Source organism: Hyla sarda, chromosome 2 (genome assembly GCF_029499605.1).
Source record: "Hyla sarda isolate aHylSar1 chromosome 2, aHylSar1.hap1, whole genome shotgun sequence".
NCBI classification, from domain to species: domain Eukaryota; kingdom Metazoa; phylum Chordata; class Amphibia; order Anura; family Hylidae; genus Hyla; species Hyla sarda.
In genome coordinates, this window is record NC_079190.1 from 121,565,697 (window position 1) to 121,709,362 (window position 143,666).

Sequence of the window (143,666 nt, forward strand, 5' to 3'; positions counted from 1 at the left end):
TGTGACTCCTCCTCTTCTGAGCATTGTAGTGCGCCAGCAGAGCACTTGACATCCACACATGGGGTATTTCCATACTCAGAAGAGATGGGGTTACATCTTTCTGGGGCATTTTGTCCTATTATCCCTTGTAAAAATTTTAAATTTGAGGGAAAACCAGCATTTTAGTGGGGAAAAAATCATTTACACATCCAAATTTAACGAAAAGTCGTCAAACACCTGTGGGGTGTTAAGGCTCACTGGACCCCTTGTTACATGCCTTGAGGGGTGTAGTTTTCAAAATAGTATGCCATGTGTTTTTTTTTTTTTTTTTTTTTTTTTTTGCTGTTCTGGCACCATAGGGGCTTCCTAAATGTGACATGCCCCCAAAAAACCATTTCAGAAAAACTCACTCTCCAAAATCCCACTGTTGCTCCTTCCCTTCTGAGCCCTCTACTGCGCCTGCCGAACACTTGACATACACATATGAGGTATTTCCTTACTCGAGAGAAATTGGGTTACACATTTTAGGAAGATTTCTCTCCTTTTACCCCTTGTAAAAATTCAATAACTGGGTCTACAAGAAGATGCCAGTGTAAAAAATGAGGATTTAAAATTTTCTCCTTCAATTTGCTGCTATTCCTGTGAAACACCTAAAGGGTTAACAAACCTTTTGAATGTAATTTTGAATGTGGGTGCAGTTTTTATAATGGGGTCATTTATGGGGTATTTCTAATATGAAGGCCCTTCAAATACACATCAAAACTGAACTGGTCCCTGAAAAATTTCCATTTTGAAAATTTTGTGATGTCTGATGTCTACCAAAAGTAAAAACATGTCAACTTTATGATGGAAACATAAAGTAGACATATTGTATATGTGAATCAATATATAATTTATTTGGAATATTCATTTTCCTTATTAGCAGAGAGCTTCAAAGTTAAAAAAAAAATGCAAAATTTTCAATTTTTTCATCAAATTTTGGAAATTTTCACCAAGAAATGATGCAAGTATCAACAAAATTTTACTACTAACATAAAGTAGAATATGTCACAAAAAAACTATCTTGAAATCAGAATGAAAGGTAAAAGCATCCCAGAGTTATTAATGCTTAAATTGACAGTGGTCAGATGTGCAAAAAATGTCTGGGTCCTACAGTGAAAATTGGATGGGTCCTTAAAGGGGTACTCCGCCCCTAGACATCTTATCTCCTATCCAAAGGATAGGGGATAAGATGTCCGATTGCCAGGGTCCCGCTGCTAGGGATCCCGGGGATCGCCGCTGCAGCACCCCACTATCATTAGCGAGCGAGATCGCAATACAGGAGCCGGAGCATCGTTATGTAACGGCTCCGCCCCTCGTAAGGTCACGGCCCGCCCCCGTCAATACAAGTCTATGGGAGGGGGCGTGGCGGTCGTCACGTGTCCTGCCATAGACTTACATTAAGGGGACGGGCCGTTATGTCATGAGGGGCGGAGCCATGATGTCACGCTGCTCCGGCCCCTGTATCGCCCGTCATTACGCACAGAGCGAACTTGCTCTGTGCAGTAATGATGGCGGGGTGCCGCAGCGGCGATCCCCGGGGTCCCCAGCAGCGGGACCGCAGCGATCTGACATCTTATCCCCTATCCTTTGGATAGGGGATAAGATGCCAGGGGCGGAGTACCCCTTTAAGGGGTTAAGCATACTTATTAAAAAAAATAATTTTAAGTAGTACAATAATACAAAAACTATGTAATCGTTGTAATTGTATTGACCCACAGAGTAACATGTCAGTTTTACTGTGAATTGCTACATTGCATTGCGTAAAAACGAAAAACAGAAACACAAAAAGAAGTTGCATAATTGTGTTTTTTTCAAAATTTTTCCCCAAAATAATATTTTTTTTATTTTAATATATCTTATGGTAAAATAATAGGATTCATTTCAAAGTACAATAAAAAAAAAAATGGGTCTGTGGTTGGAAAATAAGAGTTAAGAAAGTTAAACAGATTTGTAAATTACTTCTATTTAAAAATCTTAATCCTTCTAGTACTTAGCTGCTGTATACTTCATAGGAATACTTTTCTTTCTGAATTTCTTTTCTGTCTGACCACAGTGCTCTCTGCTGACACCTCTGTCCATGTCACAAACTGTCCAGAGCAGGAGGAAATCACCATAGCAAACCTATCCTGCTCTGGACAGTTCCTGATATGGACAGAGGTGTCAGCAGAGAGCCCTGTGTTCAGACAGAAAAGGAAATTCAAAAAGGAAAAAACTTCCTCTGTAGTATACAGCAGCTGATAAGTACTGGAAGGATTAAGATTTTAAATAGAAGTAATTTACACCTTTATTTATTTTTTTATTACACTTTTAATTTAGCTCATTAGTCTGAATTCCTCTCATAGGGAGGGGGCGTGGCCTCACTGTGCAGGTCTCTGCCCCCTCCCTCAGTATACTGTCTGCTCACATCTCCCCTAGCATTAGCAAAACTACAACTCCCAGCTTGTCCTCGCTGACAGTGGGAGGATTTTTCCTCCAGCTGTGAGCCCTGCGCTCACAGCTGTCAATCAAGGAAGTGTGTCCATGACATAGGTGATGACGTATGGACACAACAGGACTAGTATGTGTCCAAGCAGACAGGAGGGCAGTTGTTTGACTGGCTTTTTCAGTATGAAATACAGAAAATGTTCAAATGAAAGCAATTGCAAAACCTATTGACTGTGCCCATTTAACTTTCTGGCACCAGTTGATTTTAGAAAAGAAAATGTTTTACACTGGAGTATCCCTTTAAGGGGTTACAGGTCTCTGGGCATTCTTAAGCTACATTCACACGGTTCAATGTCTGCACAGAGTTCTGCAGGAATATTCCGCACAGAAATTACGCTACAGCAGAGTCCCATTGCTTTCAATAGGATTTTGCTGCACTGTGCTTAATCTCTGTGTCAGATGTTTCTGCCACAGAAATCTCGATTCCGGCATCCACAGAAAGAATAGACTAGTCCATTCTTTTTGCAGATTCCGCTCAAAAGCGCATTGCCATCTATGAGATGGCTCATTCCTGAGTGGTCCTAGTGCCCGCTGGATTATTCAAACATGCGTAATGTCCGCCAGTGTTTTCCAGGTGGACATTCCGCACATCTTCAGCTTTGTGAACCCGGCCTTAAACTTGATCCATAACAAGGTCTAAGGCTAAATGTGATGTTTGGTTGTTCAGGTGTTTAACTTCTTAGTTACTATTTCATGGGTAACATTATGTTTTGTGGTTGCCGCCACATTTTTACTCTTTGATGAAAAGGACATCTAGTAGCCAGAATATCTCTGTTAGCTTAGAACCGTGTTTCCCAACTAGTGGACCACCCGCTTTTGCCTTTGGCTGTCCTGGCATGCTGGAAGTTGGAGGCACACTGGTTGGGGAACACTGCCTTAGAAACTCAGATTGTGATACCTTTTAACCATACTGATCTATTAATTTGATTTAAATGTATGTTTATAACTGCTGTCAATAATGACATCTATAAAAAAAATCGAAATTCTAACGCTTCTATTTCTAAGGAAAAAACACACGTTCTAAAGCACAACATCATGTCGTAGATTGAAGCTTTGTAATAAGTCTTTATTACCTGTAATTATTTCTGTATTGTAATCCATACAGCGTATTCTTACCTGCAGGCTGTCCTTTGTATTATTTTAATTCTAATTGAGGCTTTAACAAAAATAAAGAGGCGGATGTCATAATAGATGAATAACTGATTTATTAGCAGATTAATATCCAAATGATCCAACTTAAACATGAATAACTAATACTTGTAGTACCACAGTTTTGAACTGAGCTAGACAGGATAATTAAAGGAGTTATACAGTATCAATAAACTTATTCCCTATGCGCAGGAGTCCAAGTCCCCGCAGTCAAACCCCCCCACGATCAGACACCGATATCCTCATAAATGGAGGCGTGTCAACCAACGTGCAAAGCAGTGGTCGGCACGTCCCCTCCATGCATCTCTATGAGCACACTGGAGATACAGTGTTCGGGTATCTTCGGAATGCACAAAGCGGTGGCCGACACACTCCCTTCATGCATCACTATGGGCGAGCTAGCGAGACAGCATTCAGGTATCTCCGGCTCTCCCTTAGAGATGTACATTACAAGGATGAAATAGCTTAACGTGAATAAATATTAAAAAAGGATAAATTAAACAGTAAAAGTTCAGAATACTTAAAATGTCACGGGATCATCCCAAGACTCTGCCGTAGACTGTGCGCTGTCTTTTTCAGCTCCTCGATCTTCCACTGATATTGCCTTTTGTTTTGCTGCGCCTTGTTTAACTGAGAATGGAGACGTTTTAATATAGCATTGTATCTTTTCTTCTGCACCTGTTATGCCATTGAAAGGACATAAAACATTAATTATTTTGCAGTCTTGTCTTATTAAACTCTGTAAGGCTGTGTTTACACACTATAAAATCAAAACAACAAAATATGTTAGACTGGATTCACATCACGGTTTCAGCCTACGGCTGCCAGATCCGGCTGGTGGTGGGGAAGACCAGGCGCTCCCGTACCCCAGCCAGACAGGCGCCGAAATCCATTCCCTTTAAAGAGCTGACCGGAGTAAAACAGTGTTTCCGGTCGGCTAATTTCTGCTCCGTATCCAATTTTGTGACCGGACCTAAAACCGTAGTATACTACTGTTAGAGGTCCGGTCACAAAACCGGATACAGGGCAAAAATGAGCCAACCGAAGTTACTGTTTGACTCCGGTTGGCTCATTAAAGTGAATGGGTTTTGGCACCGGTCCGGCTGGGGTACTGGAGCGCCTGGTTTTCCCCTCCCCCAGCAAGATCCGGCAGCCGTAGGCTGCAACCATGAAGTGAATGCAGCCTTAAATATGTACAGTATAAAAAGTAGCTTTGTTTTAAATCTAATAATGTGTTAGAGGTGTCAGCAGAGGGCACCATAGCGAGACAGAAAGGAAATTCAAAAATAAAATATCTTCCTGTGGATCATACAGAAGCTGATGAGTACTGGAAGGAATACCATTTTTTTTTTTTAATAGAAGTAATTTACAAATCTGTTTAACTTTCTGGAACCAGTTGATTTAAAAAAAAAAAAATAGTGGAGAACCCCTTTAACTATGGTAGTGCAGTGGTGCAGACTGTCACACAGACACATACAGTGTAACATGCTCAAAGTCTTTGTAAGAATCAGGCACACTCTTAGACTGCATAGTCTAAGTAAAGCTTTTTTGGAATATGTTTCCTACTGTTAAAGGAGAAGTATCTTGCACAAAAACGTATCCCCTATCCAAAGGATAGGCAATAAGTTTTAGATCACAGGAGAAAGATCACTGGGACCCCACATGATCTCCTGCACAGGATCGGGTCCCGGCTCTCCCCAGGGACGGAGCATGTGGACCCTGCACAAAGCAGCAGCCGACACAACCCCTTCATGTATCTCTATGGGAGAGCCAGAGATAGCTGAATGCTGTATCCCTGGCTCCCCCATAGAGATACATGGAGGGGGAGTGTCGGCCACCGCTTCATGCGGGGGTCCATACACCTCTTTCCCAGGGAGGTCCCATGCAGCAGCCATTTCCAACCTCAAAGTGCAGCAGCTATCCTCAACCTCACACTGCAGCAGCCAGCCATCATTACACTATGCAGAAACCATTCTCACTGTGCAGCAATGCTGACTGATTTAGGACTATACATTGTCATACTCATAAAAAACAATGTATTTTGGGATAATTATGCTGAGAGAATGAGCAAGAACCCTCGGCAGTGAAACACCCACAGCTGAAATTCCATAGTGTGCACTGTGCCGCAGAATTTCCAAGTGTAATTTCTAAGCAGAATTAAACTTGGAAATTCCATAGTGTGTACCTATAGTGTGCACTGATACTGCACAACTTCTCACTTTCATTCAAGGTGTTGATAACAACTTTGAAGAACTAGCTGGTTTTTACTTTATGTGAGGTCAAACTACATGCATGTCAACTGAACAAGTGCATAACGGAAAAGTGTTAGGCATGATGATTGAAAACTTAGAGGGCATTTACACTGATAGTGCTCCATTTATGTTTGGGAAAACCCCACACATGCAAAAAATAACTCTCTGTGATGCAGTATATGTTTATCATGCATTATACAATCATTTGAAATTCAACCATGAAATGTTAGTGGCAGTTTTTACTGTAAACCATATTTGTTCAAGGGGACTAAAACATAGGACATTTGGAGCAGTTCTTGAAGAGGTTGGTGCCATTAGCAACAATGTACTTCATTACACAGAAGTTTGTTGGTTGAGCCGTAGAAAAGTATTACAGCGCTTTGTTGCGCTTAAGGAAGAAATTGTTCAGTTCATGGAGAATGAAGCAAAAAAGTTCCCAGACCTGCACAATGAAGCTTGGAATTATGACCTGTATGTTTATGCGACTTGCCCATCTAAGTGATTTAAATTTACAGCTTCAAGGGAAAAGTCAACTAATTTTTTGAATTATTGCAGCAGTCTTTCAAAATGGAACTAAGGCTATTCAAAAGCCAACCATCAAAAGGAAAAATGTGTAAGAATTGTTGTGTAAAAATTCAGAGTTAAAGGAAGAATATTCAAACGATATTGAACTTTTGATCCAGGAGTCTGACAGAAGACTAACACTATCCGAAGAAGACAACATTAAATTAACCTTAAGTAAAGATCCTTTCTCTGTGGATCCACAAGAACTCCCCACGCATTTATGGTTAGAGGTTATTGAACTTTGGTTTCGACAGTTTATAAAAATAAACACTGAGAAAAAGCATTCTACAAGAATTTGGACAAGAGAAATTTGAAAAATCTCAGAGATGGTGCTTTACTGGTTTTCAGCATTTGGGGGAGTACCTATATATGTAAGCAAACCTTCCCCTTCTACATTAATGAACATAAACAAGAAAAGATCAACTAGAACACTCATGAACATGTAGAAGATATTTTGAAAACATCGTTTTCAAACATGATTCCGGAGTAAGACAAACTGATTGCTGACAAGCAATGTAACATACGAAGAAGTAAACAAATACAAACAAATTGATTGACAATCAATTTCACATGCTGTTGTGCAAATGGAACAGACAACAGGTGGAAATTATAGGCAATAATCAAGACACCCATAATAAAAGAGTGGTTTTGCAGGTAGTGATCACTTCTCAGTTTCCATGCTTCCTGGCTGATGTTTTGGTCACTTTTGAATGATGGTGATGCTTTCACTCTAGTGGTAGCATGAGACGGAGTTTACAACCCACACAAGTGTCTCAGGTAGTGCAGCTCATCCAGGATGGCGCATCAATGCAAGCTGTGGCAAGAAGGTTTGCTGTGTCTGTCAGCGTAGTGTCCAGAGCATGGAGGCGCTACCAGGAGACAGGCCAGTACATCAAGAGACGTGGAGGAGGGCAACAACCCAGCAGCAGGACCGCTACCTCTGCCTTTGTGCAAGGAGGAGTAGGAGGAGCACTGCCAGAGCCCTGCAAAATGACCTCCAGCAGGCCACAAATGTGCATGTGTCCACTCAAACGGTCAGAAACAGACTCCATGACGGTGGTATGAGGGCCCAACGTCCAAAGGTGGGGGTTGTGCTTACAGCCCAACACCGTGCAGGACGTTTGGCATTTGCCAGAGAACACCAAGATTGGCAAATTCGCCACTGGTGCCCTGTGCTCTTCACAGATGAAAACAGGTTCACACTGAGCACATGTGACAGATGTGACAGAGTCTGGAGATGCCATGGAGAACGTTCTGCTGCCTGCAACATCCACCAGCATGACTGGTTTGGCGGTGGGTCAGTAATGGTGTGGGGTGGCCTGGTGTGGGGTGGGGTGACCTGACCTTGTTCCTTTTCCGCCTGCCTACTAACCATTTGCTTAGTTCTTGACTACGCTACTGTGCCGCCTGCCCTGACCTCCTGCTATCCAGCCCACAAGTTGCCTTATCCCACCTGTGCCTCGAATCTCCTTAGCCGCCTGTGTGGTCGAGCCGTGCCAGGGGTAGTGACCTGGGTGCTGTCTTCCGCAGCAAGTATATCCTGCTTTGTGGCGGGCTCTGGTGAAAACCAGTGGCACCTTAGACTCCACCCCTGGTACGGTCCGAGTCATCTACCACACAGGTCCAGCAGATTTGCAGTCTACTGAAACTTGAGTGTTACAATTAGTTCATTCATTCAGATCTAGGATGTGTTATCTTAGTGTTCCATTTATTTGTTTGAGCAGTGTAGAACAAAATATGGTTAGCTGCAAAGTAAGGATCTTACAAGCTCCCTAAACCAGTCTGAATAGTCCAGGAAGCTTTAACTTATGCTGCAATGCAAAGAAGGTTATGTACCCTATGTTAAAATCTGACCAAATAAAAGGAAAAACATAGTAAAAAATGTTTTTATTATGTGTTTTTCCTTTGATATGGTCATAATTCCAAGCTTCATTGTGCAGCTCTGGGAACTTTTTTTGTGGCGGAGTTGCCCATAGCAACCAATCAGATTGCTTCTTTAATTTTTTAGAGACCTTGTTAAGAATGTAAGAAGCAAGCTTTGCCTCTTCACAGGTTTTGATAAATCTCCCCCAATGTGTATATCTATAGAGAAAATGGCAGAATAAAGATTATCCAATTCACTTTATCATATGCACAAAGGATAGGGGATAGATGTCTGATCACGGGGAGTCTGATCGATGAGACCCCCGCAATCTCTGGTTCGCTATCCAAGTAATCTGCCGGATAATGGGTGACCACAGCTGTCAAGCCCCCTCCTATAGACATTAAAGAAGGGGTACGTGAGGACCATGGCCAACCAAAGTATTGCAGCGCCGGCATTCTGAACATAAATGCCAAGGTGAAGACCACATGGACTCCCTGTGATCAGAGATTTCTAGGGGCAAAGTACCCCTTTAAAGTCTCTAAGAAATCCAAATGTTTCAGAAAGTTCTTAGACTGAACATCCCATATTTGTAAACTGAGGATTGGCAATAAATACTACTTCTGATGTAGATCTAAACTGGTAATGCTGATAGTAGAATACCTAGTTCTACTGTACTCCTGTAGCCATCTGTGATATGGTCAGATTCTGGACAGACAGAGTTTTGTGGGTTCCTCAGATGTTAATTTGGTTCTCTGTTAGAGTCACAGTCTGATGATACTGGTGATATAGAAAAAGGGGGTCTGGCTGACTAGAAAAGACTGGCTCCAAAAATGCAGAAACATTAAAGGGGTACTCCAGTGAAAACCTTTTTTCTTTTAAATCAACTGGTGGCAGAAAGTTAAACATATTTGTAAATTACTTTAAAAAAATCTTAATCCTTCCAGTACTTATTAGCTGCTGAATGCTACAGAGGAAATTCCTTTCTTTTTGGAACACTGATGACATAATGAGCACAGTGCTCTCTGCTGACATCTCTGTCCATTTTAGCAACCATGCATAGCAGATGTATGCTAAGGGCAGCATGGTGGCTCAGTGGTTAGCACTGCTGCCTTGCAGTGCTGGGGACTTGGGTTCAAATCCCACTAAGGACAACAATAAATAAAGCGTTATTATAATAACGTCTGCAGAGAGAACTGTGCTCGTGATGTCATCAGAGAGCATTCCAAAAAGAAAAGAATTTCCTCTGTAGTATTCAGCAGCTAATAAGAACAGGATGGATTAAGATTTTTTAATAGAAGTAATTTACAAATATGTTTAACTTTCTGCCACCAGTTGATTTAAAAGAAAAAAGGTTTTCACCGGAGTACCCCTTTAAAAAAAATTATATAAAATAAAAAAGGCTCAGAAGAAAATGCTGGTGGCACTACTGCATATGACTTTCTGGAGATAAAACCATCAAAATTGCTATCAAGTATATGCAGCTCAACGGAAAAACACATATGGTGGCGCTCACATGTGAATACAGTCTGTCAGCCACTGGAGTAGAGCGAGCTTGCCAGGGTCATTTTCTGTTTCCCTGTCCATGAGTGATTTTTGACACAGAAGAAGAAAGGCTACGTTTTAATGCTGAGAGCCCATGTTTTTACTTTACTGTTTTCGCATGTTTAAACAAAGTTACAAAACAGTTCAGAGAGTGACCTGCTGCACGTGTCTGAGGCCCCTTTCACATTATAAAAATTCATCCGTAATGAACATCCGTCATAAAAATCTTGAAAATCGGCCGTTAAGCGGCCGTTAGAAAATTCCTAACGGCCGTTAGAAAATCCCATTATAGTCTATGGGATTTTTCTAATAGCCATTCTAACCCGTTATTGCCCCTTATTAATAGCGGTCGTTATTTTGTGATGGGCGAATGAACAGAAGAAATAGTGCATGGACTATTTCTCCCGTTACTATCGCCCATCGCAAAATAACGGCCGTTATTAATAACGGGCAATAACGGGTTAAAACGGCTATTAGAAAAATCTCATAGACTATAATGCGATTTTCTAACGGCCGTTTAACGGCCGATTTTCAAGATTTTTATGACGGACGTTCATTACGGATGAAGTTTTATAGTGTGAAAGGGGCCTTAGTTATGTAAACTAAAATGTTTATCACACAAATAGTTCTAGGCATAGGTGCCATTACTTACCTGTATGTCTTTTTTTAGCACAACATGTCTTTCTAGCTCCTCCTCATATATCTTCTTTTTCACACTGATACACTCTGTTATTGCTTTGATTTGCTCACTTACATGTACTATTTCCTCCTGTAGATAGAGATTGTTATAATTTCATTGTAAGAATTACTTACAGATTTCAGCCAAAAGTAATAACTACCCAGGCCTTTCAATAAAGGGCTTCCATAACTCCTATTTAGTCATTTAAGTGACAAGAAGTCCTTAGCTGTCAGAATGTCACTGAGATTTATGCATTATTATCCGATTCTTATTTAAATCTTAATGTTTACCTCCTTCACAAACTTTTGTAAGTATTATGTGCCGGTAACTTATTATTATGACTTTGACCTTTGTATAACTGAGTCTATCCTGAGAATTGCCTGCATGTTTCATATTGTACCATATTCACTTATAAAAAAAAATGTCCAAGGCTCATTCCTCTGAAATACAAAGATCACAAAATATACGGTTTATTGATACTGAATGTGTCTCAAACTGAAAACATGATAAACCACATTATTGCTGTTATTTCTATAATCCTCATTGGATGGAAAGGTCAAATGCATCTTTTCCTTTTGCGCTAGTTATATAAATCTTCCCAGGATATTTTACTGTACACCGGATTGTGTGATGATTTAGAAAAACATATACAAGAAGAGCTAGCATAAAAGAGTTTTCAAAAAGTTGCTAATGGAAACTTGTTGTTTTCTAAATTTTTTTTACTACCTTACAGCTGTTATGGGACATGGTTCCATATGGTTTTACTTGTATTAACCCGTCTAGGACACAGGGCGTACAGTGCGGAAGAACCAGAGAGGCCTCCCTCAAAATTTTCTACAGACACCTATGCCCAAGGGTGAGTCCCGTGCCCTTATCCATGAAAACCTGTTGCTGGTCAGGTATAAGAGAGATGTCCTTACACTGACCACAATTCATGGCAACGGCAGCTCACCCATCCCTGTGCGAGGTACCACAACAACGGTCCTCAAGCCCTATTGAATTCTGGACTACAATCGGTATATGGGGGGGGAGTTGATATTTCTGATCAAGCCATACATGGCCATGCGCAAAACACGGGTATGGTACAAAAAAGTTGCGGTCTACTTGGTAGAGGTTGCCGTGTAAAACTCTTTTGTACTGTCCCAATACTGATCTTTGGCAACCGGGAAAGAGCAGGCCTGAGTTCCCAAGGAACTGGAGTTATAGGTGCCAGGATCGTCCCAGGCCAACACTTTCCAGGTGAGGTTCCCCACACTGGATAGAAGGGACGATCCCAGAAAAAATGCAGAGTGTGTCACAAGAGGTGTCTCAATGCATTAAGGATTGCTTCAGGGAGTATTACACTTCCATGGAGTACAACATTTTCCCTATTTATTTTAATTTCCCATAATTTGGCCCCAAAGTACCAAGTCCAGAGTACATTCCAAATTTAACCCCATAAACCACTAAATTGCCCAAAAAACCTTAAAAAAAAAAAAACTGATAAGGCCACTAGGGGGTATTTTTCAAAAAATGGGTCACTGAGTCACTATCATCTGCGGGTAATATGTTGCCTCAAATGCGCAGTGCTCTCTTTCCACCTGAGCGGTGTGCACATTTGAGGCTTTTAGCTATTATATTGCTTTTGGCTAAGCTCTGGGTCATCAGTCTGGGAACATAATTGGCATATCAGTGGTAAAATTGTAATTTTCATTTTCCCCATAGTACACTTCATCCATTCCTGGAAAATAAATGTCGGGAACACTCGTCCATTCCAAATGTCAAGTCCCCCTTCCGGGGGGAGGGGGGGGGGGCTACTGACTGTAATGGTGTCACATGTGGGTGTTTCTTTTTGTTATTTTCCACTGAATATATGCCATATGCCATAGGCTTAAAATGCATACAGCTCTATGACTCTTGAGCCCTGTAGTGCGCCCGCACATAATTTTATCTCCACATATGGGGCATTTGCATACTCAAAAGAATGGGGTTACAAAGCTGGGGGGGAGGGGCATTTTCTCCTATTTCCCTTTGTGCAAATGAAAAATTTGGGGTAACACCAGCGTTTTTGTGAAAAAAAAACAACAACTATTTTGTCATTTTATGGCCCACTGTTCAAAACGCCTGTAAATACACACTGTACCCCTTGTTACGTTCCTTGAGGTTTGTAGTTTCCAAAATGATGGCACTTGAGGAGGGTTCCCGTGGTAGCTCTGTAAACGCTCAGGTCCCCTGACCGATTCCAGCTAAATTCTCCAAAAGCTGAATGGCGGTCCTGCTCTTCTGAGACCTGGTGTGCACCCCCAGATTATTTTACATCCAAGTATGAGGTATGTCCTTACTCCAAAGAAATGTATTTACAAATTGTGGGGGGACATTTTCTCCTGTTACGATTTGTGAAAATGAAAAATTTGGTGTAACCCCAGCATTTTAGTGTAAAAAATCTGATTTTTCCTTTTCACATCCCACTTTAACCCCTTAACGACGCAGGACGTATATTTACGTCCTGCGCCGGCTCCCGCGATATGAAGCGGGATCGTGCCGCGATCCCGCATCATATCGCGTCGGTCCTGGCGCTAATCAACGGCCGGGACCCGCGGCTAATACCACACATCGCCGATCGCGGCGATGTGCGGTATTAACCCTTTAGAAGCGGCGGTCAAAGCTGACCGACGCTTCTAAAGTGAAAGTGAAAGTGACCCAGCTGCTCAGTCGGGCTGTTCGGGACCGCCGCGGTGAAATCGCGGCGTCCCGAACAGCTGATCGGACACCGGGAGGGCTCTTACCTGCCTCCCCGGTGTCCGATCGACGAATGACTGCTCCGTGCCTGAGATCCAGGCAGGAGCAGTCAAGCGCCGATAATGCTGATCACAGGCGTGTTAATGCACGCCAGTGATCAGCATAGGAGATCAGTGTGTGCAGTGTTATAGGTCCCTATGGGACCTATAACACTGCAAATAAAATGTAAAAAAAAAGTGTTAATAAAGGTCATTTAACCCCTTCCCTAAGAAAAGTTTGAATCACCCCCCTTTTCCCATAAAAAAAATAAAACAGTGTAAAAAAAATAAAAAATAAACATATGTGGTATCGCCGCGTGCGTAAATGTCCGAACTATAAAAATATATCATTAATTAAGCCGTACGGTCAATGGCGTACGCGCAAAAAAATTCCAAAGTCCAAAAAAGCGTATTTTGGTCACTTTTTATACCATTAAAAAATGAATAAAAAGTGATCAAAAAGTCCGATCAAAACAAAAATCATACGGATAAAAACTTCAGATCACGGCGCAAAAAATGAGTCCTCATACCACCCCATACGTGGAAAAATAAAAAAGTTATAGGGGTCAGAAGATGACATTTTTAAACGTATAAATTTTCCTGCATGTAGTTATGATTTTTTCCAGAAGTGCGACAAAATCAAACCTATATAAGTAGGGTATCATTTTAACCGTATGGACCTACAGAATAATGATAAGGTGTAATTTTTACCGAAATATGCCCTGCGTAGAAACGAAAGCCCCCAAAAGTTACAAAATGGCGTTTTTTTTTTCGATTTTGTCGCACAATGATTTTTTTTCCTGTTTCGCCGTGCATTTTTGGGTAAAATGACTAATGTCACTGCAAAGTAGAATTGGCGACGCAAAAAATAAGCCATAATATGGATTTTTAGGTGGAAAATTGAAAGGGTTATGATTTTTAAAAGGTAAGGAGGAAAAAATGAAAGTGCAAAAACAGAAAAACCCTGAGTCCTTAAGGGGTTAAGGAACATTTATCAAACATCTGTGGGGTGTTAGGGCTCACTGTACTGCTTGTTACGTTCCTTGAGGGGTGTAGTTTCCAAAATAATGTGCCATGTGTTTTTTTTTTACTGTTATGGCACCATAAGGGCTTCCTAAATGCGACATGCCCCCCAAAAACATTTCAGCAAAATTCTCTCTCCGTAAGCCCAATGGCGCTCCTTCTCTATTGAGCATTGTAGTGTGCCAGCAGAGCACATGACATCTACATATGGGGTATTTCCATATTACCTCTTGTAAAAATGGTAAATTTGATGAAAAAAACGGCAGTTTGGTGGAAAAAAAAATACATTTACACATTCGACTTTACCGAAAAGTCGTCAAACACCAGTGGGGTATTGGACCCCTTGTTACATGCCTTGAATGGTGTAGTTTCCAAAATAGTATGCCCTGTTGTTTTTCTTTTGCTTTTATGGCACCATAGGGGCTTCGTAAATGTGACATGCCCTCCAAAAACCATTTCAGCAAAATTCACTCTCCAAAATCCCATTGTTGCTCCTTCCTTCCTGTCCTCTAGCGCACCCACAGAGCACTTTACATTCATATATGAGGCCGAAAGAAGTGCTCATTAGCACAAAACCACAGGTCGTTGCCTCTAAGCCCCCGTCAATTGTCTTACCCCTCCATGAAGCCTCCTTTCCTGCAGCGGTGGACGCGGTGAGTGCAGGATTCATTTCTTCATTTACTGCTCTATATATATTTTTTTTGCCGAAGATTTTGTTATTAAATGATCGATGTCATTCCAAAGTAAAATTGGTGGCACAAAAAACAGCCCTTATATGGGTCTGTAGGTGCAAAATTGAAAGCGTTATGATTTTTAGAAGGGGAGGAGGGAAAAGCGAAAATTGGCGTGGTCCTTAAGGTCAAAATGGGCTTGGTCCTTAAAGGGGTACTCCCGTGGAAAACATTTTTACACTTGAATAACATTTCTTATTGTAGAATCATGCACCTTACATTGTTTAACCCCTTAAAGGGCTACACCAGTGGAAAACATTTATTTTTTAATCAACTGGTGCCAGAAAGTAAGGCTGGGTTCACACTACGTTTTTCAAGTACGTTTTCCGTATACATTTTCATTATTGAAAACGTATGGAACCGTATTGAAAATCACATACATAGACAAATAATTGAAAACCGTATGCCCCCGGATGCATCCGGTTGCTTATGGTTTGCTTGCAATACGGTATTCTCCCGTACTCAAAACCGTAGTTGACCACTGTTTTGTCTCCGGTTTAAAAACCGTACTGCAACCGCATACGTTTTTTTTTTAACATGGACGTCAATGGGAATCACACATTTATACGGTTCCATACGGGAAACCGTATACGGTTTTTACTTTGCACATGCGCATTTGCATCCTAAAGTCTCCACCCCAGACCCCTCCCATTAAAAATGGACAACATTTTCAAAAACATATGTTTAAAAAAATAAATAAAAACGGTCGGAACTGTATGCACTTTTAAAAACAGTATACGGTTTAAAAACGCATACGGCTTACTTTTTCCCATACTGTTCCATCTGTTTTTTTGCCATACGGTTTTCTTTACAAAAACTGATTGCAAACAGTATGGCAAAAACGTGATGTGAACCCAGCCTTAAACAGATTAGTAAATTACTTCTATTGAATGATCTTTATCCTTCCAGTACTTATTATGGGCTGTATATTACAGAGAAAGTTCTTTTGTTTTTGGATTTCTTTTTTTTTCTGTCCACAGTGCTCTCTTCTGACACCTCTGTCTGTATCAGGAACTGTCCAGAGCAGGATAGGTTTGCTATGGGGATTTGCTCCTGTTCTGAACAGTTCCTGATACGGACAGAGGTGTCAGAAGAGAGCACTGTGGACAGAAAAAAAAAGAAATCCAAAAACAAAACTTTCTCTGTATTATAAAGCTGCTAATAAGTACTGGAAGGATAAAGATTTTTTTAATAGAAGTAATTTAGAAATCTATTTAACTTTCTGGCACCAGTTGATAAAAAAAATGTTTTCCACTGGTGTAGCCCTTTAAGGGGTTAAACAATGTAAGGTGCATGATTTTACAATAAGAAATGTTATTCAAGTGTATACCATTCAAGACAGTGGACAATCTTCCAAGGAGTGGATATCTCACCGAAACATGGGGCTATGCAATGCTCAAAGAAATTGGAAAAGCCCAAAGACTATTAGGCTAAGTTTCCACTTGTTTTTTTCTGGCAGTTTTTGGAACACTGCCACTGCAGTTTTTGAGCCAAAATCAGAAGTGGAACCATAAGGGAGGAGTGTAAGTCCTTACTTTATATGTTAGCATGTTAACTAAGTTCATGACAGTACAATTACTGTATAAAAGACTGAACAATGACTTGCTTTGAGGGTTTGGGAAACAAGACCAAATGGAGATCTTTGGCCATAATGCAATGCGCCACATTTGGTGAAAACCTAACACTGCATATCAGCACAGACAACTCATACCAGCTTTAGAGCAGGTTAAAGGGGTCGTGTGCTGCCCTGCCTTTCGGAGCTCCGCTCGCAGCGTCCGGAAGTTCATTACTCCGAACGCTGTGTGCGGGCTTCCGTGTTCGCAGCCGCCCCCTCGTGACGTCACACCCGGCCCCTCGTGACGTCACGCTGCCCCCTCAACCAAAGTCTATGGGAAGGGGGCGTGGCAGCGGTCGTGCCCCCTTCCCATAGACTTTCGTTGAGGGGTCGGGCGTGACGTCACGAGGGGCCGGGCGTGACGTCACGAGGGGGCGGCTGCGAACACGGAAGCCCGCACACAGCGTTCGGAGTAATGAACTTCCGGACGCTGCGAACGGAGCTCAGAAAGGCAGGGCAGCGCACAACCCCTTTAATGATTTGGGCTTGTTGTGCAAGCACAGGACATGGGTGCCTTGCAGTCCCTGAATCAACCATGAATTCCTCTGTATATCAAAGTATTCTAGAATCAAATATGAAGCTACCTATCCAACAGCTAGAGCTTGGCCAAAACCAGGTCCTGCAACAGGACATTGATCCTAAGAAAACCAGTGAATCTACAACAACATGGCTGCAAAATAAAAATAAAGGTGTTACATTGGCACAGCCAATAACATACAATATGACAATACCCATTATGTTCTATTCTCTTATTTTTATCATAATTTTATTACCAACCTGCACTTGTTTTACAGCAGCGCTCTCAGGATTATGCAGGTCAAGGACCATTTCCTCCTTCTGCTTTTTTAATAGTTGAACCATCGAACATTTCTTATTAAGCTCAATCATGAACGGCAATTTATTTTCTGCCACAGTAAACATATTAATACTATCTGAAATTCTTTTACGGTAGCCATTATTTCTGGACACAGTAGATTCCAAATCTTCTCTCTGAATTTCCATATCTAGTTTAATCTTGATGGTCTCAGCATAAATTGAGTAGTGTTGGGTCTCCAGGATTTCACACTGATGCATCATATTTTCTATTGAGTCTTCTGTTTGGATAATCTTCCTTTCAGCGTATTTTGTTTCTATTAGAACAGACTTCAGCTCAGTTTCAAGTTGATAAAGTTCTGCCTAAAATGAGAACAGTGCCATTTAAGAGCCTATTTTGACCATGGGTAATATCACTCATAACAGCATGGGTGTATGTATAATAGAGGCCGCCTATGCTAGTGCTATGGGCCCCTGGAGAGTAGGGACTCACAACAGGGGCTGGGTGGGATTGACTCTTCATAGGTCCTACAATGTTATAAATCAAGGGTGTGCCTCCAGCTGTTGCAAAACTACATCTTCCAGCATGTCCAGATGGGGAACAAACAAGCACCAAGACCTGTTGTTCTAGGTGGTTACTGGTTAGGGGGTTGGATGTGTTAACCTGCAACTAGAAGGGGAACTATTTTATTTGTGTAACCCTTTGGGATTATTGGTGTGTATTACCCTGCAATACATGAAGTGTCCAGCACATGGCAGACTGCAACAAGCAAATTAACTGATCTGTGACTAAAGCTGGGAAAGGAGGAGTCTGGACTTGTGCTTGTCACCATCTTGGATCAGAATGAGCAAGGGAGGGAGAACAGAAAAGGGTCACAGAGGAATAACCTGTTAAGATCATGGTTCAAAGAGTGCTGCAACAGAGAAGAGGAGTCTGCTAGCAAGTTGAGCAGGATCCAGCTGTAGCAAAAAAAAGCGTAGAGAAACTGAAATCTGGACTGACTTGATTTACAGCCTGTGGAAGGGTAAGCCGCAAAGGTGCATCCTGAACTCAAATATAGATAAAAGAACTTGATTTCTGTTTTGCTGACATTTTGAGATTTTAAGCCTACTCCAAGTGACACTGTGGAGTAGGACTGTGTATGAGCCCCATCTATTCAATATTCTGCCCCAACTAAAACACCCAATGGCCTCTAGGGAAAAGATTTGGGTGGGCCACAAGTGTTATTTTGGGTGCATGAGACCTACATATACATTACATTGTCTGATTTTGTGCTATACTGTACCTGACTGTTTTGCTATGGTTCTTTACCTTAGTTTTAAGTTAACTTTGTGTCAGTTTTATTTAGCATGGGACCCCACATCTATACCCTGGATGCTCTATTAGCTGGAGTCACTGCCACAGATATGTACCCCAGTTCCAAGATAGCAGAGGATCAGGATCGGCTTGCCAAGCACAAAGAGTTAACAAGCGTAATGGACCACAGGGATATAGGTGGACACCACCAAAACCCTGTTACATTAGTATCATTGTTTTTGCCATGGTTTTCAGATGTAGAAGTGGTACTTAAGTACTAAACCACTAAACCTAAACTATGGCACTGTCCAGACAAGTAAGCTAATGTATAACAATGTCTGTTCTTGCAGAGTGACACAGGGGAATTGCTAGATTTTCAGAAATAACAATTTTGCCTATAATTTTCTATCAATCTATGAAACATGTATAGGTCATGTCATATGTATTGGTCAGCAAATTACATGGAAGGGTTTAACATAAGTGTCTTAAAGGGTATGCACCTTAATTATGAATTATGGTGTACCATGTGGATATTCCACACATTTGTAAGATAGGAATAGCCCTTATTCATAATTTGTTTTCTGGGCTATGGTTGTGGTTAGGGATGTCCGGATACCGATACTGGTATTGGTATCGGGGCCGATACCCGGCATTTGCATGGTATCGGGGACTCGTTTAATGTCCCCGATATGAAGACCGATACCTGCTGCAGTGCGGGCGTCAAATGTCCCGTTCCGTTGCCCCGTTCTGCTGTCCGCATTCCCGTTCTGTTGTCCGCATCATGGCGCCCTATAGAGGAGCATGTGACACACACACGTCACTCCACCTCCTCCACTGCGCCCAGCGTAATGCTACGGAGGAAGCAGAGTGACTGACGTGTATGTCACATGATCCTCCATAGGACGCCATGATGCGGATGGGAGAACGGGGCAGCGGAGCGGCAACCACAGGTGAGCAACTATTGTGGGGGCGCTGTCTAGAAGGGATGCACTGTCTACAGGGCCACCTGCTGTTTACAAGGGTGCACTGTCTACAAGGGGGGTCTGCTGTTTACAAGGGGGAACTGTTTACAAGGGGGCACTGTCTACAAGGGGGGGCTGCTGTTTACAAGGGGGCACTGTTTACAAGGGGGGCTGCTGTTTACAAGGTGGCACTGTCTACAAGGGGGGCTGCTGTTTACAAGGGGGAACTGTTTACAAGGGGGCACTGTCTACAAGGGGGGGCTGCTGTTTACAAGGGGGCACTGTCTACAAGGGGGGCTGCTGTTTACAATGGGGCACTGTTTACAAGGGGGCACTGTCTACAAGGGGGCCTGCTGTTTACAAGGGGGCACTGTCTACAAGGGGGGGCTGCTGTTTACAAGGGGGCACTGTCTACAAGGGGGGCTGCTGTTTACAAGGGGGCACTGTCTACAAGGGGGGCTGCTGTTTACAAGGGGGAACTGTTTACAAGGGGGCACTGTCTACAAGGGGGGCCTGCTGTTTACAAGGGGGCACTGTCTACAAGGGGGGGCCAGCTGTTTACAGGGGTGCTGCTGCTAATGTCTGCAACTATCTATACTACCTACAAGGGGATACTACCTACTATTAAAGGCAATCTTACAGCAGAGTCACCTGCACTAACTTCAATTTATATGTAGATAGTGCAGGTGACCCGGTTTCTACTGCTGCTCACCATGTGAACATCAACACAATCGCTCTGGAGTCATCGGTCTCGACGCCAATGCAAATTCCCTGTTCTGTCCAATGGAGAAGAGAGAAATCTTGGCTCATACTACAGCAGCCGCCTCCATTGTACACAACAAGGAACCCACACATCAGCACGGTAAGCAGCGCCAGAAACCGCATCACCTTGGTGTCAGATTCCCTTTAAAATAAAAGTACTCGCAATTGGTATCGGCGAGTACTAGAATTAAAGTATCGGTACTCGTACTCGGTCTTAAAGGGGTACTCCGCCCCTAGACATCTTATCCCCTATCCAAAGGACAGGGGATAAGATGTCAGATCGCCGGGGTCCCGCTGCTGGGGACCCCGGGGATCGCTGCTGCAGCACCCCGCTATCATTACTGCGCAGAGCGAGTTCGCTCTGCACGTAATGATGGGCAATACAGGGGCCGGAGCATCGTTACATCACGGCTCCGCCCCTCTTGACGTCACAGCCCGCCCCCGTCAATACAAGTCTATGGGAGGGGGCGTGGCGGTCATCACGCCCCCTGCCATATACTTGCATTAAGGGGACGGGCCGTGATGTCATGAGGGGAGGAGCCATGACATCACGCTGCTCCGGCCCCTGTATCGCCCGTCATTACGCACAGAGTGAACTCGCTCTGTGCAGTAATGATGGCTGGGTGCCGCAGCGGCGATCCCCGGGGTGCCCAGCAACGGGACCGCGGCAATCTAACATCTTATCCCCTATCCTTTGGATAGGGGATAAGATGCCAGGGGCGGAGTATCCCTTTAAAAAATGGCATGGGGACATCCCTAGTTGTGGTATAATATGATAAATGGCCAAGTTAAAACATTTTGAAGTTTACTTATCAATATATACTTTAGGGTTTAAAGTTGAGATTTAGCAGTGGTAAAACAAACTAAATTAGGACACGTAAATTGAGATATCACAGATCTTTTTCCAGGTACTCTCTGGTGAGGCATGAATAGCAATAATTAAGAAGCAGGCGGCACAGACTGCTTCTCTAACTCATCCATCTGGGTTTTTTCTTCGTCAATGGACAGCTTAATCTTCATGCAGGAAAAGATTTTTACCATATGCTTTATGGCATTAGTTCTTCAACCATGCTTCTTTTATTGTAGCGTGATTTTACTTAAAAGTGTTCAGGTTGTATAACTTCAGACCAGCACACACTTAAAGGCACATGTTCACATAGTTTACAGTATACATCTAATTAATGCAGATACAAAAGTTGAATAACTTTTCTTGTGGTTATGTTGCACTTGTAAAAGAACGGTAGATGGCACAATACGGGACAGGGTTCTTTTAGTGTTATAATGCCTACTCTTCTACGGGTATATGTGTTCAATGCACATAATTATTTCATATGTTTTATTTGTGCTGTATCTTTAAAATGAATTGGAGTGCCTAGAGACTTCTAGAAGCCAAGGGGCTTCTATATTCAGCAATGTACTGTATACTATTTACTGTTCTCCAATCTCCCCCATCCTCAGGTGCTAGCCATGACACAGTAAGTAAGATTTATGGCAGGTGATCGCCTGACTGGGAGGGCTCTGGGTTTGTGCACTTTCCCAGTAGGCAAAAGTTTTGGGAGAAGTGGTTGCATTATTTGCAGACGTTGCAAGTGTACCGAGACGGCTGGCAGAGAGGCATCAAAGACACTCTGCAAATAGGTTTAAGAGCTAGTGACTCCTAGGAGGACCTACCTTCGACCCAACCGGGAGTCACATTCCGCAGATCCATGAATCTGCAAAATCGAATTGCTCCAAGCAGGCTAAAAAATAATAATAACAGTAATACATCTAATGCTAAAGATAATATTGAGAAGGGTACGTACCCATGTAACAAAATGAGATGTAAATGTTGTTCCCCAATTGGACATACAAAATATTCTTTCATCTCCTCCTCTTCGAAAAAAGGGTTTTATATTAGGTTAAGTTGCCACTTGTTTTTTTTTTCTGGCAGTTTTTGAAAAACTTTCACTGCAGTTTTTGAGCCAAAGCCAGAAGTGTATTCAAAAAGAATAGGACATATAAATCAAGAACTTAACACTTCTCCTCCCTTATGGATACTCTTCTGACTTTGGCTCAATAACTGCAGTGGCAGTATTCCAAAAACTGCCAGAAAAAAAAAAAACAAGTGGAAACTTAGGCTTAATGTGTCTAGTAATTGTGACAGTATGTATGCAGTTTCCTTACTCTCATGTCCTTGTGGTCTTCAATATGTGGTCCGCACTGTTCAGACAGTGCGGTCCCGCATGAACAAGCATAGATCCAACTCCAAGAACCACTATATGCTCCATAGCGTGTTTTGTCATTTAACATTAAAACATGACAGTGACTTTGATGTCTTGGATTCATTCATCATTGAAATTATACCACCACATGTTCACAATAGATTTCAGAAACTGATCAATAGAGAATCCTTTTGGATATTTACACTTGATACACTTTTCCAGAGAGGTTTGAATGAAGTTATTAAAAATGCTCGCTAGCATATGGTGGTTCTTATTTATATAATTTCTTTTATCCTTCTCTTTCATATATATATATATATATATATATATATATATATATATATATATATATATATATAATTTTTTTATATGTTTTTTTCATGTATATTTTTGTGTGGATTTACATTTTGTACTTGTTTTTATATATGTCTAACTAAGGGTTAATGGTGTGATATAAATACCACAGAACAGCCCGCAGTTACTGGATTTTCAGACTATCACAAAGAGAGAGATGAAGAGGACATGCCCTTCTGGCCTGCTGCATATGAATGACTACATGCTACAGGTTGCACAGATTCAGCGCAAGCCTGGGTGAGAGCCCTGAGTGACAGGTACAACTATCCTCTTCTGCATTATCACTGGTTTACAACTGTGCCTACTGAGAAGATAAGAGACTGCCTATGTTTTGTTCTCATGTTACATGTATGGGTAGTGTTGAGCAGCATAGGCCATATTCGAATTCACGATATTTCGTTAATATATGGACGAATATTCGTCATATATTCGCTAAATTTGTATATTCGTAATATTCGCGTTTTATTTTCGCATATGCGAACATTCGCATATGCGAAAATTTGCATATGCGAAAATTAGCATATACAAAAATCTGCATATGCGAAAATTCACACGCCAGTCTCACACAGTACTATTATAGTCTTCTATACACCACACAAGCTGGAAGCAGAGAGGGATGATCACTGTGATGTGTACTGTGAAAAAATAAATAAATAAATGAATGAATATTCGTAATTGCGAATATATAGTGCTATTCGCATTGCGAATATTCGCGAGCAACACTATGTATGGGTCATATTACACAGGATTTTTAGTTACACAGGCCAATATTGCCCTGTGCAACGTAACAGGGTCAGTGATCAGCCAATAAATGAGCAAATGCTTGTTCCTCTTCTTTTGACAGGTTAAAAAAACATTGTTCTTCGGCCATATATCTCCCAGTGTGATAGGTGATAGGTCTATGAATGATGAAAGCAAAGGGCCACATGAAGGATCCAGCAGCTGATTGTACAGCCCTGCCCGCAGGAAAATAGAGCCTAGTAATAGGCTCTTTAAATGAGTGCCGGTCTACAAGATCCGTACTTGTCTACAGCACACTTTGGCCCATGTAAGATGGGGCCAGGGACTATTTATAGGATTCAGATTATTTGGCAGATTAGATGGGCCAAATGGTTCTTATTTGCCAACACATTCTATGTTTCTATAACTACTGTATATTTCCAGTAAATCTTGTTTTTTGGGGTGCCTACCTACAGTGGCACTGCTTTCCAGGAGTACACTCCTCCCTGTGCCAATGTAAGGTCATCACTCCATGATTCTAAGTTTAGGCATGTGTTATGGCCTAGTGCTGCATTTTAAATTCTCGTGATTTTAGAACTGAAATCTTCCAGCATTCTTTGCTTGCTAAATGACTGCACAGAGTTTACTCTAGTGATTTGCATTCTGAGAAGTGCAGTCTTTACAGGCACTATGGAGTCATTTCATTTGGGAAGAACACTGCTTTATGGGAGCTCAAGTAAGCTGTTGGAAATGTATCAGACAGCATGCCATTGAGGAAGAAAGTTAACAGAGGACCAGCAGGGGAGGTTTAGAGTTGCATTATGTGAACACAGTACATGCATGAAAATGGGCACAGTAAGTACATCAGTATATTAGTTTGCTATTTTATGGCATCATAAAGCTTTTTGAAGAACCCTGTAAACCTCTTTACATCTAAATAAACTGATAAGGAAAAAGGGCACCCCTATCTAAATGTATTATTTGCATTGCATTAAATTTATTGTTTCAGTTAAAGTTATGTTGATCTCTAGTCACAAGACCCCAAACAGCTGACGATACTGCTTTTAAGACATCACTTCAAGAAATATATAATCTCCTTATCACTCCCTAAAAGGATTTTCCAGGATGACAGAAGCATCAGTGCTGGAGCAAGACATGTAACAGAGAAGAATAGTGTTTTTTTTTTAATTATTATTATTATTATTTTATCACCACCTGAGATTTTTTTTTCACTGAGCAGCCCCTTTGACCCCTTCACAGCCGCCATACATATATACACACCAGCAGTCATGAAGGGTTGTACCGAGTGGGAGCCATACTGGCGGGTGCCAGCTGTTATCTGCAGCCGACACCTGCCTCTAATGACCAACAATGGCGAATACGCTAGTGATGGTCCTTTAATTCCCTAAAGGCCATGATCAATAACGATAGGGACATTTAGTCTGACACATGCCTATCCTGTCAGACCCCTGATCGGCACCATTGCAATGCAATCGTGGGGTGCCGGTGGAAACTGGAGGCCTTTTAAAGTCCACCATGACCTGCCATGTTAACTAAGTAAAAAAAATTAAAGAAGTAAAATAAAATACTTTGTATTGGGCAGCGTTATAATCGTATTGACACACATCATTTAGATACCATGTCATAATATAGATATCATGTCAGTAGTTGTACTGTATAAAAACTACACCCCCCCCCCTCCCCCACGAATAAAAAAGACAACAACTTTTTTTATTTTTATTTTACCCCACACATATATATATTTTTTTATTTGCCGTAGATGAAAAAATAAAAGCTAGGGTATTATGAAACATTAAGAGGAAAAAACAAAAACGAAAAATGTTTACATATTCTGGTCATGAAGGGATTAAAGGGGTTTTCCAGGCATTTAATGCGTACCTATCATAAAGTTATCTGTCCCTAAATCCCTCCAATTTCTGTCCCTGACTCATCTAGACCCTAACGCTGCCTTATCTTTTTTATTAAAACATACCCTATTTATCTGAATTCACGCCTGTCAGCATGTTCAGTCTCTAGGGCTTGTTTGAGAGAGGAAGGGGGTGTGGCCTGGCAGGCGCAACGTCATCTGAAACCTGCTAGGGCTCACTTCTGCCCTTCTTTACCTCTGCTGCGCTCCCTTTCTAGTCAGCCCAAAGCACGGCAGGCTGCTATAGAGTCTCTTCCTTTCTGTTTAGCTCTACATGCTATACAGAGAGGAGGAAGATCACAGACCTGCCGTTCTGCTGCTGCTGCATCCCGGGCACTGGAATAATGGTGGGTGCAGATATATTATTATGCACTGAGGGTCAGAGGAAGATTGTAAATGCACCCTGTATGTTTCATATACAGGCAGAGAGTGAGCTATGGGGATTGGTCCAGACTGCATTACCTGAGTTTGGACTTCTGCCCGGCCGACGTGCGAGGGGGAGAAAATGCAGTCTGGACCAGTAGGGAGACTCCTTGTGGCCAAATTTTCAAAGAAAAAAAAACAGATATAAAACAACATATTTTTAAAAACAAATACATTAGTAAAAAATTTTTTCCACACAAGGAGTTTCATATTGCTTTAGTGAGAGTACCCATTTAATAGTGATGGCCTACCATCAGGATAGGCCATCAACATTGGATCAGTAGGGCCAAAAGCTTCCATTAACTGTTTTGCAGTAACCTAGCACTACCACTACACAATGAATGCCCTGAGGCTTCCGGCTGTTCTTTGAGTATATGCCAGAGCCTCGGTGCTGCCGAGCAACTGATCGACGTTTGGAGTCGGCACCCTGCTTATCAGACATTGATGACCTATCATGTGTATAGGATATCAATGCTATAAGCCTGGAAAACCTCTTTAAATAATCTAATAAAAATGATTTACTGGACCTGAATCTGGGTGAGTGCTTGTCTGCTTCTCTGTATTTCAGAAGCTTGTCCTTGATGCTGCTGAGTCACTTGCTTTACTACTTCCGTTAGGGAAGGCTCTGCGTCAGCCATTTCTTGAAATGAAAAGAATTTTAAAACATTATGATTCATCTAGCACCATAATAAAAATGTCTAGTTGTCATACATATCAAATTGAAGTTGGCCAAATCTGACAATTTCAGTGGGATTAACCAATCATGTAATGCGTACTGGGGCCTCCTGACCCTCCCCCAATGACAGAGGAAGAGAAAAGTCTGGCATGTTGGATTTCAACTTACCCCATCCCTCTGTTCTCAAAGAGATACACTGCCAGCAGAGGTTTCTGGCAGTGTCACCCCCCCCCCCCCACTCCATTCAGAATACATGTGTTACGCCGAGCGCTCCGGGTCCCCGCTCCTCCCCGGAGCGCTCGCTTCACTCTCCCCGCGGCAGCGCTCCGGTCACGTCCTCTGACCCGGGGCGCTGCGATTCCGCTGCCAGCCGGGATGCGATTCGCGATGCGGGTAGCGCCCGCTCGCGATGCGCACCCCGGCTCCCCTACCTGACTCGCTCTCCGTCTGTTCTGTCCCGGCGCGCGCGGCCCCGCTCCCTAGGGCGCGCGCGCGCCGGGTCTCTGCGATTTAAAGGGCCACTGCGCCGCTGATTGGCGCAGTGGTCCCAATTAGTGTGTTCACCTGTGCACTTCCCTATATCACCTCACTTCCCCTGCACTCCCTTGCCGGATCTTGTTGCCTTAGTGCCAGTGAAAGCGTTCCTTGTGTGTTCCTTGCCTGTGTTTCCAGACCTTCTGCCGTTGCCCCTGACTACGATCCTTGCTGCCTGCCCCGACCTTCTGCTACGTCCGACCTTGCTTTTGCCTACTCCCTTGTACCGCGCCTATCTTCAGCAGCCAGAGAGGTGAGCCGTTGCTAGTGGATACGACCTGGTCACTACCGCCGCAGCAAGACCATCCCGCTTTGCGGCGGGCTCTGGTGAAAACCAGTAGTGGCTTAGAACCGGTCCACTAGCACGGTCCACGCCAATCCCTCTCTGGCACAGAGGATCCACTACCTGCCAGCCGGCATCGTGACAGTAGATCCGGCCATGGATCCCACTGAAGTTCCTCTGCCAGTTGTCGCTGACCTCACCACGGTGGTCGCCCAGCAGTCACAACAGATAGCGCAACAAGGCCAACAGCTGTCTCAACTGACCGTTATGCTACAACAGTTACTACCACAGCTTCAGCAGTCATCTCCTCCGCCAGCTCCTGCACCTCCTCCGCAGCGAGTGGCCGCTCCTGGGATACGCTTATCCTTGCCGGATAAATTTGATGGGGACTCTAAGTTTTGCCGTGGCTTTCTTTCCCAATGTTCCCTGCATCTGGAGATGATGTCGGACCTGTTTCCCACTGAAAGGTCTAAGGTGGCTTTCGTAGTCAGCCTTCTGTCCGGAAAAGCCCTGTCATGGGCCACACCGCTCTGGGACCGCAATGACCCCGTCACTGCCTCTGTACACTCCTTCTTCTCGGAAATCCGAAGTGTCTTTGAGGAACCTGCCCGAGCCTCTTCTGCTGAGACTGCCCTGTTGAACCTGGTCCAGGGTAATTCTTCCGTTGGCGAGTATGCCGTACAATTCCGTACTCTTGCTTCAGAATTGTCCTGGAATAATGAGGCCCTCTGCGCGACCTTCAAAAAAGGCCTATCCAGCAACATTAAAGATGTTCTGGCCGCACGAGAAATTCCTGCTAATCTACATGAACTTATTCACCTAGCCACTCGCATTGACATGCGTTTTTCCGAAAGGCGTCAGGAACTCCGCCAAGATATGGACTCTGTTCGCACGAGGCGTTTCTTCTCCTCGGCTCCTCTCTCCTCTGGTCCCCTGCAATCTGTTCCTGTGCCTCCCGCCGTGGAGGCTATGCAGGTCGACCGGTCTCGCCTGACACCTCAAGAGAGGACACGACGCCGTATGGAGAACCTCTGCCTGTACTGTGCTAGTACCGAACACTTCCTAAGAGATTGTCCTATCCGTCCTCCCCGCCTGGAAAGACGTACGCTGACTCCGCACAAAGGTGAGACAGTCCTTGATGTCTACTCTGCTTCTCCACGTCTTACTGTGCCTGTGCGGATGTCTGCCTCTGCCTTCTCCTTCTCTACAGTGGCCTTCTTGGACTCAGGATCTGCAGGAAATTTTATTTTGGCCTCCCTCGTCAACAGGTTCAACATCCCGGTGACCAGTCTCGCCAGACCCCTCTACATCAATTGTGTAAATAATGAAAGATTGGACTGTACCATACGTTTCCGCACGGAGCCCCTTCTTATGAGCATCGGATCTCATCATGAGAGGATTGAACTTTTGGTCCTCCCCAATTGCACCTCGGAAATTCTCCTTGGACTTCCCTGGCTTCAACTTCATTCCCCTACCCTGGATTGGTCCACTGGGGAGATCAAGAGTTGGGGGTCCTCTTGTTCCAAGAACTGTCTAAAACCGGTTCCCAGTAACCCTTGCCGTAACTCTGTGGTTCCTCCAGTAACCGGTCTCCCTAAGGCCTATATGGACTTCGCGGATGTTTTCTGCAAAAAACAAGCTGAGACTCTACCTCCTCACAGGTCTTATGATTGCCCTATCGACCTCCTCCCGGGCACTACTCCACCCCGGGGCAGAATTTATCCTCTCTCTGCCCCAGAGACTCTTGCCATGTCCGAATACGTCCAGGAGAATCTAAAAAAGGGCTTTATCCGTAAATCCTCCTCTCCTGCCGGAGCCGGATTTTTCTTTGTGTCCAAAAAAGATGGCTCCCTACGTCCTTGCATTGACTACCGCGGTCTTAATAAAATCACGGTTAAGAACCGCTACCCCTTACCCCTCATCTCTGAACTCTTTGATCGCCTCCAAGGTGCCCACATCTTCACTAAATTGGACTTAAGAGGCGCCTATAACCTCATCCGCATCAGAGAGGGGGACGAGTGGAAAACGGCATTTAACACCAGAGATGGACACTTTGAGTATCTGGTCATGCCCTTTGGACTGTGCAACGCCCCTGCCGTCTTCCAAGACTTTGTCAATGAAATTTTTCGTGATCTGTTATACTCCTGTGTTGTTGTATATCTGGACGATATCCTAATTTTTTCTGCCAATCTAGAAGAACACCGCCAGCATGTCCGTATGGTTCTTCAGAGACTTCGTGACAACCAACTCTATGCCAAAATTGAGAAATGTCTGTTTGAATGCCAATCTCTTCCTTTTCTAGGATATTTGGTCTCTGGCCAGGGACTACAGATGGATCCAGACAAACTCTCTGCCGTCTTAGATTGGCCACGCCCCTCCGGACTCCGTGCTATCCAACGCTTTTTGGGGTTCGCCAATTATTACAGGCAATTTATTCCACATTTTTCTACCATTGTGGCTCCTATCGTGGCTTTAACCAAAAAAAATGCTGATCCCAAGTCCTGGCCTCCTCAAGCAGAAGACGCCTTTAAACGACTCAAGTCTGCCTTTTCTTCGGCTCCCGTCCTCTCCAGACCTGACCCTTCCAAACCCTTCCTATTGGAGGTTGATGCCTCCTCAGTGGGAGCTGGAGCTGTTCTTCTACAAAAAAATTCTTCCGGGCATGCTGTCACTTGTGGTTTTTTCTCTAGGACCTTCTCTCCAGCGGAGAGGAACTACTCCATCGGGGATCGAGAGCTTCTAGCCATTAAATTAGCACTTGAGGAATGGAGGCATCTGCTGGAGGGATCAAGTTCTCCTGTTATTATCTACACCGACCACAAGAACCTCTCCTACCTCCAGTCTGCCCAACGGCTGAATCCTCGCCAGGCCCGGTGGTCTCTGTTCTTTGCCCGATTTAATTTTGAGATTCACTTTCGTCCTGCCGATAAGAACATTAGGGCCGATGCTCTCTCTCGTTCCTCGGATGCCTCAGAAGTTGAACTCTCTCCGCAACACATCATTCCACCTGACTGCCTGATCTCCACTTCTCCTGCCTCCATCAGGCAGACTCCTCCAGGAAAGACCTTTGTTTCTCCTCGCCAACGCCTCGGAATCCTCAAATGGGGTCACTCCTCCCATCTCGCAGGTCATGCGGGTATCAAGAAATCTGTGCAACTCATCTCCCGCTTCTATTGGTGGCCGACTCTGGAGACGGATGTTGTGGACTTTGTGCGAGCCTGCACTATCTGTGCCCGGGATAAGACTCCTCGCCAGAAGCCCGCTGGTTTTCTTCATCCTCTGCCTGTCCCCGAACAGCCTTGGTCTCTGATTGGTATGGATTTTATTACTGATTTACCCCCTTCCCGTGGCAACACTGTTATTTGGGTGGTCGTTGATCGATTCTCCAAAATGGCACATTTCATCCCTCTTCCTGGTCTTCCTTCTGCGCCTCAGTTGGCTAAACAATTTTTTGTACACATTTTTCGTCTTCACGGGTTGCCTACGCAGATTGTCTCGGATAGAGGCGTCCAATTCGTGTCTAAATTCTGGAGGGCTCTCTGTAAACAACTCAAGATTAAATTAAATTTTTCTTCTGCATATCATCCCCAGTCCAATGGACAAGTAGAAAGGATTAACCAGATCTTGGGTGATTATTTGCGACATTTTGTTTCCTCCCGCCAGGATGACTGGGCAGATCTCCTCCCATGGGCCGAATTCTCGTATAACTTCAGGGTCTCTGAGTCTTCCTCCAAATCCCCATTTTTCGTGGTGTACGGCCGTCACCCTCTTCCCCCCCTCCCTACTCCCTTGCCCTCTGGTCTGCCCGCTGTGGATGAAATTTCTCGTGACCTTTCCATCATATGGAGAGAGACCCAAAATTCTCTCTTACAGGCTTCATCACGCATGAAGAAGTTCGCGGATAAGAAAAGAAGAGCTCCCCCCGTTTTTTCCCCTAGAGACAAGGTATGGCTCTCCGCTAAATATGTCCGCTTCCGTGTCCCTAGCTACAAGTTGGGACCACGCTATCTTGGTCCTTTCAAAATTTTGTGTCAAATTAATCCTGTCTCTTATAAACTTCTTCTTCCTCCCTCTCTTCGTATCCCTAATGCCTTTCACGTCTCTCTTCTCAAACCACTCATCCTCAACCGTTTTTCTCCCAAATCTGTTCCTCCCACTCCTGTTTCTGGCTCCTCGGACATCTTCTCGGTCAAAGAAATTTTAGCTGCCAAAAAGGTCAGAGGGAAAAATTTTTTTTTAGTGGACTGGGAGGGTTGTGGTCCTGAAGAGAGATCCTGGGAACCTGAGGACAACATCCTAGACAAAAGTCTGCTCCTCAGGTTCTCAGGCTCTAAGAAGAGGGGGAGACCCAAGGGGGGGGTACTGTTACGCCGCTCCTCCCCGGAGCGCTCGCTTCACTCTCCCCGCGGCAGCGCTCCGGTCACGTCCTCTGACCCGGGGCGCTGCGATTCCGCTGCCAGCCGGGATGCGATTCGCGATGCGGGTAGCGCCCGCTCGCGATGCGCACCCCGGCTCCCCTACCTGACTCGCTCTCCGTCTGTTCTGTCCCGGCGCGCGCGGCCCCGCTCCCTAGGGCGCGCGCGCGCCGGGTCTCTGCGATTTAAAGGGCCACTGCGCCGCTGATTGGCGCAGTGGTCCCAATTAGTGTGTTCACCTGTGCACTTCCCTATATCACCTCACTTCCCCTGCACTCCCTTGCCGGATCTTGTTGCCTTAGTGCCAGTGAAAGCGTTCCTTGTGTGTTCCTTGCCTGTGTTTCCAGACCTTCTGCCGTTGCCCCTGACTACGATCCTTGCTGCCTGCCCCGACCTTCTGCTACGTCCGACCTTGCTTTTGCCTACTCCCTTGTACCGCGCCTATCTTCAGCAGCCAGAGAGGTGAGCCGTTGCTAGTGGATACGACCTGGTCACTACCGCCGCAGCAAGACCATCCCGCTTTGCGGCGGGCTCTGGTGAAAACCAGTAGTGGCTTAGAACCGGTCCACTAGCACGGTCCACGCCAATCCCTCTCTGGCACAGAGGATCCACTACCTGCCAGCCGGCATCGTGACAACATGCAGGGGATGTCAAGATATATTTTAGATAGCTGACAGCTATATAAAATATATGTCCCAAATGTTGCTCCATAACAGGATCTGAAGATACTACAGGACTTCTGTCAGGGGGTCTTGCTCTTCACAAACCAATGACTACACATGCACCAGTGTCTGCCGCCTAATCTCTACCTTCTTCTTCAAGTCCAAGTACTAATGCTAGCTGAGATACTAATATGAGCGCCTTAGTAGAATCATTTATTTATATATTCTAACGTGCTGCGCTCCAGCCGCAAGCTCCGGCCATGAGCGCGAATCCCAGCCTGTCACTTACCCTGCTCTGCTGCTACTGTTACTCAGCTCCGCCGCGCTCGTCCCCATCTCCTAGGGTGCGCGCGCGGCGGAGCTCTATGATTTAAAGGGCCAGTACCCCTATAATTAGTCTTTGCACCTGATACCACATGATAAGTTCCTGCAACTCCCACACCCCCCTGACAGATCTTCAGTGCCATTTGCCTGTGAGAAAGCGTTCCCTATAGCCTGTTTGCCATATCCGTGTACCCAGACCTTCCAGCTACGTTATTTGACTACGAACCTTTGCCGCCTGCCTTGACCTTCTGCTACGTTGACTACGCCTCTGTCTCATCCTCCTGTACTGCGCCTTGCCCAGTTACCTGTGTGGTCAAGCCGTATTGGGGGTAGCGACCTGGGTGTCGTCTGCCGCAGCAAATCCATCCTGCTTTGCGGCGGGCTCTGGTGAAGACCAGCGGCACCTTAGACTCCGCTCCCCGATACGGTTCGAGTCATCAGCCACACAGGAAGAGGATCCACTACCTGCTCCGAGACATCAGCATCCTGGTGCATGACAGCAAGATCCGGCCATGGATCCAACTGGGGTTCCTCTGCCTGCTTCGGATCTTGCATCTGTCGTGGCGCTCCAGTCCCAGCAGTTGGCACAGCAGCTTATCCAGTTATCCGCCATGATGCAGCAGTTGCTATCTGCCCAGCAAAACCCGCCACAGCCTCAGCCTCCTCCTGCTCCAGTACAGCCTCCCGCTGCTGCAGTTTCCTCTAGATTGAAACTCCGTTTGTCACCTCCTGAGAAGTTTGAGGGGGATCCCAATTCCTGCTGGGGATTTGTGACGCAGTGCTCCATGCACATAGAACTCATGGCGGACCAGTTCTCCTCTGAACAAGCAAAGGTGGCCTTCGTCATCAGTCTCCTGTCTGCTAGGGCCTTGGCCTGGACCACTCCGCTATGGGATCGCAGTGATGCCATCACTACTAACCTCCAGGCGTTCCTGATGGAATTTTGCACAGTTTTTGAAGAACCTGCCCGAGCTTCCTCCGCTGAGATGGCTTTACTGAATCTTTCCCAGGGCAACTCCACTGTGGGCGAGTACGCCATCCGGTTCCGGACCCTGGTGTAGGAGTTCTCTTGGAATAACGAAGCTCTCTGCGCTACTTTCAAGAGAGGATTATCTAGTCAAATAAAGGATGTCCTCGCTGCCTGGGACTTGACATCTAATCTAAATGAACTGATACAATTGGCATCCCGGATTGATATCTGTTTCTCTGAGAGACGTGAGGAACAACGTCAAGAAAGAGAATTTGCACGACCTCTGCGCTTCCCATGCTTGGCACCAGTCTTCCAGCAACCACTGCAACCTTCTACTTTGCCTCCCGCCATGGAGGCTATGCAGGTGGATCGGACTCGCCTGACTCCGCAAGAAAGAACTTGCCGACGAGTTGAGAATCTGTGTCTCTACTGCGCCAGTGCCGATCATTTCCTCAAAGATTGTCCTGCACGCCTTCCGTTCCTGGGGTATATTGTTACCAATCAAGGTCTGCAAATGGATCCTAACAAGTTATCCACAGTACTGGATTGGCCTCAACCATCTGGCTTGAAAGCGATTCGGCTCTAAATCGGCTTTGCCAACTACTATTGGCAATTTATTCTGCATTATTCCACCTTGGTTGCCCCCATCGTCTCTCTCACCAAAAAAACTGCTAATCCGAAGGTCTGGACTCCAGAGGCCGAAGAGGCCTTTAAACAGTTAAAATCTGCCTTTGCTTCTGCCCCTGTGTTGTCTAGACCAGATCCAGTCAAACTATTCATTTTGGAAGTGGACGCTTCTTCTGTCGGTGCAGGACGCTTCTTCTGTCAAAAATCATCCCAAGGAAAAACTGTACCCTGCGACTTCTTTTTTAAAACTCCCCTGTGGAGAGAAACTATACAATAGGAGATCGTGAGCTCTTGGCTATTAAGTTGGCCTTGGAAGAATGGCGCCATCGCTTGGAGGGCTCTGTACATCCACTTACCATTTATACTGACCACAAGAACTTGCTACATCTACAGACTGCTCATCAACCCTCGACAGGCCCGTTGGTCGTTGTTTTTCTCCAGATTCGACTTTTTTATTCATTTTTGGCCAGATGAGAAGAATCGTTGTGCTGATGCCCTATCTAGATCCTCTGATTGATCTAGTACTTGATCTAGAGTCACATCCTCAGCATATTATACCTCCCGATCGTCTCATTTCTGCAGCTCCAACAACTCTTCAGCACCTGCCTCCAGGGAAGACCTACGTTACTCCCCGACTAAGGCTTCGAATCCTGAAATGGGGTCATTCCTCTCTATTGGCCGGCCATTGCCGGTATACCCAAGTCCTTGCAACTTCGAGAATAGATGTTGTGGACTTTGTCCGCTCTTGTTCGATCTGTGCCCGGGACAAGACCCCTTGTGCCAAGCCTACTGGTTTTCTACAACCTTTGCGAGTTCCTGAGTTGCCCTGGACCAACATAGCAATGGACCTCATCACCGACCTTCCATCTTCCAGTGGTAACACGGTCATCTGGGTTGTGGTTGACCGGTTTTCTAAAATGGCTCATTTCATACCCTTGCCAGGTTTGCCATCTGCACCGCAGCTTGCCAAGTTATTCTTCGCCCACATCTTCAGTCTCCATGGATTGCCTACCCATATTGTCTCCGATCAGGGGATCCAATTCATTTCCAAGTTCAGGAGGGCCCTCTGTTCCCGTCTCCAGTTAAAATTGGACTTCTCGGCTTACCACCCTCAATCCAATGGTCAAGTCGAAAGGGGGAATCAGGTCCTGGGGACTATCTTTGCCATTTTGTATCCGCCCATCAAGACGACTGGACCGATTTATTATCCTGGCCCGAATTTTCCTATAATCATAGGAACTCTGAATCCACTGGAACTTCCCCCTTCTTTGTGGTCTTCGGCCTTCATCCTCGTCCACCTCTTCCTTTGTCTTCCTCTTCCTCCGGAGAACCTATGGCTGACGAACTGGTTCGGAATTTCGCCTCTATCTGGCAGAAGACTCGTCACTCGCTTCTTCTTGCTATGAATCGTATGAAGTCTCAAGCAGACAGGAAAAGACGTCCCCCCCTCCCGAATTCTCTCCTCGGGACAAGGTGTGGTTGTCCTCCAAGTACATCCGCTTTAAGGTACCCTCCTACAAACTTGGTCCACGTTTTCTGGGTCCCTATAAAGTAAAAAAATGACTTAATACTGTGGCTTATTCCCTCCATCTGCCCGCCTCTCTCCGGATCCCAAATTCCTTCCATGTCTCCCTCTTGAGACCTGTCATCTACAACGGTTTTTCTCAAAAAGACATCACACCTTCCTCCATCTCTGGTACCTCTGATGTTTTTGCTGTAAAGGAAATTCTTGGATCAAAGCTGGTCAGAGGGAAACGCTACTTCCTTGTGGATTGGGAAGAATTCGGTCCTGAGTCCTGAGGAGAGGCCCTGGGAGCCTCAGGACAATATTCTGGACCAAGATCTTCTTAACCTGTTAAGGACCCATGACGTACGCGTACGTCATTGATCGCAGTGCCGCGCGCTATTAACCCTCAAAGTTAAACGCCACGTCAAAAGTGAAAGTGAAAGCATGCCGGTTAGCTCAGGGAGCTGTTTGGGATAGCCGTGGCATCCCGAACAGCTTACAAGACAAACAGAGGATCCCTACCTGCCTCCTCGCAGTCCAATCGCCGAATGACTGCTCAGTGCCTGAGATCCAGGCAGAATCATCGATCAGTTGTTTCTTATGAGAAACCACTGATCAATGTAAAAGATCAGTGTGTGCAGTGTTATAGGTCCCTATGGGAGCTATAACACTGCAAAAAAAAGTGAATAAAGATAAGTGAATAAAGTTAATTTCACACCTCCCCTATTAAAAGTTGGAATCACCCCCCTTTTCCCATAAAAAAAAACTGTGTAATAAAAATAAACATATATGGTATACGCATGGTCAATGGCGTATGCGCAAAAAAATTCAAAAGTCCAAAATAGTGCATTTTTGGTGACTTTTTATATCAATAAATCCTTTCAATGCAGAAATGGTACCGCTAAAAACTTCAGATCATGGCGCATAAAATGAGCCCTCATACCACCCCATACGTGGAAAAATAAAAAAGTTATAGGGGTCAGAAGACGACAATTTTAAACGTATTCATTTTCCTGCATGTAGTTATGATTTTTTTACAGAAGTACGACAAAATCAAACCTATATAAGTAGGGTATCATTTTAATCGTATGGACCTACAGAATAAAGAGAAGGTGTCATTTTTACCGAAAAATTTACTACGTAGAAACGGAAGGCCCCAAAAGTTACAATACTGCATTTTTTTTTTCAATTTTGTCTCACAATGATTTTTTTTTCGTTTTGCTGTAGATTTTTGGGTAAAATGACTGATGTCATTACAAAGGAGAATTGGTGGCGCAAAAAATAAGCCATCATATGGATTTTTAGGTGCAAAGTTATGATTTTTTAAAGGCAAGGAGGGAAAAATGAAAATGCAAAAACGCAAAAACCCCGGGTCCTTAAGGGGTTAAAAGATTTCTGAGCCGTAAGAAGAGAGGGAGACCTAAGGGGGGGGGTACTGTAACGGGGGGTCCCCGTCTGTCGGCGGGGCTGGGATTCGCATCGCGGGACGTGCCCGCATGCGAATCCCAGCCTGTCACTTACCCCGCTCTGCTGCTACTCTTACTCAGCTCCGCCGCGTTCGTCCCCGTCTCCTAAGGCGCGCGCGCGCGGCGGAGCTCTGTGATTTAAAGGGCCAGTACGTCCATAATTAGTCTTTGCACCTGATACCACATGATAAGTTCCTGCAACTCCCACACACCCCTGCCGGATCTTCAGTGCCATTTGCCTGAAAGAAAGCATTCCCTATAGCCTGTTTGCCATACCCGTGTACCCAGACCTTCCCGCTACGTTATTTGACTACGAACCTTTGCCGCCTGCCTTGACCTTCTACTACGTTGACTACTCCTCTGTCTCATCCTCCTGTACCGTGCCTTGCCCAGTTACCTGTGTGGTCGAGCCGTATTGGGGGTAGTGACCTGGGTGTCATCTGCCGCAGCAAATCCATCCTGCTTTGCGGCGGGCTCTGGTGAAGACCAGCGGCACCTTAGACTCTGCTCCCCGATACGGTCCGAGTCATCAGCCACACAGGAAGAGCATCCGCTACCTGCGAACGGGCTAGTGCCGTAGGGGGGGGGAAACGGGCTAGAAAAAAAAAAAAGTAGGATGGTGGGAGCTACCCTTTAAAGTCTCATGCACGTACGAGAAATGTATGTTCTGGCATAACTTTTTTACGGCTGGAGATATTTCGATACCTTGTACACATATTATTTATATGTCAAATAAAAACTATATAATAGTTAAATTAACCCTTACCTACACCCTTATATAAAAGATGGGTTTTTGTTTCAAGTCCCATGCAAGTATATGGGACTTCCGTATCTTACTCCACAAGCTCCATTCTGCTTATCCTGGTGAATATGTAAGTCCGGCTTGCAAGCCACACCCGCCACGCATACCACGCCCCATCTCACAAAGACACGCCCACATATTAAGCCCCACCCCCTTTGTGCATTGGTCTGGCTTGCAAATCGCGCCCTTTTCCACAAAGCCACGATCCCTTCTATTTTCGGCTTACAATATCTTCATTAGTGTTGGGCATGAATATTCGCATTTTGAATTTTTATTGCGAGTATCGCAAATTCACGAATTTGTGAATATTGCGAATGTATTTGCTCTATATTCAAAATTACGAACATTTAGTATTTTTTTTTGGGGGGGGGGGGGTTCACAGAACACATCACAGTGATCAGCATCTCTCCCTGTTTCCAGCTTGTGGTCTAAAGAATGCTCCAATACTAGTTACTGTGTGAGACTATGGAGCGCAAATATTTTGCACATGCGCATATTTTCATATTCCTTCTTTTAGCTTGTGGGCCAATGAGAGTGATGCAAATATACTTTTCAGAGGTTATCAACATCCCTAGCAACCAATAGTAAAGTTTCCCACCTCTTCACTATATGGGATTCCTCCCAGAAGCATTTTTTTTTTGTAGTTTCATATGCGATTACATGAAAATGCAACGAATACGTGCATTCGCGATTACGGGAATATGAAATGAATATGCAATTACACAACAAATATAACGAATATACAAATATTGGTCCATATATTCACGAAATATCACAAATTCGTATATGGCCAATGCTGCTCATCACTAATCTTCATCACAACTCAGTACCACTTGAGGACGGGATATGAGGACGGGATATGGGGACGGGATATGAGGACGGGGTATGGGGACGGGATATGAAGTCAAAAGCTTCCTCCTTTGTTTATTTTCCTCCCCAACAAGGATTAGGAAGGAAAAACCGGGCAACACTGGGCATTCAGCTAGTTATTTATAAAGAATTACAAGTTGTAATAGATTTCTGTGCTTGGGGATAACTCGGTCCACTGGGATTTTTGTAGCTCCTGTAGTTTACAGTTTGCTTTTATTCACGGAGCCGAAGATATCATGCAGGTTTATTTGATCTCCAGTAGTTGCCTTTAATAGGGAACCCATATGTGTCAAAATTACTTGTATTCAACACGTGATACAAACCTCAAATGATAATGAAAATCTCTGTTGCAAAATATGAGAAAAATAACTCCCACAATTTATGGAACATTTTCCAAAAACTGCAAACAACAAAACTATAACATACTGTTTGCTACCGGGGGCAGTAAAGGTAAAGGTCAATGTGCAGCTGCTGGTAAGGCTTTGCTTATTATTGTAGGTCACATCACATTGTTATTTACCACTTTGGGAGTCATTATTTTACCTATTGCATTTTTTTAATCAATACTTAAATCAAATGCAAATGTTTCACATTAAAACCATTGATATAAAATGCTTGCAAAAACATATGAAATATTTGTTAGTACAAGTATATTCATATTTAAAATGGGGGAAACTACAAATTTCATTCAGTTTAATAGTTAAAAAAAATAACAACAAAACATCAGTAATACCTTGGAGTAAGAATTTTAGTGCTGTAAGGGTATTGTCTCATGGTAATGAAACCCCATCTGCATCCGATGGATAATGGATGCAGGGTTTGCACAATTTTGCCAGCAAGATCATGCTGTCTTTGGTTGTGCTTATACAATACCTGTACCGTGAGGTTGTACACTCATACCTGGAAAATTCACATTTTTATAAAAAGATTACCGTATTTTTCGCCCTATAGGACGCACCGGCGTATAAGACGCACCCAATTTATAGGTGCAAAATCTAAAAAAATAAAGATTTTGAACCCAATAGTGGTCTTCAACCTGTGGACCTCCAGATGTTGCAAAACTACAACTCCCAGCATGCCCGGACAGCCAACGGCTGTCCGAGCATGCTGGGAGTTGTAGTTTTGCAACACCTGGAGGTCCGCAGATTGAAGACCACTGCATAGGAGGTAATACTCACGTGTCCCCGCCGCTCCGGACCCGTCCCCGCTGCCCTGGATGTCGCTTCATCGCTGTCGCCGTGTCCCCGTCGCTCCGGAACGTCTCTGCTGCCGGCCGGGTATCCTCGCTCTCCGTCGCCGCCATCACGTCGTTAGGCACGCCGACGCACGTACGCGACGACGTGATGACGAGGAAGGAGAGCGCCGGCCATACAGGGGATCCCTGAACGGAGAAGACACCGAGAAGGCAGGTAAGGTCCCTCCCGGTGTCCTGTAAGCACTAACCCGGCTATTCTGTCGCAGTGAAATCGCGGCGGTCCCGAGCAGCCCGACTGAACAGCCGGGTTAGTGTCACTTTCCCTTCAGACGCAGTGGTCAGCTTTGATCGCCGCGTCTGAAGGGTTAATACAGGCCATCACCGCGATCGGTGATGTCCTGTATTAGCCGCGGGTCCCGGCTGTTTATGGCCGCAGGCACCGCCGCGATAGGGGTGTATTCGCCGTATAAGACGCACCAACTTTTTCCCCCCAGTTTTGGGGAAGAAAAAGTGCGTCTTATACGGCGAAAAATACGAGATGTTGGTTATGGCAACATAGTATCCTGGCTAATAGGCATAACCCCGTAAGGATATGATCATGTTCACACTGGCATCACAGCTCTTGTTTATAGTGGAAGCCATGATGCTAGGCTAGCGGACCCTATTGGATTATTATAGGGTCTGTTGGGGTTTGATCACTGTTTTAGTTGTAATACAACCCATGACAGAATTTCTGTGTTCTCAGAACACAAAATTCCAACGAAATGTAAGCCCCATTAATGTCAATGGGAATCTGAGCACGGAATTCCGCAAAATATAAGACTGGTATTATAGAAATGCTCAGCCCTATATTGCACATAATGCTTAGCATAAACGTCAAAGCAGAAAAGTAAGGGGTAGCACTCAACGGGTCATCTTGTGCCTAAGGCTATGTTCACACGATGAACTTACGTATGGAATTCCGCATTAAAAGTCTGCACGGAAATGCATTGCCATCTATGAGACGGCGCATTTCTGAGCGGTCCTAGCGCCGGCATGTTCTGCCCGCTGTCGGGGCAATGTCCACAAGGAAATTTTTGGTGCGGACATTGCCCATCTGAACATAGCCTAAGCCATCTTTATTCAGAACAACATGATAAGACAAATGTGGTATTGCGACATACAGGAGGCAAGGACACCAGTCACAAGTATAGGTGAGACAGCTGTTTCGTATGCATGCGCCTACATTGTCAGACCACAAAGTACGTGCGTGCGTACGTAATAGCTGTTGCACCTATACTTGTGGGCGTTACAAGCGTCTTCGCCTTTTGCCCCTATATGCCACACACCCCATCTTGTCTAATGAAGTCTAAAGATGGCTTATGTATAATTTATTATATATATATATATATATATATATATATATATAGATATAGATATATAGATATATATACATACTTATGTATTATGCATATCTATCTATATATATATATATATATATATATATATATATATATATACACACAGTGTCCATTTTAGGACATCCTCAGTCGTCAGCTGTACCTCCCTCCTCTTTCAGCCAAAACGGCGTCCTGACTCATCCCCCCTCCTTCAGGCGTCAGCCAAAACCTTTGTCATCCTAAACTCTGTCATGCCTTAGATGAAAATGAAAGTGCTGAGTCAGCCAAGCTTCGGCAGCTCCACAGACACTGTGTGATTGGCTGCCAGCACAGACACTGTGATTGGTTGATGGGAGGGTGTGTGTAGTCCCGTGCAGTCCCGCTCCACTGTTTCGACACACTTCTTTACAAACCCTAATCTCTCATGTACCCAGCTTTTCCCGATTCCTGCAAAACAAACCTACGCTCTCAGCTTTTCCAGATTCCTGCAAAACTTACAGTTATGTACTCAGCTTTTCCCAATTCCTGCAAAACCTACAGTTATGTACTCAGCTTTTCCCGATCCCTGCAAAACCTACAGTTATGTACTCAGCTTTTCCCGATTCCTGCAAAACCTATGGTTATGTACCCAGCTTTTCCAGATTCCTGCAAATCTTACACTCATGTACCCAGCTTTTCCAGATTCGTGCAAATCTTACACTCATGTACCCAGCTTTTCCAGATTCCTGCAAATCTTACACTCATGTACCCAGCTTTTCCAGATTCCTGCAAATCGGGAAAGCTGAGTACATGAGAGTGTAGGATTTGCAGGGATCTGGAAAAGCTGGGTTCATGAGTGTAATTTGCAGGAATCTGGAAAAGCTGGGTACATGAGTGTAAGATTTGCAGGAATCTGGAAAAGCTGGGTACATAACCATAGGTTTTGCAGGAATCGGGAAAAGCTGAGTACATAACTATAGGTTTTGCAGGAATCGGGAAAAGCTGAGTACATAACTGTAGGTTTTGCAGGAATCGGGAAAAGCTGAGTACATAACTGTAGGTTTTGCAGGAATCGGGAAAAGCTGAGTACATAACTGTAGGTTTTGCAGGAATCGGGAAAAGCTGAGAACGTACGTTTGTTTTGCAGGAATCAGGGAAAGCTGGGTACATGAGAGATTAACCCCTTAAGGACGCAGGACGTAAATGTACGTCCTGGTGAGGTGGTACTTAACGCACCAGGACGTACATTTACGTCCTAAGCATAACCGCGGGCATCGGAGCGATGCCCGTGTCATGCGCGGCTGATCCCGGCTGCTGATCGCAGCCAGGGACCCGCCGGCAATGGCCGACGCCCGCGATCTCGCGGGCGTCCGCCATTAACCCCTCAGGTGCCGGGATCAATACAGATCCCGGCATCTGCGGCAGTTCGCGATTAAAATGAACGATCGGATCGCCCGCAGCGCTGCTGCGGGGATCCGATCATTCATAACGCCGCACGGAGGTCCCCTCTCCTTCCTCCGTGCGGCTCCCGGCGTCTCCTGCTCTGGTCTGTGATCGAGCAGACCAGAGCAGAAGATGACCGATAATACTGATCTGTTCTATGTCCTATACATAGAACAGATCAGTATTAGCAATCATGGTATTGCTATGAATAGTCCCCTATGGGGACTATTCAAGTGTTAAAAAAAATGTAAAAAAATGTAAAAGTAAAAGTAAAAAAAAAGTGAAAAATCCCCTCCCCCAATAAAAAAGTAAAACGTCCGTTTTTTCCTATTTTACCCCCAAAAAGCGTAAAAAACATTTTTTTTTGACATATTTGGTATCGCCGCGTGCGTAAATGTCCGAACTATTAAAATAAAATGTTAATGATCCCGTACGGTGAACGGCGTGAACGAAAAAAAATTTTAAAAGTCCAAAATTCCTACTTTTTTAATACATTTTATTAAAAAAAAAATTATAAAAAATGTATTAAAAGTTTTTTATATACAAATGTGGTATCAAAAAAAAGTACAGATCATGGCGCAAAAAATGAGCCCCCATACCGCCGCTTATACGAAAAAATAAAAAAGTTATAGGTCATCAAAATAAAGGGATTATAAACGTACTAATTTGGTTAAAAAGTTTGTGATTTTTTTTAAGCGCAACAATAATATAAAAGTATATAATAATGGGTATCATTTTAATCGTATTGACCCTCAGAATAAAGAACACATGTAATTTTTACCAGAAATTGTACGGCGTGAAAACAAAACCTTCCAAAATTAGCAAAATTGCGTTTTTCGTTTTAATTTCCCCACAAAAATAGTGTTTTTTGGTTGCGACATACATTTTATGATATAATGAGTGATGTCATTACAAAGGACAACTGGTCGCGCAAAAAACAAGCCCTCATACTAGTCTGTGGATGAAAATATAAAAGAGTTATGATTTTTAGAAGGCGAGGAGGAAAAAATGAAAACGTAAAAATTAAATTGTCTGAGTCCTTAAGGCCAAAATGGGCTGAGTCCTTAAGGGGTTAAGGTTTGTAAAGAAGTGTGTTGGAACAGTGGAGCGAGACTGCACACACCCTCCCATCAACCAATCACAGTGTCTGTGCTGGCAGCCAATCACACAGTGTCTGTGGAGCTGCCGAAGCTCTGCTGACTCAGCATTTTCATTTTCGTCTGAGGCATGACAGAGTTTAGGATGACAAAGGTTTTGGCTGACGCCTGACGGAGGAGGGATGAGGCGGGACCCTGTTTTCGCTGAAGCCTGACGGAGATTGGTCCGAGGGATGAGGCGGGATGCTGTTTTAGGTGAAGGATGAGGGAGGTACGGGCTGAAAACTGACGGCAATTTGTCTGAGGGAGGAGGCGGGACGCTGTTTTTCCTGACAACTGTGGTGTCCCGGTACCGGATTGCATCCGTTACCTTGTGGGGAGGTCCCCAAAGTCAGAGTCCCTAGCTACCGGTGGGGTCCTCATCAATAGTTAGCCCCTTGTCACCCCTGTAATAGGTAAAGCTATTCAAATTCAATGTGTAAATATGTAGCTAAAGTGTACTTACCTTGTTGTAGTGTCGCAGGACCTGCGGGTCACGTGATGCGTTCCAAAACTCTATGGTTTATGGTTTAAGGACCTTTGGAGGAAGTCAGGTGATCGCCCACCATGCATTGTAACAGTGAGTGACAGCTGACATGGACCAATCCAAAACGGCCCTGCCCATGCCCATATAAGGGAGCGGCGGCCATTAATCTCTCTCTTTCCTCGTGGGCTGCTGATGGAGGAGAATCTGCGCAGCTGTCGTCAGCAGTGACTAGGCCCAAGCCTTGCGGCAACGGCCATCTTACAAAACTGTGAGTTATCTCAATCCCTGTTAAGTCTGCAGGATCACCGGACCTAAACAGACCCCTAAATCCGGACGGATCTCTGCATCAATCCTAATTCTATTAGTCCTTTGGATAAGCTAATGGTCCTCAGCATCTGTCAATCACTGCCGTACTACATAGAGACTGTATTGCTAAGACTGTTGCTGTTAATTGGATGTAAAGTTTATACAAGTTCAAGTTCATCTCTATTGTGGACCTTCATTCATTTAAGCACGCACCTATCGTGTCTGGGAAGGGTGGCGATAGGCTGAAGATTTACCTCAGCGTATTAACCCTCACCCTGGCGTCACGAGTGACAAGGGTTAAATTAACCCCTCATATACAGAAGCAACACCCCAGCTATACTACACACCAACGCAGTTACTATATATATATATATATATATATATATATATATATATATACTTCTCTGCTTTTATGGTTAGAACCTAACTCTTCGTTTAACCCAGTGGTCTCCAAACTGTGGACCTTCAGCTGTTGCAAAACTACAATTTCCAGCATGCCTGGGCAGCCGTTGACTGCGAGTTGTAGTTTTGCAACAGCTGAAGGTCTACAGTTTGGAGACAACTGGTTCAGCAAATTACACCAGACCACTGACCATATATTATTATACATGGCTAAAATGAAGTTCAGAATTCAGTTTCATGTTACCAGAGAGCAATGCATTGTGGGACCTGAAATGCAGGTTATACAGAAATAGGAGGAGGCAGTCAGCATGATAAATTATTATTCTTATGATTATTATACAAGTGGGTACAACTACACCCACAAAACAAACCTCAACGTTGTAAGTGTGCTGAACAGAAAGCACTTCCTGGTTCTCTGAAGTCACATGACACATCACATGATCCCTATGAGCTACTCAGCAGGGATCATAAAATGCTATGGTGTCTAAGGAATCATTGAAAGTCACATGACTCTTTACTGCTAACTGCAGAGATCATGTGATATACCATGTGATTTAGTACCCCTACTGGGCCCTTTGGAGTTTGCCTGCCTGGAGCAATTATACTCAATGGGAGAGATTTATAAAAATCTGTGTAGAGGAAGAGTGAAGCAGTTGCCCATAGCAACCCATCCGCTTGCTTCTTTCATTTTTCAGAGGCCTTTTTAAAAATGAAAGAAGCAATCTGATTGGTTGCAACCTTAGGGTAGGGTCACACGCAACAAAATTGCAGCATATTTTACGCTGCAGATCCGCTAGTGACCCATCCCCATAGTGTGCCTCCAGCTGTTGCCCCGCCCCTTGGCCTGCTCGCAGTGGCAATTCGCCACTCCGAGCAGGCACACAGGGGCCTGCAAGTCGCGGCACGCGTGCGCAGTGTACGCAAACATCATGGCTGCTCCGTGATGTCTGAGTACACTGCAGTGCATCCAGCATTTCACAGGCCCCTGTGTAGCTACTCGGAGCGGCGGAATGCCCCTGCGGGCGGGGCGGGGGTGTTAACAGCTGGAGGCATGCTATGGGTGGGGTCACCGGTGGGTCCGCAGCATAAAATACCAGTGTGACCCTACCCTTATTCTGCACAGGCTTTGATACATCTCCCCCAATAACTATAGAATTGTCACACTGGTTTTTCACATGATGGGTTCTCTTCGAGACATGTCTGTGTTAGTAAATACTTGAATTCTACCTCTGGATGCAATTTTGACATTTTACCAACATATCTGGTCACAAATGTGATGTGGACCCTATCTTTGCGTAAGTAGGGATACACTTTATGTAATAATCCAGATTCTAGAAAAGACTTGGCAGCCATTGCCACAATATTTTGATCACTTTATTGATAAAGAATATACAGGCCCAATATTTACCAGAGAAGTGCTCTCCAAACTTGTGCCTCCCCAGTTGTGGCAAAACTACAACATCCAGCATGCCCAGACAGGCAACCACTGTCTGGTCATGCAGGGAGTTGTAGTTTTTCAACTCCCAGAAAAAAAAGAAATTTTGTATATATATATATATATATATATATATACATATATATATATATATATATATAAAACTCAACGTGTGTGTGTATGTGTGTATGTTCCACATAAACTCCCAAACGGCTAAAGATATTAAGATGAAACTTGGCACACATGTTACTTATATGTCAACAACAAACATAGGATATGTGATTTAACCCTTACTCACCCCCATTTGCCAGGGTTGGGGTTTATGTTTAAAGTCCTATACAAGTCTATGAGAAATACATGTTACTGCATAACTTCCAAACGGCTGGAGATATTTCGATAATACTTGGTCACATGTTACTTATATGTCCACTTAAAATATAGGATAGTTAATTTAACCCTTAACTACCCCCATTTGTGAGGGTCGGGGGTTTTGTTTAACCCCTTAAGGACTCAGGGTTTTTCAGTTTTTGCACTTTTGTTTTTTCCTCCTTACCTTTTAAAAATCATAACCCTTTCAATTTTCCACTTAAAAATCCATATTATGGCTTATTTTTTGCGTCACCAATTCTACTTTGCAGTGACATTAATCATTTTACCCAAACATTCACGGCAAAACGGAAAAAAAATAATTGTGCGACAAAATCTAAGAAAAAACGCCATTTTGTAACTTTTGGGGGCTTCCGTTTCTACGCAGTGCATATTTCGGTAAAAATTACACCTTATCATTATTCTGTAGGTCCATACGGTTAAAATGATACCCTACTTATATAGGTTTGATTTTGTCGCACTTCTGGAAAAAATCATAACTACATGCAGGAAAATGTATACGTTTAAAAATTTCATCTTCTGACCCCTATAACTTTTTTTATTTTTCCACATACAGGGCGGTATGAGGACTCATTTTTTGCACCGTGATCTGAAGTTTTTATCGTACAATTTTTGTTTTGACTTTTTGATCACTTTTTATTCATTTTTTTATGGTATAAAAAGTGACCAAAAATACGCTTTTTTGGACTTTGGAATTTTTTTGCGCGTACGCCATTGACCGTGCTGTTTAATTAATGATATATTTTTTTATAGTTCGTACATTTCCGCACACGGCGATACCACATATGTTTATTTATTTTTTTATTTACACTGTTTTATTTTTTTTATGGGAAAAGGGGGGTGATTCAAACTTTTATTAGGGAAGGGGTTAAATGACCTGCACATACTGATATCTCATGCTGTTCACTGGTGTGTATTAACACGCCTGTGATCAGTGTTATCGGCGCTTGACTGCTCCTGCCTGGATCTCAGGCACGGAGCAGTCATTCATCGATCGGACACCGAGGAGGCAGGTTCGGTCTCGAACAGCCCGACTGAGCAGCCGGGATACTTTCACTTTCACTTCAGACACGGCGGTCAGCTTTGATCGCCGCGTCTGAAGGGTTAATACAGGGCATCACCGCGATCGGTGATGTCCTGTATTAGCCGCGGGTCCCGGCCATTGATAGTCTCCAGGACCGACCCAATATGACGCGGGGACACCGCGTGACCCCGCGGCGTATCGCGGGAGCCGGAGGAGGACGTAAATATATGTCCTGCGTCGTTAAGGAGTTAAAGTCCCATGCAAATCAATGGGAAATGTATGTTCCCACATAACTTCCGTACGGCTGGAGATATTTCAATACCTGGTACACATATTACAGGTCGGGATATGAGGACGGGATGGAAGGTCGAGATAGGAGGTCAAGAAAGGAGGACAAGATGGTCGGGATAGAAGGTCGAGTGAGGAGGTCGGGACATGAGGACGGGATATGAGGTGGAGATAGGAGATCGGGATAGGAGGTCGGGATAGGAGGTCGAGATAGGAGGACGGGATAGGAGGTTGAGATAGGAGGTCAGGATAGGAGGTCGGGATAAGAGGTGCAGATAGGACGACGGGATAGGAGGTCGGGATAGGAGGTCGGGATAGGAGGACGGGATAGGAGGTCGAGATAGGAGGTCGAGATAGGAGGTCGGGATAGGAGGTCGGGATAGGAGGTCAACATAGGAGGTCGGGATAGGAGGACGGGATAGGAGGTTGAGATAGGAGGTCGGGATAGGAGGTCAGGATAGGAGGTGGAGATAGGAGGACGGGATAGGGGGTTGAGATAGGAGGTCGGGATAGGAGGTCGGGATAGGAGGTCGGGATAGGAGGTCGGGATAGGAGGACGGGATAGGAGGTCAGGATAGGAGGTCAGGATAGGAGGTCGAGATAGGAGGTCGAGAAAGGAGGATGGGATAGGAGGACGGGATAGGAGGTTGAGATAGTAGGACGGGATAGGAGGACGGGATAGGAGGTCGCGATAGGAGGTCGGGATAGGAGGATGGGATAGGAGATTGGGATAAGAGTTCGGGATAGGAGGTCGGGATATGAGGACGAGATGTGAGAATGGGATATGAGGTTGGGATGTGATGACGGGATAGGAGGTCTGGATATGAGGACAGGATATGGGGTTGGGATATGACAACAATATATGAGGACGGGATATGAAGTCAAAAGCTTCCTCCTTTGTTTATTTTCCTCCCCAACAAGGATTAGGAAGGAAAAAATGGGCAACGCCGGGTATTCAGCTAGCATATATATAAAACCCAACTTGTGTGTGTATGTTCCAGCATCATGTCCAAACTGCTAAAGATATTAACATGAAACTTGGGACACGTGTTACTTATATATGTCAACAACAAATATTGGATAGGTGATTTAACCCTTACCCACCCCCATTTGCCAGGGTCAGGGTTTTTGTTTAAAGTCCCATACTACTAGTGGGAAACATATGTAACTGCATAACTTCCAAACAGCTGGAGATATTTCGATAATACTTGGTCACATGTTACTTATATGTCCACTTGAAATATAGGATAGCTAATTTAACCCTTAACTACCCCCATTTGTGTGGATCAGGGTTTTTGTTTAAAGTCCCATGCAAATGTCGGCCATTACGGGTGGGTCCCCAGCTGCTGCTAGCAGCCGGAACCTGCAGTGTATGACGCGAGCACCCTTCCGATGTTCGCGGTCATACACAGGACGTAAATGTACGTCCTGGTGCGGGAAGTCTCGCCAAACCAGGGAGTACATTTACGTCCGTGGTCGTTAAGGGGTTAAGACCTATGAGGGATATTTATCAAAACCTGTACAGAGCAAATGTGGTGCAACAATCAGATTGCTTTTTAAATTTTTCAGAGACCTTATTTTGAAAAGTTAAAGAAGCAATCTGATTGGTTGCTATGGGCAACTGTACCCATTTTCCTCTGCGCAATCAATAAATCAGAAAATGTACCCTTTTAAGGTCATATTAACTGAAATGTAAAAAAAAAAAGTAAATAAGACACAGAGAAAAGCACAAATTATAGTGCACATAATAAAAAATGTGTACAGAAAAACAACTGATTGTAAACTGATTATAACTTACATAATTTGGGTTAATAAAGGAAAGTATTTTGTAGGTTTTGTGTTTTGTTTTTTTTGCTTTTTTTTATCATCATTTTCTGTCTGTTTATTTTGAAAGGAAAGCGTGAGAGTTTTCCTTGTGCCCTAGTTAAGTTCTAGCTGTTGCAGCAGTGTGACCCAGTGGTAATTAGTTTTTGGAGGACCTCTCTTCTGCTCTTCGCTCCTGCTTCTGCCTCACTTCCCCCTGCTGTGCAAATCGATAGTTGGCTGTCAACCTGATTGTAAAAATCCGGCCTTTATTTGTTTTGTGACTTGACCAGCAAGATTAAATAAACCAGAAGACTGAAATTTTCTTTCACCTTTACTCTGAAAAACAGAGCAGTGACTGAGTTTTATGATTGCTGCTGTACAATAGCAGAACTTCAGCTTTAGGTTAGGTTCCTATTATATTTGTGGCAGTAAGATAAATATATACAGTGAAATCTCTTTGAGCTGACCACCCACATTTGCACAAAAAATGGTAGTACTTTTATAGAGGGGGGCACTAGTGTATATTCCTGTCTCGTTCTCATGATTACTCAGGGTGTGAACACTTTTAAAATGCCTCTGTGGTAAGTAAATCAGCCCAGTCATCTTGACGAGCAGAAACAAAATGGCGAAGAAAGTCTCCCAAGACCTGGTTCACCCTTTCGACTTGTCCATTGGATTGGGGGTGATAAGCTGAGGGAAAAGTCCAGTTTAACTTGGAGACGTGAGCAGAGGGCCCTCCAGAGACAAACTGGACTCTACGGTCGGATAAAATATGAGAGGGCAATCCATGAAAGCGAACGATATGACAAAGGAAAAGCTTAGCAATCTGCAGTGAGGATGGTAAACCTGGCAAAGATACAAAATTAGCCATTTTAGAGAATCAGTCCACTACAACCCAAATGACCATATTGCCGCCAGAAGGGGAAAGGTCAGTAACAAAGTCCATTGCAATATTGGTCCAGGGCAGCTCTGGAACTGACAAGGGATGTATAAGGCCTGCTGGTTTGGAGTAGATGAGAATGTCATCCAAATAGACCACGACACAGGAGTATAGGAGGTCATGAAATATGTAATTAATGAACTCCTGGAAGACTGCTGGAGCATTACAGAGTCCGAAAGGCATGACAAGATACTGGAAGTGTCCATCACGAGTATTGAACGCTGTCTTCCATTCATCTCCTTCACATATGCGAATCAAATTATAGGCCCCACGAAGGTCAAGTATGGAAAAGATCCTCGCTCCACGCAGATGATGAAATAATTCTGAGATCATAGGAAGTGGGTACCGTGGTTTAGATGTGAATGGTGTGCTATATATAGTCCCAGACTAATGATGTAGTGGGTAATAGGAAAAATATGGATAAAATCAATGGAATGGATCCATAATTAGATGTGAAAAGATGGGAGAAAGAAGGAGAGAAAGAGAAAGGAAAGAGACAATGTGAGATGGTGGATATGCATCCTATAGAAAAAATATAATATAAAAGTGAAGATAATTAGGGACTAAACCCTTTGAGGTTTAATTTCTGGAAACAGGTCAAATAAAGTCAGAGAATATGAGACACAACATGAGCGCAATAAATATTCTTATAAAAACATGATATGAAAATATAAATATAACGGCAGTATAATGATTCCAACTTCACAGAGGTTGGATGGCTGGACAAATGTATAAGGTTTTAAATAGTAAAAATGTAAATGGTATATCCTTTAAAGATGGATAAGGGGCGCCTATACTGAGGGAAACACTAAGGTGTAATATTACTGTATAGGGCACAAAAGGGGAACTATTGCTATGTGATGATGGGCACTATTACTGTGTTCATCAAATAATAAAACAACCAACATAAAGGGAATCAGTGGACATAAGCTACTCCTTGATAAAAAATGGTTGGAGGAGGATGTCAAAAATCATTCTAATGAACAGGTAGCACATAGGCAGGTAAACTGCAGCTGAATACAATGCTCTTACATTCTTCCTTTCTTGGTACAAATGGGCTGTACCAGCAGATGGGCAGTTTCGTTGGTCTCTTAGGAAAACATAAAGGCAAGACTCCAGAGGGCAAAAAAAGGGCAAAAAAGTGGATCCCAGAGCAATGGAAAAAAAAACAGGTGTGAACAGTTCATGGTGGTGGAGGTGTTTTTTTTTGCCCCATCCTGGCATCTCTGATACCTGTAAATGGACAGCAGGGTTTATCTATGTATTGTGGCCAACTAAGTTCATCTCTTTATGGCAGCTGTTCATCCTATGGCAGAAGGGCACTTTCAGAAAACCAATGCACCTTGCTACAAGGGTTATATAGGCATAGAATGGTTTCTTGCTTCTATAGCATTTACAGTCCCAGATATAAAAGAGTACCTGTCACAGCCCACAAAAAAAATGTTACTCAGTACCTTATCCTGCTCATGTACATTTTGGGGGAGATTTATCAAAACCTGTCCAGAGGAAAAAGTTGCCCAGTTGCCCATAGCAACCAACCAGATCACTTCTTTCATTTTTAACAAGTAATCTGCAAAATGAAAGAAGCACTCTAATTGGTTGCTATGGGCAACTGGGCATTTTTTCCTCTGGACAGGTTTTGATAAATCTCCCCCATATTGTTTATGTGGCTAGAACCTTTATTTCTTTCACAAATACCTTCCATTAGTTGCTCACTTATTATGTCATTCTGTGTTTTGGAGGTTGCATGCCCCTCACTCTGCATGACTCAGCTACCTCCTTGTGTCTACTGCAATGTGCTGGGTCTCTTAATCCAATCACTGCATGCTGCTCTATAACGCTTCCTCAATTTTTTTCATGCTGCAGTCTAATAGGAGTGCTAGTCCCACCCTCACTTACTGGACTTTGTCCCTGTCTGTGCTTCTTCTTGGACACAGATGATGCTGCAGCAAGACAGGATTATGTACTGGGTGGTATGGGGACTTGTAGTGGTGTTTTTTTTTTTTTTGTTTTTTTTTTATAAACCATGATTTCTATAAAAAGGAAATAACATTTTCCTATGAAGTATATTAGGAAGGTAAATTTTTGTCATGATGTAAAACACATAAAAAATCTTTGAATCTGACAGTGCCCATTTAATACAAAGTATCCCTGGGATGAGGTAGAATGGGCTGTTGAGAGTATGTTAGTACATGCATTCAAATTACAGTAACTGTGAGAGGCTATCCTGTCCACATGTTAGTGCAGAACAATTTCAACAGTCATTTATGCCACTAAAATCGAATTGATGTGGTTTTGGAGACCAAAAGAGGTCCAATGCGCTGCTAGATATGGGTTTTAATAAAATGGCCATTTAGTGTATATGTGACAGGATTATTTTTAACACAATATAATGAAGGAGGTCACAGCACTCACCGATGCAAGCAATTTGATATTATATTGTATATCCAAGTCACAGGACGCGTTTCGGCACTGAGCCTTCTTCTGCAGCAGAGGAAGGCTAAGTGCCGAAACGCGTCCTGTGACTTGGATATACAATAAAATATCAAATTGCTTGCATCGGTGAGTGCTGGGACCTCCTTCATTATATTGCATTACTTTTTTCCTCGTGCACCACCACCTTTCAGATAGTGCTGACCATTGCTCTACCAGGATTATTTTTAACAGCACAGTATGGGCTGTACAGAAAAAGTGAAGAGCAGAAGACATCTGGGCGGCAAACTCTGCACAGTGCAGATGGAAAAGAAACATCCACATCAAATTTTATTTATTCATTAAGTACAATCTGCTGCAATATCATATTGAGTATCTCAGTGTGCATTGAATCCAGATACTGGTGTTTTCCCAGCAGCACTTGGAGAAGAATAAACCCATATGCACTCCATAGGACATCATATATGGGCTCTTTTTGAGCTTGTATATAAAATTTCTGAAGTACACGAGTATCGAGATACAGATTTACCCTACCCAGAGCAGATACAGATTCATACTATCATTATTCTGTAATACCACCTTATGCATGAAAGCTTATGAGCATCTCAAAATGCAAGAAACTTTTAGAATGATCAAAATGTTTTGTTACATCCTAAAGTAGTTCAGTGAATAAACAGTAGATGGCACTGTACCATCAAATACATATTAAAGTAATTATTAGGGTTGTTTATTTTTTTATTATTATTATTATTATTGTGTTTTTTTTTGTTTTTTTTTTTTGCATGTTTTGGGGCATTAAAGCGTTATAAAATATTTCTACAGCCAACAGCTGGTAGACAGTAAATTTTAAAAGGACACAATCATAAATTAACCTGGTTTTAAAAAGCTGTTTGCTAAATAATTATTTTTCTTTAAAGCACATCCTTTAGAGGAAAGTAAGGTAAAATATATAAAATTCTAACTTTAGGAAAGTTAAAATTAAAAAAATTAAAAAAAAAAAAAGCTTGCCTTATTGTACTTTTATGTTTTTCAGCCTTCATCATGAGAAATCTTCTGAGAATAAAGGTTAATATGAAAAAAAGGCAGCAAGGTTGCATAGACTACTGTGGATACAATTAATCATACTATCATCTCATATGTACTCACCTTTCCTACTTTACTGTATGTGTCTGTTTGGATCTGAGATAGGAAATTACCGTATTTTTCGCCGTATAAGACGCACTTTTTCTTCCCCAAAACTGAGGGGGGGGGGGGAAGTTGGTGCGTCACGTCTGAAGCGAAAGTGACACTAACCCGGCTTCTCAGTCCGGCTGTTCGTGACCGCCGCGGTGAAATCGCGGCGTCCCGAACAGCTTACAGGACACCGGGAGGGAACTTACCTGCCTCCTCAGTGTCTGCTCCGGGACGGGATCCCCTGCATGGCTGGCGCTCTCCTTCGACGTCATCACGTCGTTGCGCATGCCGTCCCGTCATCCAATAGGAGCGGCGTGCGTAGCAATGTGATGACAGTGACGTGATGATGGCGACGTGATGACAGCGACGGAGAGCGTGGATTCCGGGAAGAAGATGTCCGGAGCGTCGGGGACACCACGGGGACGCGGCAACAGCGATGGAGCGACATCCAGGGCAGCGGTGACGAGCTGTGACAGGTCCGGAGCGGCGGGGACACGTGAGTATTACCTCCTACCAGTGGTCTTCAACCTGCGAACCTCCAGATGTTGCAAAACTACAACTCCTAGCATGCCCGTACAGCCGTTGGCTGTCCGGGCATGCTGGGAGTTGTAGTTTTGCAACATCTGGAGGTCCGCAGGTTGAAGATCACTGTTGGGTTCAGAATCTTTTTTTTTTCTAGATTTTGCACCTTTAAAATTGGGTGCGTCTTATATGCCGGTGCGCCCTATAGGGTGAAAAATACGGTAGATTGCGAGCCCCATTGGGCACAGGTGACTGATGTGAGTAAATTAAAATCAGTGCAGAACAGTGAAAAATTTTGGATCTACATAAGAAACAGGATAAAAAGTTAAGAGTCATAAATAACTAACTAAATACAATTTATTATAGTTATTTAAACAGAGGATACACTGTGCAGGAGTGAGTAAATGGACCACCAAACAGAAGCCAAGACATAAACTGACTGATATATTAAATCTGCACAAAGACAATAAGGAGAAGTATTCCTGTGATAAAATCTTTACAGGATAGGTGGAAAGCGGCTGATAGTGGAGGGGTAAATCCCTGGGACCCCCACAAATTGCTAGAGCAAGGATATAAAGCTGCGGAGAAAGACAAACACTGTACTCCGCTATCTCTGGCAGCTGCATAGAGAATGAATGGAGCGCATGGGCGCAAAGCGCCATTCTTGCAGGAGTGCAGGATGTCAGACCCCCATGCATGTTTAAACACGTATCCCTTATCTTGTGGATAGAGGATATGTTTTTTTTATCACTGAAATACCCATTTTAAGGGGAAATGATTATGAAGGACACCTATGATCAAGAAGTATCACACCAGGCTGCGTCTGACCACTTAGACCCTTACCAATTATGAAATCAATTGTCTTGTGTTTTTTCCATTTCAAGGGGTACTCGAGTAAAAAAATTAAAAAATTCAACCAACTGGGGCCAGAAAGTTAAACAGATTTGTAAATGACTTCTATTTAACCTCTTCAGGACACAGGGCGTATGGATACGCCCTGCATTCCGAGTCCTTAAGGACCGAGGGCGTATCCATACGCCCGTGGGAAATCCGGTCCCCACCGGTAGCCGGTTGGGGACCGGAGCCGGATGCCTGCTGAAATCATTCAGCAGGCACCCTGGCACATCGCCCAGGGGGGTCCTGAGACCCCACCCCCATGTCGGCGATCGGAGGAAATCGCATGTCAATTCAGACATGCGATTTTCTCCAATTCCGGGCTGATCGGGTCTCTGGTGACCCGATCACCCGGAAAATAGGGCTGATCGGAGTTGTCAGCAACAACCCTGATCAGCCTAAAGGATTGGAGTGAGATCGCAAAGCTGCGATCTACTCCTATCCCCTGCCATTACTCAGAACGGAGTTCTGACCAATGGCAGCGCAGGATGTCGTAAGATGGAGGCCGTACCTGCAGGAGAAGATGCCTGGGGACCTGGGATCTTCGCTGGAGCCTGCAGGATCCTGATCAGGTAGGGAATCGACGGGGGGGGGGGGGGGGGAATTGAAAGTGAAAGTAAATTGATCTTTACTGTGGCAACCACTAGGGGGGCCAAACTGCAACTCCAAGCATGCCCAGAAAGCCGAAGGCTGTCTGGGCATGCTGGGAGTTGTAGTTTTGCAACATCTGGAGGGTCACAGTTTGGAGACCACTGTTACAGTGGTGCCCAAACAGTAGCCCTCCAGATGTTGCCGAACTACAACTCTCAGCATGCCTCGACTGCCCAGGCATGCTGGGAGTTGTAGCTCTGTAACATCTGTCCCTTCAGATTTAGCAATTTTCATGACATTTTTGAAAATTGCTGCTCTACTTTGAAGCCCTCTAATTTTTTCAAAAAGCAAAAATATGTCCATTTTATGATGCCAACATAAAGTGGACATATTGTGTTTGTGAAGAAAAATAAAATGTATTTGGAATATCCATTTTCCTTACAATTAGAGAGCTTCAAAGTTATAAAAATGAAAAATTTTCAGAATTTTCATGACATTTTGGGATCTTTCACCAAAAAAGGATGCAATTAACGCTGAAAATTTACCACCAAAATAAAGTAGAATATGTCACGAAAAAACAATCTCAGAATCAGAATATTCGGTAAAAGCGTTTTCGCGTTATTAATTTGTAAAGTGACGGTGGTCATAATTGCGAAAAATGGCTCAGCCCTTAAGGTGAAAAAGGGCTGCGTCCTTAAGGGGTTAAAAATCTTAATCCTTCCAGTACTTATCAGCTGCTGTATGCTCCACAGGAAGTTCTTTTCTTTTAAAATGTATTTTCTGTCTGTCTGACCACAGTGCTCACTGCTGATAGCTCTGTCTGTCTCAGGAACTGTAAAGAGCAGGAGAGGTTTGCTATGGGGATTTGCTACTGCTCTGGACAGTTCCCGAGACAAACAGAGGTGTCAGCAGAGAGTACTGTGGTCAGACAGAAAAGAACATTTTAAAAGAAAATAACTTTCTGTTGAGCATACAGCAGCTGATAAATACTGGAAGGATTAGGACTTTTAAAGTTATTTACAAATCTGTTTAACTTTCTGGCACCAGTTAATAAAAAAAAAAAAAAAAAATTCACCGGAGTACCCATTTAACTGTTTGAGCCAGATGAAGCTAGCCAAGTGTATAATCTATATGGTAAACAGATGGATGATGAGTGTCCTTTGAAGGCAAACTACAAAAATCTTTAATTGTTAGAATTGAATGGGTTATAGTGTCTCCTGTAATGCCGCTGATTAAAAACCACCGGCGTACTATGTGTTCTTCCTAACATTAGGCGACATCCTTTGAATTCTCTCCTGCTGCTTCACCCTTTGTCTGCAGTTTCTACTCTGTCCACTAGGAGCCATGTGTGAGCACTGCCTGGAACTTATACGGCCAACGTGCACTCCCAAATATGTCTCCCTCCAATGGCTGCTTGGCACTCCTGTCATACACTGCAAGCACCGGCCCTGAGCGTATGGTCCCTGAATCCCTGACTGCCGGCGGGGCTGAGATTCGCATTGCAGGACGCACCCGCATGCAAATCCCAGATTGTCACTCACCGTGCTCCGCTGCCGCCTCCTAGTCTATGTCTCAGCTCCGGCGCGCGCGTACCAGTCTCCTAGGGCGCACGCGTGGCGGAGCTCTGAAATTTAAAGGGCCAGTAAGCCCATAATTAGTTGTTACACCTGACACTACATTATGAAGTCCCTGCACCTCCCACACTTCAATGCCGGATCTTCAGTGACTCTAGCCTGAGAATAAGCATTCCATATTGCCTGTTGCCTTACCCGTGTATCCAGACCTTATGCTACGTTATTTGCCTTCGCACCTTAGCTGCCGGACTTGACCTTCTGCTAGGTTTGACTACACTACTGCCTTATCCTATGGTACCTTGCCTAGCCCAGCTACCTGTGTGGTCGAATCGTGTCGGGGGTAGCGACCTGGGTGTCATCTGCCGCAGCAAGCCCATCCTGCCTTGCGGCGGGCTCTGGTGAAGACAAGCAGCACCTTAGACTCTGCTCCCCGATACGGTCCGAGTCATCAGCCACACAGGTTAGAGGATCCATATCCTTCTCCGTAACAACTCCCTATATAAAGCAACCCCATTTGTTCCCTAATGATTAACAATAGTGTAGTTGCCTACACAGCTTAGGTCTCTGAAGTTTCTGCTGATCAAGAGTTCCTGACCATTGCCTAACTACTGTCTTGTCTCTCCTATGCTTGATATTGGACTGTTGACTGGCCCACTGTCTGTCAGCAAGATTAAGCCACTTAGCTGCCCCTGCAGCCATCTTGGTTAGCTGTTCTCACAGCTTCTGCTATTACATCTGTTCAGCTCTGTTGTGTCTGATGCCTTCCATAGTGTCTGTTTGCCCCATTTTGACTGCCTGGCCAGCTGCCACTTGTGGCCCAGTGGGTTCACACCTATGCGGCATTACATCTCCCTGCTGGTAACCCTTATGATCAGCTGTAATCTGTGGGTAAAACCTGGCAGTAAAGGCTCAAGTACTTGAAGTGATTATCAGCAAAATAGGCCAAATCATGCCCTGTTTATGAGGGCAAACATGTTGCATTTTGAGTATTAAAGGGGTACTCCACTGGCCAGCATTCGGAAGTAAATGAATGCTGTTTTCACGCTGTGGGGGGTCGGCCACGCCCGTCGTGACATCATGGCCATGCCCCCCTTAACACCTTAAGGACCAGGGGTTTTTCAGTTTTTGCACTTTCGTTTTTTCCTCCTCACCTTTTTAAAATCATAACCCTTTTAATTTTGCACCTAAAAATCCATATGATGGCTTATTTTTGCGCCACTAATTCTACTTTGCAATTACATCATTCATTTTACCCAAAAATCTACAGCGAAAAAATGACACCTTATCTTTATTCTGTAGGTCCTAACGAGGAAAATGATACCCTACTTATATAGGTTTGATTTTGTCGTAATTCTGTAAAAAAATCATAACTATATGCAGAAAAATGTAATACATTTAATATTTTCATCTTCTGACCCCTATAACTTTTTTATTTTACCGTTCATGGGGCGGTATGGGGCTTATTTTTTGCGCCGTGATCTGAAGTTTTCAGTGGTACCATTTTTGTATTGATCGGACCTTTTGATCGCTTTTTTTTTTTTTTTTCAATAGTAAAGTTTATTAAAGATTTTAAACATACAAAGTAGTAAATGTGCAAGTGACCAAGGGGCCAAAATATGTGGTGCACATGCGCCTAAAAGAAATAGACAGGCAGTATGGCAAACAAGTGATATTAGGAGCAGTAACACTAGTCTTTTAGGACTCCAACATGACAACAATAAACACTTAGGCATACATGGCAGACAATAAAATATCAGCACCTAGTCTGGCACAAGTGTTTCTACAAGAAAAAGAGAAGAGCAATAATAATTTTGATCGCTTTTTATTCATTTTTTTTTCATGATATAAAAAGTTACCAAAAATACTTATTTTGGACTTTGGAATTTTTTTTTATAGTTCGGACATTTATGCACGCAGCGATACCACATATGTTTATATTTATTTTTATTTACATGTTTTTTTTTTTTATGAGAAAAGGGGTTGATTAAAACTTTTATTTGTTTAAATGGTTAAATTACATTTATTAACTTTTTTTTACACTTTTTTTAAAGGGTTAAATGACATTTATTAACTTTTTTTGACACTTTTTTTTGCAGTGTTATAGCTCCCATAGGGGGCTATAACACTGCACACACTGATCTTATCCCCTGTTCACTGCAAAACCATAGTTTTGCATTGATCATTGTTATCGGCGGTCGATTGCTCAAGCCTGCATCTCAGGCTTGGAGCAACGATTTGACATGCCGGAGAAAGGTAAGATGACCTCTGCTCATGTCCCAGCTGATCGGGACACCGCATTTTCACTGCGGTGGTCCCGATCATCCCCACTGAGCAGCCGGGCAGCTTTCACTTTTATTTTAGATGCGGCGTTCAAAATTGTTCTTCTAAAGGGTTAATAGCACGTGGCACCGTGATCGCTGCCGCACGCTATTAGCCCCGGGTCCCGGCTTCAGATACATGCCGGGACCGACCCGATATGACGCGGGGTCACCGAGTGACCCCGCGTTATATCACGGGAGCCGGCCAAGGAAGTAAATATACGTCCTTGGTCGTTAAGGGGTTAATACAAGTCTATGGGAGGGGGCGTGGTGGTCATCACTCCCCCTTCCATAGACTTGCATTGAGGGGGCATGGCCGTGAAGTCACAAGGGGCGTGGCCGATCCCATAGCATGAAAACAGCATTTGGAACATTTACTTCTCCGAATGCTGCCCAGTGCAGTACCCCTTTAAACAAATCTTTACTTTTGCCACTGTATCATCTAGCATCATCAGTATTCTGCTAGACCTGGGAGGATATTACTATTCTAAATATTTGAGATGACAATAAATTGGTGATCATTACAGGTGGATAACAGAATATTACAGAGGGATCTGTGGAAGCTGGAGGCTTGGGCACAGACATAACAAATTAGGTTTAATGTGGATAATTATAAGGTTATGCACTTGGGCCATAAAAAAAAAAAAAAAAGACATTAGGTAAAACTACTACCAAAAAAGACTTGGGGTACTGGTGGACAGTGAGCTCAACTTTAGTGATCAGTGCCAGGCAGATGCTGCCAAGGCTTACAAAGTCATGGGATAATTCAGGAGAGGCATAGAGGCTTGTGACAGGGACAAGGGAAATCACTAGTCAGATCACATATAGAATATTGTGTCTAATTTTGGGCCTCTGTATATAAGAAGGACATGGCAGAACTGGAGAGGGTACAGAGGAGGGTGACAAAGATAATTAATGGTAAGGGAGGATTACAGGACCAAGACAGGTCATCAAGCTTGGGGTTATTTAGTTTAGAGCAAAGACATCTTAGGGGCGATCTGATTACAATGTACAAATATATTATCGGACAGTACAGAGATCTTTCTAGTGATCTTTTTATACCTAGGCCGGTAACCATGACAAGGGGCCATCCTCTATGTCTAGAGGAAAGCAGGTTTCATAATCATCACAGACAGAGATTCTTTACAGTAAAAGCAGTGAGACTATGGAGCTCTTTGTCACATGATGTTGTGATGTCTGACTCAATAAACAAGATTAAGGGGTGCCTGGATGTTTTTCTGGAAAAGTATAATATTATGTTATGGATATAATAAAGTTAAGGATACTAGATTTATGGGGATAGAATGTTGATTCAGTGATTTATTCTGATGCCAAATTGAAGTTGGGAAGAAATTTTTCCTTTGTTATGTGACAATTGACATCAGCCTCATGGTTTTTTTGTTTTTTATTTTGCCTTCCTCATGATCAACACAGGAGAGTTATAGGTTAAACTTGGTGGACTCTTGTCTTTTTTCAACCTTATAAATTATTTAACTATGTATGTCCACCGCCATCCCCTTGTCCAGGCTTCTACCACATATTCATAGAAATAATGAAATTGGCTTTACAACTTCTGTCCTTAGTAAACCCATGCTGGCTATCACTTATTATGCTAATATACCCTACATATTCCTGCATGTAGTCCCTTATGAGCCTCTCAAACACTTTTTCTGAGGCAGACCTAGAGCCCTTTTTGAAGATCGGCACATTCGCCTTGCGCCAGTCCCTCAGGACGATACCAGGCACCATACAATTTCTAAATATTATAGACAAGGGTGCAGAAATAACTAAACGGAGTTATCTAAGAACTTGGGTATAATCCATATTGTTTTGGAGCTTTGCTTAAATTGACTTTAATTAATCTTGGATCATATCTACATTAAACCAGGTCAGTATATTACATCAGCTCCTCTCTATTCTTGGGTATATACAGAACTAAAGAAACAATTCAGTAACTCTGATCTTGATCCCCAGTGATCACCTCCCCTTTACAATTAATATTCCTGGTATTATACTAATTGTGTAAACGTAACTGTAAAATAAAAAACATTTAGTGCATTTTTGTTCCTATTCTATTCGTCAATGTTTTATAAAAAGAAGGACTAAGGATGTGTCCCTTGGTTATTTTTGCATGTTACTTTAAATTTAGACTGCTGAGAGACTGCTCAGTGGTTTACTGCTTCCTGATTGTAATCTATAGTAATAGACTCACGAATGATGGTCAGGAGTAACCGGTGGATCACGGAAGGTCCAAGTGTAAAAGTACCGATGTCCTGGAACGGCGCTCCTGTCCAATTTGGATAGGAGGAATTGGGGTCTAGCCCGAGAGAAATCGGACACGACTATTAAAATAATAAAGAATGAGTAGTATTTTGACAATGCATTTGGAGGGTTGAACACCCTGTTCGTCAGGGCTAGTAGCTTGATACAAAAAACTGTTGCTGAAACCATATAGGCTGCCAGCCTGGGTGGGGTTAGATCTGGTTGACTGTGAAGACTGAAGACAAGACTTCAGCCTGGAGGTAGATAAGGAAGGGTAGCACTGTTTAGTTCAGACCCTGGGGAAGCTGCAGTTAATTCCGGGTGGGAGCTATGATAGAAACTATCTTAATGGGCATACACCTGGATATCTTGAGATATGACATACAGCCTAGATACTTTTGTGCAATAGTGCAACCCTGTGTGTATTGTAATCGCCAAGATTTAGTGCCTCATCTGAGTATTGTAACCACCAAGAATGCTGTGCCACTATGTGTGCAGAAGAAAAAAAGTGTTTGAACTGGTCTGTGAATAACTTCTTTTATAGTGTAACCACTCAACAACCCTATAAGAACAGCCAGGCCCCTTAATTACTGGCATGACCACACAGCACTAAGAAAAAGCTGGCAGAAGGCCACTGGAGCATCAGCGCTGGATTGGTAGAGATTTAAGAGGGGGATATTAGGATCATTTCATTTTTTAGCTCTTAGACGACACGTTACATAGGAATAACAAAACTGGTATTGTCACCATTAGGGGCAGAAAAAAGGGTTGAATTAAACAAAGCTTGAACAAGTAGGATAGTTCGGCACTGCTTACTTCTGCATACCTTAAGGAGTATAAGGTTAGGTGTAGAAGGATAACTGTCTATTGTAGTTCAGTGATGCTCAGACGTCATGCAGCAGTCAACAATTCTTATCTCAAAGACAAAAGGAAAAATGTCGGCAACTCACCAAATCTTCTTTCTTGAGCTTTATTTTACATACTCACATATTACAAACATGTAACGGGATGGACGGGTCCAGGGGGGGTACAGTAGGCGTCAGCGGCCATTGTTTTGCACTGATGTTGTACTTCGTCGGGCCTTAGGAGGCCCGACGAAGCACAACACCAGTGCGAAACAACGGCCGCTGTCGCCTACTGTACCCCCCCTGGACCCGTCCATCCCGTTACATGTTTGTAATATGTGAGTATGTAAAATAAAGCTCAAGAAAGAAGATTTGGTGAGTTGCCGACATTTTTCCTTTTGTCTTTGAGATAAGAAATAAACAAAGCTTGACACTACCTGGGCTAGGAATATAAACTGTAATATTGTTATGTTTGACCATTTCCAAATCCACATTCTCATCAAGAGTTGTAAAAAAAACAACAAGAATATGAGAGAGGCTTCTTTTTAGCAAGTTACAAGTGTAAAGAAAGTCCAAAGTACCAACATGGAGATATGATCTACAGTATAGATATAGCAGCACAGTATTTATATAACTTTGACAGATATCTTAAAGTCAGCTGTAATAGAATATATAGAGAATAAATCTCCGGGGATGTCAGTTTCAGGGGGAATCATTTTACATTCTGCAGCTGAGCAAAATTATGTTACATTTTATTTATTCATAAAGGAAATAGTTTGTTGCATTTTAAAGCAAAAATGGTTGAACTTTAAGTGCCCTGTATACATTTTTCAAGGTGACACTGAGGATCATTTAAACCTCGACCAATCTGTAGAGTATATACATTTCTTCTCCATACAGTTTTCCACAAATAACCCATTATAGGAACCAGCAAGTAGAGATTGTTTTTGGTTTAAAGGGGGTTATCCAGGAAAAAAAAAACTTTTTTATATATATATATCAACTGGCTCCAGAAAGTTAAACAGATTTGTAAAAAAAAATCTTAATTCTTTCAGTACTTATGAGCTGCTGAAGTTGAGTTGTTCTTTTTAAGTACTCTCTGATGACACCTGTCTCAGGAACTGTCCAGAGTAGAAGCAAATCCCCGTGGCAAACCTCTTCTACTCCGTGCAGTTCCCGAGACAAGCAGAGATGTCAGCAGAGAGCACTGTTGCCAGACAGAAAAGATCAACTCAACTTCAGCAGCTGATAATTTTTGGAAGGATTAAGATTTTTTAATAGAAGTAATTTGCTAATCTGTTTAACTTTCTGGAGCCAGTTGATATATAAATATATATATAGATAGATAGATAGATAGATAGATAGATAAAGTTTTTTCCCGGAATACCCCTTTAAGCAACTTATGTTTATTAATCCTAATAATACTTAACTACTTCCATTTACTGACAACATGCACTAGTGCAGATGTTCACAAGCCATGTTTTATTGCCGTTCTAAAGAGCATAGAAAGCAAAGTCCTGAGCTGGTAAAGTGGCAAAGAAACAGAATAATTTGTTAGATACAGTATCTAAAGATGTCACTGGTAACAGCAAATATCTCTGCCTTTATGACCTAGCCATAATGCAAGCTCAGAGGACTTAGAATGTAATACCATTGAATGCTATAAATAAATATCTTATCCGCAGCTAGACCTGCTTTTTGGCTCTTTGACAAATTTACATTGTAGATCCTTTAAAGAGATCATGTCATTAGTTTCATGCTGTCCGAACCACAGAAAGCATGAATAGGGACAATGTGTTACAATGATGAATGGTTTACTCTGAAATGCTGAGTCATTGGGGTAGTCCCAATTTGGATTTGTATATTCATGAAAATAACCTTATCATTTAATATATATCCATATATTTTTATAATATTTTAATAACATTAAAATGTAATTAATATATAGTATATTTATATCATATTAATTACCGTAAAATTTTAAATAATTGTCAGTTTGTATACCAGTGACTAAGTATATGATCAATACAAATGACTTATGTACAATTATGTAATATTTATCAGTTATATATCAAATATCATATTCATAGCTGCTGAAGAAAGGACTGAGACAGTCCTGAAACGCGTCCAGCGTCCCCCTAATAATTATTGAGACCACCAGTTAATCTGCCCAGCTCAGCAACCAGCACTAATAACGATACTGGGAAACATAACTGTCAATCACCCAGCACCCGGTACAGGAGATATATATGTGCCTCATTGCCACGAGGACGCCACCGGCTTAACAACATACTTACCTGCAGAACCGCTGCAGTACCACCACCCGGAACCCACTGTCATCCAGTATTACCACCGTGGGAGACGGCCGAGTCTCCGGTGATGCTGTCTCACGCCACGAGAGCCACCCAGTGATAACACACTGCGGGATTTCATAGCGCAACTGGAGGAGATCGCAGCATCCCCCTGAAGTCCAGCGCATCAGTGCCCGGGAGCGGTGAGATACAAAGTATCTAAAGATATGAATGCATATTAACAGTTACTGCACACAAGCGTATATATTGACAATTATCTGCTAATAGCAAGTGTATGAACATTTTCTGCAAAGGTGTTCAATTGCGATATACTGCTGCAGCCGGACACATACAAATGGTTACTATGGGTTACTAACAAAAACTTATATGGTTGCTATTGGTTACAACTATACTGGAATCTGTTACAATTTGCAGAACTTTTTGAGAGAGGAGAGAATTGAATATTGTGGATGAACTAGGACTCTCCTACCCAGATATCTCTCCCTGTACAGTCTATTCGTATTAGAGGTTTTATATGAACTTTTATATGGTGGTCTTAATAATATTTTTTAATACATTTATCCATATTGTGGAATACTCATACTGTGAGACGCAGACGCCACTATTTTATTTTCTTATATCTTACTCTATATTATATTGTCATACAATATAATAATAAATAAATATAATTACTATTTGTCCATTTGTCCTAAACCCTGAGCCCTAATATATTTATTTCTATAGACAAACTACTTCATGACACCTTGGGTATAGGTGTCTAATTAGGTAGCCCGGGTTTATTTGGTGGGTAGTTAGACAAGAGCCTCTCCAACTCCTTTTATACTATTAGATTTGTAAATTACTTCTATAAAAAAATCTTAATCCTTACATTACTTATTAGCTGCTGAATACTACAGAGGAAATTCATTTATTTTTGGAACATAGTGCTCTCTGCTGACATCACGAGCACAGTGCTCTCTGCTGACATCTCAGGAACTGTCCAGAGCAGCATATGTTTGCTATGGGGATTTTCTCCTACTCTGGACAGTTCTTAAAGTGGACAGAGATGTCAGCAGAGAGCACTGTGCTCGTGATGTCAGCAGAGAGCTCTGTGTTCCAAAAAGAAAATAATTTCCTCTGTAGTATCCAGCAGGTAATAAGTACTGGAAGGATCAAGATTTTTTTTTAATAGAAGTAATTTACAAATCTATTTAACTTTCTGGCACCAGTTGATTAAAAAAAAAAAAAAGTTTTCCACCGGAGTACCCCTTTAAGCTAATACTAAATGGGCCCTATTTAAAAGGTCCCAACCAGTTTAAAGGCCCCAGTTCGTCTACTGCCCTTCCCCCCTCAGGTAACTCATTAAATCTATGGAGTGTATTTAAAGTGAAAGGCGCTTTAGAATGTTTTAATCCCTCTTCCCATTCATCCATCATCAAGTGACCTCCCCCTAAAATATTCTCTTATAATTGCCCACAAAATATACATAAGTAGTTACCAAGATATTTGAAAAGTCAGCAGAGATAGGAACCGGTAAATGTTTAGGGTGGCCACATATGTTTACAAAGAATATTGCATAGAGTATTTTGGTAATTTACCAAAAGTCATTGAATGATTTAGTTTCTAACAAATAGAATAATGAGGCATTGAACAGTGTCTGGATCAAGCATAGTAGCTGGATGATATGTAGACTCAATGTGGTCAGTAGAACAATATCTGGAGCCAAGTATCCTGAAGGGAATAAGACTTGTGTCTGCCTAAAATTTTGTGACTGGTGTAAAAAACAGATTACTACTTTGTGATTATGCATTTTACTTTAAACAATAGTAGTTTCCATCACTGAGACTAACATTGACCTCATTGTCACAAAACAGCTCTGACCTGTCCAAGGCATACTCCAAGGGTCCAAGTAGCAATGTCAAAATGTTCTAGCAAAACATACCGTATTTTTCGACGTATAAGACGCACTTTTTATCCTTTGAAATTGGGTGCGTCTTATATGCCAGAGCATCTTATATGGCGAAAAATACGGTACATTCGAAAGAAAGAATGTTGTCCGCACCTGCCAATTCCAGGGGGCACAGGGATTAGGCTTATCTTTTTCAATATGCCAGATTCTATGTCCCAAAGAAAGATAAGATGCAGAGGGGAACAGAAGATAAATTGGAAGGCATGTTTGGCCCAAAGCAATCTAAGATGTGTCGTACCCTTTTCAGTCATACAATGCATGTGAAATCCCAAAATTATACCAACTGGTTAGATGAAAACTCATCAGTCAAGATGTAACAACAAAGATGCCTTAAAAAAGTTACCACCAGAATTGTAGTTTAAACCAAATATGATTGACATTCTTTATAGCACAAATCACTTGGAGACAAGTCTAATTGTTAGACAGTTACTATCTCTCACCATCCAATGACAGCTATTTTAGAACACCAGCCAAAATATTGTATAAACAACATAATAAATGACTACCTTATACCAGGGCGGCCACTCATCAGAACATTGCGGCTGGGAGGAGAGAGTAATTATCCTTTGCTTCTCCATAACAAAAAATATTGTGCACGTAGAAGGTTTGTGAAAACAGTCAAACTCTACATAACTAAAACCCAGTGAAAGCCAGAAAAATATTTGTGGTTGGAAAGGAAAGGAACAGGGTGCAGCGAATTGAAATGTTTGGGGTTATCACTAAATGGCCAAAGCAAGTATAGTTTGATATAGTTTTGTATGCAATTTTTTAAGCCTTGCGGGGAGTGGATTATAATGGAAGTAAAGTTATACAGGAAAGATTCTACTTCTGTTTTTTGATAAATCCCCCGATGTATCAACGGTGGTCTGCTTGATACATTGCACATATACAGTATGTTCATGAGCTCCTATCTCAGACTAGGTTTATAGTTGGATGAAGGATGGTTAGCAAGACAGCAGGGATTCCTACTGTTAGAAGTAATATAGCCATGATACCCGTTATATTTCAGCCCTGCCTGATCCTGCCCTATAGAAATGTTATTATAGTTGTATATACTGTTCTTTCCTTTGTGGTATCACATTTATGCAGTAACATGACATATTATCCCTGGCTCAATAGTGCTCTGGGCCAGCAACACTGTACAACATGGTTTTAGACTAGGTTCACACAGCGTTTTGTGTTTACATTAAACATACATGGGTTTATACTCCAAAAGAGATGCTAAAAATGGATGTTGCTGTAGACCATATGGTGGAATCCATTTTCTATTGGAGTACTGTAACACCCCAAGGGGTGTGGACTCAGTGTGCTACTTTAATAGTTTGACTTAGAGACCCCCCCTTGATGTTCACGCACGCCACGCTCTAGGGCCGGCATCAGGACGTAGTAATGCCGGCCCTTGAATGCTGGGAGCACGACGTGAGCGAACGTCTATACGAGGCCCCCACATTAGGTGCGGCACAGTTCACCCCCCCCCCCCCCACACGTTAGGTGCAGCACAGTTCCCCCCACGTTAGGTGCGGCAGAGTGTCCCCCCCCCACATTAGGTGCAGCAGAGCTCCCCCCACATTAGGTGCAGCAGAGTTCCACCCACATTAGGCTAGCAGTGTTCCCCCACATTAGGTGCAGTATAGTTCCCCCACATTAGGCAGTATAGTTCCCCACATTAGGTGCAGTATAGTTCCCCACATTAGGTGCAGTATAGTTCTCCACATTAGTATAGTCCCCCACATTAGGTGCAGTATAGTTCTCCACATTAGGTGCAGTATAGTTCTCCACATTAGGTTGGCAGTATAGTTTACCCCACATTAGGTGCAGTATAGTTCTTCCCACATTAGATGCAGTATAGTTCTCCCCACATTAGATGCAGTATAGTTCTCCACATTAGGTGCAGTACAGTCCCCCCACATTAGGTGCAGTATAGTTCTCCACATTAGGTGCAGTAAAGTTCCCCACATTAGGTGCAGTATAGTTCCCCACATTGGGTGCAGTATAGTTCTCCACATTAGTATGGTCCCCCACATTAGGTGCAGTATAGTTCCCCACATTAGGTGCAGTATAGTCCCCCACATTAGGTGCAGTATAGTTCCCCACATTATGTGCAGTATAGTTCTCCACATTAGGTGCAGTATAGTTCTCCACATTAGGTTGGCAGTATAGTTTACTCCACATTAGGTGCATTATAGTTCTCCACATTAGGTTGGCAGTATAGTTTACCCCACATTAGGTGCAGTATAGTTCTCCACATTAGGTTGGCAGTATAGTTTACCCCACATTAGGTGCAGTATAGTCCCCCCACATTAGGTGTAGTATGTTCCCCCACAGACATACAGCCTCCAGTCATACAGTGTATGGCTGGAGGCTGTATGCCTGTTTACTGCCCTACTTCAGTATTCTGACCACTGCTCCTTTTGTCCGGCCACCATAGCAGTAGGTCCCAGGACTGGAGGAGAGGTGGTCGGAGCACTGAAGCTGATGTGCTGCTGGTCACTTACCATGCTGGCCAGCGCATGTTCTGTTCGCTGCTCCGCTCCTCCGCGTTGCTTTCCAATGGGCGCACGCACGGGATGGTGCAATTGCCCCGTTTTCCCCTCCTGGATCTGCCACTGAATGCATTTTATACACACACAACACACTGTATACATTACATACTGTACATGCATGCTTCATACACACACAGATACTGTACACATTAAATACTGTACATGCATGCTTCATGCATACACAACACACTGTACACATTACATACTGTACATGCATGCTTCATACACACAACACACTGTACACATTACATACTGTACATACATGCTTCATACACACAACACACTGTACACATTACATACTGTACATGCATCATACACGCACACACTGTACACATTACATACTGTACATGCATCATACACACACTGTACACATTACATACTGTACATGCATCATACACACACTGTACACATTACATACTGTACATGCATCATACACACACACTGTACACATTACATACTGTACATGCATCATACACACACACACTGTACACATTACATACTGTTCATGCATCATACACACACACTGTACACATTACATACTGTACATGCATCATACACACACACTGTATACATTACATACTGTACATGCATCATACACACACACTGTACACATTACATACTGTACATGCTTCATACACACACAGATAGAATAGATCCGTGTTTCCCAACCAGGATGCCTACAGAGGTGCCAAAGGCTGTCTGGGCATGCTGCGAGTTGTAGTTATGCAACAACTGGAGGCACCCTGGTTGGGAAACACTGGTATAGATACACACATGCACTTTACATATAGTCATCCACAGTAGTAACACACACAGGCACAGTACACAGACATACACATATGTACACACATATTTACATGCAGGGACACCTACTGTAGTCAGGCCCCATGTTGAACAGCCTCTGTAGTCTCCTCTCCTCACAGCTCTGTGCTCCCCTCCCTCCTCCCCCTCCTCCTGCTCAGACAGCTGAAGGCTGAGAGAAGAGTCCGGGGCTGAGGGAAGATACCAAGTGCAGAGGGGGTGGGGGGAGCGTGATTGAGGTGAGAAGAACTCCAAAGCTGCAAATTTGTTTATTTTAAAAACATGTCAGACATTCGGGGGCCCTCTTGTTTGGGTGCCTGGGGCCCGGAGCACAAACTCCAAGAGCAGGATTGTTAATCGCTACCGGACGGGCAAGCACTGGCTGTGCTCTGGGGCCCCCAGCCAGCTCGGGGCCAAAGCAATTGCTTGGTTTGCCTGTCCTGTAGCGACGGGCCTGCCAGCAACAGGTAATTATACAACCAGGGATGGGGGAGGCAACGGGGCAGCGGTGCCGGCAATGGGTGCCGCTGCCCGTTCTCTCCCCCTGGCTATCGGCGCCGCTGCCTCATTGCCGGCACCGCTTCTCTCCCCCTGGCTATCGGCACCGGCAATGGGGCACCGACACCGATAGTCAGGGGGAGAGAACGGGCAGCGGCACCGATAGCCAGGGGGAGAGAAGGGCCGGCAGCAGGGCTCTAGACCCCAGGAAAGGCAGGGGGAGAGAAGCGGGCAGCGACGGCCCCTCTCCCCCTGCCTTTCCTGGGGGTGTATCGGGGTATAGGCATGCACACACACGCACCCTCATTTTACCAAGGATATTTGGGTAAAAAACTTTTTTTACCCAAATATCCTTGGTAAAATGAGGGTGCGTGTTATAGGCCGGTGCGTGGTATACCCCGATAAATACAGTAGTATGCTTTCAATTGTCCTCTTCTGACTCCTATAACACTTTTATCTTTTCATATATAGGCCTGTATGGTGGCTCCTTTTTTGTGCCATGATCTATAGTTTTTGTTAGCACCATTTTGATTTTAATGGAACATTTTGATTGCTATTTATTCATTTTTCTGGTAGTTGAAGTGACCACAAATAAGCACATGTGGACTTTGGAAATTTTAATAGCTTGGACATTTCTGCAAGATGTAGCAGACCTAAATATGTTCTAGGCACAGCAGAATGAATTTCTGGCTGGATACAGGCACAGGTTTAATGTCAACAATCTGAGTCTGAGGGTCAGTGTGGTACACAAGGGTCAGGCAGAGGCAACATCAGGTAAATAGGCATAGGTCAGATACAGGATAGCAGATCTGGAACACACCTTTGCTATGTCAAAACCACAATATTGCTCAGGCACAGGCAGCCTTAGAGAACTCAGCCCGGCAGCAGTAAGTACCAGAAAAAACTGCATACCAGCTAGTGCCAAACACTGACGTTACAAATTCATTGATAGATATAGTGAATAACATTGTTTGTTTCATTAAAAAAGCACATGCAAAAGGTAGGTTGTATTAGGCAGTAAGAATCTGAGCATCCTGAGGGCTGTTACTGAAATCCAATAGTTGGAACCTACAAAAAGTGGTCCAAGTAAGGACAACCAATGAACTAATGAGCAAAAAGGTTATGGGTGCCCAAAGTTCATTTATCACCTGGAGACCAAAGGCTAGCCTAGTTACTCGAAGATCTTGCATATTAAGGTTTAAGTTAAAGATGACATGTGATCTGGGCTTAAATATAGTTTAGAAGGTGTAGCCCCTCAGGTAGTTCTTCTGCAGATTTCATTCTGAATGAGACAGAGCAGTCTGCACTATATATGAAAACAAGCAGGTTACAGAAGATAAACTGAGCAAAAATGTTATTAAAGACCTATTGTATAAATGTTTTTACACCATAATGCAATAATAATATTAGGGATGTCCCGATATCAATACTGGTATCGGTATCGGGGCCGATACTAGCCATTTGCATGGTATCGGGGACTCGTTTAATGTCCCCGATACCATGCTCGATACCTGGCGCCGCTCTGCTGCCCCGTTCTCCCGTCCTCCGGTCCGCATCATAGTGTTCCATGGAGGAGCATGTGACACACACGGCACTCTGCCTCCTTCCCTGCGCCCAGTAACGCTACGCAGGAAGCAGTGTGACGTATATGTCACATGCTCCTCCATAGGACGACACGATGCGGACAGGAGGACAGGGCAGCAGAGCGGCAGCACCAGCACCCGACAGAGGAGGTGAGCTGCCTGCACTGAGGGGGCTTCTACTAATGTTTAAGTGGGGGGGGGCTGCTGCTGTCTTAACGAGGGGGGGCCCTGCTGCTGTATAAACGAGGAGGGGCCCTGCTGCTGTCTAAACGGGGGGGCCCTGTTGCTGTCTAAATGGGGGGCCCTGCTGCTGCTGTCTAAACGAGGGGGGGCCCTGCTGCTGCTGTCTAAGCTTAGGGGGGCCCTGCTGCTGATGTCTAAATGAGAGGGGGCCCTGCTGCTGTCTAAATGGGGGGGGGCCTGCTGCTGTCTAAACAGGGGGGGGGTCTGCTGCTGTCTAAAGGGGGTAGCCCTGCTGCTGTCTAAAGGGGGTGGCCCTGCTGCTGTCTAAAGAGGGGGGCCTGTTGCTGTCTAAAGGGGGGGGGGGCCTGCTGCTGTCTAAAGGGGGGGCCCTGCTGCTGTCTAAAGGGGGGGCCCTGCTGCTGTCTAAAGGGGGGGCCCTGCTGCTGTATAAAGGGGGGCCCTGCTGCTGTATAAAGGGGGCCCTGCTGATTTCTAAAGGGGGGGCCCTGCTGCTGTCTAAAGGGGGCTCTGCTGCTGTCTAAAAGGGGGGGACCTGCTGCTGTCTAAAAGGGGGGGCCCTGCTGCTTTCTAAAAGGGGGGGCCTGCTGCTGTCTAAAGGGGCCCTGCTGCTGTCTAAAGGGGGGGCCCTGCTGCTGTCTAAAGGAGGGGCCCTGCCACTGTCTAATAAGGGGGCCCTGCTGATGTCTAAAAGGGGGGCTCTGCTGCTGTCTAAAAGGGGGCCCTGCTGCTGTCTAAAGGGGGGGCCTGCTGCTGTCTAAATGGGGGCCTTGCTGCTGTCTAAAGGGGGGGGGCTGCTTCTGTTTAAATGGGGGCCCACTGTCTAAAGAGGGCTGTGGTCTACAGGGGGGCTGCTGTCTACAAGGGGGGCTGCTACTAATTACTGCCAGGGGGCTTCTGCTAATGTCTGCAAGGGGATACTACCTACTTTTAAAGGAAATCTTACAGTAGAGTCACGTGCACTAACTTGAATTTATAGGTAGATAGTGCAGGTGACCCAGTTTCTGCTGCTGCTCACAATGTGATCATCAGTCGTCGGTCTCACCGCCAATGCAAATTCCCTGTTCCGTCCAATGGAGAAGAGAGAGAACTTGGCTCATACTACAGCAGCCGCTGCCATTGTACACAACAAGGAACCCACATATCATATGGTAAGCAGCGCCAGAAAGGGTGTCACCCTGGTGTCAGATTCCCTTTAAAATATAAGTACTCGTACTTGGTATCGGCGAGTACTAGAATTAAAGTATCGGTACTCGTACTCGATCTTAAAAAAATGGTATTGGGACATCCCTAAATAATATTAATAATAATAAATGCATTCAAAGATTTAAAGGGGTTTTCTCACATTTAAACACTATCCCTTATCCATAGGATAGTCAAAAAATAGCTGTTCGGTGGGGATTTGACCACAGGGAACTTTGTTAATAACAAAAACAAAAGTATAATCTCCCCCCGGAATGAACAGAGTGCACTGAGCAGTATGTCCAATGCGCCATTCATTCTCTGGGGTTTCTGAAAATTGCTGAACATGGCTAATAAGGGATAGCTTTCAATTGTTGGATAACCCTTTTAAAGTTACGTTATTGAAATATCAATGAATGTGTCTCTGCATACACCATGTCTTTTGGGGAGGGGGTATAAGAACCCTTTATCAAGCCAGTGAGCCATTGGCTCAGAGTGATAGAGAGAGTTGCTTTGCAACCACCTTTCCGGGTAGCTGATAGATGAGAATTCGGAACGGGCCGCCTTCCTTTGAGATGTGTGTGTATTTATATATAGTGTTGAGCACGAATATTCGAAATGCAAATTTTTACTGAGAATATTGGTACTTTGCAATTTCACGAATATTTAGAATATAGTGATACATATTCATAATTGACAAATATTGGGGTTTTTTTCTTCTTTTTTTTGCAATTATGTGAATATGTGCGAATATGCAAATATTCGTGAATATGGGCACTTCCAGTCAGAGGACACTGATCTCTCCTTCCTTTTAGGTGAAAGATATAATTGCGCATGCGCACTATGCAAATTTTCGCATGGAAAAAAAAGAGCACGAACATTTTCGTCCATATAGTCACAAATTATCGCAAAATATTGCGAATTCGAATATGGCCCCTGCCACTCATCACTATTAAATATAAATATATATATATATATATATATTATATATATGTTATATATATATATATATATATATATATATATATATATATATATATACATATACACACATACATGCTGAAAGAGATACACTGCATGATGCTTTTATTTAAAATATTGTTATTTTAATATGGAATTGAAATTCCATTTCCCACCACATCTTTAACAAAGTTTTTGTTACAATTTTTCAGTCCATTTCACATTTTGGATGTTTCCATAGAAGTGGAGATAACTGACATATTAAATAGTTAGTTATAAAGTGGAAAATCGAAGCAAGCTTATTTTTGATGCTTCGCAGTTTAAAACCTCTTTGATGTCTTGAATATCTAGTATTGCAGGCAGAGCATAAAAAGAATGTTTTTGGTTTGTTCCATAAAGGGAAGCTTCTGGACAAAAGGCCATTTTCACTATTCAGACTGTTCTTTAATGGTATTTTAGAAATCTACTTTGTAAAGAAATATTTTCACTGCTGAATGCATAAAGAAATATTGTGGCGGCCTGGAAGCCGCACATCCATGAAAATTATTACAGCACAACTGCATTTATTTAAAAAAGAAAAAAACAACAGAGAAGCTGTGAACGGCTACGATGCCAGAAAGCAAACATCCCGTCTTTCTAGAATTAATCTGAGCGCAATGTCCATGCTCCACTTGCTTGTCAATTCTAATCAGACAACCAAATTCCATGGTGCTATTCTTATCAGTTTTGTTCAGCGTTCCACTTATCACCTTCCTTCCATTGTGTTAATATTTATGGAAGCTGTTATTCTCTGGAAAGCAATAACGCCGACAATTAAGCTATGTTTGACTCCTAAATATGTTTGACTCCTAAATATGTTTGACTCCTGAGTGCTGCATAAAAACTTGCAGACTTTAAAATATATTTACGGCCTTAAAGGGGTACTCCACCCCTAGACATCTTATCCCCTCTCCAAAGGATAGGGGATGAGATGTCTGATCGCGGGGGTCCCGCTGCTGGGGGACTCCCGCATTATGGCATGCATCACCCACCTGTTTCTTGTCCGGAAGCGCTGGAGGGTCTGGGTCCCGACCACGTGGTATATGTGGAAATATAACATATGTGGTATATGTGGAAATGTCCGAACTATAAAAATATATTGTTAGTTAAACCGCACAGTGAATGGCGTACGCGCAAAAAAATTGCATATTTTTGGTCACTTTCTACATCATGAAAAAATGAATAAAAAGTGATCAAAAAGTCCGATCAATATAAACATGGTACCTATAAAAACTTCAGATCACAGTGTAATAAATGAGTCCTCACTGAAAAATAAAAAAGTTATAGGGGTCAGAAGATGACAATTTAAAACATATAAATTATCCAGCATGTGTCCATCCTTCTCCCCCTCCTTTTTCCTTTCCTTTTGCCTCCTCTTTATAGAGCTCCTTCAAGCCTACTCAGTCAAGAACCTGCAAGGGTGGTCTCGTACTACCCGTAATATGGAGCCTCCATTGAGTATACTCAGGATTATTCTTACTGTTATTGATACACGTGATTCTTACCCTATCCTGTGTGTATGACACAGACACGTGCCTTCATGTGTGTTCGTATTATTTGTACTTTTTGTACCCTTTTTTATTGGAAAACCTTCAATAAACTTCTACTGTTTAAAAAAAAAAATATCCAGCATGTAGTTATGATTTTTTTTTTTTAGAAGTACAACAAAATCAAACCTATATAAGTAGGGTATCATTTTAACTCTTTTGACCTACAGAATAAAGATAGGATTTCATTTTTACCAAAAAGTGCACTGCGTAGAAACATGGATATTTTGGTAAAATGACTAAGGTCACAGCAAAGTAGAATTGGTGGTGCAAAAAAATAAGCCATAATATGGAATGTTAAGTGCAAAATTTAAAGCGTTATGATTTTTAGAAGGTGATGAGGAAAAAATGAAAATGGAAAAACCCTGCGTCCTTAAGGGGTTAAAGGAGCGCCAATACTGAGTGGGGCACTAAGGAGCATTATCATTGATATTGTAGCACCACAATTACTGAGTAGGGACACTAATACTGAGTGAGGGTACTAAAGGGCACCATACTAAAAGAGGAGGGCAAATGGGCATTAAGGTAGCACCATAAATAATGGGGGGGGGGGTAATACTAGGGCATTTATACTTGGGGGCACTAAGGAGCCTTTATTTTACTGTATGCCATTATTCAGAAATATTCTGTTAGGTACACACATTAATTTTTATGACAGGGCACATAATTTAGGGGCAGGTCTGAATTGTCTATAGGAACAAGCTTGATAACTATCCAAGGCACTATACTGAAATGGTGGTGTCTCTAAGTCTATTATTTTGGGAGTGCATAACATAGGTCTTGGAGTTCTTGCTCCTGATCTTTTCAGACCCTATCAATGCCCCTGAATAAAATAATTTCTTAATATCAAATCTTACAATTTATTCAGTAGCTAGTTGTATAATTTAATCTTTACTGTAATCCCATTTATAAATGTGTAATAATACACTGCTCAAAAAAATAAAGGGAACACTTAAACAACACAATGTAACTCCAAGTCAGTCACACTTCTGTGAAATCACACTGTCCACTCAGGAAGCAACACTGATTGACAATCAATTTCACATGCTATTGTGCAAATGGAACAGACAACAGGTGGAAATTATAGGCAATTAACAAGACAGCCCAATAAAGGAGTGGTTCTGCTGGTGGTGACCACAGACCACTTCTCAGTTCCTATGCTTACTGGCTGATGTTTTGGTCACTTTTGAATGCTGAAGGTGCTTTCACTTGTGGTAGCATGAGACGGAGTCTACAACCCACACAAGTGGCTCAGGTAGTGCAGCTCATCCAGGATGGCACATCAATGCAAGCTGTGGCAAGAAGGTTTGCTGTGTTTGTCAGCGTAGTGTCCAGAGCATGGAGGTGCTACCAGGAGACAGGCCAGTACATCAGGAGACATGGAGGAGGCCGTCTGAGGGCAACAACACAGCAGCAGGACTGCTACCTCTGCCTTTGTGCAAGAAGGAACAGGAGGAGCACTGCCAGAGCCCTGCAACATGACCTCCAGCAGGCCCCAAATGTGTATGTGTCCACTCAAATGGTCAGAAACAGACTCCATGAGGGTGGTATGAGGGACCGACGTCCACAGGTGGCGGTTGCGCTTACAGCCCAACATCGTGCAGGATGTTTGGCATTTTCCAGAGAACACCAAGATTGGCAAATTCACCACTGGCGCCCTGTGCTCTTCACAGATGAAAGCAGGTCCACACTAAGCACATGTGACAGACGTGACAAAGTCTGGAGACGCAGTGGAGAACGTTCTGCCGCCGGCAACATCCTCCAGCATGACCGGTTTGGCGGTGGGTCAGTAATGGTGTGGGGTGGCATTTCTTTGGGGGGCCGCAAAGCCCTCCATGTGCTTGCCAGAGGTAGCATGGACCGGCCCACCCATTCCTCAGACCTGAATCTGACTGAGCACATCTGGGACGTCATGTCTCGCTCCATCCACTAACGCCATGTTGCACCTTCAACTATGTAAAGACTTCAAGTATTTCATACAATTAGTTCATTCATTCAGATTTAGGATGTGTTATCTTAGTGTTCCCTTTATTTTTTTTTGAGCAGTGTATATGGAGGTATATTTATTTGATCATAAAAAAGGGTGTTTTGGTGGGGATTTTTTGTGTTTTTTTCTGAATGTGTATTTTAATAAGAATTGCTGTTAAGAAAAATAATTTTAGAATATGAACAGACAATTTATGACACTTTCCTTGCAACTTCACAATATAATTACTATAAGTTTTTTACATTTAGTTTATTACAATGCTCTGCAGTGAACTCTGAGGATGCTAAATCTGTCAGCGCTCCTTCAGAGCATGCTAATCTAATACATCCACCTCAAGGCTAAATTTAACAACCTTAAAGACAGGAAAGTCTATCTGGGTGCGAGGGCCACACACTGGCTTGAGCATATGTTCTATGTATGAATGTAACATGCTGCTGTTAGAAAATAACAGGCAGGGATCACCCATGAATGCCAGTAAGAGCAGGGTATTGTCCTTTACTTACCTTGTTGCTGTCTTAGCCAGTCTTATACTGTTTGTTTGTTTGTTTGTTTTATATCCAGATTTAACCACAAACATACTAGTGGTTTGGTTTACTTTTTTCCCATTTTTGATTGGAAATACATGGTTGACCATATTTCACTGTTACCTCACTATGGGGGAAAATTATGTTATCTAATCTCACTGTTGGTTGACTTCTATCCAAAACAAATAAAGACACTGCGGAGTGCCTACTTTCTTTTAACCCACCATCAATGTAGTCAACCATCCATCCAGTCAGCTCAATTCTGGCATTGCCCTTTTGCCCAAGGTAAAACATGCTGAAATGGAAATTTCCTGGTAGACTCCTAGAAGCCATGTGGAAGTTTTTTTTTAAATTAAGACATAAGTGAGGTGAATATCCTCTAAACTGTGTATGCAAGATACTATTAATAGACAAAATTAGGCTATGCATCACACTCACTATGTACTCCCTACTCTTCAGAATACAATGCAAATCTGCATGTAAATATATGTTTTTATATGCTTCTGTTACACATAGCAGATACTGTATGTATATCATAATTAGCGATGAGCGGCATATGCCATGTTCGAATTCACAATATTTTGTGAATATGTGGACGAATATTCATCCTATATTCTCGAAATTTGCATACTGGACATATTCACGGTTATTTTTGCTTTGTGTAAATGCGCATACGCGCATGCAGATAACTATCTACCTATCTATATTATCTCTCTATATTATCTATCTCCTAATTCTTCGTCTATTCTTGGTCTATACAGAAGTGATAATGGGTCTATGACATTTTTCATTTTGAATATTGTCATGTCATATTTATGAATATCGTCATTATCTATCTACTTCTAATTTAAGTGACGATATTCACGAATATGAGGATATTCGCGAATATTCGCATATTTGCGAATATTCACTCTCCAGTCTAATACAGTAAATAGTATAGGAGCCTTCTTTAGACCACAAGCTGGAAATAGGGAGGGATGAGATCACTGTGATGTGTTCTGTGTGAAAAAAAATTTACGCTATAGCGCTATATTCGCGAATATGCAAAATTCGTGATAGATATTGGAATTGCAAATATTCGCGCTCAACACTAATCATAATCACACAACAGATAAATTTTGTGTAGGATAGAAATTACTGCACCAGATCTATTTATCCATTTCAGGATCATGGGGTTCCTCCTGAAATCAGATACTTATCCCCTATTCTTTGGATAGAGGATATGATAATTTTCACACAAAAAAACCCTCATTAATATGTTTAGGCTAAGGAACCTATCTCCATCCAAGATGTTTTATTACCAGTACCTCAGCACTCCAAAATGCAATGCTTCATGCTCTGAATGTGAAGAGGCCCTCTCTAAGGAGCAATAGACATTTTTCAAACATAATTCCTAGTCTGTCCAAACAAGAAACACCGCTCAACACAGCTGACACAATCCCCCACCTTCTTGCTGATAATACCCATTCACTGCCGCTCCCCCACAGAACACTCTGCGTCTCAATGGTGTGTTCAATTCAGTGCAAACAAATCTGCAGTCCAAAGACACCAGAATGGAAATATGAATGGCACTCAACGCTTGCAGATGCAGAAAACTGTTTCTTTATTCCAGATACATAAAAAATGTCTAGACAAGGCTCTGAACACTCTTTTATGGCCGAACCAATGCAGATACATCATGCCATTGAACCGGCAGTCGTACAGACAACAGTTCCGGCAGATATTACCGAACAGAGGGTAAGACCCAAACATACAATAATACCGACACAAACTCAGGGAAAACCATGAAGCCACTAAAGATGAGTACTCCAGTAATCTGTCAGACCTCTGGGACAGAACTTCACACTGCATGTCAGTTTTGTCAAACTTTAATGATCAACCGGCTGAATTAAGAGACTCTATAAATCGCCTATTTGCCGCGTTTGAACGCTGCCAGCGGCTGTCTGTAAAAAACTTTGCTTTCTTGCAGGACTCTAAGATAGATGATTCTTCACCAGGACCAATGCACTGAACCAACAAATGGACCTTGCAGTGCCAAATGCTAAGCTTAAGGCAGAACTCTGCATTTCTCAACTGCTGGAGACCAGATCTCACAGATCCACCTCAACCAAGCATACTGCACTTTCTTCCAGATCCTCCCGCTACAGAAATTAAACATTGAGCGACAAACTAATTGAGGCCCGAGTTGATGCAGAAGCAAAAAAAGGCACAAAGCTCTTTTACCAGAAAGCAAGCAGAGGTAGAAGCACGCAAGGTAGCTCAACAAGCAGAGGCAGAAGCACGCAAGGTAGCTCAAAAAGCAGAGGCAGATTCCCAAATAAAGATTCTGCAAGTTGGGAAGGCTGAAATTCTTTGAACAAGCAATGGGACAAAGCACTAATTCAGACTGTCTTATCCCAGCAGAACTGGAAGATCCAGTTGAACGCACCAGTTAATATGTACTAAGGCATAACATTTGCAAAGATACAGAGTCATCTCCTGTACCTCCTACTAACAACACTGTTCTGACTCTCAACACGGGGACCCCTCAACGCCATATGCCTGAGCCTCTACAAGCCTGCAACACAAGTACTTCTTTGCAGAAAGCCACATCAACTCCTGCCAACAACAACAACATGACTTCCGGTGACAAGCTGCAACTCAAGCTACAGCCATCACAAGCCATATAGACTACACCACAGTTAAACACTCACGCTACATCATTTTACCCTGCTAAACCTCACCCTACATCACCAGAGAACTTTCACATCCAAGGGGTTCCACAAGTTACTTTGGTACCAAAGAGTGAGAAATCAGATTTGAATGACTTGCCAGACATATGGTGAGCCGTGAGCTCATGAACACTAGTTAATTACTACTAAGGAAGAAAATGATTTGCTCAAGTGTCTGCAGATCATGTTAAAAGACTGAGAACAGTATACGTTGACCACCCAGATTCAGGTCTTGCCACTGCATGGGCAAGACTTGAGCAAACCTATGGTAGCTCTGAAGCCATAGAAAGCGTTCTATTCAAGAGACTGCAAAACTTACCAAAATTAGCAAACAAAGTCTATTGCAAGCTGCAAGATCTAAGTGACCTCCTCGTGGAGCTAGAGTTGGCAAAGACAGATCCACGTCTACCTGGACTAAGCTTCCTGGACACCGCTCACGGTGTCAACCCAGTGGTGTCTAAACTGCCATACGGCCTACAAATGAAATGGGCACAACAGGGCTCAAAGTACAAAAGAGACCATAACATATCTTTTCCTCCATTCTCATACTTTTGCAGGTTCATTAGTGATCAAGCTAGGATGAGAAACGAACCCAACTTGCCGACTTCATTCTCATCATCATCATCATCATCAAGGTATGATAACATAGCAACTAAACGTAGAGACTTTAATAAAGCAATATCTGTCGAGAGGACAGACATATCACCCTCCACTACCTCACCTAGTGATCAGGGCGTTGTGGATGACAAATATAAAGACCCTAATCGCCAGTGTCCTATTCACAAGAAGCCTCCCCCTTCTTAAGAAATGTTGTGGGCTTAAGGCAAAGGCTTTACAAGAGGACAGGGAGATTCTTCATAAACTTGGAATATGCTTCAAGTGCTGTGGTTCTTATAGCCATCTTGCTAAAGACTGTAAAGTCGTCATATAGTGCACAGAATTCAGTAGCGACAAACATGTTACAGCTATGCATTCTTCTCCACTTCCAGACAAACTACAGCAGTCACCTACCTCCTCCCCTGCCATGTTCCAGCCAAAGATAATGTTCTCTCCTCTTGCACAGAAGTCTGTGGAGAGGGCTTGGATCACAAATGCTGCACCATGGTATGCCTAGTCAAGATATACCCGAAGGACCATCCTGAGAAAGCTACTAGGATGTATGCCATACTAGATTAACAGAGCAAAATTTGGTTAAGCCTAAATTTTTTTAGATCTTTGTCATTGAGGGTCATGCCACACCCCATACTCTCAGAACCTGTTCTGGTTGTGTAGAGACCTTTGGCAGAAGGGTCGATGGGTTCATGGTCTCTCACATCAAGGGGGAGAGGGCATACCCCTACCAATATTAGTTGAGTGTGACCAGATACTACACAAAAGGGAAGAGATTCCCACTCCAGAAGCCGCATATCATCATCCTCACTTAAGGCACCTTGTTGATGAGATTCCTGCAATGGACCCGAGTGCTGAAATTTTGGTCCGTCTAGGAAGAGACATTCTCAGAGTACATAAAGCACGTGACCAGTGTGATGGACCCGACGATGCCGCTTATGTACAACGACTTGACCTAGGCTGGGTAATAGTCGGCGATGTACGTTTGGGCAGGAAGCGTACGTCATCTGAGATCCGCTCCTTCAAAACTTACGTGTTGGGGAATGGACGTGCCTCCCCCTTCAAACGATGCCCTCACCATTATGAAGTAAATGAGAAGCCCCTTGACATCATCCAAGTACAACATGCTACTCCTGTCCTTTGTTATGATAACCTAGGTGCTGCAGTGTTTAGTACTACAAGTGATGACAACAAAATAGCCTTGTCAGTTGAAGACAGAGAGTTCATCAAAATAAGGGACAAAGAATTCTTCCAGGATGAGTCTAACAGCTGGGTTTCACCATTACCTCTTCGTGCTGCAAGGGCCAAACTCCCAACCAATCGTGAACAGGCTCTATCCAGATTCAATTGACTTCAACAAACACTAAAGAACAGGCCTGAAATGAAGGATCACTTCATCACCTTTATGAAAGGATCTTCAACAATGATCACGCTAAACCAGCGCCACCACTTGAAAGACAAGATGAATGCTGGTACCTGCCTTTCTTTGGAGTATATAACCCTAAACAAATCAGGGTAGTATTTGACTCCAGTGCCAAGCATCAAGGGGTATCCCTGAACGGTGTTCTACTCACGTGTCCAAATCTAAAAAACAACCTTGTAGGTGTACTTATGAGGTTTAGAAGAGAGCCAGTTGCAATAACTGCCTACATTGAGCAAATGTTTCATTGCTTCATTGTACACAAAGACCATAAGTACTTCCTAAGGTTTCTGTGGCACCAGAACAAACAACATGGACAATGAGATCATGGAATACCGCAAGAAAGTCCATGTATTTGGGAATAGTCCCTCATTCGCTTTTGCAACATATGGTTTAAGAAGGACTGCCCTTGTTGGAGAAAACGAGTATGGAGTGGACGCTCGACACTTTGTTGAGAGAGACTTTTATGTTGACATTGGGCTTCAGTCTTTACCTACAGATGAAGAAGCCATTGATCTGCTCCAAAGGACACAATGTATGCTCTCTGAGGCTAACCTCAGACTACACAAGATTGCCTCAAATAGTGTTGCCGTTATGAAAGTCTTTCAACCTCACGGCACAGGGTTTAAAGACCTAAACCTGGGGGATGGACATACCACCTGAACAGAGAAGTCTGGACCTACGATGGGACTTATCAAAGGACACCTTCAGCTTTCAGGTCAGCTCTGCAGAAAAACCATTTACCAAGCATGGTGTTCTGTCAGTAGTGAACAGCCTATACGATCCAATGGGATTTGTTGATCCCATCACCATACAAGGCAAATCCTTGCTAAAACAGTTCTCAGAGACTATTAAAGATTGGGATGCTCCACTGCCAACAGACAAGCTTTCCAAGTGGGAGTCCTGGAAACAATCTCTACGTGCCTTAGATGGAATCTGTATACCGCGCTGCTACACTTCAGCTTCCCTTGCTACGAGTCAGAGAAAAAAGCTTCACATCTTCTCAGATACATCTACTGAGGCCATAGCAGCTGTTGCCTACCTCAAGGTAAGAGACTCTTCTAATGAAACCCGCATAGGGTTTCTGTTTGGGAAATCTAAGTCAGCACCTAAGCCAGAGCACACAATCCCTAGGCTTGAACTTTGTGGGACTGTTCTAGCTGTAGAAATTGCAGATTTCATATTGCGTGAGCTGGACATTCTAATAGCTGACACCAAATTCTACACAGACAGCAAAGTTGTTCTGGGCTACATATACAACCAGACTAAATGTTTCTCTGTCTATGTCAGCAATCATGTTGAAAGAATCAGGAAATCATCTATACCTGAACAATGTCAATATGTCCTGTCTGAAATGAATCCTGCAGATCATGCCACCAGGCCAGTGTCTGCAAGTGCCTTCGCTAATTCTTCTTGGATAACAGGTCCTGAATTCCTGCTGGATCAGCCAGCACAGCTCATGTCTTCAGTATTCTAGAACCTTACAAAGATCCAGAGAACCCAATTATCCTTACCTCTGCTACTATGCTCCACCAGAAGCTTGGGTCCATTCCTGTTCCACCTAGGAACTTTTAATCAGGAAATCTGTGCTATGACCAGTGTAAGCGAGTACAACACCTAGCCAACTGCTTCTGGAATTGTTGGAAGATGGAGTATCTTTCTACTATGCAAGGATGCAGGAAATGGCAACGCCTGGACCCTAACATAACAATTGGAGATCTAGTTCTGCTCAAGGATCAATAAGCTAAAAGAATCGAGTGGCCTATGGGACTTATTTAAAAGAGCGTTCCTAGTGATGGCGGTAAAATACACAAGGTGGAGGTGAAAGTTTCAAGACAAGGGACTGTAAAGACTTTCGTCAAACCTATCACGGAACTTATTTTGCTCGTGCCCTTTGGAGAATAAACTTGCGAATGCTGCTGGTTCCTACCTTTGACTTCAAGAACAAAGTCTTTAGGTCTTGTTGCATCATTTGCATGTTCTTCTTTGTCTTCCAGGTTCTCAAGACATCAAGCAAATTGCACTGTTGTTTATTTGCAATTGTATAACTACCATTATGGTCTAAAATAGAGACACTTACAATGCCAGACGAGGAGTGTGCTGTTACACAGTTAATATTCTCATTATTGTAGATGGAATTTACACAGTTTATTCTTTGATCCATTTCCTATGGATGTTTCTATGGTTAGTTATTTGCTGACACCTTGTGGCCTTTTTTGGTAATGCTCATGTTTCTCTCTCCTGAAAGCTATGACTCATTTCCTTTGTATGTAACCACACCCCTACTTACTGCATCACTTCCTGTGTCATGGCTGCCTATATCTGCCACATGTTACAGGGACTCATGTATTCTGCATGCTAAGCTAAGGAAAGCTTCATCTTTTGACCGAATGATACTGAAATCCATTCATTCTGCTGTATTCCTGTTTTATGTACAGAATAAACCAACTTGTGGATGAAAACAGTATTCAGCTATCTGTAAGGATTGTCCACAGGGGTTATATCTACTTATTCAGGCCAGGCATAGAGGTCTTATAAGGGATAGATCACTATCACAACAATCTGAGTCAGGATAATGTTGCTGTTGAAGCCGGTGTATTAAGAGAATGTGGGTTTTCTGGACAAGTAATTCAGACTATGCTTAAATTGTTTAAAAATTGTTTTTCTCTGGTTTACCAAAAAATAAAGAAGTCTTTTCCAATTATGCAAGGGGAAACACGTGATTGCTTGGCATTAGCTACCTCAGGGGTCAAATAAAAGCTTCTCTTCAAGCCACCTATGGCAACCAAATCAGCTTCCCGTACCTCCTTACTATTATCCTACTGCTCCATGGGACCTTAACCTACTCACTGATGCTCTGTAGGCTCCTCTTTTCAAGTTCTTGCCTATTTATTGTAAAGTGGCCTTTTCGGTGCTAATCACCTCCATGAGGCGAGTGTTCAAACACCCATTCATGGGGGTGTACGAGGACAAGCTGATACTCCACCCAGAGGCGGCTCTACCATTGAGCGAGTTAGGCGGCCACCTAAGGCCTCGCACTGGCAAGGGCCTTACGGCCACCTAGCTCATCCCTGCCCTCACTGAAAAGTAACATGAGTAACAAGTACAATGTACGCATCGCCACTCAGCTCCTGTACTTTACCACAGCCACTGCTTCTCCTCTCGGTCATGTGTCTATTGCGGTGCAGGGCAGCGCTTTTAAATGCAGCCTGTGCGCGATGAGATAACGTCACCATGCACAGACTGCATTAGAAGCCATGCGCCACAATAGACACATGACCGGGAAGAGAAACAGCAGCTACAGAGTTCATACCAGACACTGCACCAAAACGTGCAACACAGGCAGTGGACAGAAAGACAGCAGGACAGAAAGAAGAGATGGCAGGCATGTAAAAGGGAGTAAAATAACAAAGGGGTAAAAACGGTCTAACCGGTGTGTGTTTGGGTTGTTACAAAAGATAGCAGAGTTCTATCAGGGGAGAAAAGAACATGTATTTAAATGAATACTCCAGCTTGGTAACATTTAACATAAGTGTCTAATCGTGGGGAGGGGGGGTTTGTTTTGGGTCCAACCACAGGGACCCTGCACAATCTCCTGTGCAGCACCCTTGCTCTCCCAAAGTATGGAGAGCGTTGACTCCTGCACAAAGCGGCAACTGATATGCCCCTCCAAGTATCTGGGATACAGCGCTTGTGTATCACTGGCTCTCTCACAGAGAAACATAGGGGGGGGTCAGACGCCGATTCATGCAGGGGTCAACACAGCTACTTTCATGGTCCTGGTGTAGAGGTATTACTTTGTTTCTGTACCCCAACCCTTGGAAAAATCCCACTGCATGCATCACCATTCACTTACATTCAGGGGTGTGGGCGCACTAAGCTTTCCCTTGCCCCAGGTGATGCTAACCCACACTAGGTCGCGACATCTCGTCAGTGAGGGCCTCGTGTTAGAGTTTCGCCTAAGGCCTCTTAAAGTCTAGAGCCGCCTCTGACTCCACCTGTTTCCTCCAAAGAGAGTTTCTACTTTTTATATGTTAACTATGGTAGAAAGGCAGATGGAGAATATAAAGTGCTATCCTTTGATTCTGCTGTAGAATTCTGTAACATTCATATATCGTCTGCATATAACCATTTGTGAATAAAGGATTTCTTCCGAGAATTAGATCTGAAAGAACCAGAACAATTCCTAAACAATAATAACCATAATGTTACTGAATGTCAGGGGTACATTTATCTTTTCAAATCAAATCTTCAATGTCAGCAATAGCTTAAGTACTATTTTCAATCATAAACAGGGTAGTCAGCCCCACAATACTTATGCAGTCCTCTTGCAGTAAATTCTGAATAATGGAACACTTATCATTGAAGATACGGTAAGGACAAAACTGTACGATCTTCTAGTTTACATTTGACGGCGAGACAGTACTTTGGCAACAAAGGGAAAGAACTAACAGACTTGTACTATGTAAGAATAACTCTGAAAGCTGTTCGGGAAATAGGTCTGTAAAATGTTATAATGGATGGTGCATGACTACTGACACCGTTAAACTTATTAAAATACTGGATTACGCATGCTGCATAGTAATGAAAGATCTTTAATAAGTGGACTACTGATATTTACCTGAACATAATAAATGACTGTCCTCTCCAGAGCATGACAAATAGTGGTCCGGCCCACTCCTAAAATCTGTCTTTTTAATGGAAGATGGTTGATGAATCCAGTCAAAGTGATGAATGGGAAAGAAGGGAAGAGGTGTGATCATCTAATTAATGTGTTATTCATCAAGCTAACCCAGTTTCCAGCAGTATCACTGTAAACATATTAAGGTATTAGAACTCACTGTGCATAAATTGCCCATAAAAATTGTCCTGGTTTCACAGTCCAGGACAATTTTTATGGTCAACTTTATTATTTAGATTTATTTGTTATTGTTATTGTAGCCTATTTTTGGTTACATGCACACTACCTGAGATATAGGTGATTATTCCTGATGATTGTCAGTAATAAAATACACTGTCATATCACACTCATTGTACATCTGAAAGTAAAATCCTAATAAAACATGAATGCTATTGGCAGTAGTTAGAGGTTCATACACCCAGATCCGTTTTTCTACTGAAGTGTCGAAACTGCTCAGTATAATTTTAGAATGAATATGTAGCTATAAAAAAGCTTAGAAACTGATCCAGTAACAATTGGATACCATCTAACTATAATCTTTTATTGTAAGCAATGGAAAAAAAATGAAAAAAGTTAATATTAATTCATGAGCCTGTGGAGAAGTGATCCTATCCCATTTTACCATTGAGGAACTTTTCCAATGACATTATATGGGCCATTTGCAGGGTCACATTAGAAGGGATTTTATGGTGAGCCTTTTTACCCCCAGATGTCTGCCTCTCCTACCTGCTTAAAGGTGTTGCACCAGAAACCTTGAATATTTTCTGTTATGGCCAAGGAAGTGCCTGATGTAAGGGGACTGTAGTATTCGGTCACGCTCATTCATATGAGTCAATTATAATACATGATAGGCTATATGACAAGAGGTAGTTTGATGTGACAAAACTTTAATCCTACTGATATATTCCAGACAACCCTTTAACCTTTGGAAAGATTAAAGGGGTTATCCAACATAAGGTAACTTTAGTACTTACCTGCCAGACAGTAATGGACATGCTTAGGAAGGATCCGTACTTGTCTTGGGGCTAAATGGCTATGTTGTGAGTCCACCATAACACTGCTGCTTTATTTTTGTAAAGGCTATTTCCTGTTGGAGTTCCTTCCCTCCAACTACAAAATCCAGGACTCCTTGTTTTTAAGTGTAAGGTCCCTTGTCTCCCTCCCATATATCAGCCACCCCACCCATTGCAGCACAGCTGAGCTCCTTTGCATGCGTTCTGTGATTGGAACTACAATTCCCTGCAGCCCTGAGAGTTTAAGGGCAAAACATCTTTCTTCAAAACATTCTTTTACATTCTGCAATTTTTTCATAAAAATGTATTTTGTTCATAGTTTATTAGTTATATCTATGACATAGTTCCCTGCATAAATAATTAGCATAGAACAAATTAATAGAGGTAAGCAATGTATACTCACCACTAGAACTGTGTCACTCATGTTCCCTTAGTGACTTCCTCCTTTGAGATTACCATCCAATACCCCGAAGACACATAATATAAGCATGTCCAATACATTTAGATGAATACAGGACAAGTGTCATCATTTTCAGTGGACTGAGGAGTTATTTCAGAGACTGTCACAAGCCATGTAGCTCCTGAATGAGCCTAAGATGAGAATACAAATCACATTAAGAAAGCATGGCTTTTTGATTAATTTTGTCTACATCTCTCTTGTACACAATGAAAGCATGCCAAATGTCTATATGAAAGGAGTAATCCCACAAAGAATATTTTGTTTCTAAATAAAATAAAATAAAATCTTGCTGAAAAGTGATGTAACACTACATCAAGTTTTTAAAGGAGTACTCCACCCCTAGACATCTTATCCCCTATCCAAAGAATAGGGGATAAGATGTCTGATCGTGGGGTCCCACAGCTAGGGTCCCCCGCGATCTCCCTGCTGCACCCGGCATTCGTTTATAGAGTCTTGAGTGCAGTGCTGGAGGCTCATGCGTCATGGCCACGCCCCCTCAATGCAAGTCCATGGGAGGGGACTTGCATTGAGGGGGCGTGGCCATGACATCACGAGCCTCAGCGCTGCACCAAACACTCAAAACCAATGCCAGGTGCAGCAAGGGGATCGCGGGGGTCCCTAGCGGTGAGACCCTCACAATCAGACATCTTATCCCCTATCCTTTGGATGGAGTACCCCTTTAAGCGACTATCTACAACACACCTTACAATTATGTGTGTGGCACTGGCTCAGGAGTTGTATCCACACCATTCAAGGTTGGAGTAAGGCTCGTTCACACAGCCATTGTGTGGCTGTTGTGCTCTGGCAGCTAGTCCGTCAAAATGATGGGCATTAAGCAGAGAAAAATAGTGCATGTCCTTTTTTTTCTTTGCACAACTTCAGTAAAAAAATGGATCCTCAACGGACCCAATACAAGTCAATAGGATCCGTCGGGACCTGGTGATGTCAGCTGTGCTCTGGGGCATTTTGACTCCTTTGAGCAAAAAAAGAAAGAAAAAGGGGCCGAACAGACCCAGAAAGGGACAGAGCACAACGGCAGTGTGAACTTAGCTTTAGCTGTACTTAGTCACACAGACAGAGGAGGCTTCCTTTGCTACCATGTCTGCCCCCGTGAATGCACTTGTAGAATGTTGATGGGTTACCTTGGTATCTAGAAATGTAAAAAAAAAAAAAAATATGGTAATACAGAGGAACAAAAAAAAAATTTAATAATTCAATAAAGTTTATATAAAAATAAGGTAGCAAAAATACTTGCCAAATTCATAATGACACATATAATAAAGAAAAAGTGGTATTCCAGGACTTTTAGCTTGATGGCCTATCCACAGAATAGGCCCATAGCGTAGGCCATAAATCACTAATCAATGGGGTACCAGGTCGATCAGCTGTTTGGCGCTCCACAGTCTTTAGTGAACATGGTCAGAAGCCCTGTGCCATTCATTGTATAGTGGTGGTGCTGGGTAACTACAACTCAGCTTCCATTCACTTTAGTTAGACCAGAGCTTCAGTTACCTGGTAAAACCACTATGCAATAAGCAGTGCAGGGCTTCTGGCCCCGTTCAGGTGCCCAGCAGCTGATCTGTCGGGGTGGCGCGTCACACGTCAACAGAATTTCCAAGCAAACTTTTTTAAGCTGGATTCCATTCGGAAATTCCCTGGTATGAACATGGCCTGAGGGTAAATTTATGCTGCAGAATTTCTAACTGGAGAAATTCAACTTGGAAATTTCGGTGCTTTAGGCTCCCATTGTCTTCAATGGGCTTCTGCTGCAGCGCGCACCAGCAGAATTGTTGTGGTGGAGAATTCCGGTCTCCGCCAATAGAATTAAAGAGATTACATAGTGGGGAGCAAGGACACTTTGCACCAGAGAATAAAAGCATTTTTCTATGTTATGAAATCACAAACAGATATATGAAAGTTTCCACGTGTCTCCGCTATCTAACAGTGCCAGCAGTGACAGACTCCCTTTAATGTGGAATGGAACCATCGAGAAATATAACATGTCCTACAAAATCCAGTCCTTGTATGGTTGACTGAACCCGACAGAATGATAACTGAAGAAATAATGGTTCATGGAACCTTATGATGAGAAGAAACATAAAATTAAATTCTGTTGTGCCCTAATGGCCACCTACGTGGGGTGGATGTGATTCCAGGTAGAGTATAAATTCTGTGGATTTTTTTCTACACCAAGTAGGTGGATGGATGTTATTTTCTAGTATTCCAGGAAAAATGTATTTCTAGTCAGATGCCAGATTTTTCTTTGTAGCTATGATTTAGGAGTTTCTCTTCTCACTAATATATTGTATATGTGTCATTATTCAGTTTTATCTGTGTTATCAGATATATATACTGTGTAGCTGTAGGAACTCATATATACTGTGACTGCTGTAGACCATACTCTACAGATAAATACACATTACTATGCTTCTGTGGTAAATCATGACTGCACGATGATATTCATCACTCAGGATGTAGATATTTTGGTAAAGAAGAGTAGCTATATACCCTCTTCCAGGGCCAGACTGGGAGTAAAATGCAGCACTGGCACACGAACACCACATCATGTATCATCTCATCCCAAAATGCAGAAAAATCGCAGTATTAGTTCATGTTCTCTACCACTCATAATATTAAAATGACACCTTTCAACAGAAAAATGACAGTAAGTGGAACAAATAAATACAATCACACAGTCAGGTATACACTATGGGTGTTACCACAATAGTTAGGTAGAAGCCCGCTCCCTCTAAAGTAGGTTGGTAGACTGCCAGACTCCTAGGCTAGGTAGGTAGTAGGCAGCCCCCTATATTAGTTAGGCAAGTAGGTAAAAGGTAGGCCCCCATAATAGTCAGGTAGATAATGAATAGCTTCCCACATATTAGCTAGTCAGTTAGATAGGTAGCAGACAACCCCCCTCCCCCCCCCCATTTTGGCAAGGCAGATAGGTAGATAGTGGTTAACAGCCCCCCCCCCCGTTTCAGCTAGTCAGACAGCCCCCCCATTTTAGTTAAGCAGGTAGGTAGTTATAAAGTAGCTCCCTTATTTTAGCTAGGCAGGTAGATGGTAGGTAGTCCAGCCCTTTAGCTAGATAGGGAGGTAGCCACGTACTTGGTAGAATGTCCTCCCCCTTTCAGTTAGTCAGGTCAGGTAGGTAGTAGGCCCACCCATTTTAGCTCAGTAGGTAGCCCTCAGTAGATAGCACCATTTTAGCAAGGCAGCTAGGTAGGTATTAGGTGCCCCCCCTTCCCCCCACACTTTTAGCTAGGTAGTTAAGTAGGTAGTCCCACCACCACTTTAATTAGGCAGGTAGGTAGTAGATAGCCCCCACAGGTATGATCTAAATTGAGTAATGTCATCCAGGGCAGCACATTGAGATTACATAATGTAGTGCAGTCTGATACAATTTTTAAATAGCAGCATTTACTTACTTGTTGCCATCTTAGCGTATCCCTATGCTTTTCATGGCTTTATGCAATGAAACATGTTAGAGGGACTTAAATGGGCACTTTTTTTTTTGCATATGATACAGCAGGAAAAAAATAAGATTTGTAATTTACTCCCTGTAAAAAGAAAAATTATTTTTATGTCACTTTCATGGCCTCATAAATCTGGCCACTAGGGGGTCTCCCTTCTGGTCTAGATTGCATTCCGTCTGCTCAAAAGCACAGACTTTGGTCTCCTGGAAGGAGACCAAACTCAGGAAGTGCGGTCTGGCCATAGGTAGTTAATAGCACTGTCTGTGTATGAAACAAGGAGAGCGAGTGCTATTCACTGCCTACGGCCAGACCGTACTTCCTGAGTTTGGTCTCCTGCCAGTCCAGCAGTCTGTTCTTTTGAGCAGACAGAATGAGGTCTGGACCAGAAGGGAGACCCCTAGTGACCAGATTTATAAGGCAATGAAAGTGACATAATAATAATTTTTTTTTTTCCAGGGAGTAAATTACAAATCTTAATTATTGTACCTGCTGTATTGTATGCATAAAAATAATTTTAATGACAGTGCCCATTTAATGATTTAATGTGTCACTAAACATCTATAGAGATCATGTCATACAGGGAATCAGTTGTTTTAACCATCCATCTATATACAGGGGCAACTATAGGCTTTGTTACATTGCGCTATTCAAAAAAGCATAGAAGATAAACATAGAACAGGACAACAGAAAAAGACAAGGAAGTATGGAAAGAAAAGAAAGTATGACGGATAGAAAGGAAAAGAAAGGGCAGGGTAGGACAAGAAAGGGTGACAAGTGCTCTTATCACCCAAGGACAAAAATAGCAAGGATCCAAGTCTTAGCCTAAAAAACTCAGAAAACCAGGAGATTCCATGAACTGCTGCACAGAGATAGCGGACCGGTCATACTCCTCAGCTCCATATGCATAATGCTTGCCCCAACCATTCAACCATGGAAGTCATCTGACAGTGGTGGGGTATGACTTTGCGACCTTCTGTTAAGAAGTGCCTAAAGAGACCATTTTTACCTTGTACCAGAGAGCCTGGAATTAACGACAACAAGGCAGCACATGGTGTGTTAGCATGCCTGATACAAGATAGCCTGATACAAGATAGCATCTCAGAAAATCTTAATAGATGGGCAGCTCCACCAAGTATGAAGAAGCATGCCCCATTATATCTCCAGCACTGATCTCAAGAGGGTGGGTATCTGCACTAGATGCCTACCCGACAGCAATACCAGCGAAAGAGAATCTTTCAATTCTATTCTTTAAGAAGAGACTCAATAGAGAAGCCATCGGTGAAGAGACAAATGAAGGAAGAGGAATCAAATGTAAGCTCCAGGTCCCTTTCCCCACTTATAAAAAAAAGGTGACCCTTCTAAACTAAAAAAAAACGATTTCAAAATAAACATATTTGGTATCGCCACATGTAGTATTATTCATGCATTCATGCATGGCAAATGCTGTAAACATTTAAAAAAAAAAGTTATAGAAGTCAGAAAATGGCTATTATAAAAAAATATTTTTTTTCTAAAAAGTTTAGAAATTACAAAGTAAAATCGTCACAGCACACATTGTATAAAAAAAAGTGCAGTAATTTTAACTCCAGAATTACTACAGTTTTTTTTTTTAAAACAATGTGTACACTGATTTTCCACTGACCGTTTTCCGCAGACTTTAATGAAACATTCAAAAACTTTTTATATGTAGTTTACTGCAGTATTTTTGTTTTCATTTTACAATAAAATTTGGCAGCATTTTTCTACACCTGCCTAAAACTTTTGCACAGTACTATATATGTATAACTTTCAATCTCTAAATATGTAGAATTAACCTCTTAAGGACGCAGGGTGTACCTGTACGCCATGCGCCCGCTCCCATGCTATAATGCGTCATAGCGGGTCGGTCCCGGCACCTAGCAACGGCCGGGACCCGTGGCTAATAACAGACATCCCTGATCGCGGTGATACCCAGTATTAACCCTTTAAACTTTGATCGCCACATCTAAAATTAAAATAAAAAATGCTTCCCAGCAGCTCAGTTGGGCTGTTCAGGACCACCATGGGATCAGCTGTTCAAACGCGAGGAGGGTCCCTACCTTCCTCCTCGGCGTCCGATGGTCTTTTGATTGCTCCATGTAAATAAAAATAAATATAAACATATCTTGTATCACCAGGTGTGTAAATGACCGAACTATAAAAATATATCGTTAATTAAACCACACGATCAATGGCGTACGTGCAAAAAAATTCCAAGGTCCAAAATAGCGTATTTTTGGTCACTTTTTATACCATAAAAAATGAATAAAAGGCAATCAAAAGTCCCATCAAAACACAAAAGGGTACCACTAAAAACTTTAGCTCACGGCACAAAAAAATTAGCCCTCACATAATTAAAGCCCTTAAATAATTGTTTATTTATAAGGATTTTTTGGTTTATAGTAAGTACAGAATACAAACAGTAAAATAAATCAACTTAAACAACTGCAGTACATGGCTGTTCAGTGGTGAGAGGGAAGAAGCATCATCAATCATCAATATATTATGACAGCATGTATACAATGGATGTAGCAGTTCACAATTAAAAATTACGAGGTATAATTTACCAATAGGTTAGGTGAAATAATCCAGTGTAGAATAAAATAAGAGTTATGCAGCGTCACTGCATTCAAAAAAGAAAAAAAGGGAATAAAGGGTATAAAAGAAAAAAAGAAAAAACTAGAATTAAAGAAGAAGTAGAATATAGGCGTATAACCCGAAATATAGAAAGGAATAGAGTAAATATAAAGAATACAAAGAGAGAGTAGATTGAAAGTCTCGTCCGCATGGTCCGCTAACTGAAAAGAAACATCACAGGGGGGGTTGGTTAGATCTTCCTCCCAAACATCCCATGGGTGCCAGATTACATGGAATTGAGTTACTCAATGGTCTACTATGGCTGATAAATGTTACATATGTCTAATGTCTCAGATTTTATCCAGTAAAACTGGGAGAGGTGGGGCTTCCGTACAATGCCACCATTGGGCCAAGAGGCATTTGGAGGTGCGGTTAACAAATGTAGACAAAGTCTAACTTGATGTTTAGTAAGGCTTTCCGGGAGTAGATTAAGAATGAAGATGGTGGGATCTAGTCTAGGAAGGAATCCAACCACACCATAAATAATGTTCCTCACATCACCCCCAAATTGACTTAGCTTAGGACACTCCCAAAAAATGTGGAGCAGCGATCCCGGGTGAAGGCCGCATCGCCAACATAGATTTGGAACCTGAGGGAAAATTCTGTGGAATATATCGGGCGTATGATACTAAAACATAATTGTTTTGAATTGGCCCTCCCTATTGGTTGTACATGAAGATGATTTTGTGGCATTAGACCAAATGGAGTGCCAGCATTCAAGAGAATGGTGCCTAGACAGGAATCCCATCTAGACATGTAAGAGTGTGGATCAGAATCTAGATCAAGGGGTGTAATTAGGAGTGCGTATATTTTTGATATAAGACCTCATATGGACCTACAGGATAAAGATAAGGTGTCATTTTTACCAAAAAATGCACTGCGTAGAAACGGAAGCCCCCAAAAGTTGCACAATGGTGTTTTTTATTTTTTAGTTTTTTGTCCCTCAAATATTTTTTGGGGGTTTCGCCATCGATTTTTGGGTAAAATGACTGATGTCATGAAAAAAAAATTGTGGCGCAAAAACAAGCCATCATATGGGTCTGTATGTGCAAAATTGAAAGGGTTATGATTTTTAAAAGGTAAGGAGGAAAAAACGAAAGAGCAAAAATGGAAAAAGTCCTTTAGTAGTTAAAAAAGTGGAAAAGAGTAAAAAAATAAAATAAAGTAAAAAAAAATTTACTAAAAAAAGGAAATATAAAAAATGTTTTTCCATTGTAAAATGCTTTGTTAATAAAAATTAAGCATGTTTAAGCATGTAGGGGAATTTGATAGATGGAGAATCCATTGGTGGGTCCAATGGCCCTGCAATGTCCATCGACACGTGATGGACACCATGAGTGATTGACAGGGCTGCAGGCAGGTCCAAAGCTGCTGTGCTTGCTCCCGGCCTTCTGTGAGTCAGAGCAGAATGAGGGAGGGGGAGGAATCATAACAGTGAGGAGAAGAGAGGGACACGCCCCATGCCTCTGCATGGACAGAAACCTCACTTGCAATGATGGCAAGTAAATTAAGATAATTCTGCAAAATATGAAATATAGGTTGTAGACATGTAAAAATGATAAGGATGAGGTACTGAGCAACATAGAATTTTTTTTTAATGTTTTTTTTGGGGGGAGGGGGAGGGGTACGCTTTAAAGCACTACAATCAACTCTCTACGGGGCACTCACCCTAAAAAGGGCAGCCCCATAATTCTTGTACCTATATTCACCCATAGCTGGAACATCCTAGAAGTCCTATTTGGTCCTTGCACAAACTCTTCCTGTGATATCTTCAGATAGGTCTAGCTGTGGATCCGGGATGTGTAGGCCTATTTAAGCATGAGTAGATATGTTGGGGGAGATTTATCAAAACCTGTGTAAAGAAAAAGTTGCCCAGTTGCCCATAGCAACCAATCTGATCGCTTCTTTCATTTTTAACAAGGCCTCTGCTAAATGAAAGAAGCGATCTGATTGGTTGCTATCGGCAACTGGGCAACATTTCCTTTGCACAGGTTTTGATAAATCTCCCCCGTTATCCCGAGCCGTCTTGGTTGGTCAGGCCCAGCTAATGGAAGGTGGGAGATTAGGTGATCCTCACTCTTCCTTGCTCTAAATTAGCCTACGCAGAACTGGTCTAAACAGGATTTCCTCTCCAGTTGACATCCAGGGCTAGGGAGGCTCCTCCCCCACAACATAATTCAATGTATTCAGGGCTCAAGTCCTGCAAAAACGCATGGGAACTAAGCACTTTTTCCTCAGTAGGAACACCGTTCCCATTAGCAGGAGTTCTGCAGGTCCAGCCCTTGAGTGGAAATCTTTTTTGCCAAGATTTGATCCCTGAATGTAGTTTGGTGGTTGTGTATGGGTATTTCATTTTTAAGCAGCTTAGCAAAGATTCACCAGCAAGTGGCAGAATAAGACTATATTACACAGTAGTATTACATAGTAAAATGTAATATCAGAAACATGGTAACAACACTGCAGATATAATACAACCAACTTTAACATGACCCTGCACAACTCCAGAGTGCTAGTTATTGCTGCCCCCCCCTCCCCCCATACTTTGCTCCCACATTATTGCCTATTCCTGGGGAGTCACTACCTTCAGATCTTATCACCTCTCTAGGTGTCTGCCATTTTTTCAATCCATATTTGGTTTCATAGACTTCTTACTAAACAAAAAATTGAATCGGATCTTATCATAGAAAAGCGCAATATAGTTCCTCGAAGAAAGGGCTTCTTGAATTCCCTTAAAGGGGTACTCCACCCCTAGGCATCCTAGACAAAGGATAGGGGATAAGATGTCTGATCGCGGGGGTCCCGCCACTGGGGACCCCCGCAATATAGCACGCAGCACCCACCTGTTACTGCTCACGACTCTGCCCCCGTGTGACCTCACGCCCTGCTCCCTCAATGCAAGTCTATGGGAGGGGGCGTGACATCCCTCACGCCCCCTCCCATAGACTTGCATTGAGGGGGCGGGGTGTGACATCACAAACTTCGTGGTTGGGAGCCAGACCCTCCAGCGCTTCCGGAGCAGTAACAGGTGGGTGCTGCGTGCTATATTGCGGGGGTCCCCAGTGGCGGGACCCCCGCGATCAGACATCTCATCCCCTATCCTTTGGATAGGGGATAAGATGTCTAGAGGTGGAGAGCCCCTTTAAGTGTTTAGCAAGAAATCTGCAGATCTAACATGAAGTGAATCTACCCTCATATAGAATGAGAGGTTCTTTTTCTCCACACTGGTTTTCACATACAGCATGAACATTGAAATAGAGTTTATTATACTAAGAAAATATAGTTTCATATGTTCTTTGCCTGTGCATTCCCCGCTTCATGGTAAGTAAGCCTTTCATTACAGTTATTTCAGTGATTAGATTAATCTGCCACTGGCACCCAAACGTGTAATATATATTTATAGATAAATACTTAAAGAGGATCTCCTCCCCAGGCTCCCAGATTATTGCGACTTTATTCTCTGAGTATATGTGTGGCAATTACCAGGTAATTCTGTTTTCACATTGGTAGTTTAGTAGCTTGTCATTTCTATTCATTTTGTCTTTGAGGTAACGTAAAAGTAGCCAGTGCAAACCGCAAAATACTTCGGCGGTAGGACCGCGTGGCACTGCGCCGTCACCATTGACGGCTATGCAGTGCTCGCAGATGTCCGCGCAAAGAATGAACATGTTCTTTCTTTGCGTGGATCAATTTCAGCGGTGGAATTGTCTGCTGCTGAAATGTGTAAACAGGTCCGCAGAAGACCCATTCACACTAATAATAGGAGTTCAAAGAGAGCTCAATAACACATGTGCTTTATTTTAAAGAGGTTGTTGTGCATGTTGGCATTGTTTTGGTGTGGAACAGTGCTAAAACGGTCCCCGAAAACACCACTCTGAAAGAGAGGCAATTTTAAAAGATGTTTTTTCTTAGGCGGATTTTATACACATGATTTTTGTACATGCGAACCTTCCCCTTAGGACTCTATTACATAGGGAGATTATCAGCCAAATAGGCCAATATCGCAACGGTTAATAGATCCAGTGATCCAGTGCAACTGGAGGCAACAATCCATTATGTTCTGCGGACAATGAAAAAAGGTTTTCTTTTGAAAAGGCTTAAAGGGGTATTCCGGTGGAAAACAACTGGTGCCAGAAAGTTCAAGAGATTTGTATATTACTTCTATTAAAAAATCTTAATCCTTCCAGTACTTATCAGCTGCTGTATGCAGGAGAGGTTTGCTATGGGAATTTGCTCCTTCTCTGGACAGTTCCTGACATGGACAGAGGTGTCAGCAGAGAGCACTGTGGTTAGACAGAAAGGAACAACTCAACTTTCTCTGTAGTATACAGCAGCTGATAAGTACTGGAAAGATTAAGATTTTTTAATAGAAGTAATTTACAAATCTGTTTAACTTTAAGGGAAACCCACTTACAAAAGCATTTTTTAAAGCAGAAAAGTTTTCCTTTATGTTAATAGCCGAAGTTCATTATCTATCCTCAATTACCAGTAGCGTTGCTAGAGAGTGACGGGGAGGGGGCATACCGCATCGGGTGACACCCTGACTCTCCTGCCTGGCACTAAACAGCTGCACTACAACTATCCCGCAACAACCCATCCACATACTATGCCGCACCATGAATATCCGTACTCTGGAGGCTTTTTTGTTTAATTTTGAGCCCGCATTTTGTGATGTTGGTGGGCGGAGTCTTGCGTTGCTGCACTGAGGCCGGAGTTTAAATCAGGAAGGAAGACAGCGCAGCACAAACAGGCACATAAACAATAGTAAATAGTAAATGTCTCTTTACGTTACCCACCCCAAAAATGTGCATGAAGCTGTATTACTATGGATGTTTCTTTTTTTAAGGAAAAATTTTAGTGGCACATATGGGTTATTTACCTAGTCTGTAAAAATTCTTACACAATTATTCTATTTTAAAATTATTCTATTTTAATACAACATTCATTTTAAAATTTAGTGGGTACGCCAGCATCTACGTGTCCTAAAATTAATAGAGTTATTAGTTATATAATACATTTTTTCTATAATTAAGATTAACATTAATGTAGTAGCTTTGTTTCATGATGCAGAAAAAGAACAGTTGTTTAAGTGGGTGTTAATGTCCTTTTCTGCTGACGTAGGCACTTTCTGTAAGCCAGGTTGGACCTGGAATACATATGCGACTTTTAAATGGAGATGCTACTTTTTTTTTCTTCATAAATGGTGACTATCACATTTGATAAATACATGACCACTGCAAAGTAAAAAAAAAAAAAAAAATACTACGTGAGCAGATTTCAGAAACGTGCTTTGGAATAAAAAGTCGCAGCATGCATAGAAAAGTCGCACGTGCGCACATACGTGCGACTTTTTAAGCAAAAAAAATCTACTACAGAGCTTGATAAATCTACATTTTTACTACAATAAACAATGCTTGTACCGCTATGATGAAGCTGCGGGCTTCTGTGCCTGCACTCAACATATTACAGCAGTGGCTTCCAAACAGTGTATCTCCAGCAGTGCCAAAACTACAACTCCCAGCATGCCTGAACAGCCAATGTCCAGCATTCTTTATAGTAGTATAACATATAATAGTGTTTTACAAACTGTGTCTCCAGCAGTGGCAAAACTACAACTCCCAGCATGCCTGGGCAGCCAATGTCCGGCATTCTTTATACTAGTATCACATGTAATAGTGTTTTACAAACTGTGTCTCCAGCAGTGGCAAAACTACAACTCCCAGCATGCCTGGGCAGCCAATGTCCGGCATTCTTTATACTAGTATCACATGTAATAGAGCCTTTGGCTGTCCAGGCATGCTGGGAGTTGTAGCTTTGCCACTGATGGACAAACAGTTTGAAAACAGTTCTGTAATGAATCAGCACAGCACACAGCACGTAGCTTTCATTTCTATTGGACCAGGGGAGGGTGGGGAAAGAGACCTCATTAGGATGGGAGGGGATATGCATATGGGAGAGAGTGGGGTGTTACTTTATTATAATTTCCTCAGTGTGGAGAGCAGGGGGAGGGCAGCAGCTTACAGGAAGTAGGAGAGGAGGATCTTGGGAAATGTAGTCTTTTATCACTCTGCTTCTTCCTCCATGCTGCAAACAGAGGGATCTTTGGGAGACCATATCAGGAGAACTGCTAAACAGGCTTACTGGAGAACTGACCAAACATGGCTTACTGGATAGGTCAAGTTATTTTATTTTAAGTATCAGTGCTGCATATCTCCTTTAAAGTCCTTCAAAATCCTTTAACTTTCCTTCAAATTATAGTTACATTTAAAAAAGACGAATGTGATGAATGTGTGTTCAATTTAGTTACATGTAGAGTCATTTCTTATCTGAGACAAAGGTGTTACTATCGTAACAACTAAATATACAGCAGCAAAAGTGTTAAAGCACTCATCCTTTTTTACCTGCTACGTAATAGTTTAAAAAGGTTTTACGCTCATAGGCTGGATTAAGACCTGTGGTGACAGAGAGAACAGATATACCCTGCCAGTGCTCAGTGACTTCATTCATAGAACTGTTTCTATATGCAAATGCAGGTAAGATATGGCACTTCCTTTTGTAAATGGTGCCCAAGTAGGATTCCAATCCTTTTTCAACATAGTAGAAAGAAGTGCCAAGTTTCTTTTTACTATGCAGTCATATGGTTGAGGAGAATAACGCCAGTGATTGGAGTCTGCCTGTGTGCGGCGTGTATTGATGCTTACAGTACCATGTCGTGTGTGTACTCCTCCACCTTGCTTTAGGCTCTAAACGTCCCTCTCTTCTGCACTGTAGAATGCTGCAACAGTTTCTGGCGTGTCCCATATGGGCTGCCTGATTCCTGTCCTCCTTTAATCCCTGCCAGGCACCACCTATTTTAGAACACTCCTCCCTTCCTGTGGTGCCTGAGCAACATTGTGTATTCATACAACTAAGGTGTCTGTCTGTTCCTGTGATCCTGAGTTTCTGACCTGAACCTGATATATTAACCATGCTTCTGCCTGATCCCTTCTTGGTTCTCCAGTGTTTGACCCAGATTGTTGACAATGCCTGAACTCTCATCTAGTCTGCAACAATTGGCTGCGTTTCAGCATCTCAGCTCTGCTGTTCCACTGACTCAGTGCTGCTATAACACCATTTAAGCTCTGCTACTTTGTACCCTGCTGTGTTATGTTACTACCATTTTAGCATCAGCTAACCTCTCCTGCCTGCACCAGGTTTTTTTTTGGCCTGTTTGGCCACCGAGACCACTCTTGCAGGTGGGTGGTTCAGTAGGTGGCTCAGCAGCAAGTTTTTTAGGAAACTGGACCACATGTTCTCCAACCTTCTTTTTATCATCTCTAAAGGGTCACAGAGTTTTCATAAAACTTTTGACAGGTCGACATCTGATTGTTTAGATCCCACGCTTCTCCCCCCTAGTTCTTGCAATCGGTAGGGGTCTCAACACTATACATTTCAAAAGTTTTATAAAAAATCTGGGACAAATTTAAAGGGGTTATCCACCATAAGGTGATTTTAGTACGTACCTGGCAGACAGTAATGGACATGCTTAGGAAGGATCTGCACTTGTCTTGGGGCTAACTGGCTATGTTGTGAGATTACCAAAACACTGTGGCTAGCTTTTTTGTGAACTGGTATTTCTTGTTTGAGGTTTCTTCTTTTGCCTACAAATGCCATAATTCCATTTTCCTCCCTCCCACACATCAGCCACCCCACCCATTGAAACATAAATGAGCTGCATCCATTCAAAAGACCAGTGGTTTTCAATCAGGGTGCCTACAGCTATTGCATTAGTTGCAGCTTGATCTCTCTCCCACCAAGCAATCGCTCCACCCATTGAAGCAGACAGGCTCCCTGTCATCAGCTGACTAGTGAGTCAGGTCTCGGCCGCATTGCAACCTGCGAAAAATCTGAGACAACAGTAATTTTGCATGCTGTTAAAAATAAAAATTGGCTTGAAAATCACATAAGAATTGTGAGAAAAGCGTCACACACAGGTACAGACACTATATTATGACCTACACTAACTTTACAGCTCCTGTAGAATAGTCAAATAAAAAGAAATCCTGGAATACCCCTTTAACTTTGCAAACACCCCTGATTTTTCCTATGGAGCATTCCTTGAAAATTCTCCCACAAAAGTCAATAGGGTCCTCTCCAGTGTATTGTTATATGTCCATGGGGCTTATTGTAAAAAAAAAAAAAAAAAAAGCATCCCAGGCAAGAATTGCTGCCCCCTCAATAATGTGGTAACATTTTTATTTAACAGAATAGAAATATAGCATAGATTAGAAAAAAAAAATGTTTTCACTATTTTGCTCTAATGACTAAAAGAAACTACGTGATGCATTCACTTAACCCCTTAAGGACGAGGCCATTTTACACCTTAGGACCAGAGCATTTTTTAAACATCTGACCACTGTCACTTTAAACATTAACCCCTTAAGGACACATGACGTACTGGAACGTCATGTGTCCACTCCCGATCTATAACGCGGGGCGTGGCCCCGCGTCATAGCGGTTCGGGCCCGGCCTCTAACAACGGCCGGGACCCGTGGCTAATAGCGCGCGGCATTGATCGCTGTGCCGCGCGCTATTAACCCTTTAGACGCGGCGTTCAAAGTTGAACGCCGCGTCTAAAGTGAAACCGAAAGCATGCCGGCTAGCTCAGTGGGCTGTTCGGGATAGCCGCGGTGAAATCGCGGCATCCCGAACAGCTGACAGGACAGCGGGAGGGCCCCTACCTGCCTCCTCGCTGTCCGATCGCCGAATGACTGCTCAGTGCCTGAGATCCAGGCATGAGCAGTCATCCGGCAGAATCATCGATCACTGGTTTCTTATGAGAAACCAGTGATCAATGTAAAAGATCAGTGTGTGCAGTGTTATAGGTCCCTATGGGACCTATAACACTGCAAAAAAAAAGTGCAAAAAAAAAGTGAATAAACATCATTTAACCCCTTCCCTATTAAAAGTTTGAATCACCCCCCTTTTCCCATAAAAGAAAAAACACAGTGTAAATAAAAATAAAAATAAACATAAATGGTATCGCCGCGTGCGGAAATGTCCGAATTATAAAAATATATCGTTAATTAAACCGCACGGTCAATGGCGTGCGCGCAAAAAAATTCCAAAGTCCAAAATAGTGCATTTTTGGTCACTTTTTATATCATGAAAAAATGAATAAAAAGCGATCAATAAGTCCTATCAATGCAAAAATGATACCGTTAAAAACTTCAGATCACGGCGCAAAAAATGAGCCCTCATACCGCCCCATACACGGAAAAATAAAAAAGTTATAGGGGTCAGAAGATGACAATTTTAAACGTATAAATTTTTCTGCATGAAGTTATGATTTTTTCCAGAAGTGCGACAAATTCAAACCTGTATAAGTAGGGTATCATTTTAATCATATGGACCTACAGAATAAAGGTAAGGTGTCATTTTTACCGAAAAATGTACTACGTAGAAACGGAAGCCCCCAAAAGTTACAAAATGGCGTTTTTTTTTTCAATTTTGTCTCACAATGATTTTTTTTCCCGTTTCACCGTAGATTTTTGGGCACAATGACTGACGTCATTACAAAGTAGAATTGGTGGTGCAAAAAATAAGCCATCATATGGATTTTTAGGTGCAAAATTGAAAGAGTTATGATTTTTTAAAGGCAAGGAGCAAAAAACGAAAATGCAAAAACGGAAAAAACCCCGGTCCTTAAGGGGTTAAAGGGGTACTCCGGTGGAAAAACAATTTTTTTTTCTTTTTTAAATCAACTGGTGCCAGAAAGTTAAACATATTTGTAAATTACTTCTATTAAAAAATATTAATCCTTCCAGTACTTATTAGCTGCTGAATGCTACGGAGGAAATTCCTTTCTTTTTGGAACACTGATGACATCACGACCACAGTGCTCTCTGCTGACATCTCTGTCCATTTTACCAACCATGCATAGCAAATGTATGCTAAGGGCAGCATGGTGGCTTAGTGGTTAGCACTGCTGCTGCAGTGCTGGGGCCTTGGGTTCAAATCCCACTACGGACAACAATAAATAAAGATTTATAGATTTATTATTATTATTATAGTAACGTCAGCAGAGAGCAGTGTGTTCGTGATGTCATCAGAGAGCACTGTGGTCGTGATGTCATCAGTCCCAGAGACCCGATCAGCGGCAGAGACCGGAAGCGGATGCCTGCTGAAATGCTTCAGCAGGCATCCAGGGCAAACGCCGAGGGCCCATGTCGGCGATCGGCGCAAATCGCGAGGGAAATCGCCCTTGCGATCTGCGGCAATACCGGGCTGATCGGGTTTCTGGGACCCGACCGCCCGGTAATTTTGCATGATCCCGGTTGTCACAGACAGCCAGGACCATGCTGGAGTATAGGAGCAAGGTGGCAAGCCTGCCACCTCCTCCTGTCCCCTGCGATTCCTCGGTTGGCTAACCGACCAATCACAGGGGGGGGAGGGGCGGTTACTTCCTCCCGCCCTGCCCGGTCCCTGGAAGTCCGGAGAGGACGGGAGGAAGACCGTGACGCGGTGGGGGACGGGGGAGTGCTGGGGCTCGGCCCCGGTACTTACCTCGTCCCTGAAGACCCGGATCCCGGCGATGAAGACGGCGGCGGCAGCGACAGGTGAGTTCCTTTTCAGCCGCTGTCGGGCCCTTTACAGCAATGCACGTCGCCGTATACTACAACTCCCAGCATGCCCAGCCAGCCCTTGGCATCTGGGCATGCTGGGAGTTGCAGTTTTGCAACATCTGGAGGTCCACAGTTTGGAGACCACTGTGCCCTTCCAGATGTTGCAAAACTACACATCCTCAGCATGCTCTTACTGTCCAGGCATGCTGGGAGTTGTAGTTCTGTAACATCTGGCCCTTCAGATGTTGCAGAACTAAAACTTCCAGCATGCCTGGACAGTTTTGGCATACTGGGAGTTGTAGTTTTGCAACATCTGGAAGGGCACAGATTGGGAACCACTGTATTAGTGGTCTGCAAACTGTAGTCCTCCAGATGTTGCAAAACTACAACTCCAAGCATGCTGGGAGTTGTAGTTCGGCAACATCTGGCTCTACAGATGTTGCCGAACTACTACTTCCAGCATGCCTGAGAATGTTTGGGAGTAGTGGATTTGCAACAACTGGAGGCACACTGGTTGGGAAACATTGTCTGTTTCCTAACTCAGTGTTTCCCAACCCGTGTGCCTCCAGCTGTTGCAAAACTATAACTACCAGCATGCACTGATAGACTGTGCATGCTGGGAGTTATAGTCTTGCAACAGCTGGAGGTCCCCCTGGCCCCCCCCCCCCCCCCCCGTACATTCACATGGGCAGCGGGCTTACAGTGAGTATCAGAGTATCAGGCTGCAAGTTTGCGATGCAGCAAATTTTGCGCGGCAGCTCAAACTCGCAGCGGGAAACTCGCTGTAATCCCCCGCCCGTGTGACTGTACCCTAAAAACACTATACTACACTAATACAAAATAAAATAAAAAGTAAAAAACAATACATATACACATACCCCTACACAGCCCCCCTCCCCTCCCCAATAAAAATGAAAAACGTCTGGTACGCCACTGTTTCCAAAATGGAGCCTCCAGCTGTTGCAAAACAACAACTCCCAGTATTGCCGGACAGCGGTTGACTGTCCAAGCATGCTTGGAGTTTTGCAACAGCTGGAGGCACCCTGTTTGGGAATCACTGGCGTAGAATACCCCTTTGACCTCCCCTATGCAAATCCCTTATTCAGGCCTCAAATGCACATGGCGCTCTTACTTTGGAGCCCTGTCCTATTTCAAGGCAACAGTTTAGGGTCACATATGGGGTATCGCCGTACTCGAGAGAAATTGTGTTACAAATTTTGGGGGGCTTTTTCTCCTTTAACCCCTTAAGAAAAGGTGAAGTTGGGTTCTACAACAGCATGTTAGTGTAAAAAAACGAATTTTTTACACTAACACGCTGGTGTTGCCCTATACTGTTCATTTTGACAAGGGGTAAAAGGGGAAAAAAGCCCTCCAAAATTTGTAATGCAATTTCTCCCGACTACGGAAATACCCCATACATGGGGGCAAAGTGCTCTGGGGGTGCACAACAAGGCCCAGAAGGGAGAGTGCACCATGTACATTTGAGGTGATTTGCACAGGAGTGGCTGATTGTTACAGCCGTTTTGACAAACGCAAAAAAAAAAAAAAAACACATGTGACCCCATTTTGGAAACTACACCCCTCACGGAATGTAATGAGGGGTGCAGTGAGAATTTTCACCCCACTGGTGTCTGACAGATCTTTGGAACAGTGGGCTGTGCAAATTACAAATTTTGTACAGCCCACTGTTCCAAAGATCTGACAGACACCAGTGGGGGGTAAATGCTCACTGTACCCCTTGTTACGTTCCTCAAGGGGTCTAGTTTCCAAAATAATATGCCATGTGGGGGTTATTTTGCTGTCCTGGCACCATAGGGGCTTCCTAAATGCGACATGCCCCCTGAGCAAAATTTGCTCTCCAAAAGCCAAATATGACTCCTTCTCTTCTGACCATTGTAGTTCGCCCGTAGTGCACTTCAGGTCCACTTATGGGGTACTTTCATACTCAGAAGAGATGGGGTTACAAATTTTGGGGGGTCTTTTCTGCTATTAACCCTTGCAAAAATGTGAAATTTGGGGGGAAACACACATTTTATTTTTTTTTACATATGCAAAAGTCGTGAAACACCTGTGGGGTATTAAGGTTCACTTTACCCCTTGTTACGTTCCCCAAGGGGTCTAGTTTCCAAAATGGTATGCAATGTGGGGATTTTTTGCTGTTCTGGCACCATAGGGGCTTCCTAAATGCAACATGCCCCCCAAAAACCATTTCAGAAAAACGTACTCTCCAAAATCCCCTTGTCGCTCCTTTGCTTCTGAGCCCTCTACTGCGCCCGCCGAACACTTTACATAGGCATATGAGGTATGTGCTTACTCGAGAGAAATCGGGCTACAAATATAAGTATACATTTTCTCCTTCTACCCCTTGTAAAAATAAAAAAATTGGGTCTACAAGAGCATGCGAGTGTAAAAAATGAAGATTGTGAATTTTCTCCTTCACTTTGCTGCTATTCCTGTGAAACACCTAAAGGGTTAAAATGCTGACTGAATGTCATTTTGAATACTTTGGGGGGGGGTGCAGATTTTATAATGGGGTCATTTGTGGGGTATTTCTAACATGAAGACCCTTCAAATCTACTTCAAACCTGAACTGGTCCCTGAAAAATAGGGAGTTTGAAAATTTTGTGAAAAATTGGAAAATTGCTGCTGAACTTTGAAGCCCTCTGGTGTCTTCCAAAAGTAAAAACTCGTCAATTTTATGATGCAAACATAAAGTAGACATATTGTATATGTGAATAAAAAAATTTTTTATTTGGAATATCCATTTTCCTTACAAGCAGAGAGCTTCAAAGTTAGAAAAATGCAACATTTTCAATTTTTTCATAAAATTTTGGAATTTTTCACTTAGAAACGATGCAAGTATCGACAAAATTTTACCAATAACATAAAGTAGAATATGTCACGAAAAAACAATCTCGGAATCAGAATCATAAGTAAAAGCATCCCAGAGTTATTAAAGGGGTACTCCGGTGGAAAAACTATTTTTTTTTTCTTTTTTAAATCAACTGGTGCCAGAAAGTTAAACATATTTGTAAATTACTTCTATTAAAAAATCTTAATCCTTCCTGTATTTATTAGCTTCTGAATACTACAGAGGAAATTCTTTTCTTTTTGGAATGCTCTTTGATGACATCACGAACACACTGCTCTATGCTGACGTTACTATAATAATAATAAATCTTTATTTATTGTTGTCCGTAGTGGGATTTGAACCCAAGGCCCCAGCACTGCAAGGCAGCAGTGCTAACCACTAAGCCACCATGCTGCCCTTAGCATACATTTGCTATGCCTGGTTGGTAAAATGATACAGTCTGGAATAATGTGAACCAAAGGCCTGGGACACATAAAAGGAGGACTGGGTTCCGGGCGCTTCCCCTCCTAGTAGAGTACTGAATCTTAGGCAGGCAGATCCATAGAATAAAAAGGGAGTTTAGCGAATAAACTCCCTTTTTATTCTATGGATCTGCCTGCCTAAGATTCAGTACTCTACTAGGAGGGGAAGCGCCCGGAACCCAGTCCTCCTTTTATGTGTCCCAGGCCTTTGGTTCACATTATTCCAGACTGTATCAGAAATGCTGAGTGACTAGCTCACTCAGAGAGGACTTCAGGAGCTGCTGACCTCATCTTCACCGAGCGATACTACATGCAGATATAGGTGTTGTGCCCTGAGCATGACCACTTCTGGTAAGCCTACCTAATTATCCTAAGGGGCTCACCTGTCTGAACCATCCGCACTAGGAGCGCACCTCTTTTTGTCTTTTTCTCTACACTGGTTGGTAAAATGGACAGAGATGTCAGCAGAGAGCACTGTGGTCGTGATGTCATCAGTGTTCCAAAAAGAAAGGAATTTCCTCCGTAGCATTCAGCAGCTAATAAGTACTGCAAGGATTAAGATTTTTTTAATAGAAGTAATTTACAAATATGTTTAACTTTCTGGCACCAGTTGATTTAAAAATGAAAAAAAAAAGTTTTTCCACCGGAGCACCCTTTTAACCCCTTCATGACCCAGCCCATTTTCACCTTCATGACCTGGGCATTTTTTGAAAATCTGACCACTGTCACTTTAAACATTAATAACTTTGGAATGCTTTTACTTATCATTCTGATTCCGAGATTGTTTTTTCGTGACATATTCTACTTTATGTTATTGGTAAAATTTCACTGATATTTGTATCCTTTCTTGGTAAAAAATCTAAAAATTTCATGAAAATTTTGAAAATTTAGCATTTTTCTAACTTTGAAAGTCTCTGCTTGAAAGGAAAATGGATATTCCAAATAAATGACATATTGATTCACATATACAATATGTCTACTTTGTGTTTGCATAAAAAAATTGACAAGTTTTTACTTTTGGAGGGCACCAGAGGGCTTCAAAGCTCCGCAGCAATTTTCCAATTTTTCTCAAGATTTTCAAAATCGTAATTTTTTAGGGCCCAGTTCAGGTTGAAAGTGGATTTTAAGGGTCTTCATATTAGAAATACCCCATAAATGACCCCATTATAAAAACTGCACCCCCCAAAGTATTCAAAATGACATTCAGTAAGTGTTTTAACCCTTTAGGTGTTTCACAGGAATAGCAGTAAAGTGAAGGAGAAAATTCTAAATCTTCATTTTTTACACTGGCATTTTCTTGTAGACCCAATTTTTGAATTTTTACAAGGGGTAAAAGGAGAGAAACCACCTAAAATTTGTAACCCAATTTCTCTCGAGTAAGGAAATACCTCATATGCGTATGTAAAGTGTTCGGCGGGCGCAGTAGAGGGCTCAGAAGGGAAGGAGCGACAATGGGATTTTGGAGAGTGAGTTTTTCTGAAAGGGTTTTTGGGGGGCATGTCCCATTTAGGAAGCCCCTATGGTGCCAGAACAGTGGACCCCCCCCCCCACATGTGACCCCATTTTGGAAACTATACCCCTCATGGAATTTAATAAGGGGTGCAGTGAGCATTTACACCCCACTGGCGTTTGACAGATATTTGAAACAGTGGACTGTGCAAATCAAAAATTTTATTTTTCATTTTCACAGACCACTGTTCCAAAAATCTGTCATACACCAATGGGGTGTAAATGCTCACTGCACCCCTTATTACATTCCATGAGGGGTGTAGTTTCCAAAATGGGGTCACATATGGATATTTATTGTTTTGCGTTTGTCAGAACTGCTGTAACAATCAGCCACCCCTGTGCAAATAGCCTCAAATGTACATGGCGCAATCTCCCTTCTGGGCCTTGTTGTGCGCCCCCAGAGCACTTTGCGCCCACATATGGGGTATCTCCGTAGTCGGGAGAAATTGCGTTACAAATTTTGGGGGTCTTTTTTCCCTTTTACCTCTGGTGAAAATGAAAAGTATAGGGCAACACCAGCATGTCAGTGTAAAAAAATTATTTTTTTACACTAACATGCTGGTGTAGACCCCAACTTCACCTTTTCATAAGGGGTTAAAGAAGAAAAAGCCCCCCAAAATTTGTAAGGCAATTTCTCCCGAGTACGGCGATACACCATATGTGTCCCAAAACTGTTGCCCTGAAATACGACAGGGCTCCAAAGTGAGAGAGCGCCATGCGCATTTGAGGCCTGAATTAGGGATTTGCATAGGGGTGGACATAGGGGTATTCTATGCCAATGATTCCCAAACAGGGTGCCTCCAGCTGTTGCAAAACTCCCAGCATGCCTGGACAGTCAATGGCTGTCCGGCAATACTGGGAGTTATTATTTTGCAAGAGCTGGAGGCTCCGTTTTGGAAACAGTAGCGTACCAGACGTTTTTCATTTTTTGGGGGGAGGGGGGCTGTGTAGGGGTATGTGTATATGTAGTGTTTTTTACTTTTTATTTTAGGTTAGTGTAGTGTAGTGTTTTTAGGGTACAGTCACATGGGCAGAGGTTCACAGCAAGTTTGCCGCTGGAAGTTTGAGCTGCAGCGCAAAATTTGCGCCATCTCAAACTTGCAGCACTCACTGTAAACCTCCGCCCATGTGAGTGTACCCTGTACATTCACATTGGGGGGAGGGGGCAAACATCCAGCTGTTGCAAACTCCGAGCATGCCCTTTGGCTGTCCGTGCATGCTGGGAGTTGTAGTTTTGCAACAGCTGGAGGAACACTGGTTTGGAAACACTAAGTTAAGTAATAAACTTTCAAGTGTTTTGCAACCAAACTTAGTGTTTCCAAACCAGTGTGCCTCCAGCTGTTGCAAAACTACAACTCCCAGCATGCATGGTCTGTCAGTGCATGCTGGGAGTTATAGTTTTGCAACAATTGCAACAGCTGGAGGCACTGAGGTAGGAAACGGACAATGTTTCCCAACTAGTGTGCCTCCAGTTGTTGCAAAACTACAACTCCTAGCATGCCCAGACTGCCCAGGCATGCTGGAAGTTGTAGTTCGGCAATATCTGAAGGATCAGATGTTGCCGAACTACAACTTCCAGCATGCTTGGGCAGTCTGGGCATGCTGGGAGTTGTAGTTTTGCAACATCTGGAGGTCCACAGTTTGGAGACCACTGTATAATGGTCTCCAATCTGTGCTCTTCCAGATGTTAGAGAACTACAACTCCTAGCATGCCTGGACAGACTGAGCATGCTGAGAGTTGTAGTTTTCCAACATCTGGAAGAGCACAGATTGGAGACCATTATACAGTGGTCTCCAAACTGTGGGCCTCCAGATGTTGCAAAACTACAACTCCCAGTATGCCCAAAAAGCCAAAGGCTGTCTGGGCATGCTGGGAGTTGCAGTTTTGAAACTCTCAGAGGCAGCAGTGAGATCGCTTTACGGCAATCTCACTGCTGCCAATGAAGATGCCGCACTGCTGCCGGAAACTCACCTCCGGGACGCAGCGCATGGAGGATGCCGGGACCGCCGGGACCGCTCGGGACACCGCTCGGACGGGTAAGTGACGCCGGGGGACGGGTCAGGGACACTTAGCAGAGCGGTGTGTGTCCCGATCCCCGTGATCCGGACTCACACACCGCGCTGCTAAGTATTTTCATAGCGAAACGCTGCTATCAGCTAGTCAGATTTGACCAGCTGATAGCAGCGATCGCTGGGGGGGGTGTGGGATGGAACCCCCCGTGGTCGCACGGTAAGATGGCTGGCTATTAGTGATAGCCACCATCTTTCCGGGCGCTGCGGGATGCCGCAAGTAGCGTCAAAAATGTTCATGACGTACCTGTATGTCATGGGTCGGGAACACCTTGCCACCCATGACGTACAGGTATGTCATAGGTCGGGAAGGGGTTAAATACAAAGTAAGGCGGTTCTTGGTTTTCATCTACGCAATTACTAATGGTTGACATAATAATTCTTTGTCTTTGTAGCCCAGTGTTTTCCAACCAGGGTGCCTCCAGGTGTTGCAAAACTACAACTCCCAGAATGCCTGGACATCCAAAGGCTGTCCAGGCATGCTGGGAGCTGTAGTTTTGCAACATCTGGAGGCACCCTGGTTGGGAAACACTGCTGCAGCCTTAAAATCTGTGGTTGTTGTTTGTAGTTGTGTGGTTGTATAAAGGGCTGGTAACCGTTCCAACTTCAGGCTTGTCTACAGTGCTGTGTCACCCTCCAGATCATCCCTTTAGCCTTTGTCAGGTATTACTAAAAATATTTCCCAAATATTACTGTATATACGGTACACTACTTGACACTGTGGTGGCCCAGTACAGGAGTTGGACCCCTGTACCCTTGCTGCCCTGTCAGGCAGACTCCATGTCACTGACCTCAGCCCCAAAGCACTTGTGTCTTATTTAGCATCTTAAGTCCCTGTGTTATTTAGTTTAATGTACATATTTAGTTGTATGCCTTTAAGTATTATTGTCATGTGATTGTAACCAGGGAAGGTACCAGTGACCATGTGACCTTTGGGACCCCTCCAGAGTCTCCACCATATAAGCCCTGGGTGGAGCTTCCTCGCTCTCTTTGAGTCTTTGCTGATCTAGGTCAAGTCTACAACTCAGCCACGGATCCACAAGTCTACTGCCCCACAGGTGAAAGTCAAAACCTGGTAAGCAACATATGGGGTGAAGTCTGTCATAGTCAGTCTCAGTCAAGTCAGTCTCAGTCAAGCCTGTCTCAAGTCAGCGTGGCCCTGCATCAAATTGTCCAAGTCCACTATAAGTCCCAGCAAGCCCTGTGGTCTCTGAAGTCACTGGTCACCTCCTTGGGCCTAGCCAAGCTGTATAGACTGTTACACCTGTCTATCTCAGTAAAGCTGCTGTTGTTCCATAACTTGGCGTCGGAGTCATTATTTTCCCCCGTGCTTAGCCCAGGATCCAGCGGTATACCTTCCGGTGGTGTAGGGGATAATCCACGCCCTGGCGTCATGAACACAAGGGGTTAATGCCATCTGCCCCTAGGGTAATTCCATCTGCCCTCATAACACCCTCACCACAAAGCCTTATGGGTCATCATCTCCAGCTCCTCTCTAATTTCTTCTAATTTCTAACCTTTCTTGCAGCACGGGGTCACTCACTGATCACCTTTGCTTTTGTATATTTGCTTACAAATATTTTCCCAATCACTTTGGGACATTGTTGGCGAAAACAAGGCTGCCTCACACTCTTCATTGGGTCTATAGAGCTTTCTACAGATTACTGGAATTGCAGAAGTGTTCCTTCCCAGATTGACTATGCCAATGCTGTCACCTGCGCCTATGGATTCAGGGAACCCCACTTTGTCACCTTTTTATAGCCACCATTGCCACCCTTGACTTTCCTGTGTTCCAGCAAGTTTCTGGCTACTGTCTCCTCCTCTAGTTAATGTTTAAAGGGGTACTCCGCCCCTAGCATCTTATCCCCTATCCAAAGGATAGGGGATAAGAAGTAAGATCGCCGGGGTCCCGCTGCTGGGGACCCCCTGGATCTCTGCTGCGGCACCCCGCCATCATTACTGCACAGAGCACACTCGCTCTGTGCGTAATGACGGGCGATACAGGGGCCGGAGCATTGTTACATCATGGCTCCACCCCCTCGTGATGTCACGGTCCGTCCCCTTAATGCAAGTCTATGGGAGGGGGCCTGATGGCCGCCACGCCCCCTCCCATAGACTTGTATTTAGGGGACGGGCCAAGACATAACAAGGGGGCGGAGCCGTGACATAACAATGCTCCGGCCACTGTATTGCCCGTCATTACACACGGAGCAAGTGTGCTCTGTGCATTAATGATAGTGGGGTGCCGTAGTGGAGATCCCGGGGGTCCACAGCAGCGGGACCCCTGCTATCTGACATCTTATCTCCTATCCTTTGCATAGGGGATAAGATGCTAGGGGCGGAGTACCCCTTTAAGTGATTTTATGTTATGGTTTATGTTATGGTCATAAGATCTGTAGGTTGTTTTTTGCCTTTGGTAACATCTTTTTCACAATATGGCTGGGCTCTCCTCTTTATTTCCCAATAAGTTACTACCTTAATCCTCAATATTTCAGAGTATGTTTCTCTTTTTCCTCCTTTTCTTTCTTGTTTCCTCCCCAGACCTACTGGTTCCTACCCCCTTTAATGCCCTTTACCTCTACTCTGCCATGTGCTCTATTCTTCCCTATTTAACAATTATGTCCAAATAACTAAATCCGAATATTTAAATACGGTGCCATAATAGTGATTTATAGTCTCATACTTATCACTGTCTACTATCATTTATTTTGTGTCATTTATTAATACGGTGCCAGATTGCTGTTATTTCTGTTGGCTGTTCTCTTTTACACATGTATCATTTCAAGAGATAAAAAAAACTGCTGTACTGTTTGTGCTTTGTTTGTTCTCCATAAAATAGAAAAAGAAATGTGGCTTTAGTGACACAATGACACTGATATCCTAAACATATCTCATTTCTTTCTGCACTTCTTAAATGTTGAAAGTATCTATTTCATGTAAAATAATTTAATGTCTGTAATTATTGCTTTAAACTAAAGTGGCAGATTAAGTTACACTAATCGTAGATTGGTGAATATCATATTTCTAGAAAGATCTTTTTGAAGGCCAGGGGTATAAGACTTTGTGCTAGATGAACACTTAAAGGGGTTATCCAGGAAAAAAAACGTTTTTATATATATCAACTGGCTCCAGAAAGTTAAATAGATTTGTAAATTACTTCTATTAAAAAATCTTAATCCTTTCTTAATAGCTGCTGAAGTTGAGTTGTTTTGTGTTTCAGTGCTCTCTGATGACACCTGGCTCGGGAACTGTCCAGGGTAGAAGCAAATCCCCATAGGAAACCTCTTCTACTCTGTGCAGTTCCCGAGACAAGCAGAGATGTCAGCAGAGAGAAATGTTGCCAGACCGAAAATTATTGGAAGGATTAAGATTTTTTAATAGAAGTAATTTACAAATCTGTCTGACTTTCTGGAGCCAGAAAGTTAAACAGATTTGTAAATTACTTTCCTGGAATACCCCTTGAACAACAAATAAGAAAAAAGTTTCTGCTTATCAACCACTTAATGCTTACATGCTGCAGAGATCCACTCTGACCTGAACTAAAGTTCAGCACATTACATTAAAAACACTCTTTTGACATGAAAAAACCCTCTAGTCCAATGCGTTTTGAGCAGATGATCTTAGACCATGACTAAGAGCATACTTGCCCTCAAAATGAGTTGGACTGGGGGGTGTTTTTAAGCAATGTGATGAACTTTAATAATGCATGGATGAAATATAACTTCAGTGCTGCATATATTAAAAAATGTTGTAGATAAATAAAAACCCTTTCCATCATGTCACTACCAAATATGTGAAATCTAAATTGTGCCTATGGCTTCGCTAGAGGATAATATTTGGTTAAAGGGCATCTCTTGGAAATTTAGATAGATCAACCAACATTAGAAAAAGACACTAATGTTTGATCATTGGAGATCTGACTTTGGGGATCACTTCCAATCAGAACAATGAGAGCATGGCACCCCTTTCCCTATTTACCTATCCACAATAATGCATTCATTTTTCAACTATACCTAGTACTACCATTTGTCCCATTCACGTCTCCCTGCTAGTAGAAATCATGGTGCTTCTTTAGGATTACACACTTCTGAGAGGGTCTTGGAGGTCTAGTGCTCTGATGTTTGCTCTAGTCTGATGTTTTTTTTACACCACACCCAGGAAAGGATCACACAGGATATCACAGTGATTCCCTACCAAGATGCCTCCGGCTGGAAAATTAAACATGGAGGCACCCTGGTTGGAAAATACTGTTGTATCAGCTCATTACCGCAGCAGCTAATCATTCGACTGCCATGGACTCCCAATCTGATTACATTTTTAATATCTGAAGCCGTAAAATTCACCCCCCAATAAGTCTACAATGCATTTGTAAAGTATTTAGACCCGTTCAGTTTTATCACATTGTGTTATCTTGTGGCCTTAACCCCTTAAGGACACGTGGTTTTTCCGTTTTTGCATTTTCGTTTTTTCCTCCTTACCTTTAAAAAATCATAACTCTTTCAATTTTGCACCTAAAAATCCATATGATGGCTTATTTTTTGCGCCACCAATTTGAATTTGTAATGACGTCAGTCATTTTAACACAAAAATCTACGGCAAAACGGGGAAAAAAATCATTGTGAGACAAGATAGAAAAAAAACACAATTTTGTAAATTTTGGGGGCTCCCGTTTCTACACAGTACATTTTTCGGTAAACATGACACCTTCTCTTCATTCTGTAGGTCCATACGATTAAAATGATATCCTACTTATGTAGGTTTGATTTTGTCACACTTTGATCCCCTACTGGATCTCAAGCACTGAGCAGTCATTCGGCGATCGGACAGCGAGGAGGCAGGTAGGGACCCTCCGGCTGTAATGTAAGCTGTTCGGGATGCTGCTAATTAATCATGGCAATCCCGACCAGCTCCCTGAGCTAACCGGCATTATTTTACTTTTACGTTAGATGCGGAGTTCAACTTTGAATGCCGCGTCTAAAGGGTTAATAGCGCACGGCACCGCGATCAGTGCCGCGCGCTATTAGCCACGGGTCCCGGCCATTGTTAGAGGTCGAGCCCGACCTGGTATGGTTATAGAACGGGAGCGGACTCATGACGTACCGGTACGTCATGGGTCCTTAAGGGGTTACGTTAAAATAAAGAAATAAAAATGTCCCCCCTTATTCTGTACTCAATACCTTTATAATGAGAAAACTAAAACAGAATGTTGCAAATCTTTGCTAATTTATTAAAGGGGTATTCCGGCTTTATACATCTCGGTGCAGCCCTTAGGATTCTGTGCCGGGCGCTACCTCCGAGATGGAGATGTGTCGTCATGACCACGTCCCCTAGTGATGTCACGCCCCTCCATTTATGTCTATGGGAGGGGGCGTGACGGCCCTCAAACCCCCTCCCATAGACATGAATGGAGGGGGTGTGGCGTGACATCACTAGGGGACGTGGCCGTGATGTCACATGGAAACATAGAATGTGTCGGCAGATAAGAACCTTTTGGCTCATCTAGTCTGCCCAATAATCTGAATCCTATCAATAGTCCCTGGCCCTATCTTATATGAAGGATAGCCTTATGCCTATCCCTATCTTATATGAAGGATAACCTTATGCCTATCCCTATCTTATATGAAGGATAGCCTTATGCTTATCCCTATCTTATATGAAGGATAGCCTTATGCTTATCCCTATCTTATATGAAGGATAGCCTTATGCTTATCCCTATCTTATATGAAGGATAGCCTTATGCTTATCCCATACATGCTTAAACTCCTTCACTGTATTTGCAGCGACCACTTCTGCAGGAAGGCTATTCCATGCATCCACTACTCTCTCAGTAAAGTAATACTTCCTGATATTACTGCAGAAACCTTTGCCCCTCTAATTTAAAACGATGTCCTCTTGTGGTAGTTTTTCTACTTTTAAATATGCTCTTCTCCTTTACTCCAGTTCTCCGCTGGAAAACTTTTTTTTTTTTTTTTTAATCAACTGGTGCCATAAAGTTAAACAGATTTGTAAATTACTTCTATTTATCAATCTTAATCATTCCAGTACTTACAGCTGCTGTATGCTCCACAGGAAGTTCTTTTCTTTTTGAATTTCCATTCTGTCTGGGCACAGTGCTCTCTGCTGACATCTCTGTCCATTTTAGGAACTGTCCTGAGCAGGAGAGATTTGCTATGGGGATTTGCTCCTACTCTGGACAGTTCTTAAAATGGATAGAGATGTCAGCAGAGAGCACTGTGGCCAGACAGAATGAAAATTCAAAAAGAAAAGAACTTCCTGTGGAGTGTATAGCAGCTGATAAGTACTGGAAGGATTAAGATTTTTTTGTTAAAAGAATTAATATACTAATATGTTTAACTTTCTGGCACCAGTTGATTTAAAAAAAAATTATTTTCCACCGGAGTACCCTTTTAATTTTTCACGTGACTTTCCTATATTTAGCAATAGATGTATAATTTTAACTACAGGGGTTAGCTCACTGGCCTTCACTCTAGACTCCATCCATTCAAAGCCTAAGGTCATGTTTGAATACACACATACTGGGCTAAGTATAATGTGATGAAATGGGTACTTACAGCTTTACATTATCGAAATGGCAGTAAGAAGTATACATCAAATGTAGGAGTTTAATTAGAATGTTTCTCAGGAACTGATGATTGTCTGAACTGTTCATTATTTTTCTATTTTAGCACTACAGTCACACATAAAGGACCGCAGTACAATGAAAATATTGGACATTTGAATAAACAGTGTATTAAGTCTGCACTAAAGATTTATTGTGAAAAATTAAAAAAAAAAACAGCACATCTATAATGGTGAAATAAAATGAAAACCATCATTGTGATGTGCAGTAATGGATTGTTTTTAGTAAGCTCACTGACAAGTGTTTTCCACAAGAGTTCATAGGGCCCTTTTACATGGGCTGACTGGCTCCCAATACGTGATGTACCCTGTGATCAGCTTTCACTGACAGAGCCTTTAGATGGTAGCTGTGCCTCGCGAATTAGCATTCATCATTTACACAGGGAGATGTGTGGCTAATAACAATGATTTTATTGGCCGCACAAAAGATGCAATAAGCCAATGGACAAATGTTTTCTTGTTTATGATCTGATTTAAAGGGAATCTGTCACTAGCTGTTAAGTTGTTAAAAGGGTTATCCACCAAGGTATTACTTTTCCTCACTCCCTAGCAGCTTACTTCAAGCTTTGTACCATTTCAGCCCGATACCTTCCCCCTTGGCTTAAAGGGGTTCGGGCTGTAACAGTGTGGCAGGTACTATGTTGAAACTCTTCCCACCAGTGGTAACCAATGGTACTAACAACATCTTGTGCACACTGGGCAATCAGTTAGATCCCTGTCAGATCTTGAGAACAGGGACCTGAATTGCACCTCGTAATTGAGCAGTGAGTCACGCATCTGTGCCTCCACTCATTGTGTATGGAATAATATGCTATAGTTAAGCACTGTACTTGGCTATCTTCTGCGCTTTCATAGACAATGAATGGAACAGCCTCGGGCATGTGCAACCCACCACTCAATTTTGACAGACAACTCAGGTCTCTATTCTCAAGACTGCGGTAGGCCCCAGTGGTCTGATACTTATCCCCTTATCTTTAAGTGTTTCAAGAGTGTACCTCTAAAGCTTCTGGCCTGTGTGATCTTCAGCTCCATCATACTGAGCCAACCATACAATGACAACCGAGTTCAGTGCAGGAACAATTTTCTTATTAAGAGGACCCATTGGGTGTTGTACGGTTGCCTTGGCAACTGTAACATCCAGGGTGGACTGTGTCCACAGGAGATTACGTAGGCTAGAAGTTTAAGAGGTACACTGTGAGTTTAAATACCCCTTTAAGACTGCATTTTACAGGCCCTGTAGGAAGTGTATTAACTAATAAATATTTTGTAACATGGTTGGAATACAACCGTTGGAGGATAGCACTGTGAAAAAAATTAAGTTAAAGGGTTTTAGAACAGTCTTTAACCCCTTAAGGACCCAGACAATTTTCAGCCATTTTTTGCAATTCTGCCCACTGTCACTTTAAGCATTAATAACTCTGGGATGCTTTTACCTTTCATTCTGATTCCGAGATAATTTTTTGTGACATATTCTACTTTATATTAGTGGTAACATTTTGTCGATACTTGCATCCTTTCTTGATGAAGAATTGCAAAATTTGATGAAAAAATGTTAAATTTTGCATTTTTTTTTACTTTGAAGCTCTCTGCTTATAAGGAAAATGGATATTCCAAATAAATTATATATTGATTCACATATACAATATGTCTGCTTTATGTTGACATCATAAAGTTGACATGTCTTTACTTTTGGAAGACATCAGAAAGCTTCAAAGTATAGCAGCAATTTTCAAATTTTTCACAACATTTTCAAAATCTAAATTTTTCAGGGACCAGTTCAGTTTTGAAGTGCCGTTACCATGGGGGAACAATCTGGGGGTTCAATATGGGAATCTCGTCCCTCATATACTCTAAACTTGTAAGTGTTTCCCGTGTGGGGCCTGTGTTGTATGTGGGAACATCCTTAGAATGAATAAATTCAAATCTGCAGATGGTATACGAGAATATCCAATACGCCAATACATCTCATGTTCTACACCCAACGTAATTTATTGTGCAACATGCAGTTGTTCGAAGATCTATATAGGGCTAACCTCTCGTCCCTTAAAATTGAGAGTCAGGGAGCATGTGCGAGATGTGTTGGCAGCAAAAAAATGCACAGGATTACCTAACACTAAAAACTTTACCAAGACATTTCAGGGACTTCCACAACTGTGATCCCTCCAGTTTAAAAATTAGAGGAATAGAAAAGATCCATATGGGAATTTGAGGGGGAAACAATAAAAAGATCTTGGCACAAAAGGAATCCCAATGGATTGTGCAGTTAGGGACCATGACACCTAAAGGTCTCAACGGACAATTGTCCTTCGCAGCATTTCTCTAACTAACATTTTCTCTAACTAACATTTTGGTAATTATGACTATCCATTAGTTTGATTTTAACTTTTGTCTCTTTTTCTATTTTTTAACAGTTTTTAATCTTAAATTTTTTCTCCTTTGGGAGACCCAGATACCCTCCATATTGGACCCAGTTTACTAATGAACCCAAGATCCCAACATCCGTATTTTCTTAGGGGGATTAGGGAACATAAGACTTTGTTCAACTCATATTTATATGCAGTTATTAATTTTTTCTATGGATTTGCACCTGTTATGTACTAACAATATTTTGTAGCAAATGTATCTATATTTAGGTCATTCATGGTTGAATTAATAATTAAGGGATGCATATGTCATTTATAGGTGGGTAGTCATCGGGGTGTGGGTTTATGAGAAAGTGTGGTCAGGGGTAGTCACATGATTCAATCAATAGTAGATATTGCACCAGCAAAAAATTTTTACTGCCAAGTTTATGTATTTTTTTATCACAAACATTTGCATTTTTATATGCTTCATGCGCCAGCATGTTTTTTTCTCTTTTTTCTTTCATGTAATATGGGTAGTTTAGAGTTAACAATCGCCGCGCAGTCAGTGATAAGAATTTTTATGACGACATTTTGCACCAATGACACTTTTGTTTTGAATGATTTGTCACAATTTTAGTTTTTTGATTGATGCATATTTTAGATCAATACTTAATATTATCTTTTTCTCTTTCTCATATATTGATCCCATTTTAGCACCTTTCATTCACATCTCCTCATTTACAATATTTTTTGCAACCAAGGAGTTTTTTCACGCAGCATTTATTTTACAACACATTATAATGTACATATACACACATATCTTATGGTAATTTATTAATGTTTACATCCAATCATGCATGGCCATTCTCTAGTAGTAAACAATCCAGCACAATTGCTAAATATTGAGTGCCATCTGTTATTGTTTTTATTGTCAAATATAACAATACAGAAATTTAGGTGCACTACTGTGGTAGATGTATACAATGACATTGGCTAATCCCTCAACACTGATGTTAAAATTGAGACATTCGCCAGTGTATCCTTATATTAAGGACACACCAGAGCCCGCACACCAATGCCAAGGTTTCTCAGATGGCACAGGACCTAACGCTAACCTACCTGTGCGTAATAAGCAAAAACCAGGGGCCAGTGGGCAATTACAGCAGCACTAGGTCGACATGTAGCCTGCTCCCAGTTCCCTCCAGCGTGACTAAGCACACATACAATGGAAGGGGGAGAGAGGCTACAAGCCCCACCCAAGTTGGCTGATATAGGTGCATGGCCTCACAGGTGCAACCCTAATGCTGCCTGGAAAATGTTCAAGGCACATTAACATATGGAGTTTACACACCTCCACGTATAAATTTACAAACAACAACAAAAAACGTGGTCTCAAATGGCTGGAGGTGCTCAACCCCAAATGCAGTTGTGCATATATACTGGGGGAGCAGATCCTGCCCTTGTAGTCCGTTGCTAGGGGCGATCCCCAGCATAAAAATGCATACAATGGAGGATGCCTGCAGCGGACTACAAGTGCACAGGTAGGTTAGCGTTAGGTCCCGTGCCATCTGAGAAACCTTGGCGTTGGTGTGCGGGCTCTGGTGTGTCCTTAATATAAGGATACACTGGCGAATGTCTCAATTTTAACATCAGTGTTGAGGGATAAGCCAATGTCTTTGTATACATCTACCACAGTAGTGCACCTACATTTCTGTATTGTATTATTCTAATTGTTACACATCCACACCGTTTATCTGGTGTAGGATTCTATTGTGGCACTTGTAGTCCGCTGCAGGCATCCTCCATTGTATGCATTTTTATGCTGGGGATCGCCCCTAGCAACGGACTACAAGGGCAGGATCTGCTCCCCCAGTATAAATGCACAACCGCATTTGGGGTTGAGCACCTCCAGCCTTTTGAGACCACGTTTTTTGTTGTTGTTTATTGTCAAATATAGCATCATGTATTTTGATTATTGTTAGGATATAAAATTTAACACAATAATTGTGTCTGCACTGTTTTAGATATATTTATCATGTATTGTATGATCATATGTTGGCAGAGTATACGTATCTAATATTAATCTGGCATATCATAATTAATTAATGTGTACACATATTTTATTGTTTATAACAAAGTTATTATGTTTTATCTATGGGTGATGTTTCAGACACATTACACATACCTGGTATCGCTGGTGTAAACTATGATAACATGGAATTATTGTTATATAAACCTCTGAAAAATTCTGGGAACAACATTGTGGGATTTTTATAGTTAACAACATCGCTATGCTGCTGTAGCAGGTCGGGGGTTCGGGTGGGCCGGCGCGGCGTCCGTTGCCTAGCTGCCCTGTCCCGTCCGGCTCGGAACCCGGATGCGCATGCCCGGCAAATGACGTTGCCGGTCCTGCGCACTCGGGCGAAGATGCCAGAAGTAGGGCATGAGTTCGCGGGCCCGGACGCTGCGACGGCGCCAGGTAATGACCCCTCGCCCTGAGGAGACAGCTTCCGCGTCCTATAGTATATAAATGGGTAGTGGGGAGACATTAGTCAGCAGTGGCCCCTTGAAAAAGGAAACAAAATGGCGTTGGGGAGCGGAGCACAGCACTTTAGAATGGGTAAGCCCTAATCAGCACCTTATGCACTGAATTTTTTTTGTTGCGAGTAGCTATTGCATTCTGATACAGCTGTTAGTTAGACACTGGGAGGCTTTTTCCCAAAGGGTTTATTTACCCAGCCAGGGTCCCCAGTGTCTACATAGGATTGATTCCTTACTGTGCAGGGGCACTGAATATAACTCCTACAGAGTTTTTCCCAGATTATTATAATAGTGTCCGTGTCTCTGTACTGTTGCTCGGCCTGTGTTTGGAGGTCTTTGTCCATTTTAGCCTCATTTTGGTCTTATGTTACATTTTTTATTGATTAAATAAAGATATTTAATTCATTCAAGCGGTATTTCAGTTACTCCTTTCTTTGTTTGTGGTTGATAACTTGTAAGTGTACCCGGAGGTACTCTCACAAAGTTTATAGAGCTTCACCCCATACCGTGCCCGCTTCGAAGGAATAAACTGGCGGAATATGAGCCTCCCCTTAAAACTGATAAGAGACTCATCTACCGAGAGCTCCCTGAGCGGTACGTAGGCCTTCAAAAATTTGGCCCCTAAAGTGATCGATGACCGGCCTCACTTTGTACAGCCGGTCATAGGTGGGATCACCTAGGGGTGGACATGCCTCATTATCTGCATAATGAAGGCATTTCCGAATGGCCTCTAACCGCTTCCGTGTCATGACCATACTGTACAGCGGGGTCTTGTATAGGATGTCCCCGCTCCAGTACTGCCTGACACTTGGCTTTTTGACCAGGCCCATATGCAGCAAGAGGCCCCAAAATGTCCTCATTTCTGCTGTATCAATGGCGTACCATTCATTGGACCTGGCCAAAAAAGAATCAGGGTGGTGGGCGATGAACTGCTAGGCGTACAGATTCGTCTGCTCCACCATGTGATTGAAAAAGCTTTCACTGAAAAAATTACTGAAATTGTCAATTTCAGTGAATCCAGCCGTGTCAATCCGGATTCCGGAATCCGTGGTTGATAAGCCTCTTGTGGGTCTCCAGACAGGTTCACCGGAAGGGGGCTCCGGTAAACTTGTCTGGGGGGTCGGACTCCTAGTACGAGCGGCATTTTCGCTTGTACTAGTGCCGGCTACTGGGCCACTTTCATGGGGACTCCGGGGACTCATCATCAGTACTAGATGATGAGGAGGACGAGGAAGAACACAGGAATGTAGGATCTTCCTCGTCCTCACTGACAGATTCGGAGTCGGAGGCAAGAAAAGCGTATGCCTAAGCCGCTGAAAATGCCTGGCAAGCCATTGCCTTTTTTCTATGGTGGTGGAGCGGGGGTGGGGGGCTGGGCGGTGATGGGGCATGTAGTGTGTGCTTGGTGTGACTGTAACTGTATGGGGGAAAAAAAGCGCTGCGGCCCAAAAAAAATGGGGGGCCAAATGCAGCGCCCTGAACCCCTAATAGGGCCCGGGTCACGCTGCAAAAATTTATTGCCGACCCTTGGGGACCTATTAGGGGGTCGAGGGGGGGGGGGGGGTTTAAAACTTTTTTTTTTTTTTTTACACTCACTCCTACCTTGCCCTGGATTGTATTCTTTCCCTGCTATGTCACTGCAGATCTTCTTCCCTGAGGGGGCTCTAATCTTGCAGAGGGGGGGTCCCTGGCACCTTTGAGCAGTTCTGCCCACTGACTGAAGTCAGAAAATGGGCAAAGCTGCAAGAAGATGCTGTTAACCCCTCCCCTGCCGGCTGCTATTGGTGCAGCCAATAGCAGCACTCCTGGGGTGGTGACGATCACCATGTATCTCTGGGTCAGTGGGTCACACGTGACCCGCATCACCCGGAATCACAGCAAATCACCGGTGTGAATTCACCGGCGATTTGCTGCGATCGCCGACATTGGGGGGGGGGGGGGGGTTCCAGAGGTTTGATGATGCCCCTGGGCATTTGCACGGGATGCCTGCTGAATGATTTCAGCAGGCATCCCGGCCCGGTCCCCACCCAGCGCGAGGCGGGGACCGGAATTCCCATGGACGTACGTGTACGTCATGGGTCCTTAACCTCTTAAGGACGTAGGGTGTACCTGTATGCCCTATGCCCGGTCCCGGTGTTTAAAACGGGGTCACACTGTGACCTCGCATCACTCCGGGTCGGTCCCGGCTGCTATTCATAGCCGGGACCCTGGGCTAATAGCGCGCGACACAGACCGTTGTGCCACGCACTATTAACCCTTCAGACGCGGCGATCAAAGTTGACCGCCGTGTCTGAAAGTTAAAGTAAACGCTTCCCGGCAGCTCAGTCGGGCTGATCGGGACATTGTGATAAAATCGTGATGTCCCGATCAGCTAGGACGCGAGCGGAGGTCCCCTTACCTGTCTCCGCCGCTTCTGATCGGGGTTTGATTGCTCCAAGCCTGAGCTACAGGCTTGAGCAATCAAGCCCCTATCTTGCTGATCCATGCAAAGCTATCGCTTTGCAGGGATCAGCATAAGAGATCAGTGTGTGCAAAAAAAAGTGCAAAAAAAAATTAAGAAAGGTCATTTAACCCCTTCCCTAGTAAAAGTTTTAATCACCCCCCTTTTCCCATAAAAAAAAACTGTGTAAATAAAAATAAACATATGTGGTGCGGAAATGTCCGATTTATAAAAATATATAATTAATTAAATCACACGGTCAATGGCATACACGCAAAAAAATTCCAAAGTCCAAAATAGCGTATTTTTGGTAACTTTTTATATCATGAAAAAATGAATGAAAAGCGATCAAAAAGTCTGATCAATACAAAAATGGTACCGATAAAAATGTCAGAACACGGCACCAAAAATGAGTCCCCCGTACCCAGAAAAATAAAAAAGTTATATGGGTTAGAAGATGAGAATTTTTTACATATAAATTTTCCTGCATGTAGTTATGATTTTTTTCCGAAATACGACAATATCCAACCTATATAAGTAGGATATAATTTTAACCGTATGGACCTACAGAATAAAGATAAGGTGTTATTTTTACCGAAATATGCACTGCGTAGAAACGGAAGCCCCCAATTTTGTCGCACAATAAATTTTTTTCCGTTTCACCGTGGATTTTTGGATAAAACGACTAATGTCGCAGCAAAGTAGAATTGGTGACGCAAAAAATAAGCCATCATATGGAATTTTATGTGCAAAATTAAAAGCGATATGATTTTTAGAAGGTGATGAGGAAAAAATGAAAATGCAAAAACAGAATCTTCACTGTAAAAGGCTAACTTTCCACTTTTTTTCAAAAGTGCCACAAATTATGTTTTTTTTGTGTGTGAAAAACACACTACAAAAAGGTGTTAGCTGAATGTCAATAGGGAATTATAAAATGCCATACCGACTTGTTTTTTTTTTTTTTTTCACTCTTATTTCGTGTTCTTTAGTGGTTTTGGGCTCAGTGTCAGTTTTCCAAAACTGCAGGTATTTTTTGGACAAAATCATGCCATTTCTCTTCCATAGAAGTCTATAGGAGAAAAAAAAAAGAATAAACAACGTCATGTGGGTATAAAATTGGCATTTTATCCCCATGAGTCACATGATAAAAGAACCACATGACTTGTCATGATAAAGTCTCTAAATAAACCTTTATGTCCTGTGCTACTGGGGTGACATGAAACTTATTGGCCCTGATTTACTATTGTAAACCCGACCTGTTTTGTCGGGTTGCATGTCAGAATTCCTGTCTGCGCCAGAATTTGCACCAAAAAATCAAAAACCCGACTAACTCTCCATTTTACTGGGGAAACAAAAAAGAGGGGTGTGGCTGCTATGAAAAAGGGCAGTGGTCACCGGAAAGGGGTGTATCCCAAACATTTTAGAAAAATCCCAACACATTTACTAAGGTTTCCACAGAAAATGTGGTGGATTTGAGCTGAGGAAAACCCGACAGATCAGAGCATGTGTAAAAAAGCAAAATGTAGGGAAAAGTGCAAAATGTAGGGAAACCTTAGTAAATACTGTGGAAAAAAAATACCTGTTGGGAAAAAAAATACCACAATGAGTAAACATTTAGCCCAAAGATGACCATACATTTTCAATAACCGTCAGCCGAACGTTTGTGATCACAGGACAGCCTGATCATTGCCACATACAATGGTTCTCGTCATTGGCACTTATGGGGCATTATCACTGATTTTAGAGGGAAGTTCCTAGTCTCATAAGTTGGTTTCTTATTTGGTAGCTTCTTATTCACTGAAGTTGGTTTCTTATTTGAGCATTTTCTTATAGATAACTATGACAAATAAACCTTTTCTCCTCTTATTCCTCTGCAGTAAGGGTGGGTTCACACTACGTTTTCTCCCATACGGGAGCGCATACGGCAGGGGGAGCTAAAACCTCGCGCTCCCGTATGCCTTCGTATGCGCTCCCGTATGTAATTCATTTCAATGAGCCGGCCGGAGTGAAACATTCGGTCCGGTCGGCTCATTTTTGCGCCGTATGCGCTTTTACGACCGGACCTCAAACCGTGGTTGACCACAGTTTTAGGTCCGGTTGTAAAAGCGCATACGGTGCAAAAATGAGCCGACCGGACGTTTCACTCCGGCCGGCTCATTGAAATGAATTACATACTGGAGCGCATACGAAGGCATACGGGAGCGCGAGGTTTTAGCTCCCCCCTGCCGTATGCGCTCCCGTATGGGAGAAAACGTAGTGTGAACCCAGCCTAAATCTGTTTTTTATACATAAATGTTGAATATTATTTGAGAACAATCAGATTCAGAAAAAAAAATCTAGATTTTTGTGTTTTTGCTAAAAAAAAATGTTAGTAAACAATGGATAGAAAAAATATGGGTTTTAAATAAGTAACTGAGCAATTTAAGGGGTTAAACACCGATCAGCCACTGTCCTAAGGGTGGAAATATAAAGAGTTAGGGCCCCTCCATAATACCCAACTGTATTCAGCCTGGCCCAAACAGTGTATTGGCAATAAAACAGGTGCCAATTTTGCCAACTATATACATTTTGTTACGTTATGCGCTCCGGCAGCACACGCTGTTCGTGAGCGCATGGTCCCGTTACCTGCTGCTGCCAACGGGGCTGGGACTTGCAATTGCGGATGTGCCCGCATGCGAGCCCCAGTCCGTCACTCAACGGGTGTTTCTCCTGCCCCCGCCTCTGCCTCTCTGCTCCGGCGCTCATGTCCCCGTCCCCTCCGGCGCTCATCTCCCCCGTCCGCTGGAGCTTTAAGATTTAAAGGGCCAGTGCGCTTAATAGTGTAATTAACCTCACTGTAGTTAACGTCATTGCTAAATTCCTCCTCACTTCCCTGTGGGATCTTTGTTGCCTTGATTCCTGTTATTGCCTTGCTGTGTATCTGATTCTTTGCTCCGTGACCTTGCTCCTCTGCCGCCTGCCTACTGACCATTTGCTACGTTCCTGACTACTCTACTGTGCCGTCTGTCCTCACCTTCTGCTATCCTGACTACTAGCTGCCTTATCCCTCCTGTGCCTCGCATCTCCTCAGTCGCCTGTGTGGTCGAGCCATGCCAGGGGTAGCGACCTGGATTGCGGCTGGCTCTGGGGAAAACCTTAGACTCCGCTCCCTGGTACGGTCCGAGTAATCTGCCACACAGGTCCAGCGGAACCACCGGGGTTCCAGTCTTCTGAAACGTGGGTGTTACACATTTCCTATATTTTGAATAAGTAACTGAGGAATTTAAGGGGTTAAACGCGGCTGGGCAACTGACTTAAGGGTGGAAATATAAAGAGTAAGGGCCCCTCCATAATACCCAACTGTATTCATTCTGGCCCAAAATGTGGATTGGCAAGAAAACAGCTGCCAACCTTGCCAACTATATATATTTCCTATAATTTGAATAAGTAACTAAGGAATTTAAGGGATTAATTGCCGTTGGGCCACTGATCTAAGTGTGGAAATATAAAGAGCTTACTCTATATATTTCCACCCTTAGATCAGTGGCCCAACGGCATTGAATCCCTTAAATTCCTTAGTTACTTATTCAAAATATAGGAAATAGTACCCAACTGTATCCCGTCTGGCCCAAACAGTGGATTGGCAATAAAACATGTGCCAACCTTGCCAACTATATACATTTTCTACATTTTGAATAAGTAACTGAGAAATTTAAGGGGTTAAACACCGTTGGGCCACTGACTTAAGGGTGGAAATATAAAGAGTAAGGGCCCCTCCATAATATACAACTGTATCCAGCCTGGCCCAAACAGTGGATTGGCAATAAAACAGGTGCCACTCTTGCGAACTATATACATTTTCAACATTTTGAATGAGTAATTGGTGATTTTAAGGGGCTAATCGCCATTAAGCCACTGCTTAATCGAATGGAAATATAAAGAGTAAGGGCCTCTCCATAATACCCAACTGTTGCAAGCCTAGTCTAGACATTGAATTGGAAAGAAAACAGGTCCCAACCTTGCCCGCTACTTACATTTTTGGCATTTTGAATAAGTAACTGATGATTTTAAGGGGTTAAATGCAATTGGGCCACTAACCTGAGGATGGTAATAGAAGAATGAAAGGCCGTTGCATAATACCCAACTGTTGTCAGCCTAGCCCAAAAAAGTTGATTGTCAGGAAAACAGGTGACATCCTTTCCAACTGCTCTTTCTGCATTTTGAATTAGTAACTGAGGAATTTAAGGGGTTAAACACCATTGGGCAACTAACCTAGAGGTGGAAATATAAAGAAAAAGGACTCCTCTGTAATGCACAACTACTTCCAGACTGTCCCAAAAAGGGGATTGGCAAGAAAACAGGTACCACCCTTGCCAACTACATATATTTTCTGCATTTTGAATTAGTGTTAATTTAAGGGTTTAAAAACCATTGGGCCACTAACCTGAGGGTGGAAATATAAAGAGTAAGGGCCCCTCCATAATACCCAACTGTACCCAGCCTGGCCCAAACTGCGGATTGTAGGAAAATAGGTGCCAACCTTGCCAGTTGCTTATGTGTATTACGAATAAGTAACTGATGATTTTAAGGGGTTAAACACCATTGGGCCTCTAGTATATACACAGAAAATAGTGAATTCACTGAAACCACTTACTGTAAGAACAAATAATTCACTTTATTGAATCAATTCTCATAAAAACATAAAAACCGTCCTCAATATCTGGACAATAAAAATTTGCAGGTAAAGTCCGAGCGCAATAGAACAGATAAGTAGATATAATTCTATTTATTACAGTGGGAAGAAAAATGCCCCTAACATTGAAAATGAATGGAGGAAATGGGAGGAGACAACCTAGCTGTGGGATGGGGGGAGAAGGGGGGGGGGGGGGGGGATAGGATGCTTTGTCAATTTTACTGCTATTTACTGTTGTAATTTATATTTGGAAATAAAATTATTGAAAAAATATATATATAAAAAAGTCAGAGAACAGCGGAGCAATCATGCCGCCATATTTCTGCTCAAAGCGTCTTATACTGTATGCCAAGCCAGACCATATACTGGGAATCATACCGCCAAATCCCTGCTGAGAGCGTCATATACTGTATGTCCAGCCAGACCATATACTAGGAATCATACCGCCATATTCCTGCTGAGAGCGCCATATACTGTATGCCCAGACCATATACTAGGAATCATACTGCCATATCCCTGCTGAGAGCATCATATACTGTATGCCCAGCCAGACGGTATACTAGGAATAATACCGCCATATCCCTGCTGAGAGCGTCATATACTGTATGTCCAGCCAGACCATATACTAGGAATCATACCACCATACCGCCATATCCCTGCTGAGAGCGTCTTATACTGTATGCTCAGCCAGACCATATACTAGGAATCATACCGCCATATCCCTGCTGAGAGCGTCATATACTGTATGTCCAGCCAGACCATATACTAGGAATCATACCGCCATATTCCTGCTGAGAGCGTCATATACTGTATGCCCAGCCAGACCATATACTAGGAATCATACCGCCAAATTCCTGCTGAGAGCGTCATATACTGTATGTCCAGCCAGACCATATACTAGGAATCATACCGCCATATTCCTGCTGAGAGCGTCATATACTGTATGTCCAGCCAGACCATATACTAGGAATCATACCGCCAAATCCCTGCTGAGAGCGTCATATACTGTATGTCCAGCCAGACCATATACTAGGAATCATACCGCCATATTCCTGCTGAGAGCGTCATATACTGTATGCCCAGCTAGACCATATACTAGGAATCATACCGCCATATTCCTGCTGAGAGCCTCATATACTGTATGCTCAGCCAGACCATATACTAGGAATCATATCGCCATATTCCTGCTGAGAGTGTCATATACTGTATGTCCAGCCAGACCATATACTAGGAATCATACCGCCATATCCCTGCTGAGAGCGTCATATACTGTATGTCCAGACCATATACTAGGAATCATAACGCCATATCCCTGCTGAGAGCGTCATATACTGTATGTCCAGACCATATACTTGGTATCATAACGCCATATCCCTGCTGAGAGCATCATATACTGTATGTCCAGCCAGACCATATACTAGGAATCATACCGCCATATCCCTGCTGAGAGCGTCATATACTGTATGTCCAGACCATATACTAGGAATCATAACGCCATATCCCTGCTGAGAGCGTCATATACTGTATGTCCAGACCATATACTTGGTATCATAACGCCATATCCCTGCTGAGAGCATCATATACTGTATGTCCAGCCAGACCATATACTAGGAAACATACCGCTATATCCCTGCCGAGAGCGTCATATACTGTATGCCCAGCCAGACCATATACTAGGAATCATACCGCCATATCCCTGCTGAGACCGTCATATACTGTATGCTCAGCTAGACCATATAATAGGAATCATACTGCCATATCCCTGCTGAGAGCTTAATATACTGTATGCCCAGCCAGACCGCATACTAGGAATAATACTGCCATATCCCTGCTGAGAGCTTCATATACTGTATGCCCAGCCAGACCGTATACTAGGAATAATACCACCATATCCCTGCTGAGAGCATCATATACTGTATGTCCAGCCAGACCATATACTAGAAATCATACCGCCATATCCCTGCTGAGAGCTTCATATACTGTATGCCCAGCCAGACTGTATACTAAGAATAATATCGCCATATCCCTGCTAAGAGCTTCATATACTGTATGTCCAGCCAGACCGTATACTAAAACCAGACCACCGCTCCGTGGTTTAATAGTGTTAAATCAAGTACAGGTGTTGTATATGGTCTGGCTGACATACAGTATATGACGCTCTCAGCAGGGATATGGCGGTATGATTCCTAGTATATGGTCTGGCTGGACATACAGTATATGATGCTCTCAGCATGGATATGGCGGTATAATTCCTAGTATATGGTCTGGCTGGGCATACAGTATATGAAACTCTCAGCAGGGATATGGCGGTATGATTCCTAGTATATGGTCTGGCTGGGCATACAGTATGTGAGGCTCTCAGCAGGGATATGGCGGTATTATTCCTAGTATATGGTCTGGCTGGACATACAGTATATGATGGTCTCAGCAGGGATATGGCGGTATTATTCCTAGTATATGGTCTGGCTGGACATATAGTATATGATGGTCTAAGCAGGGATATGGCGGTATTATTCCTAGTATATGGTCTGGCTGGGCATACAGTATATGACGCTCTCAGCAGGGATATGGCGGTATTATTCCTAGTATATGGTCTGGCTGGACATACAGTATATGATGGTCTCAGCAGGAATATGGCGGTATTATTCCTAGTATATGGTCTGGCTGGACATACAGTATATAATGGTCTCAGCAGGAATATGGCGGTATTATTCCTAGTATATGGTCTGGCTGGGCATACAGTATATGACGCTCTCAGCAGGGATATGGCGGTATTATTCCTAGTATATGGTCTGGCTGGACATACAGTATATGATGGTCTCAGCAGGGATATGGCGGTATTATTCCTAGTATACCGTCTGGCTGGACATACAGTATATGATGCTCTCAGCAAAAATATGGCGGTATTATTCCTAGTATATGGTCTGGCTGGACATACAGTATATGATGGTCTCAGCAGGGATATGGCGGTATTATTCCTAGTATACCGTCTGGCTGGACATACAGTATATGATGCTCTCAGCAAAAATATGGCGGTATGATTCCTCTTCTGCGCTCGGACTTTACCTGCAAGTTTTTATTGTCCAGATATTGAGGACGGTTTTTATGAGAATTGATTCAATAAAGTGAATTATTTGTTCTTACAGTAAGTGGTTTCAGTGACCTCACTATTTTCTGTGTATATACTAGAGGCCCAATGGTATTTAACCCCTTAAAACCATCACTTATTTGTAATACACATTAGCAACTGGCAAAGTTTGCACCTGTTTTATTGCCAATCCACTGTTTGGGCCAGGCTGGGTACAGTTGGGTATTATGGAGGGACCCTTACTCTTTATATTTCCACCCTCAGGTTAGTGGCCCAATGGTGTTTAACCCTTTAAAATCTTCAGTTAATAATTCAAAATGCTGAAAATGTATACAGTTGGCAAGGTTGGCACCTTTATTCTTGTCAATCCACAGTTTGGACCAGGCTGGGTACAGTTGGGTATTATGCAAGTGCCCTTACTCTTTATATTTCCACTCTTAGGTAAGTGGCCCAACAGCATTTAACCCCTTAAATTCCTCAGTTACTTATTCAAAATGCTGAAAATGTATACAGTTGGCAAGGTTGGCACCTTTTTTCTTGTCAATCCACAGTTTGGACCAGGCTGGGTACAGTTGGATATTATAGAGGGGCCCGTACTCTTTATATTTCCACTCTTAGGTAAGTGGCCCAACAGCATTTAACCCCTTAAATTCCTCAGTTACTTATTCAAAATGCTGAAAATGTATACAGTTGGCAAGGTTGGCACCTTTATTCTTGTCAATCCACAGTTTGGACCAGGCTGGGTTGGATATTATAGAGGGGCCGTACTCTTTATATTTCCACTCTTAGGTGAGTGGCCCAACAGCATTTAACCCCTTAAATTCCTCAGTTACTTATTCAAAAGGCATATTTTTTCATCCATTGTTTACTATCGTTTCTTTGAGCAAAAACACAAACAATGTAGATTTTTCTTTCTGAATTGATTGTTCCCAAATAATATTCAACATTTATGTATAAAAACTGAGAAATACGAGGAGAAAAGGCTGATTTGTCACAGTCATCTAAAGGAAAATGCTCGAATAAGAAACCAAGTTCAGTGAATAAGAAGCTGCCGAATAAGAAACCGACTTGAGCCTCCTCAGGCTGGCATCTTATAACCCATGTAGGTGTCCTGGTGGTCAGTCAGATGCCAGCTGCCCTTGGCTGTGTGGTGATGAGGATGTGTTGTGTGTGAGACGTGATGCCCTCCCGCCTGCAGCATTTGTGATAGGCGGCTGCCTGTTAGTCCAGCCCAGGCTTTCCTCCTCTCCTCAGCAGTAGCGGTGGCGGCGGCAGCAGCACTGATCCTCCTCTTCCTCCTCCTCCTTCCCGGCTGGTATTGTTTATGAGTAGTGGCTCCTGGTCGTGCTTCCTCATCTGCCGGCACATCGCTCTCCCTGCCGCCAGGTTCCCCGCCACGGGGCGTCAGTCTGTAGCCTCTGGAGCGGCGCTCCGGGGCCGGGACGGGCTCCCTTCTCCAGGCGGCACCGAGGACAGGAGGAGGGCACCGCACTGACACAAAGGTAGGAGTAGTGACATCCCCGTACTGCCCGCCTGGCACCGCCGCTGCCATGTCACCCTTCATGCTAAAGTTTCCTGTGCCCAATACGCGGCTCATCTCCTTTGTCTGGTCCCCTTGTGCCCGGGATAGTTCCCTAGCTGTCATCTCTGCTGGCCAGCACGTGTGGGGCTCAGGACTGGCAGCTGGGGAGGTGGGCACCGTGCCACCGGGTGATACCTGTGGACAACTGGATACAGCTCACACCCACTTGTATCTCCTATTGGACTTTGCTGGAGAGATGGGACAAAGACTTTTTGCCTTGTCCAGATGTATCTGCATCTTGTGGACAGCTGTCAGCTTCTTCTTTTCATACTTTGTTTCTATAGATGTGTTGTCTTAAAGGAGAACTCCACCTTTATTCCATAGAGGAGCTCCGAACGGTGTTTCCCCAAGTAGTGTGCCTCCAGCTGTTGCAAAACTACAACTCCCAGCATGCCCGGACAGCCGAAGGCTGTCCGGGCATGCTGGGAGTTGTAGATTTGCAACAGCTGGGGGCACACACCTTAGGGACACACTGGTTATAACCTATATATGTGAAAAGTGTGGCTGGCCAGGCATGCTGGGAATTGTAGTTTTGCAACAGCTGGAGGCACACAGTTTGGGGAAACACTGTTATAACCCATATATGTAAAAAGTGTGGCTGTCCGGGCATGCTGGTAGTTGTAGTTTTGCAACAGCTGGAGGCACACAGTTTGGGGAAACACTGGTCATACATCTATATATGTGAACGGTGCAGCTGTCCGGGCCTGCTGGGAGTTGTAGTTTTTCCCAAGCAGCATGCCTTCGGCTGTTGCAAATCACCATTCAGAGCCCCTCTGGAGTAAAGGTGGAGTTCTCCTTTTAGGATAACACATCTACAGAAACAAAGAGGAGCTCCGAACGGTGTTTTCCCAAGTAGTGTGCTTTTGGCTGATGCAAAACTACAACTCCCAGCATGCTTGGACAGCCACACTGTTCACATATATAGGTGTATGACCAGTGTTTCCTTAAATTGTGTGCCTCCGGCTGTTGCAAAACTACAATTCCCAGCATGCCCGGACAGGCGCACTGTTCACATATATAGGTTTATGAGAAAAAGAAGTGCTCAGCTCACCATCCATTCACGGTATAGGATTAGGACTTTAGCTGGGTAGGCGTTCTGTTTTTACATATAGGGGTGCGTCCCCCCCCCCCCCCCACTGTTTTTTTTTTTTTTACCTTTTAAACATGAGTCAGTAAAAGCTAAGTTTTAACTGCAACCTTTTTCCTGTGAGCTGGATTCTCCTTGTCTTCATGATCTATGGGATTTGTAGTTTTGCAACAGCTGGAGGCACACAACTTGGGGAAACACTGGTCATAACCTGTATATGTGAACAGTGCGGTTGTCTTGATGTGCTGGGAGTCATAGTTTTGCAACAGCCGGAGACACACTACTTGGAGAAATACTGGTCATAACCTATATATGTGAACAGTGCAAATGTCTTGGCATGCTGGGATTTGTAGTTTTGTAACTGCTGGAGACACACTACTTGGGGAAACACTGGTCATGCACCTCCTATAGGTGAACAGTGCGGCTGTCCGGGCATGCTGGGAGTTGTAGTTTTGCAACAGCTGGAGGCACACATCTTGGGGAAACACTGGTCATACACTTATGTATGTGTCAGAACTGGAAGTAAAGTAGTGATGACTACAAGTGGCTGCCTCCAGAAAACAATAGACTGCATTCATACTATAGAGATATGGGATTCTTTGAAGTGTCAGGAGGTGCCCTGGCATCTCTATTGTCCCATACATCTCTATTTAGTGCTGACAGCTGTATAGTAGCCAGTTGCCCGCTGCTGTGCCAAATGACATCCTTCAGCCTGGAAGTGACTGGCATGGATGTCCCTGGCACGTTCTTCATCTTTTTCATCTTCCATTGTTGAGGAGCCGTGTGTGTCTGCTTTTCACTAGGGATGTATGTGCGGCCCCAATCCTTTTCTTATTAACCTCTTCATAACCCACGAGGCCCCCTATGGAATAGCTGACGGATCCCATTAAACCGGTGTTCTCCACCTAGAACCTCTGCTACATGGGGTATGTGTTCTTGTCTATTAGAAACTTCCTACAGCGAGTAACGTGTGCCCAGTTAGGATGGCAAATCATGTGGGAATTGGGGGGGGAGAAACTTGGTGGAAGTTACTTGTACATGATGTGTTGCTCTTACCTACGCCATGGCGACTTAGTCACTGCCTTATTGGAAATCATGCCACCTTGTATATGCCATAAAATATGCATATCCCTTTTAATGCCGCGTGCTGAACACCACCTAATTGCCCGTGTGTCTCTCTCGGCATTGTTCTCTCTCCATATTACCTCTCTCTAATAGGGTTAGTAATTCTTCGAACACTTGTTCCCTCTGCAAAATAAAATAAAAAAATAAAAAATAAAAAAAGGCATTTGCCATCAATCAGTGTGTGCCCGCTATGCCAGACCTCAGTGTGGCACAGGCAAGGGTTTAAGGGTCTTGACTATATACAGATGCAGTAAAGCTGAGTTTGTCACTTGGCGCACTTTCTTGGGATCTCACAAGACGCTAGCAGTTATTTCTGCGGGTATACCCACTGGGTTGTAGGATTTTGCAGAATTAGTTAACACTCCTGAGGAAGTTGCCGATGGGCAACAAAACGCGTGGAGTCCTAGGGGGGCGCCTGGTTATTCCTCCATCAGCCGTCCCTTGTTCCTTCTCCCCGTGTTATTAGTGAAAACCATTCAGGTTGTATATGGGTTATTTTGTTGAGGGGTTGAGACTGTATTGAGGTGAGATTATTCTTACTATTACTGTGACGGACTTGCAATTTATTTGTATAGGCAGGTGCTCTGGGTGGGGTACCCCTCTTTTAGGGGGCTCCCCCTGTTTGTGCAGGTGGCCATTTGGGCCTTTTAATTGATTTTAACTGTATTGTCTGCTTTTTGTATAAATTTATGTGCAATAAAGAGATTTTTTGAGATGAAGGAACTGGAGGTGTGCTCTATATTACGTATTTCTTCTTTCCTTGGTGTACTCTCCTGTCTGATAGCGCTCCTCTGTGCTCTCTCCTGTCTGATAGCGCTCCTCTGTGCTCTCTCCTGTCTGATAGCGCTCCTCTGTGCTCTCTACTGTCTGATAGGACTCCTCTGTGCTCTCTCCTGTCTGATAGCGCTCCTCTGTGCTCTCTCCTGTCTGATAGTAATCCTCTGTGCTCTCTCCTGTCTGATAGCGCTCCTCTGTGCTCTCTCCTGTCTGATGTAGGGCTCCTCTGTGCTCTCTCCTGTCTGATGTAGGGCTCCTCTGTGCTCTCTCCTGTCTGATGTAGGGCTCCTCTGTGCTCTCTCCTGTCTGATGTAGGGCTCCTCTGTGCTCTCTCCTGTCTGATGTAGGGCTCCTCAGTGCTCTCTCCTGTCTGATGTAGGGCTCCTCTGTGCTCTCTCCTGTCTGATAGGACTCCTCTGTGCGCTCTCCTGTCTGATGTAGCGCTCCTCTGTGCTCTCTCCTGTCTGATGTAGGGCTCCTCTGTGCTCTCTCCTGTCTGATGTAGGGCTCCTCTGTGCTCTCTCCTGTCTGATGTAGGGCTCCTCTGTGCTCTCTCCTGTCTGATGTAGGGCTCCTCTGTGCTCTCTCCTGTCTGATGTAGGGCTCCTCTGTGCTCTCTCCTGTCTGATGTAGGGCTCCTCTGTGCTCTCTCCTGTCTGATGTAGGGCTCCTCAGTGCTCTCTCCTGTCTGATGTAGGGCTCCTCTGTGCTCTCTCCTGTCTGATAGGACTCCTCTGTGCGCTCTCCTGTCTGATGTAGCGCTCCTCTGTGCTCTCTCCTGTCTGATGTAGGGCTCCTCTGTGCTCTCTCCTGTCTGATGTAGGGCTCCTCTGTGCTCTCTCCTGTCTGATGTAGGGCTCCTCTGTGCTCTCTCCTGTCTGATGTAGGGCTCCGAGGAGTGCTTTCAGACAGGAGAGAGCACAGAAGAGTGCCAGCCCACCCTCACTTACTGGACAGTGTCCATGCCTGTGCTTCAGTTTGGCTAAAGCCATGATATTATAAGCCATGATTTCTATAAAAAGGAAATATAATTTTCTTATAAAGTATATTCGAAAGGTTAATGTTTTGCCAAGATGTACAACATATAAAAAGTTTTTGAATCTGACTGTGCCCATTTTTTGGGACTGTCCAGAGCAGGAGATAGTCCCCATAACAAACATATGCTGCTATGGACAGCAGAGAGCACTGTGGTCGTGACATCAGAGAAATCCAAAAAGAAAAGCATTTCGTCTGTAGTATATAGCCCCTAAAAAGTACTGGAAGGATTAAGATTTTTTTAATAGAAGTAATTTACTAATCTGTTTAACTTTCTGGCACCAGTTGATTTGAAATTTTTTTTTTTTTTTCCCACGTGAGTACCCCTGTAAGCAAGCTGTCAGAGGTTTTCATCAGACTCCAAACAATAATGGGATACTGTAAAGGAGAGCAGTGGATGCCATTAATTTCAATGACCCAAACAGTGTTACCTAGTGACTAGCAGATTCTAAAACGCGGTCTGGTGCATTGTCCAGTCCACCTTAAATAGTGGTCTGTTAGGGCCATTAAATTGAATGATGCCAGCTGCTCTCCCTTACAGTTAAAGCCCATTTTTAGCGGGATGTTGACGGATACCTCTGGTGGACTGCTAAGTTAGATTGTGGGATATAGATAGAGAGAGATAGAGAGATATAGAGATATAATAGAGAGAGACACTGCTCAAAAAAAATAAAAGGAACACAATGTAATTCCAAGTCAATCACACCGTCCACTCAGGAAGCAACACTGATTGACAATCAATTTCACATGCTGTTGTGCAAATGGAACAGACAACAGGTGGAAATTATAGGCAATTAGAAGACACCCCCAATAAAGGAGTGGTTCTGCAGGTGGTGACCACAGACCAGTTCTCAGTTCATATGCTCCCTGGCTGATGTTTTGGTCACTTTTGAATGCTGGCGGTGCTTTCACTCTAGTCGTAGCATGAGATGGAGTCTACAACCCACACAAGTGGCTCAGGTAGTGCAGCTCATCCAGGATGGCACATCCTGGCAACAACCTAGCAGCAGGACCGCTACCTCCACCTTTGTGCAAGGAGGAGCAGGTGGAGCACTGCCAGAGCCCTGCAAAATTACCTCCAGCAGGCCACAAAAGTGCAGGTGTCTACTCAAACGGTCAGAAACAGACTCCATGTGGGTGGTATGAGGGCCCGACATCCACAGGTGGGGGTTGTGCTTACAGCCCAACACCGTGGAGGATGTTTGGCATTTGCCAGAGAACATTAAGATTGGTAAATTTGCCACTAGCGCCCTGTGCTCTTCACTGATGAAAGCAGGTTCACACTGAGCACATGTGACAGACGTCTCCATGGAGTCTGGAGACGCCATGGAGAACGTTTTGCTGCCTGCAACATCCTCCAGCATGACCGGTTTGGCGGTGGGTCAGTAATGGTGTGGGGTAGCATTTCTTTGGGGAGCCGCACAGCCCTGCATGTGCTTTTCAGAGGTAGCTTGACTGCCATTGGGTACCGAGATGAGATCCTCAGACCCCTTGTGAGACCATATGCTGGTGCGGTTGGCCCTGGGTTCCTTCTAATGCAAGATAATGCTAAAGCTCATGTGGCTGGAGTGTGTC

At 43.2% G+C, this 143,666-nt stretch overlaps 1 protein-coding gene and 1 long non-coding RNA gene across 6 annotated transcripts in view; one reads left to right on the forward strand and one right to left on the reverse strand.

Moving 5' to 3' along the window:
- Positions 1–3,696: 3,696 nt before the first annotated feature.
- Positions 3,697–99,080, reverse strand: CCDC122 (coiled-coil domain containing 122). 5 transcript variants are annotated; one of them, XM_056560455.1, is made up of 7 exons: positions 98,947–99,080; positions 91,057–91,244; positions 89,581–89,650; positions 26,667–26,779; positions 17,458–17,856; positions 10,529–10,645; positions 3,697–4,332 (listed from the first exon to the last, which is right to left on the reverse strand). In XM_056560455.1, the coding sequence occupies exons 2-7, from the start codon at positions 91,075–91,077 to the stop codon at positions 4,183–4,185; spliced, it is 870 nt and encodes a 289-aa protein (XP_056416430.1). In that variant the 5' UTR covers positions 91,078–91,244; positions 98,947–99,080; the 3' UTR covers positions 3,697–4,182. The 5 variants fall into 5 exon arrangements, with proteins under 5 accessions (XP_056416430.1, XP_056416432.1, XP_056416434.1 ...); XM_056560457.1 differs by having other exon boundaries at positions 98,957–99,075; XM_056560459.1 differs by lacking the exon at positions 89,581–89,650 and having other exon boundaries at positions 98,947–99,078.
- A 38,373-nt stretch (positions 99,081–137,453) lies between these two features.
- Positions 137,454–143,666, forward strand: part of LOC130355371 (uncharacterized) — a 330,001-nt gene continuing 323,788 nt past the window's right edge. Inside the window, exon 1 of the long non-coding RNA XR_008888489.1 lies at positions 137,454–137,987. This is a non-coding gene — a long non-coding RNA (uncharacterized LOC130355371). The remainder of the gene's footprint in view (positions 137,988–143,666) is intronic.

Bases quoted from the DNA above. Each gene is read 5' to 3' on its own strand.
- CCDC122 (XM_056560455.1), bottom strand. From the start codon at position 91,077: ATGAGTGACACAGTTCTAGTG. The intron at 17,857-26,666 runs GTCCAGTAAATC...TTCTCATTTTAG, and splicing joins AAGCACTCACCCAGATTCAG to GCAGAACTTTATCAACTTGA. The intron at 4,333-10,528 runs GTAAGTAATGGC...ATGGCATAACAG, and splicing joins TGCTAAAAAAAGACATACAG to GTGCAGAAGAAAAGATACAA.